A 141,723-nucleotide genomic window follows, 5' to 3' on the forward strand; every position below is an offset into this window, starting at 1 on the left:
AGTACTGTAATATTCATGTCCTTACCATAAACAAGCAATTGTAATAAACAGAATGCCTGCATGTGCAAACATATAAATGTCTTTCTCAGTAAAGGTGTTTTTAAAAAAATCCATCCTGGTGGGACCCAGGTTCTTTGATAAGAACAACTGGTGGGACCGAAGGTAGGAAAAGTTGAGACTCAGTGATTTACAGGAAAGTATTCAGAGACAGGCAGCAGCTTCACCTGCAGGCTGTCCAGGAAAAACTCTTCCACTACTGAATGAATAAACTTATTGCTGAGTAACTGACACAGGAAAACAACACCAGGTACTTAGTATTATTTTATTTACTTTATTTTATGGCCCGCCAAGGCAGATTACATAGTGTAAAAACCAATACAATTGACAGGATGAGAATCCTAACAAGCCATGCAATTAATGTTTTTGTTTTTGCCATTGGCAACCCCATGAGGTTTTCAAGGCAAGAGATGTTTAGAGATGGTTTGCAATTGCCTGTCTCTGAGTCAAGTCCCTGGTACTCTTTGGAGGTCTCCCATCCAAACATACTTGCCAGGGTCCACACTGAGAGTGTGTAACTTCCCCAAGGTCACCCAGCAAGTTTCCAGGACAGAGTGGAAATTCGAACTTGGGTTCCCCTGATCCTAGTCTGACACCTTAACCGTCTCTCCATATAATCCTAGGACTGCAGAAATCTCAAATTCAGTATAAACATTAAACACGACAATTTAAATAATGCAGAAAAGCATATCAGGGTGAAGCATGCCTAGTTCAATATGGGCGGGTGCCTGCTTTCCATAGGGCCTCCTCCAAGGTCAGATGGGTGGATACTTGCCTGTGTTAAAGGCTTAGATTGTGCACATGCAACTAAAAGACTGGCTATACCAGAAAATGACTAAAGCTAAAATGACTAAACTGAGGCTATCATATTTTGGTCACGTCATGAGACAACAAGAGTCACTGGAAAAAAAACAGTCATGCTAGGAAAAGTTGAGGGTAGCAGGAAAAGAGGAAGACCCAACAAGAGATGGACTGACTCAATAAAGGAAGCCACGGCCCACAGTTTGCAAGATCTGAGCAAGGCTGTCAAAGATAGGACATTTTGGAGGACTTTCATTCATAGGGTCGCCATGAGTTGGAAGCGACTTGACGGCACTTAACACACACACACACCAGAAAACCAGCAGCTCAAGGAGCAAGATAATATTCTCAGCCCTTTCTTTGCTGTGCTGCTTTTCTGTTTGCGTGGACTTTTCCTTAAGGGGGGGGGGAGCTTTCGGAAACGGGACTCCCCTCTCTCAGCCCGGCAGGGACGCCCTGAGTGGAAGAGTCCCCCTTCCCCCCAGGCGCTTGTGATATGCCTGTATTATTGTATCAATTCCCAATGACAATAACACAGTAGGAGGTTGAGAGTTCAAAACAGTTTGTTTATTAGGTCCAATATACACACCTGGTGAAAATTGCCCCAAATGCGCAGGACAATTCACACAAACATCAAAGGAGTGCAAGCACGGATATAATCTTTGGTAATGGGAGGTACAAAGACGTAATACATGGCGTCAATACATAGAACCAATAATAGATATTTAAGGATTTGAATACCCTATTAGAGAATCGGAGGCGTTACATAGAAGTGGTGACCTCATTCTCACTAATGAGCAGTGAAGACCCTCATGGTCAGGTGCTTCTCTATTTGATCCTAAATTACTGCAGTTCTTCTTATCTTGGACCCTGGCTGCTGCCAAGGCTAACTAAGGGAGTTTTCCTAGCTGGCCCTTATGAGTGGGGAGCCAGCTTATGAAAACATAATCGGCCTTTCTGTGGATTCTCTAATTAGCTTCTAACGAGCAAAGCTGGGCCTCTTGTACTCAAGGCCTTTAACATATATATGTGCTTGGTGTGACTTTAATCATAGATGCCAACTCTTGAACACCGAGTATGGCATATTCATAAGTGCAGATTATACTTTATTGATTACAAAGAATATATTTCAAATCAGAGAATACGTTTCCAATACATTTCCAGTGAATGAATATGTTTCTTCACTGAAAGAATACATTTTCTCAATAACATATAATGATTTCAGGCATTACACTTGCAAATGCCTGCCAAAGGGGTGCAAAGGAGCCCTTTCCTCCCCAGATTCTGCCCCCCACCCCGGCCCTTTTCCTGGCAACTCTTTTTTTCTTCCCTGGCCGTTGAAGCCCCCGCAGCAGCAGGGAGTCCTTTGCAGGAGGAAAACGCCCCGTGGCCACTTTGGAAAGCGAAACCAAACTCTCTTCCTCTCCCTCCCTCCCGCTTAGCAGAGGCTGCCATGGCGGGCGGGGGTCCCCTGAAGGAGCTCTGCGAGGAAGCCTCTTGCTCCATCTGCCTGGACTTCTTCAGGGATCCGGTGAGCATTGCAGAGTGCGGGCACAATTTCTGCCGAGCTTGCCTGATCCGGAGCTGGGGGGAGTCGGGGGCAGACGCCTCCTGCCCCCAGTGCAGAGGGAGAGCGCAGGAGGGGAGCCTCCGGCCCAACCAGCAGCTGGCCAACTTGGTGGCGATAATCCAGAAACTGAGTCCTCAGGAGGGAAAGGAGGAGACCAGAAAAGGGCAGAAGCGAAGGAGGGGGGTCTGCGAGAAGCACCAGGAGCCCCTGAAGTTTTTCTGCGTGGAGGACCAAGCCCCCCTCTGCGTGGTCTGCCGCAGATCCGAGGAGCACAAAAGGGACGAGGTGATCCCTCTGGAGGAGCCTGCCGGAGAGAAGAAGGTAAGAAGCCTCTCTGGATCTTGCTGGGGCTTCTCTGTCCATTCTTCATGGCTTCTCTGTCCATTCGGCCCAGTGAAAAGAATCCTAGCAGGAATGCAAATAACCGTAGGTCTTAAACTGTTATACTTTTACTCCCCAGTTGCCTGACAGTAAGCCAGGAGGTGGTCAGCCTTTAGCTGTCCCCATCGGGTCCACCAGAGTTGGAAACAGGATCCTGGGCCGGGCAGATCCCTCCTTCTGTCCGATCCCACCGGGCTCTTACTGTGTTCTGTTTCAGAAGAAGAAGAGTTGGTTTTTACATGCCGATTTTCTCTGCCTCTAAGGAGTCTCAGAATGGCTTACAATCGCCTTCCCTTCCTCTCCCCACAACAGACACCTTGTGAGGCAGGTGGGGTTGAGAGAGTTGGAGAGAACTGTGACTGGCCCAAGGTCACCCAGCTGGCTTCATGTGCAGGAGTGGGGAAACCAACCTGGTCCTCCAGATTAGAATCCGCTGCTCATATGGAGACATGGGGAATCAAACCCGGTTCTCCAGATCAGAGTCCACTCTTAACCGGTGCGCCACACTGGCTCTCCAGGAGAGAAGACTTTTCTTGCATCTTGGTGCCTGGCTCAAAATTCCTGTTTGGGTCAAAGCAGCCTGGAGTGTTTGGGGCCTCTTTTCCAGTTTTTTGTTTATAATTTCAGTGTGATGTTTTGATTCCTCTGTTCAGCCACAAATTGGCGGCCAAAGGAGGTGGTGGTAACAAGAGCCTTTCAAACGTTGCATTCTCCTTCAAAGTCCCACCATCTATCCCACCAGGAGATGCCTCTTTGTAGGTGGTGGAGTTTGATGGTTGAGGAGGCCCTCTCGATCCTTGACCCCCCTGCCTGTCACGGACACGATCCATTTCCGCCAGCGGAGCAGTAATATCTCCCCTCTGTTCCCTACACTGGGAGTGCTGTTGCCTCTCCTGGATTGAGATCTAGCAGCATGGCCAGTCCAAGAGGTGTCACTGCCTAAGGGGGAATATCCAGAGCAGGGGTCCCGAACCTTTTTGATCCTGTGGGCACCTTTGGGATTCTGACACAGCATGGTGGGCACAGCCACAAAATGGCTGCCACACCTTCCATTCAGTCACACAGTGAAGATCCCTGTGCTGTGGTGGAAGCTGCTGCCAAAGCAAGGTTTTTAAAAATCTGCACAGCCGATCAGCTCTTGAACAGCCAATGAGAAGTCCTTGTGGGCAAAAGCTCCATCCACTCTCTAAAAACACCTGACTTGCACCAGGAGAGGTGTTGATCAGCTCAGTGGTGCCCACAAAACCCTGCTGGGGACCCCTGATCTGGAGGATGTGGTTCCCATCACCCCCCAGCCACCAAAATGCAAACCCTTAGTGAAGAGGGGAATTCAAATATCCTGCAGCAGTAATTGTGAATCTGGAATGAGGGGGGGAGCCCTGCAGGAATAGAGAAAGATGTGACTGGATCACATGGCAAAGTTGGCTGGATCAGGGGCTGATGTGCCTCAGCTCCAAGACCCATTATTAGTACCGGGACAAAAATGTTGAAATTGTTTCAAAAGTCTTTTCAGAGCATCCCCCATGATAACGATGGCCAGAACTCCTTCCAGGATGTTGCCTGCAGATCTGTTGGCAGAAAGGCTTCTCTGAGGGCAAATTCATTTGGGAGACCTGAGAGATTCATTTTGAGAGTTTGGAAAGGGGAGTTGGGAGGATTTCAGAATCCAGACTTAAGATGGGAGGTATTTTTGTGTGGCTCCCCCTGCTCTGGCAGCCATTTTGGTTTGGGTCTGCGTCCCGTGGCAGCCATTTTGGCAATCACTACCCTCTCTCAAAATTCCAAAGATACATGCAGGCTTTAAAAGGCTGGGGGACCCCTGGAGTAAATAATAACTTTCATTGAAAATAACATGGATATGTTTTGAAGATTATTTCGGCCAAGATGTTCCGATTTCCTTAATTTTTGTGTTCCTCCTTCTGCAGCAGGCCTAGATGCTACCTGAAATCTCATTGCTAGAGGAGAGGGGAGCCACCAGCTGAGGATCTGGGGGTGGATTTGCAAATTAGATGCAGGGTGTGTGTGGTTTACTCCAAACCAGGAATTGCTATCAATCCATTGGCTTTCAAAGGAATTTGAGGAGTCAATAAAAGCTTGTTTACTTCTCGCTTTCCAATATTTACAAGAACAGAGAGAGAGAGAGAGAGTTCAAAAACATGGAGGGTGAAATAAAACAAATGTGGTTCTTTTGTTTTTGGCATCAGACAGTCACGGCAGCCAGAAAGGAGAGAGTTTGCCCGAAGCACCAGGAGCCGCTGAAGCTCTTCTGCAAAGACGATGAAGCCCTCATCTGTGTGGTCTGTGACCTGTCAAAGGAGCACAACCATCATGAAATCATTCCTGTGGAGGAGGCCTTCCAAGAGTACAAGGTTGGAAATCTACAAGGTGGATGGTGATGGAGAAGATAATGTGTGGGTCCTTTCTAGCTGCACTCCTGGGTAGGGCTGTTGAATTAAAAAAAATTCAGTATAGTTCGGATTCGGCTGAATTCAGCCCGTTTAGATTCGGGATATGCCGAAGTCCGAACTCCCCCACTTTGGGTCTGTGTAATTCGGCGGGAATTCAAAGTTCGGGAAAAAAATTTGGCCGAATAAAGCCATTAAAAAACAACCGCGCCTTTCCGCGGCTCTGGGGGGGCATTTTTGGGGGTAGAGGTCCCAAACTTTCAGAGGAGCTTCAAAGGACCCTTCTTGCCAGACCCCCCAAGTTTTGTAAAGATTGGTTCAGGGGGGGCTGAGATATGGGCCCCGAAAGGGGTCCCCCCACCCTCAATGTGCATCTCTGAGCAGAGCTTGCCGCCCACACACAAAGCTCCCAGCCCCGACAAACAGCTGTTGAGAGCAAGGGCGGGGCAGCTGCTAAGAACTTTGCAAAGCAACACAACTGCAAAGCAACACCTTTGCAAACATGCAAAGGGCGGGGCAGGTGTGAAGAATTTTGCAAAACAATACGACTGCAAAGCAACACAAGCACGCAATGCAACACCTTTGCAACAGTGCAAAGCAACACCTGACACCTGGGAGTTTGCAAAACATGGAAAGGGACAGAGGCAGCTAGCTATGCATAATGAGCAGGAGGGGGTGGAATTTCTCCTTTTGCATTGGACTTGGGACCAGGCAGATGCATTCTTTAAGTCACCATTTGAAAACCAGTTTTGAGCAAGCATCAAAATAACCTAACTGATCTTATGAATGAGGGAAAACCTGAAGACATAAAAATGAAGCCCCCCCTCAAACCAGGGAGAGAGAGACTGGAGGGGGAACACACACCCCAGGCAGAACCGGCAAAAGCCCCCTTTGGCTTCCCCCCCACCCACAGAAACTGCTCCCTCCCCCCACACACACAGACTCTGCTTTCCTCCCCCCCCCCACACACAGAAAAGAAAAATTACAGATTAAAGCCCCCAAAGGGGTCTTACTGTGGCTGTCTTCTGTTCCATCAGGAGGGGCTGGGAGGCTGGGTAATCCAATATGATTCCATTTGTATCCAATATGAGATCCATATGTATGCATCTCTCGAGGGTGATCCATTCATCCCAATAGGGAAAAGGGGAAAGCCCATATCTCGGGGGGCCCTGACCCAATGTTTACAAAACTTAGGTGGTCTCTTAAGAAGCCTTGTCTGAAGCTCCGCTGAAAGTTTGGGGTCGGCACACCCAAAAATGCGCCCCCTGCAGCCACGGAAAGAGAAAAGGGGGGGAGCCGATATTTCTGCCCCCACTGAACCCATCTTTACAAAACTTGGGTGGTCTCTTAAGAAGGATTTTCTGAAGCTATGATAAAAGTTTGGGGGCTGCATCCCCAAAAAAGCGCCCCCTGCAGCCACGGAAAGAGAAAAGGGGGGGAGCCGATATTTCTGCCCCCACTGAACCCATCTTTACAAAACTTGGAGGGTCTCTTAAGAAGGATTTGCTGAAGCTATGATAAAAGTTTGGGGGCTGCACCCCAAAAAAAGCGCCCCCTGCAGCCATGGAAAGAAAAAGGGGGGGAGCCCATATCTCGGGACCCCCTGACCCAATGTTTACAAAACTTAGGTTGTCTCTTAAGAAGGCTTGTCTGAATATCCCCTGAAAGTTTGGGGTCTGTACCCCAAAAAATGCACCCCCTGCAGCCACAGAAAGGAGCGAATGTGCACAAGCACCCCCGCACACACACACACGAGGATTTCCCTCTCTCTCTCTTTCCCCGGTGGGGCCGCACATCAGCTGATTCCTCCAGTACTCAATCCTGACTGATTGGCTAGAAGAAGACCCAGCTTGGCCACCGATTGGCTGGGGGAGGAGAATGCTTCTTACTGAAGGTTATGCTGCTTACTGACGGCCCCGAATTGGCCGGATTTATTAGTGAACTCCCGAACTCGCTGAATTCGGCCCCCCCGGTTGCCCGCCATTTTTGAGTTCGGTTCGTCCCGAACTAAAAACCACCGAATCAAGGGAAATTCGGCTGGTTTTCAGTTCGGGCCGAACCGAATCAACAGCCCTACTCCTGGGTGTCCCGTGACACTTTCCGTAGGGAAACGCTCGGGCCTTGGGCCCAAACGGGGAGTGACAACATCTCTTTGTTGTCTCCTGGCTTGGCTGCTCCCTTGCTCATTTCCCTCTCCTTGTGCTTAGGGGGTGGTGTTGGGAAGTTGGCTCTCTTCAGGGCTGGCTCTGTTGGTGTCTGGCTGGCTGATTGTCCGGCAAAGCCACCAGGGGGCAGCAGCCTATTGGTAGAAGGTTTTAACTAGTCCCCCTTCGCATATTTTAAAAGCTAGCCTGGATTTGCTTTTAACCCTCTGCCTAGGGGTTGCTTGGGGTGGGACATTCTGCACTTACATCTAATTTGGGCTTTGATGAAAGTTTTGCCTTATGAAAAGGAGGAAACTTCAATTTTGGGTCTTTCTTTTCCCCCAGGATCAGTTCTGTGATTGTATGAAGGTTCTTCGGAGGAAGAAGGATATTATTCTAATGTATAAAGCCAATATAGTGAGAGAAAGCCAAGACCTGCTTGTAAGTGTCCTTATTGCTGGGAGGTGGACAGACACTGGAAATGTACATTGGGGGAGGGGGACACTGAGTACAAAATGCAGAAAAGTCAAGCAAGAAGGCAGTCCCTTCCCATTCGGAATGGATTGGTTTCCCACAGAAAAGTTAATGAAAGACCACTTAGAATGAACTTTTGTGAATATCAAGGGGGACACCTTTCCTCTTATAGCTCTGCAATACAAAGAGTTCTGGAAGTAACCATTGTGTCTATGCATAGGGGAGAGAGATGGGAGAAGCCGCAGCACATGTTTGAGTTTTGTAAAGTAAAACCACTCCAAGAAGAAAATAATGCAAAGATAATTCACGTGTACTTTGGATGGGTCCTTCTGAATCTTTCTCTTTTCCTACCCAATATTGATGCTATATCTGGGAAACTCAAAAGTGCCCTTCTGATAGGAGTCTCCCAAGGTCCCTCTTTCCACTGCAAAGACTGGCTGTACTCTTCTTTTCTTCCCATCTCAGAAGCAAACCAAAGGAGAGCGGCAGAAGATAGTGATCAAGTTCAGGCAACTGCATAAGTTTCTGGATAAGCAAGAGAAGCTTTTGCTGACCCAGATGGAAGAAATGGAGAAGGAGGTGACAAGAACCAGGGACCAGAACCTGGCTGAACTGTCTGAGGAGCTCTCCTCTCTGTACAGCCTCATCCGGGAGATGGAAGAGAAGAGTCAGCAGCCGGCCAGTGAACTCCTGCAGGTGAGAGTGTGGCAGGAACAGTCCAGCTTCCCCTTTGGGAGAAGGCTGCCTCCAAACCCTTTCTGTGTCTCCTTCTGCCTCATTTCATCTCCACCTAGGGGCAGTAGCCATGCAAAACTCCACCCCCTGGAAATGCAGCTCCCCCCTTGAGCCCTGTGCCTTTCCCTGATAGACTGAGGACACTCGGCTTCCATCTCAGAAGGAGAAGTGTGTTTGTGAAGCAACCAAATGTCTGGGGAACTACATGCAAGTCAAACCAGGTTCACGGGTAGCTCTTTCCAAACAATCAGGAACGAGGGTTATAGGCAAGATTTTTCACAGCAAGTTTTAAAAGGAGGATGTCTGTGGGGAGCGGGGAATGTAGCTTATACTGGTTGCGTGCAGAGAGGTGTGCAAAAATGCACAAAAACACACACAAGGGCAACAACAAGGGGTGCAGGAATGGCATCCACACACCCGTTGCTGGCACCACTGTGCTTGCTGCTGCCAATCTGTCACATCTGTGCAGATGCAATGGAATTTGTGCCCAGACCCCCCATTCCCTGCTGAGACACATGGCAACACTGCAGGGAGAAGGGGGGAAGCCCTTTAAAGGGCTACAAGGTGACAGAATTTGGCTCTTCTCCTCTCAGTCCCTGCGGCCACCATCTCTGCTCCCATCAGAGGGCTTTTCTCAGGCTTTACAGAAAAGGGCAAATGGCTAGATTGCTCTAGCGTTGTAACACTATAATGATCTGTTGCACTAATTCCTAGCTTTCATTTTAGAGGAAGTAAAGTGCAGGCTGCACATTTCTAGTTATAACTCTGCAACAACAAGAAAAAAATATGAAAGCTGGGGCTGGTATGTTGTTACAATGCAACTGTAACATGGCTATTTTTTTAAACCTGGAATTGCCCTCCAGCACGGAAAGAAGGAAAATAACATTCCTTGCAGGGCTGAGGCAAGGAATGTTGCTGGGAATACCTCTGCTTCCACAGGCGGCCACAAGAACTACACACCCTAATCTGAGGGCTTCCTGCCCTCCATGTGAAGGAAAATCCCTTTGTGAAAGTGGCCACTGTTGAGATCACCCAGCTCTGCTCTGAAATGGCCCCACTTTCTTGATATTATCCTCATGAAAATTTTCTCCTACTTTTATGGAGATGCACCCCCAGCCTTCAAGTGGGGTCTGCTTCCTGGATGGAAGAGAAGGGCCAGAGCACAGAATCTTCCAGGGTCTGAGGGGTCTTCCTGGGATGGCCTTTTAGCAACCATTGAGGTCTTCTTTCTTTCTCTCTGCCACTTTTCTTTAGGATGCCAGAAGCACCTTGCAGAGGTAAGTGGATCTTTCTCATTAACCTTCTTAATGCTGGGAAGGGTCTGGGAATCCTGTGAAGCATGTGCTCCTTCAGGATCATAGCTGAGGATCAAATCAGGTGTAATTAAGATCATGGATCTCCAGCCATCTGTCAGTGGCATATAGGGTTGCCAACCTCCAGGTACTGAAGGAGAAAATTAGACACCTCTGTACACGTATCAGGAAGATGAGAAAATCAGTACAGGAACATAGCTGTCAACAGTGCCAATTATATTTAAGCTATATCCTTCACAGTATATGGTATAAAATCCACCAGTAACAGATATATTCATACAATGAAAGGACGTGCAATTTTTCATTATTATCCAAACAGGTAAGTCTCCATAAATTCCTCTATCAGGTAAGTAATGGAACAAAGTTCATTGGAAGATTCTCTTAGATGTTTGCTCAATATAACCGCTGCAAGATGAAATAATCAAAGGAGAATACGATCGTTTCGGGGCACATAGCCCATTTCTTCCACTCAAGTGGCGTTATTCACACAGTCTATTCAGAATAGACTATGTGAATAACGCCACCTGAGTCCTTACCTAGATTGGAAGGAATTCAGCATCTTACCCCTTCGGGGGAAGCATTATGCATTTATTCCGGAAAAGGTTATTCGTTTGAAACCAAAAAATATGGATGGTGATATATAATTGTATGCATCGTATTTTTGTAAGTATATGAAGTATATTTTTATAAGTATTTGAAGTGGTTTTTGTGAATATTTATAAATATTTATTAACAAACATGTAATGCATTTTAAAGAGATGACTGCTTATGAAAAATTTTTTATGTGTTGTGTTGCATAGGAAGAACTGAAGAAGAAATGGGCTATGTGCCCCGAAACGATCGTATTCTCCTTTGATTATTTCATCTTGCAGCGGTTATATTGAGCAAACATCTAAGAGAATCTTCCAATGAACTTTGTTCCATTACTTACCTGATAGAGGAATTTATGGAGACTTACCTATTTGGATAATAATGTAAAATTGCACGTCCTTTCATTGTATGAATATATCTGTTACTGGTGGATTTTATACCACATACTGTGAAGGATATAGCTTAAATATAATTGGCACTGTTGACAGCTATGTTCCTGTACTGATTTTTTCAACCTCCAGGTACTAGCTGGAGATCTCCTGCTATTACAACTGCTCCCAGCTGATAGAGATCAGTTTACCTGGAGAAAATGGCCGCTTTGGCAATTGGACTCTATCTCATTGAAGTCCCTCCCCTCCCCAAACCCCGCCTTCCTCAGGCTCCGCCCCAAAAACCTCCCACCGGTGGCAAAGAGAGACCTGGCAACCCTAGTGGTAAACAGCTTAAACACAGAGCCTCATCAATAGGCAAATGTGAAGTGAAGTAGCATTTTGGGGGGGGGGTGTCTGGGTTGCCACCTAGCTGTGCATCTCTAGAAGAGGGATCCCCAACCTTTTTGAGGCTGCAGGCACCTTTGGGATTCTGCCCTGGTGTGGTTGGTGCAGCCACAAAATGGCTGCCGCAGGGGGTAGAGCCAGCTACAAAATGAGTTTTGCCACTTACCTTCCGCCATACAATGACGGTCCTTGAGATGTGGCCGCTGCTTCCAAAGCCATGTTTTAAAAACTACCTCATGAAAAACAGGGTTTGAGTCTCCTCAGCTACATTCGTTCCACAAAATGGCAGTTTGGAAACTTTTATCTGGCCAGATAATGCCTTCATTGACTGTTTCCACACTGGCAATTTGCCCCACGTTGAAGGCTGTGGCAAAGTGGAAAAGGCAGCAGTTTCCCCATCCTGCGTGCTTTTTGACTTTTTCTCCCCACATCAGCCACTGGGGCAAAGAAACCCACGATTAGGAAGCCATAACAACAGGGCTTCTGAAATAAAGTATTTGTCATGCTGAGCAACCAATGATACACAGCTGGCGATCCAAACATTTGTACCTCTGCTTTAACTCTCCCCAGGTAGTTTCAGAGGAAGAATAATTGTCATGGGACATTATTGGGGTCGAAGTTTCCATGCCTCCCTCCAGGGGCAAATAATTAAAAGGAACAGAAGGAAGCACACTTCCGGGTGTGGTGATGTCTTTGTGACCTGCTTCCTTCCACCGTCTCTCATCCTCCCTCTTGAGAACATAAGTAGAGCCTGCTGAGTGAGACCAGTGGTCCATTAAGACCAGCATCCTGTTTCACACAGTGGCCAAGGGATGCCCCTGGATGGCCAACAAACATGGCACGGAGGCCGAGGTTCTCCCCTGCTGCTGCCTCCTAGCAGTATTATTCAGAGGTTGGCTGCCTCTGGCTATGGAGGCTCCCTTCAGTCATCAGGTCTCGTAGCCGCTCATGGACCTCTCCTCCATGAATCCACTTAGTCCCATGTTAAAGCTGTCTGTGTTCATGGCCATCACTAACTCAACCTACAGTGAATTCTCAACTTCATTTGGTGCCCCTGAGTTCTAGTATTATGGGAGAGGGAGAAAAAGACGTGAAGACACTGAGCCTAATTCTGCCCTCCTCCATTTTCTCCTCACAACATCCCTGTCTGAGAGAAGGAGAGGGTGGTCTAAGGTCACCCTGTGAGCCACAAGGCTGAATGTGGGATTAAACCCAGGTCCTACAATTCTAGTCACAGGACACAGGAAGCTGCTGTAGACTGAATCAGATCCCTGGTCCATCAAAATTAGTATCGTCTACTCAGAGTGGCAGTGGCTCTCCAGGGTCTCTGATAGAGGTCTTTCACACCACCTACTACCTGATCCTTTGACCTGGAGATGCCAGGAATTGAACCCAGGACCATCTACCATTGAGCCACAGCCCCTCCCCTAGTTCTAACCCTGAAGTCCATAACTCTAACCACACCAGCTTTCTTTTTCTTTTCAATGGACATTTGTAAGGCAGATCTGGGCAGGCAATGTGTGGTGGGTGTTCTTAAGGCCAAACTTGATGTTTGCTTTTTAAAGAGTTGGGTCTGGGTTCCCCTCAGCCACACCGCAACTGTGGAAAATGACTGTTAAAAAAGTAAAAAAAGGAGGTACAAAAGCACCAGAGGTCTGGAACAATGATTCAGAAAGAAACAAACTATTACCAAAGGGTGTATAATTTATATTTTAAAAAGTAAAAATACAGAGGATTATTATTATATTTACAAAATTGCATAATTGTACCACAATATATCCAACAACTCAGCAATTCTCAATTGCAGTACAAATATCAGTTTCATACATTGTGTGGCAATTCTAAAGAAAAGAATAAAGAATGGAAAGGCACACAACAAAAACACAGACAAGATGCTGGCTAGTTCCTGTTTCGAATCTTCATCAGCCCTGAACTGCCTTTGAGTAGGAGCGAATATGTTTTTCTTTTGAGGTCATACTATTCTACATATTATGATCTTGCCATTGAAATGTCAGTTTCTAAAGCAACTGGTGCAAAGTCATTGTTCCAGACCTCTGGTATTTTTTAACCTCTTTTTTCCTGTTATTCGGAGGCTACTGCCTCCCCCCTCCCCATTTTTCATGTCAAAACAGCTCCCGCTAAGAGAGTTACTTCCCCATTTTTGCTGTTTCACATGCACAGAATAGTCCAAGTGGAACAGCAGAAATGGAGAAAGAACTCCCCAGTTTCAGTGCAGTTTCAGCAGAGAGAAATGGCTGGGGGGGGGGGTGCTGACAGGAGCCCTTCCTCCCCCTGTGCTGGTGGTCTGAGCCCAAACGGGCTGTGTTTTATTTTTAATAACCATTCCCTTCAGCTGCTGTGTGGCTTTGGGGTCTCAGGAGCGACAGTGAGGTGGACGTTGCTCTCCAAAGAGCCCCCCATCTTGCTCTGCTTTCAGCCTCAGCCTGTGTCTCTCGGCTTCCTGCCGATTCCTTCCTCTGTTTCTCTGATTTGTCTGGGGTGGGGGATTGTGAATTGGATGGATGGTACCTTGACATGATTTTTCTCAAGGTGTGAAGAAAAGGAGGCGTCTGAGGATCCAGTGGCTTTTCTTCTTGCACTGAAGGGCCGCATGTGGGACTTCCCAGACTTAAATCCCCTTTTGGAGGGCATCAGCAAGCAATTCAAAGGTAAAGAACATAAGAATGGCCATGCTGGATCAGACCAAGGCCCATCAAGTCCAGCAGTCTGGACAACCAGGTACCTCTAAGGAAGCCCACAAACAAGACGACTGCAGCAGCACCATCCTGCCACAGCACCTAATATCATAGGCATGCTCTTCTGATACTGGAGAGAATAGGTGTGCATCATGACTAGTATCCATTTAACTAGTAGACATGGATAGCCCTCTCCTCCATGAACATGTTCACTCCCCACTTAAAGCCTTCGAAGTTGGCAGCCATCACCACATCCTGGGGCAGGGGGTTCCACAATTTCACTATGTGTTGTGTGAAGAAATACTTCCTTTCATCTGTTTTGAAGTTCTCACCCTCCACCTTCAGCAGATAACCCCATGTTCTGATAGTATGAGAAAGGGAGAAAAGCTTCTCCCTGTCCACTCTCCATAGCATGCATAATTTTATAGACCTCTATCAAGTCTCCCCTTACTTGCCCTTTTTCTGTACCTTCCCAAGCTCAGCAATATCCTTTTTGGGGTGTGGCAACCAGAACTTTCAAGTATTTCAAGTGTGGTCTCCCCATAGATTTGTACAAGGGCAGTAGGATAGCAGTAGGATAGCAGCAGTTTTATTCTCTATTCCTTGTCTAACTATGGCCAGCATGGAATTTGCCTTTCACAGCAGCCGCACACTGGGTTGACATCTTCATCGAGCTATCCACTACCATCCCAAGATCCCTTTCTTGGTCTGTCACTGCCAGCACAGATCCCATTAGTGTATATGTGAAGTTGGGATATTTTGCCTCAATATGCATCACTTTACACTTACATTGAATCTCATTTGCCATTTTAATGCCCATTCTTCCAGTATGTAGAGATCCTTCTGAAGCTCTTCACAGTCCGATTTTGTTTTAACCACCCTAAATAATTTGGTGTCATCTGCAAACTTGGCGACTTCACTGTTTAACCCCAACTCCAGGTTATTGATGAACAGGTTGAAAAGCACCTGTCCCAACACAGATCCCTGAGGCACCCCACTGCTCACATCCCACCATTGTGAGAACTGACCATTGATTCCTACCCTCTGCTTCCTATTTTTCAGCCAGCTCTCAATCATAAGAGGACTTGTCCTCTGATCCCATGACTATGAAGTTTGCTTAGCAGTCTTTGGTGGGGGACTTTGTCAAAAGCCTTTTGGAAATCCAAATATACAATGTCCACAGGCTCATTCCTGTCCACATGCTTACTGACACTTGCCAAAAACTCTAATAGGTTAGTGAGACAGGACCTACCTTTACAGAAGCCATGTTGGGTTTTGCTTAGCAGGTCTTGCACTTCTATATGCTTGACAATTCTATCTTTAATAATGCTTTCCATCAATTTACCTGGAACAGATGTTAAGCTAACTAGCCTGTAATTTCCTGGATCCCTCCTGGAGCCCTTTTTATAGATGGGTGTTTTACTAGCCATTTCCCAGTCCTTTGGTACTTAGGGGACATGTTACATCATCATTAGAATCCTAGAATCATAGAGTTTGAAGGGGCCATACGGGCCGTCTAGTCCAACCCCCTGTTTAATGCAGGATCAACTTAGAGCATCCCTGACATGTATTCATCCAGCCTCTGCTTGAAGACTACCAGAGAGGGGGAGCCAGCTACCTCCCTAGGTAGCTGATTCTGCTGTTGAACTACTCTCACTGGGAAAAAAAATCCTAATGTCCAGCTGGTACCTTTCCGCTCATAATTTATATCCATTCTTGCGAGTCCTATCTTCTGCTGCAAACAAGAATTGCTCCCTGCCCTCCTCTAAGTCTTTCAAATCCTTAAAGAGAGCCATCATGTCCCCCCCACAACCTCCTCTTTCCCAGACTGAACATTACCAAGAAGTTCAGCAATTTCCCATTTGAGTTCTTTAAGAACTCTAGGCTGGATACCGTCTGTTCCCGGTGACTTGTTAGTTTGCTGTTTGTCTATACATTCTAGAATTTCCTTCCTTGTTACAAGTATTTGCCCAAGCTCCTCATTCTTCCCTTCCTCAAACACCTGTTCAGGAAAAGGTATCTGCCCTATATCTTCACTGTTGAAGATAGATGAGAAGATTTCATTTAGCTTCTCAGCAACTGTTTTATCCTCCCATAGTGTTCCTTATCCTTCCATTTACTCCAATGGTCCCACGGCTTCCCTAGCTGGTTTCTTGTTCTTAATGTATTTGAAGGATTTCTCATTGTTGACCTTGTTGAGTTTACTGATATGGCCCTCAAAATCCTTTTTTGCATCCCTAATTGTCTGCTTGAACTTCCTTTGTGCAAGTTTCTGTTTACCTTTGTTTACCTTGTTTGGGCAAGCCTTCCAGTTTCTGACGGAAGCCTTTTTTTCTCTAATAGCTTCCTTCCCCTTCCCCGTTAGCCATGGTGGTGACCTCCTGGACTTTATTCTACCTTTCCTGACCTGAGGTATACAATCTAGCTGAGTCTTTAATATTGAGGACTTGAGTAACCCAGAAACCATTTCCAGAGATTTAACCCTTTTATCTGTTCCTTTCAACTTCCTTTTTACTAGGTTTCTCATTTTACAGTAGTTCTCTCTTTTAAAGTCAAGTGTAATTGTATTAGATTTCTGAGGCACTTTTCCACATACATATAAATTAAATTTGATGCCATTGTGGTCACTGTTGCCAGCTGGTTCAACTACATCCACATCCTGCACTAAGTCTCTGGCTGTACCACTGAGGATTAAATCCAGGATTGCCTCCCCTCTGGTCAGTTCCACGACCAATTGTTTGAGGGCACAGTCATTGAGGATATCTAGAAATTTTATCTCTTTGGCATGACTAGAGCGTGCATTTATCCAGTCAACATGAGGGTAGTTAAAGTCACCCATTGTTATGTTTTCATCTTCTTTGGATGCCTCCCTGGTTTCATTCTCCATCTCTAGATCACCCTGAGCCTTTTGGTCAGGGGGGTGATAGAATATCCCCAACAGTAAATTACCTTGGGGTCCTGGTATTGTAACCCACAAGGATTCCCACTGGTTCTCTCCCTTCCACCAGGTTTCTGTGATGCTCTCTATTTCTATGTTTTCCGTTAAAACAAAATACTCTAAAACGTCCCCATTTTTGCTTGGAGTCTTCTGGCATTAGCATAGAAACACCTCCACACTCTCTCTCTCTTTCGACTTGCCTGGCTTGTGCCCTTGGGCATCCTTGAGTGGCTATCCTGCTTTACTTTATCACCACCTTTCATATCTACCCCATTTCCACATAGGCAATAGGAAGCATTTTTCCCTTTGTCCATTTCATGAGTTTGGTCAAACTGGAAGCTTCTCAGCTCCCCCAGCTTCAGTCAAAAAACTGCTCTGCCACCTTTTTTATGTTATGCACCCACAATCTGGTTCCATCCTGGTTCAAGTGGAGCCCATCTCTTTTGAACAGTCCCACCTCGTCCTAAAATGTTGCCCAGTTCCTAACAAATCTAAAGTTCTCCTGTTTGCACCGCTGTCTCATCCATACATTGAGACTCCCCAGTCTGGTCCTGTGCATGGGACAGGTAGCATTTCAGAGAAAGAGACCTTGGAGGTCCTGCCCTTTAGTCTCCTGCCTGGCAACCTAAATTTGGCTTCCTAACTCACTAGACTGCTTCTCTTTATGGACTCTTTGTCTCTGTGACTCTCCACTGGCAGATATGGTTCATTCGCAATTAGTCCCAAATATATAGTTCTATCCCGCCTCCCTCCTGCTTTAGCCAGTCACCCTGATGGAGCCTACCTACTAAAGTAGGGTGTGTGGGTCACCTATTCACCAACCTGAACAATGGATATTAATTACTGGTGGGTGGAAATCACTCCTGCAGGGCACAGACATCTACTCTGCCCTGGTAACCTCTAATAACCCTGTTGCCCTTAAAATGTAGCTTTGTTTAGCTGTGCTGCCTACAGCAACGTAAGTTGATACAGGAATCTGTTCCTATCCTTTCTTCGCTTTCTAGAGTGCACAGCCCTTAACTTAAACTATTGCACAGATGCTTAACTCGCTAGGCTTTTTCTCTTTTTCTCCACTTGCAGAGCTGGCTAGCTAGTAACTACTCCCAAATATACTCTGAGGGATTTCTGACTGGACATTAGATTGGGCCAGATGTGTTTTATTATGTTTCAGGCTGCTTATATCGGGGTCCCCAACCTTTTTTGAGTTTGCAGCCACCTTTGGGATTCTGACACTACATGGAGCCAGCCACAAAATGGCTGCTGCAGCATACCTTCAGTCACACAGTGAAGATCCTTCTGCTGTGGGGGCAAATGGTGCCCAAGCAAGATTTTTAAAAAGCTGCACAGCCAATCAGAAGCCTTGCTTGGCAAAAGTCCCACCTTTCCTGGACCACTTTGTAAAATATTTGGGGGCACCAGGGAAGGTATTGGTGGGTACCACAGCGCCCATGAGCTTCATGTTGGGGAACCCTGACTTATATCATTAGCAGACCCAGGAATGTGAGAATTGTATGTACCAATTCACAAGGCTATTTGAGCTCACCATGGAAGGTTTTGTGGTCAGAATTCTCCCACAACTTTAGTTCTGAATTGCATTACGTGAATTTTCTGAAGATTATTCTGTGTTTCTGCTCCCTAGTCATTTGTGTCCATGCATTGGCAAACTGGGAGCTAGTGGTAGAACGAGCGCCTAAAATGACAGCGAGGGGGGGGAACACTTTTCCCCATTCTCATTGCAGTGTGTCTATGACTAAATTGGACCTATCAAAACTGTCTCCTTTGACTGTGTTTGTTTGCTTGAGTATGTTTTAGCTGAGCCCACACGGTGGTCTCAAGGGGACGTAGTGCTGTCTTAAGCAGATTTACAGCCTTCTAAACCTACTGAAATGAGTGGGTTTAGAAGGATGTAACTCTGCTTAAGATGGCACTGTGGAACCTCTCTTTGGAATAATCCTAAATTTAGCTGGAGTGGACCCTTGGGCCACAGTCCTTAGCAAATTTTCTGTGAAGTGAATCTCCAGTCACTCCAAGTGACTAGTGAAAAGAAATATTTCCACATCAATAAAATTTGGGAAGAATTTTTCCCAGAAGTAGGTTCTACTTAACCTCTCAGCCGAAACTCAGAAGAATTATGTATGCATGTGCCATCAAGCCACAACAACTTCTGGTGACCCCTGAAAGAGGGTTTCAAGGCAAATAGGAAGCAGAGATTTCTTTGCCATTGCCTTACTCTGCAGAATCCTCTTTGGTCTCCCATCCAAGGACCAACCCTGCTTAGCTTTCGAGATCTGATGAGGTGGGGCTATACCATGGCACCTTCCCTCCCCAAGAGAAATATTATTAACTGATGTTTTTGTCCCAAGATTCATGACAGGCACAAGGGTCTGCTGCTCACTTTTGTTTCTTTTGCTTTCTCAGACACTCTGGATTCTGGACTTTACCTGCAGAAAGGTATATTTTTCTTCATACACCGATCAATTATTTCTTAACTTAAAAGCTTCAGCTTACAATTTCTGCTCTTCTACTTGGTGTTTTTCCAGAAATAACATTACTGGATGCTCTCGTGTTGTTCCTCAACCTCTCTCCCTCCCTGCCACAGCCAGTTCCTTCTTGTTCTGAGGAGAAGGTCTGTCAGGGTGAAAGAGAAGGTAGACTCTGAGGGGATGAACTACCTCCTTTCACCTACCTGTCGCCATATTGAAATGAGGGGAGAACGGTTGCTGGGCATCAGCTCTTGAGGGCCCTTCAGAATCCTCCCCATGAGAAGCACAGACCAGGTTCGGAATCCCATTTCTCCCAGTGGACTTCCCTACCTGATTTCCAGGTTTCCCTCTGTTTGAAAGTGCTATAAATTGTTTATTGGACCCACAGGGTTTTTTTTTAAGCTGTATTTTTGGAACTGCAGTTTTTAAAGCAGAAGTCCAGCCTGCCCTGATGCTGTTTTCCAGTTGTTTACACACAATTTATGTTTGATGTTTGGGAGAAGAGTGGGAATACGTGCCGTCACTCACAAGCCAGCTTGGACTTCCGCCTCCCTGGCGGTCACTCGGTCACTCGCACACTTCTGGGCAGGAGGAGGCCGTCTCCTGAGTATATTTTAGAGGAAATGCAGACAGAAGGAAGGATGATGTTTTCTAGCGCTGTGAACTGGGCTTAGGAACTTCCATTTGCTGCACTCAGGTCGAATGCTGGCTTTGCTCCGTTTTGCTCCCTTCCAAGTAGAGTCAGCTGTTGGCTGCTTTAAATGAATACATTTTCAAACATATCAATCTTTTACGAAAGCTTTCACTAAAGTTGCAGAACTGGTTTTTGGAGAGGTATCTGCAGGATATTTGTGTCTGTTCAGGGCAGCAACCAGTTTTGAGAAACTAGTTCTGCCTCATTGAAAAGTTATGTCTGCTTTAAAAAGTTTTTACACTTTGGTGCTGCCAAATTTGCAAGCATTTGAACAGTGTTTTCAAGGTTCCACAAAATATATGTGAGGGAAGGAAACCTGTTCTTGATTCCTAAGGACGTTTGTTGCTTGGCTGAGTTCCATAACAAAGTCTTTGTATTCTTCTGCCAAAGGTGGCTATTGAGGCATCTGTCCCCTATTGAGCAGGGGACTGGAGCAGGGAAACGGTGTGTGTGGGGGGGAGGACCTGACATGCAAAAGCCCCGTTCTTGTCACTGTGCTTGATCAGTAGCTACACCAGCAACAAGGAAATCACACAAGCCCATCCCTGTGTGGAAACCACCGACAAAGCACCTGGGTCTCTATAGAAGACACAGAGAGTTTCACAGGACTATAAATCCTGCTCTGCCTTCCTTCTTCCTTCCTCCAAGTTCCCTTTTCTGTGAAGCACAGAAATTATTGTTCGGGTGTTTTTGATTCAAGGTGTTCTCAGAGACACCTTGAATGACAGGAGAAGAGGGGTGATCATTTTTTATAACAAATACTTGAAGGTTGGGTTGAGTAGAAAAATTCTTGGGGTACAGGAAAAAATTGTACAGCCATAGTGGTCCCTACAAAACCTCCAAACAAGAACAAAATTCATGTAATACCTTCATTATTTATTATTTAAATTGCCACAAAACACTGTGTAATCTTTCAAGCACACCAGACGCCTTCATCAGGCTGGATGTTGCAACCTTGTAAAAAACAGAAGGGTGGAAGGCAGATTCTTCAGGCTGTGGTGTGAAGGTCTGATCTCGCATGCATCCTCTGAGGGGTGCAGGCAGGACATCAGTTCCACTTTACTGCTGCCATAATACCTTACGAGACATTCCCTGAGAAGCTGCGTTGAGTCCAATCTTTGTTCTTTCACTAAAATACGTATACCACTCCCAAGTCCATCCAAAATGGTCCCAAATGCTTATTGAGACACACATCTCCCTGACAGGCGGAAAGCAACGGGAACCCCCTTCCAGTCTCTGTGTTTTGTTCAATGAAAGGCACATTCAGTGCTATTGCCTGGATACAGCTTGCAGGCGAAATACTCTTGACTGTATTTGCTCTTACTTGACGTGTATCCAGTTCAAAAACTCCATTATTTTCAAATCCTTGTGCATACAAAATTCCATTTTTGGTAATTGTGCTCCTATTGCGATAAAAATTCACATTATAACCACGCTTGGTCAGAGCTGACACACTGAGCTAATTGTCTGTTAGTTCTGGCAAGTAAACCACATTGTTCACATCATTATAAACAGTCTCTCTTTGTAGATTTATTCTTAAAATTATTTTCTATCAGTCTTTTGTACAGAAAGTGCTTGTGCTTCACCTTGTGTCGCCTTCTCTGCTCTCCTAGATGCCTCTTCTTTAAGTCGGGCTATAACATATTTCATAGTAAGGTTATCTTTCGTCTCCAAGGCTGTAATTAAAGAACTGTAACTTTCAGGTAAACTTGACAAAATTAAAATAATCTTGTCCTCTTCTTCAAATTTCTTGACTTTGGTATTTAAATGATCCATCAATTCTGTTACTTGGCTTAGATGCTTCTCAAGATCTCCTCCTTCACTTAATTTCAAATTAAACAACTTTCTTGACAAGTACAGTCTTTCATTAAGAGTGTTTCTTCAACACTTACATATGAAGAAATCTCTGCCCTTGCCTTTCCGTCCTGCTTTTCCCACTGAGCTTTCAGATCTTCTGTAGGTGGAGACTCTTCAACTGTCTCCGAGAGATCCTTTTTCTCTAGCTCATTTTCCATCCTGAATTTCCACAAAGAATAGTTGCTTGATGTGAGGACTGGAACAGCAGGCTCTAGGACTTTCACAGCTTTCATATACATGGCCATTTTTATTTAAAAAATTATTCACTCCACTTTGGCTGGGCCCAGGACCCTCTTGTAGGGGGAAAATGGAGGTTAATCCTTTTCCTTATGTGGGGCAATATCCTGACACTCACTTGTTGTGGGATACACCACCCTTGTAAGTCAGCAGAGTAAAAAAACAGCCAAAAGGTACGTGGAGGAATATAAACAGCTCACGTATGTATGATAAAAGAAAACTGTATTTTAATAAAAAGATTATAAGGTTCAGTAAATAATCAACATTTTCTCCCTAAGAGGCTTGCACTATTTTTATATTCATCTGAAACATTGTTACTTCTTATTTCATTGTGCGTGAGGCAGAGAGCTAACACAGTTATTCAGAGAGACTTCTAACTTCTGACAGGATCTTAGACTGACTTCATGCAGAGAGAAATACTGAGTGCATCTGACAGTTGGAAGTGTCCGTTAAAACCAACTGCCACCTGAAGGGAGCGGCTGACTCCTCAGGAGCTCAGAGCCCCCTGCCAATCAAAGTAGGCCCAGCTTTAATTCCAGCAGAAAATGCTTCTCTTCTTGTCTCCTTGTTTTTCCCCCAACAGCGAATGTGACTCTGGATCCAGACACGGCCCATCCCCAACTCGTCCTGTCTGAGGATCGGAAAAGCGTGAGATGGGGAGAAGAAGCTCAAGCTCTGCCCAGCAACCCTGAGAGATTTGACGAATATGCTGCTGTGCTGGGCCTTGAGGGATTCAGAGCCGGCCGTCATTTCTGGGAAGTCCTTGTGGGAAGTGAGGGAGATTGGAGTGTGGGGGTGGCCAGAAGGTCTGTGGGGAGGAAGGGAGACCTCAGCTTTAGTCACGAGGAAGAGATCTGGGAGGTGGGGAAGTGGAATGGGCACTACTGGGCTTTCGTGGAAGGCGGTGACAATTCCCTGTCCCTGACCGGGGAGCCGAAGAGGATCCGAGTCTGCCTGAACTACGCTGGGGGCCGAGTGGCCTTTTTTGACGCTGACCGAGGATCCCTGATCTACGAGTTCTCCGGAGCCTCCTTCCATTGGGAGACCCTCCTGCCCTACTTTCGATTTGGTTCAAAAGGCCACCTCAAACTCACTTCTTAAGACCTTCTCTTGTAGTGCCCTAATTAACTTAGTTTATAGAGAAAACATATATGCTGTCACATATATGCATATTCACATAGCATAACACACACACACACATATAGATTCTTATGTACAGATCTAGAACCACTTTGCATTATGGGTAACATGTACTTTGGTCAAGCTACATTCATTGCTGAGAAGCCTGGGTCAGAGTGACCCAGCAAGCAGTTTGCAGGCAGCTGACTAGGTGAGGTCATTCCCTCTTGGTACAGGCAGGTTTCTTAATTAAGCCTGGAGCTTTGATTTAAGACAAGACATGTCATCTTGGAATGTAAAGCTGTGCCTCCTCATTAACCATTAGGCAACGCCTTGAAGAGCATTTTCTATTGGATATGCAAATAATTGCTTATACGTCCAAGAGGTTTATTGAACAGTCCAGTCTGACGTGTGTATTTCGCTTCTGTAACCACCCATCATCAAAGTCTATATCCATGCTTGCAATCCTTTGATGTGGGTGGAAATTGCTCTGCGCTTTAGGCAATTTTCACCAGCATTTTGTTATATTGGCCAATAAAATAACCTGCTTTGATTCTTCAGCTTCCAACTGTTTTATTGTGATTGAATATTAATACAATAAGGCAGGAGAACATTACACTCTTCACACCAGGAGCACCAATAAGGCATCTCCGGGCTCCCAGACCCCAAAACTGACTGGAGTAAAAGGGAGACATTTTCCCCTCCATTTCCCAACATTCCCCTTTTTAAATTTGTATCTCATTTCTGAAAGACAAAAGTAACACATTTCACTCTATAAAGAATGACAGGCTTGTTCTTAAGGTGAGATGTGAATAGACTCACCCCTTCCTTCCGGCCTGGCCTCCTTCAGCCTCCATTCCTCTCAAGAACAAGACTTAAAACTTACAATAAACAAGCAGTGTAATAAACAGAATGCCTGCAAGTGCAAACACATAAACATCCCTCTCAGAAAAGGGTTTTTTAAAAAAACCTCTATCCTGGTGGGACCCAGGTTCTTTGATAATAGTAACTGGTGGGACCAAAGGTAGGAAAAGTTGAGATTCAGTGATTTACAGGAAAGTATTCAGAGGCAGGCAACAGCGTTATGCAGTCTGTCCAGGAAAAGCTCTTCCACTACTGAATGAACACACTTATGAACAGACTTATTGCTGAGTTACTGACACAGGACAGCAACTTCAGGTACTTATTTTTATTTTATTTTATGGTCTGCCTTTCTCACTGAGACTCAAGGCAGATTACACAGTGGAAACCAATGCAATTGACAGGATGGGAATTGTAACAAGCCATGGAATAATTTCTTTTTTCTTCTTGATATTGGCACCTAGTAGGGTTTTCAAGGCAAGAGATGTTAAGAGATGGTTTGCTATTGCCTGCCTCTGCGTCAAGCGCCTGGTACTCTTTAGAGGTCTCTTCAGAGGACTCCCACCCCAATTTTCAGAGGTCTCTCACCCCAATTTTCCAAATAGGGAGACAGAAATATTCCCAGTGCAAACCATTGCTCCGTTCAGCTATTAAAAGCCAGGCGCTGCTGAGGGTGAGTGAGTGAAGGGTGAGGAGAGCCAGCGCGGTGTAGTGGTTAAGAGCGGTGGTTTGGAGCAGTGGACTCTGATCTGGAGAACTGGGTTTGATTCCCCTCTCCACATGAGCGGGGGAGGTTAATCTGGTGAACTGGATTAGTTTCCCCACTCCTACACACAAAGCCAGCTGGGTGACCTTGGGCTAGTCACAGCTCTGTTAGAGTTCTCTCAACCCCACCTATCTCACAGGATGTCTGTTGTGGGGAGGGGAAGGGAAGGTGATTGTAAGCCGAAAGTCGGCATGTAAAAACCAACTCTTTTTCGTCGTCGTCTTATTATTATTATTTTATTTACTTTCTTTAGAGCCAAGGCAAGATTGCACAGTTTAAACCAATGCAATTGACAGGATGAGAATTGTAACAAGCCATGTAATTATTTCTTTTTTGTATTTGCCATTGGCAACCTCGTAGGGTTTTGAAGGCAAGAGATGTTCAGAGATGGTTTGCTATTGCTTGCCTCTGCATACTCCTGGTATTCTTTGGAGATCTTCCAACCAAATATTTTCCAGGGTCGAGGCTGAGAGTCTGTGACTGGCCCCAGGTCATCCAGCAAGTTTCCATGTTAGAGTGGGGATTCAAATCTGGGTTTCCCAGATCCTAGTCTGACACCTTAACCACTACACCACACTGTCTCTCCATGTAATCCCAGGACTGCAGAAATCTCAAACACAGTATAAATAAACATGACAATGTAAGCAGAGCAGAAAAGGGTATTAGGGCCCACCTATCCACCCACTGCAAGTTCAATATGGGCGGGTCCCTGATTTGCATAGCTCCGCCTCCTCCAAGCTCAGAAGGTTGAATACCTGCCTGTGTTAAAGGCTTAGAGATTGTGCACGTGCAACTAAAAGACTGGGTATACCACACACACACACACACACACACACATGTTCTCTCTCTCCCCCATGGGCATAGATCAAGCATCGAGTTTCTTGAAACAAAGGGTGGAAGACACTGAACACCAGACAGACCTTGGAAAATCACCATTTTTCGTAGCACCTGATAAATCTAGATACTTGGTGCTCACCTGCAGCTTATTTTTATCATCTTGAGTCTATTAATTATAGGAAAGCCTTTACCCTTGCCAGATGCCAGGCCCTACCATTGGCTGTCTTAGAAGGGAAATATAAGAAGATCCCTAGATCAGAGAGGTTATGTCGGAGTGGAACAGGGGACATTGAAACCATCGAACATGCACTGATATATTGCCCATTCTACCACGAAGTTAGATCAAAGCTTATTTCCCCCCTACTTGGTAAATTCCCTGATGAGTCAGTTGAGCTTTTGGCAAAGAAGCTCCTATTACGGTAGGAGAAGACTCTCAGCTGATGTTCCAAACTGCCAAGTTCTGCGCTGTTGCTATTAAATTACACAGGGCTTTATTAGAGAATGATTGCTAGAATATTTTACAATTTTAATGTGACAATTTTAACCAGGGATTTCTTTGATTGACCTTACACCTTTATATGCATGGGCAGTCTGTGATTCAGCGGCGCAAAACTATTGTGTCGGGAAATTTTGATGTGTTGGCACGTGATCGGCTAGTCGACCGTATTAATAAACTTGACTCTCTCCCAGTAGAAAACTAGCCACTCAAGGAGCAAGGTAATATTCTCAACCCATTCTTTGCTGTGCTGCTTTTCTGTCTGCGTGGACTTTTCCTTAAGGGGGGGGGGAGCTTTCGGAAACGGGACTCCCCTCTTTCACCGCCTGGAGTGGTGCAGCCCCTCCTGCCCGCTCAGGTTGCAGGGAGCGCGGCCGTGTTGCTGCTGCAGGAACAACTCTCGTGTAGACAAGGGCAGAGAAGTGGAATAGCATCCAAACGGTCGGAGCTTTTCTTCCCTCTTTTTCGAGTCAGCTTCACAGGGGAAATTGGAGAGTTTCTGCCACTCCCCCCCTCCTCCTCCTCCCAGTAATAAGATATGAACCTGGCTGTTGTTCTGGAAAGGGGCTGAAGATGCACCAAGTTGCTCCCCTCGGCAAATCTGCTCCGCTGCGCCTCTCCTCCTCGTTCCAACTTTCCCAGGACGATTTCCTTCTGCTTGGGGAATGTTTCCAGGCTCGTTTCGCGGAGAGTCGCTGGAGACCCCCGGATCTCCCCAGCCCGGCAGGGAAGCCTCTCCCTAGTCTCAGGGACACCCCGCGTGGAAGGGTCCTTTGGGAGGCGAAGAGGAATGTCCCCCTTCCCCCCGAGACACTTGCAAATACCTGCCAAAGGGGTGCAAAGGAGCCCTTTCCTCCCCAGACTCCGCCTTCCACCCCGGCCCTTTTCCTAGCAACTGTCCCGTCCCCCAGCTGCCCATTGCCTTGCCGTTGAGTGCGCAGCAGCAGCAGCAGCAAGGAGTCCTTTGCAGGGAGGAAAACGCCCCCCTGCCTGCTTTGCAAAGTGAAACTGACTCTCTTCCCCCCTTCCCGGAGGCAGCCATGGCGGCGGGGGGTCCCCTGAAGGAGCTGTGCGAGGAGGCCTCTTGCTCCGTCTGCCTGGACTTCTTCAGGGACCCGGTGACCATCGCCCAGTGCGGCCACAACTTCTGCCGCGCCTGCCTGAGCCGCAGCTGGGGGGAGTCGGGGGCCGAGGCTTCCTGCTGCCCCCAATGCAGAGGGAGAGCGCAGGAGGGGACCCTCCGGCCCAACCAGCAGCTGGCCAACTTTGTCCAAATAGCCAAGAAACTCAGTCCTTTGGAAGGGAAGGAGGAGAAGCGAAGGGGGCAGAAGCGAAGGAGGGGGGTCTGCGAGGAGCCCCAGGAGCCCCTGAAGTTTACCTGCAAGGAGGACGAAGCCCCCCTCTGCGTGGTCTGCAGCAGATCCGAGGAGCACCAAGATCACCAGGTGGTTCCTCTGGAGGAGCAGGCCGGAGAGAAGAAGGAGGTACAAAGTCTCTGTGGGTCTTGCTGGGGTTGAGCCCTGATTTCTCCTTGGCTTCTCTAGTTTCAGTCCAGTGAAAAGAGTCCCAGCTGGAATGCAAATAATGGTAGATATTAAGCCAATTTAATTTCACACCCTAGTTGCCTGACAGTAAGCCAGGAGCTGGTCAGCCTTTAACTGTTCGCATTGGGTTGAGGAAAGTTGGAAACAAGATCCTGGGCTAAGCAGATCCCTCCTTCGGTCTAACCCTTCCCTGCTCTTACTGTCCTCCGTTTCCCCAGGAGAGGAGACTTTTCTTGCATCTTGGTGCCTGGCTCAAAGTTTCCCTTTGGAGCAAAGCGGCCTTGAGCGTTTGGGGCCTCCTTGCTGCTGGTTTGTTTATAATGTCAGCTTTATATTTTGATTCCTCTGTTCAGCCGTAGATTCGAAGCCCTGGCATCACACCACCAGGAGACTCCTCTGTAGGTAGTAGAGTTTGTTTGTTGAGGAGGTGGTGTCATTGTGCCACCTCCCATGGACATGATCCGTTTCCTCCCAGCTGAGCAGTAATATCACACCCATCCGTTCCTTACAGTGGGAATGCTGTTGCCTCTCCTGGACTGAGATCTAGCAGCGTGGCCAGTCCAAGAGGTGTCCCTGCCTAAGGGGGGATATCCAGAGCAGGGGTCCCAAACCTTTTTGAGCCTGTGGGCACCTTTGGGATTCTGACACAACGTGGTGGGCACAGCCACAAAATGGATGCCACACCTTCCGTTCAGTCACACAGCGAAGATCCTTCTGTCATGGTGGAGGCTGCTGCCAAAGCAATGTTTTTAAAAACCTGCACAGCCCATCAGCTCTCGAATGGCCAATCAGAAGTCCTCCTGGACAAAAGCTCCACCCGCTTTCTAAAACCTCTTGACATGCACCAGGAAAGGTGTTGATCAGCTTTTCCAACTGGCAAAGTAGATGCAGGGAGTGTGTGGTTTACTCCGAACTAGGAATTGTTATCAATTAATTGGCTTTCAAAGGAATTTGAGGTGTCAATAAAAGCTTGGTTACATCCCTCTTTCTTATGCAATATATTTTTTCTGAATAAATCACAGATTATGTCCAATATTTACAAGTACAGAGAGAGAGTTCAAAAACATGGGGGGGGGCGCGGATAAAACAAATGTGGTCATTTTGTTTTTGGGATCAGACGGTCGTGGCAGCCAGAAAGGAGAGAGTTTGCCAGAAGCACCAGGAGCCGCTGAAGCTCTTCTGCAAAGAAGATGAAGCCCTCATCTGTGTGGTCTGTGACCAGTCGCAGGAGCACAAACATCACAAAATCATTCCTGTGAAGGAGGCTTCCCAAGAGTACAAGGTCAGAAATTGAAAAGGTGGACGATGGTGGGGAAGATCATGTGTGGATCCTTTCCAGCTGCACTCCTGGGTGTCCTATGACACTTTTCATTGGGAAGCGCTCAGGCCTTGAACCCAAATGGGGAGTGACAACATCTCTTTGTTACCGTTCTCCTGGCTTGGCTGCTCCCTTCCTAATCACCCTCCCCTTGTGCTCAGAGGTGATGTTAGGACGTTGGCTCCTTCAGGGCTGGCTGTGTTGATGTCTGGCCAGGTGATTGTCCTGCCTAGCCACCAGGGGGCAGCAGCCTATTAGTAGAAGATTTTAACCATCCCCCCCACATGATATTCTTCATTTAAAAAACATTGCTAGCCTGGAGAGCCAGCGTGGTGTAGTGGTTAAGAGCAGTGATTTGGAGCGGTGGACTCTGATCTGGAAAACCAGGTTTGATTCCCCACTCCTCCACTCGAGCGGCAGAGGCTAATCTGGTGACTGGATTTATTTCCCCACTCCTACACACGAAGCCAGGTGGGTGACCTTGGGCAAGTTACAGCTCTGTTAGAGCTCTCTCAGCCCCACCTACCTCACAAAGTGTCTGTTGTGGGGAGGGGAAGAGAAGGTGATTGTAAGCTGGTTTGAATCTCCCTTAAGTGGTAGAGGAAGTTGGCATATAAAAACCAACTCTTCTTCTTCTGGAGTTGCTTGTAACCGTCTGGCCAGGGGTTACATGGGGCGGGACATCCTGTACTTATGTCTAATTTGGCCTTTGATGACAGTATTGCTTTATGATTTATAGCAAAAGGAGCAAACCTCAATATTTTGACTCCCCTCCCCAGGATGAGTTCTGCAATTGTCTGGAGATTCTGCGGAAGGAGAGAGAAAAAATTCTGGCGTCTAAAGTCAATATAGTGAAGGAAAGCCAAGACCTGCTCGTAAGTGTCCTGACTGCTGGGTGAACAGACACTGGAATTTCCCATTTGGAATGGCTTGGTTTCCCACAGAAAAGTTAATGAAAGACCATTTAGAATGACATTAGTGAATGTTAAGGGGAACACCTGTCCTCTTATAGCTCTGCAATAAAAAGGGTTCTGGAAGTAACCATAGTGTCTATGCATGGGGGAAAGAGACATGAGAAGCTTCTTGTGCTGCAGTACATTTGAGTTTTGTAAAGTAAAAGGACTCCAAGAAGAGAATAATGCAAAGATAATTCACATGTTCCTTCTACCCAGTGTTGATACGTTCTTTGCAAAAGTACCCTTCGCATAGTTAAATTGTGGAACTCTCTGCCCCAGGATGTGGGGATGGCTTCCAACTTGGAAGACTTTAAGAGAAGAGTAGACATGTTCATGGAGGATAGGTCTATCCATGGCTACTAGTCAAAATGGATACTAGTCATGATGCATACCTCTTCTCTCTGGTATCAGAGGAGCATGCCTATTAGATACTGCGAAACACAGGCAGGATGCTGCTGCAGTCGTCTTGCTTGTGGTCTTCCTAGAGGCAGCTGGTTGGCCACTGTGGGAACGGACTGCTGGACTTGATGGGCTTTGGTCTGATCCAGCATGGCTTTTCCTATGTTTTTATGAGTCTCCCAACATACCTCTTCCCACTGCAGAGCCTTGCTGTATTCTTCTTTTCTTCTTTTTCCATCTCAGAAGCAAACCAAAGGAGAGCAACAGAAGACAATGACTAAATTCAGGCAACTGCATACGTTTCCGGATAAGCAAGAGAAACTTCTGCTATCCCAGGTGGAAGAGGTGGAGAGGGAGGTAGCAAGGAAAAGGGACCAGAACCTGGCCGAACTCTCTGAGGAGCTCTCCTCTCTGGACAGCCTCATCTGGGAGATGGAGGAGAAGAGTCAGCAGCCAGCAAGTGAACTCCTGCAGGTAAGAGTGTGGCAGGAACAGCTCAGACTCCCCTTTGGGAGAAGGCTGCCTCCAAGCCCTTTCTGTGCCTCCTTTGCTTGGGCAGGAAGCAAATGAGCCCAGTTTGTGTTGCTGGAAAGTTTTCTTCTCTGTGAATGGGCTGCTTTCCATTCTTCCCCATTACACCTCCAGCCAGGGACTGACTTGTGAAACTCCACCCCCTGGAAATGCTGCTCCCCCCCCCAGAGCCCTGTGCCTTTCTCTGATAGGCTGAGGCCACTTGGTTCCCATCTCAGAAGCAGAAGTGTGTTTGTGTGTCAACCAACAGTCTGGGGAACTACATGCAAGTCAAACCAGGTTCATGGGTGGCTGTTTCCAAACCACCAGGAATGAGGGGTCATAGGCAAGATTTTTCACAGCAAGTTTTAACAGAAGGATGAATGTGGGTGACGGGAATGTTGCTTACACTGGTTTCATGCAGATGGGTGTGCAAAAATGCACACACACACACACGACCGCAACAACGCTTGGTAGGAGAGTGGCATCCACACACTTGTTGCTGGCACCCCTGTGCTTGCTGCTGCCAACTCATAGTGCCTGTGCAAATAAAATTGCATTGTGCCCAGACCCCCACCCTTTCCCTGCTGAACCACGTTGCAAAACTGCTGGAAAAAGGGGGAAAGCCCTTTAAATAGTTTGGCTCTTCTCCTCTCGGTCCCTGCGGCCCCTATCCCACCCCCAATCAGAGGGCTTTTCTCAAGCTTTACTGAAAGGGGCAATGGCTAGATTGCTCTAGCGTTGTAACACTATAATGATCTGTTGTAACAATTCCTAGCTTTTATTTTAGAGGAAGTAAATTGCAGGCAACACATTTTTAGTTATAACTCTGCAACAACAAGGATTAAATACTTTTTAGGACCACTATGTTTTCACGATTTGGGACCACTGTGTTGTTACAATGCTATTGTAACATAGCTGTTTTTTTAAAAAAGCCTGGGAAATGCCCTCCAGTGTGGATAGAAGGAAAATAACAAAGTTGCAGGGCTGAGGCAAGGAACGTTGCTGGGAATGCCTCTGCTTCCACAGGTGGCCACGAGAGCTACATGTCCTAATCCGAGGGCTTCCTGCCTTCCATGTGAAGGAAAATCCCTTTGTGAAAGTGGCCACTGTTGAGTCATCAAAGTAGATCACCCAGCTCTGCTCTGAAATGGCTCCACTTTGTTGATATTAACACAAAGATTTTCTCCCACTTTATGGAGATGCCCCCGAGCCTTCGAATGGAGTCTGCTAGCTGGACCCAGGAGAAGGGCCAAAGTACAGAATCTCCCAGGGTCTGAGGGGGTCTTCCTGGTGTGGCCTTTTAGCAACCATTGAGTCTCTCTTCTTTCTCTGTCTCTGCCCTTTTTCTTTAGGATGCCAGAAGCACCTTGCAGAGGTAAATGGATCTTATTAACCTTCTTAATGCTGGGAGGGTTCTGGGTATCCTGTAAAGAATGTGCTCCTTCAGGGTCATGGCTGAGGGCCAAGTTGGGTATAATTAAGATAGTGGATCTCCATCTATCTTTCAGTGGCAAACAGCCACAGTGGCAAACACATCCTCGTCAACTAGAAACCGTGAAGTGAAATGGTATTGGGGTGGGGGGTCTGGGTTGACACCTAGCTGTGCATCTCTAGAATTGGGGTCCCCAACCTTTTTGAGGCGGCAGGCACTTTTGGAATTCTGCCATGGTGTGGTGGGAGCAGCCACAAAATGGCTGCCGCAGGTGGTAGAGCCAGCCACAAAATGTGTTTTGCCGCTTACCTTCCGCCACACAGTGACGGTCCTTGAGATGTGGTAGCAGCTGCTTCCAAAGTCACATTTTAGACTTCCGGGTCGGACAGGCCCCCCGCCGCAAGCGCGGAGCCGCACTCTTGCTGTCTCGCTGCCGTGGGGTGTTTAACTGGCCCCTTGAAGATCCGGCAAGCGGCACCCCTCGGTGTAAGAGGGGATGCAGACTCGGGTGCCGGTGGCGGACCTGTCATTTGAGTGATAGCCGCCACGAAATCGGCGGCGGTCGCTCTGACGGGACTCCTCTGAATGGCCGGCGCCATCTTAAAGGCACAGCAAGGTGAAAGCGAGGTGGGATCCGATTTCCTTTTAAATTTGGAATAAAGAATTTTTTCCTACACTTAAAACATTAACTTGGGGTGTGTGGCAGTATTGCTTTCTAAAGACTTCACTTAGAACCATCTATAGTTCTGTTATGCTCTGTTTTATGACTTTTGGCTTTTTGCCAGCTGTGTGACGCACTGCAAAAAGTTTCTCACTAAAGCAAGAACTTGTAAATAAAAGAAAGGAGTTGGAGAACAATCAAGTGACATGGAATAAAATCATTTAAGATGTCATAGTGATTGCTTTCTCTCAATGGGATTCTTTCATCTGAAATAATTTCTGTGTAATGAGCTAAAAGAAAGTCCCCCCCCCCTCTCTCCTTTTTGTTTCTGGATTACAATTGCCAGCTGTTTTGTCTTCAGTTTTCACAGCTTACCAATGGGAGAAAAAGAGAAACATACCAAGGACATTCTTAAGGATACAAAGTTGGTGGTACAGCTTCCTCAGAGAAGGTCCTCTGTAACTCAAATTGTAACTAAACAGACAACTTCTCCAGTTGCATCAACATCTGTTATTGCCAAGATGCCTCCAAAAGCCAAGCCTGAAGTAACACTGACTTCTGTTTTTGAACTTTTAACTAAGACTCATCAAGACGTTACAGAAATGAAGCAGGAGTTATCCCAGAATACAGCAACTACATCTCAAAATTCTGCTGCAATAGCTACCTTGCAAGACACAATTTCATCTCTGACTATCAGGCAAGATAGAGTTGAAACTAAGCTCAAGAAAAATACACAGGAAGTTAAAGAAATTAAGAAGAAGGTGGACACCCTTGAGATGGCAATAGCATCCTCATCTGATAGAGATGAGAGACAACAAGACCAGATGGCGATGATTGAGCTTAAGATAAAAGAATCTTTGTTGCGCATACGTGGTTTGAAAGAAAAAGTTGAAAATCGGGATTTACGTGGATATCTGACAGTTCTTTTGGCAGACTTTCTACAGGAAACTGAAGAAGTTATTGCAGGGATGATTGTGACAGCTTACAGAATGAATTCTGCATATGCAACCAGAAACAAGGTACCTAGGGATTGCCTGCTTCAATTATTTTCGAGGAGTCACCGGGATCTGATACTTAACACTCACTACAAGACACCATTAAAAGTTGAAGATGAGTCTTTGAGATTGATGAAGGAAATACCGGCAAGATTGCTGAGGAAAAGGAAAGATTTTATGGAGATTGTTCAACGTCTAAGACTCAGTGGAATTCAATTCAGATGGGAATATCCACAGGGTATCTCCTTCACTTTTAAGGCAAAAAGGTTCAAGTTTACAGAAGTGGATAAGGCTGAGCAGTTCTTAAGAAGATATGATGCAGAATTGGTTAAACCTACTAAATCAACCAAGCAAGTTCCAACTAGGGAATCTACGGAAGAAGAAAAGGCATCTGAAGCATCTGGAGGTGGAGACTTGCCAATAGACTTTTCAGAGGATTCTCCAATTGATGAAGCTGAAGACTAAATAATGGGGGGAAGGGGGGCAATAAGTAATATGGCTGTTAATGTTGAATGTGGAAGATTATGGGATCTAACTGACTTTTGATATGTTACAGGTTTTATCTTGGAACATCAACGGATTGAACTCTCCTAATAAAAGGAGGAAAATATTTCACCAGCTACATAAAAGTAATGCTAATATTATTTGTTTACAGGAAACTCATATACTCCCAAAGGATATATTTAGATTGGAACATTCAAGGTTGAGTACACTCTTCACGACATGTAATAAAGGTAGAAAAATTAATGGAATAGCTATGTACATACCTATTTCACTGGAACCAAAAGTTGTTTATCAAGATACGGAGGGAAGAGTTTTGTTAGTTGAAATAACATGTGGTTTTCAGAAGATAATGCTTGTGGGAATATATGCGCCTAATATAAATCAAAAAGTATTTTATGACAAATTAGCAATATTACTAGCTGAATATGCCATAGAAAAAATGATATGGATGGGGGATTTTAACGGTGTTAAAGTACCTAAGATAGATCTGGGAAAAAGAAAAAAGCGTCTAATGAAGGAAAATTACCAGGGGTCTTTGATGCTCTTACTGATCAATGGAATATGTTTGATGTTTGGAGACTGGCACATGGAAATAAGAAGGGTTATACTTTTTTTTCACAAAGACACCTTACATATTCCAGGATAGATATGTTGTGGTTATTGAAAGACCTAATAGAGAAATCAGAGGATTCAGAGATCTTACCTAGAGTTTTGTCAGATCACAATGCGGTTTCAGTTAAAATTCAAATGGGAGATAGAGGATATAAACCTTGGAGAATTAATGATTTCCTTTTAAAAAATACTAAAATAGTTGCTAAATTGAAGATGGAAATACAGCACTATTTTAAAGAAAATATAGATAAGGGTACTCGTGAAGATATAGTTTGGGATGCTGGCAAGGCAGTAATTAGAGGATTATTAATTCAACAAAATACAAGATGGTATAGGGAAAGGGAGAATAAGAGAAAACATATATTAGATGAAATAAAAAAAGGGGAAAGCTATTTAAGCAGGTTGCAAGATAAAGTAGCTAAACAGGAACAGCAGGCTAAGATTAGAAATTGGCAACAGCAATATGAATTTTTAATTGTAGAAGAAGTTGAAAGAAAACTTATGTACAATAAACAAAGATTTTTTGAACATGCAAATAAGCCAGGTAAAATGTTAGCATGGCAACTTAAGCAGAAGGAGAAAAAGATACCAATAACTCAAATTAAAAGGAATGGTAAGATTACAAGAATAAAAGAGGAGATACTAGAAACATTTGTAGAATTTTATACAAACTTATACAGAAAAAATGTATCTTCAGAGGTAGAAATGGATATGTACCTTACTAAAGGAGACGGGAAAAATAATAAAGATTTATTGGATCCTCCAATAACTAAAGAGGAGTTGGAAGAGGCAATAAAGAAAAGTAAACTAAATAAATCTCCCGGTCCAGATGGATTTAACGCATCTTATTATAAAACATTTAAAGACCAATTAATCTCTTATCTATTGGAAGTAATGAATTTAGGATTGACAGAAGGAATTATCCCTCAAACTTGGAAACAGGCAAATATAGCATTAATACCAAAGGCAAATTCTGATATATTGGAAATTAAAAACTTTAGACCAATTTCATTGTTAAATGCTGATTACAAACTATTTGTAGCAATTTTAGCTATGAGATTAAAAAGAGTATTAAATCAAGTAATACATGAAGATCAAGCTTACCAGGAAGGTTGATGAGTCAGAATGTGAGGGTGGTAATTGATCTTTTAGAATACGCAGAGCAAGATACAACACCAATAGCTCTGATATTTTTGGATGCTGAAAAAGCTTTTGATAATGTCAATTGGCAGTTTATGTTCAAGGTATTAAATTTTATGGATTTCGGTGAGAATTTTAAAACAGCTATAAAAGGAATATATACACAACAATCTGCCTATTTGATTATAAACAGGTCATTATCACCAAATATTGAAATTCAAAGGGGAACGAGGCAGGGCTGTCCTCTTTCCCCTTTATTGTTTATTTTAGTATTAGAATTATTATTGTATAATTTTAGAAAAAATGATGATGTAGTTGGTGTAGGTAGAAATCATTATAAGCTTAAAGCATATGCGGATGATTTAGTATGTTTTTTTATTGATCCGATTGAACAAATTGATAGATGGAATAAAATTTTGGAGGTTTATGGAAAGCTTTCAGGGTTTAAAGTTAATAAAACTAAAACTAAGATTTTAACTAAGAATATGACTCTTTCACAACAACAAATATTAATAAAAAAGACGGGGTTTAATATCAAAAATAAAGTCAAATATTTAGGTATATGGATATCAAATAATAATCTTAATTTATGCCAAGATAATTATGTGAACCAATGGCAACAGATAAAAAAGGATCTGTTAAGTTAGGAAAAATTGCCATTATCACTGTGGGGAAGAATTTCGGTAGTTAAAATGATGTTATTACCTAAAATGCTTTTTTTGTTTCAAAACCTGCCAATTGTTAAGGGTGTACAGATATTTGATGTCTGGAAAAAAGACATTATGAGATTTCTCTGGGGTAAAGAAAGACATAGGATTGCTTATAATAATTTAATTGAATTAAAAGATGCGGGAGGATTTGGATTACCAGATTTGAAAATGTATTATCAAGCAGCATGCTTCACTTGGATCAAAAATTGGATTCTCTTAGAGAATCAGAAATTATTAGAATTAGAAGGATTTAAGTTGAGATTTGGGTGGCATGCTTACTTGTGGTATGAAAAGGAGAAAGTAAATAAAGAATTTAATTCTCATATTATTAGGAAAAACTTACTACAAATATGGAATAAATATAAAGAAGTTTTTGAAAGTAAAACTCCCGGCTGGATTAACCCTATAGAAGCATTTATGAGAAGAGGAGTACACTTAAATTTGGATTGTAATAACTATAGAGAAATAACAGAATATAAAGAAGGTATATGGGTATTGAAATCAAGAGAAGAACTTCAGATTAAAGACTGGTTTATGTATTATAAACTAAGAGATGTTTTTAACAAAGATAATAAATTGGGTTTTAATCAAACCAAATCGAAATTTGAGATTATACTATCCAAGGGAAATAAAGGATTGATAGGTAGGGTTTATAAATTACTTATAGAAATAAATTTAGAACAAGAAAGGATTAAGTTAGTGATGTTGAAATGGATGAGAGATTTAGGTTATAATATAGATTTGGAAATATGGGAAAAGTTATGGAAAAAGGAATTTAAGTTCACCATTTCAAATGAAATAAGAGAGAATTTGTATAAAATGTTTTATAGATGGCATATAACCCCAGTATTATTAAGTAAAATGAAGAAAGATGATGAAGCTTTATGTTGGAAATGTGGTATGGAAACAGGTACAATTATGCATGTTTGGTGGTTTTGTAAAAAAATAAGGAGGTTTTGGAGATTAGTTTTGAATGAAACTAATAATCTGATTAAATCAAAAATTAAGAGAGACCCCGCCTTTTGTTTATTGGGTATACCAAAAAGAGATCTAGATAAAGGTGATAGAGTCATATGTCAATATAGTTTTGCTGCAGCAAGAATTATAATTGCTAAAAAATGGAAGCAAACAAGTAAACCTTCAATCAAAGAGTGGCGAGAAAAATTATGGATGTATATGCGGATGGCCAAAATTACAGCTTTTTTACATGGTAAAGATATGGAGGAATTTAAATGTACGTGGGTAAAGGCCACCGCATATTGGGACAAAGTGGCAAAAACGGATTTTAAAAGTATAGTTAACGAATTATAGTATAATATGATTTTAAATATGATATAATAATAGATTTTTTTTCTGTTATGTCATAACACTCCATCGGAAGTCCAATGGTGGAGGGCACTGGTGGGGGAATGGGATTTGGATTCAGGGCACGATGTGGCTTATAGAGTGATTTGAATATTGTATTAGTGGATAAATAGTGCGCTGAACATGTAATTTTTTTTCTTTTTATGTATATGTATTTTGTATTTTTTTTCTTTTTTTTGTGTTTATTATGAAAATAAAAAAAATTATATATATATAAAAAAAACAAAGTCACATTTTGAAAACTACCCCAGGAAATTCAGTGTTTCAATCTCCTCAGCTACATTTGTTCCACAAAATGGCAGTTTGAAAACTTTATTTGGCCCAGACAATGCCTTGGTTGGCATTGGGGATGGCTATGGGGGCACTTTATAGGTGAACACGGGGATGACCGCCCAACCGAATCTGATGTGCTTGGTTTGTTAAGGAGGGTCGGGTGAGACTACACATGAGGAAGCAGGAGTTGGTGTGGTGCGCCATGTTTCCATCAATATTCCTTCAACCACATGGCACTTAAATGTGCTGCTCCTACTCAAAATTTCCTTGGCTGTTTGCCCCACATTCAAGGCTGTGGCGAAGTAGGAATGGCGGTGATTCCCCTACCCTGTGTGCTTTTTGTTCACATCAGCCATTGGGGCAAAGAAACCCGCAATCAGGAAGCCACTTTGCTGCTGCCCTGCGTTGGCAGCTATGGTAACAGCAGGGCTTTCGAAAGAAAGCATTTGTCCTTCTGAGCAACCCATAATGGGGAATTCAAAGCTGGTGATCAGAAAATTCACGCTTAAAAAAAAGAAATAAAAAGCAAATTCACATTTCTGCTTTAAGACTCCCGGGTAGTTTCAGAGGGAGAAGCCATGTGACATCATTGGGGTCGAAGTTTCCACACCTCCCCCCAGGGGCAAATGATTAAAAGGAACAGAAGGAAGCACACTTCTGGGTATGGTGATGTCATGTGACCTGTTTCCTTCCACCATCTCTCAGCCTCACTCTTGAGAACATAAGTAGAGCCTGGTGTATGAGACCAGTGGTCCATTTAGTCCAGCATCCTGTTTCACACAGTGGCCAATACAGACCCCTGGACGGTGTAGAAGGCCGAGGCCCTCCTCTGCTACTGCCTCCTAGCACTGCCTAGTCCCCTTTTAAAGCTGTCTGTGGTCATGGCCATCACTACCTCAACCTACAGTGAATTCTCAACTTCATTTGGTGCCCCTGACTTCCAGTATTATGGGAGATGGAGAAAAAGACATGAAGGCACTGAACCTTCCCTCCTCCATTTTGTCCTCACAGCATTGCTGAATGTGGGATTGAACCACGGTCCTACAGTCCTAGTCACGGGACACAGGAAGCTGCCGTATACTCAATCAGACCATTGGTCTGTCAAAATTAGTATGGTTTACTCAGGGTGGCAGTGGCTTTCCAGGGTCTCTGGTAGAGGTCTGTCACCCCACCTAGTACCTGATCCTCTGACCTGGAGATGGCAGGGGTTGAACCCAAGACCTTCTGCATGTCAAGCAGAGGCTCTTCGTCTGAGCCACAATCCCTCCCCTCACTCTAACCCTAAACTCCAGAACTCTCAACCACCCCGGCTTTCTTTTTCTTCCACATGGCATTTGCAAGGCAGATCTGGGCAGGGGATGTGGGGTTGGTGTTCTGAAGGCCAAACTTGATTGTGTTTTTTCAGAGTTGGGTCTGGGTTCCCCATGGCCACCCACCAACTGTGGGGAATAGCAAGAGCCCATTTGCCCTCCAGATGCCCCTGTGGGAGAGGAAGGGCTCCTACCTCTGCCCCCCCAGCTCTTTGACATGTTGAAACAGCCCACGTGAGGGGAGTTATTTCCCCATTTTTGCTGCTTCACACGCACAGAATAGTCCAGGCAGAGCAGCAGAAATGGAGAAATAACTCCCCAGCACAGTTTCCACACAGGAAAATGGCTGGGGGGCCGAAAGGAGCCCTTCCGCCCCCTGTGGTGGAGCTTTGAGCCCAAATGGACTCTGTTTTATATTTTTAATAATGTAAGCACTTTGGTTCTTGTAGGTTATCCGGGCTGTGTAACCGAGGTCTTGGAATTTTCTTTCCTGACGTTTCACCAGCAACTGTGGCAGGCATCTTCAGAGTAGTAACACTGAAGGACAGTGTCTCTCAGTGTCAAGGGTGTAGGAAGTTTCTTCAGGTGAGAGTTGTCGGTCTGTCAGATTGAAGATAATCCGTTTGTTGTCAAGTTTTGGACTGGTCTGTCTTCTTTCCTGTAATTTGTTAAACTTTTGCTTCTGTCTGGAAGTATGGCTGGTTAACCCCTGTTCCATTTTTCTGTATTCTTGCCATTTATTAAAGGAGTCACTGATAGGATGGAGAAACTTTTGAAAAAACATAACCTACAAACAGTGTTTAAACCCACCAAGAAAATACAACAAATGCTACGATCAGCAAAAGACAAAAGAGACCCCCTCACCTCTGCAGGAGTATATCGTATACCTTGCAGCTGTGGAGAAGTTTACATCGCAACGCAGCATACAAACAAGGATAAAAGAACATGAAAGATACTGCAGACTTGGCCAACCTGAGAAATCAGCAGTGGCTGAACATGGACTGACACAAACAGGACACAGGGTCTTATTCCAAGACACTGAAAGACTGGACAATTCTACCAACTATTTTGTCAGATTGCACAGAGAAGCCATTGAAATTCATAAACATCAGCACAACTTTAACAGAAAAGAGGAGAGTTTAAGAATGAATAAGGCTTGGCTTCCTGTCCTGAAAACCTCCAGACTAACATTCAACAATAGCCTTGCAGATTAGTTTTGGATTACACACATTAACAGATCACTTCAGGATACAATGGTTCCATATTAATATACCATACCCTCATTAGCACATTATCTTGATACTTACAGGACAATGATTAGCACATTACTTTTGCAGGACAATACTCAGCTCAAACCCAACCCATTTCTGACTATATATTACTCTTCCTACACCCTTGACACTGAGAGACACTGTCCTTCAGTGTGACTCCTCTGAAGATGCGTGCCACAGTTGCTGGTGAAACGTCAGGAAAGAAAATTCCAAGACCTCGGTTACACAGCCCGGATAACCTACAAGAACCAATGAACTCTGACCGTGAAAGCCTTCGACAATGTAAGCACTTGTTCCCGATGCACTCCCACAAGCAACACTCGCAGACAGGTAATCCAAAGAAGAGTTGACTTTAATGGAGATCATACAGGTATTCAGAGCTTGCAAAGGTAAAAAAGGCAGGAATAACTGGAAAAGGACAAACGACAGGATATATGGGCTTATAGGTCATATCAGATAGTATGTTGGCATAGTAACCACAGGTCAAAGGGGCCAGGCTCTCACGAGCTTCAAAGCCGGAAAAGGAATGCAACTGGCAGATAATCCTTGAGCAAGGAGAAAAGACATTTCTAAACGCAGCGAGGAGAAAGTAGAGGCCTGACCATTCCCCCACGGCTGCTGTGTGGCTTTGGGGTCTCAGGAGCTACTGTCAGGTGGATGTTCCTCTCCGAATAGCCTCCAATCATACTCTGCTCTCACCTCAGCATGTGTCTCTCGACTTTCTGGCAATTCCTCAGTTTCTCTGATCCACCTGGCGGCGGGGGGGGGGGGGGGAGTTGTGAATTGGATGGATGGTACCTTGACATGATTTTCTCCAGGTATGAAGAAAAGGAGGCGTTTGAGAATCCAGTGGCTTTTCCTCTTGTACTGAAGTGGCGCATCTGGGACTTCTGGGATTTAAATTCCCTTTTGGAGGGCATCAAGAAGCAATTGAAAGGTAATGTACATAAGAAAAGCCATGCTGGATCAGACCAAGGCCCATGAAGTCCAGCAGTCTGTTAGCACAGTGGCCACCCAGGTGCATCTAGGCCCACAAGTAAGACGACTGAAGCAGCAACCTCAAAATGGCTGCCACAAAATAGCTGCCCCTAGAGGTGGAGCCAGCCACAAAATGGCTGCTGCAATGTACATGCAGACACACAGTGAAGATCCTTGCGCTGTGGTGGCAGATGGTGCCCAAGCAACATTTTTTTAAAAGCTGCATAGCCAATCAGAAGCCTTGCTTGGCAAAAGTCCCACCTTGCCCTGGCCATTTTGTGGAATACTTAGTGGGTACCAGGAAATGTATTGGTGGGCACCACAGTGTCCATGGGCACGATGTTGGGGATCCCTGACTTCTATAGTTAGCAGACCCAGGAATGTGAGAATTGTGTGTACTAATTCACACGGATATTTTAGTTCACCATGGAAGGTTTTGTGGTCAGAATTCTCCCACAACTTTAGTTCAGAATTGCATTACGTGGATTTTCTGAAAATTATTCTGTGGTGCTGCTCTTTAGTCATTTGTGTCTGTGGACTGGCAAATTGGGATGTAGTGGTGGAAAAAGCAGCTAAAATGAAAGGGAGGGGGAGGAAACTGCCCTTCAAGGCATCCTCATGAAATGGAGACACCCACCCCATTCCTTTCAGGAATAACTACCCCTATCCTCAGTGCAGTGTGTCTGTGGCCAAATTGGACCTCTCAAAATGGGTCTCTTTGACTGAGAGTCTGTGTTTGCTTGAGCATGTCGTAGCTGAGCCCACAGAGGGGTCTCAGGGGGACTGAGGGTGGGGTCTCAAGCAGATTTACACCCTTCTAATCACATCGAAATCAGCGGAGTTAGAAGGCGGTAAGTCTGCTTCGGATGGCACTGTGGAATCTCTTTTTGGAAGGATCCTGAGTTTAGCTGGAGTGGATCCTTGGGCCGCAGTCCTTAGCATACATTCTATGAAGTCAATCTCCAGTCACTAAAAGTCACTAGTGAAAAGAAATGTGAACATTACCACATCAATAAAGTTTGGGAAGTATTTTCCCCAGAAGTAGGTTCTACTTAACTGTTTAGCTGAAACTCAGAGGAAAATATATATGCATGTGCCATCAAGTCACAACAATTTATGGCAACCCCAGAAAGTGGTTTTCAAGGCAAGTGAGAAGCAGAGATTTCTTTGCCATTGCCTTCCTCTGCAGAATCTTCTTTGGTCTCCCATCCAAGGACCGACCCTGCTTAGCTTTCAAGATCTGATGAGTCGGGGCTACACCATGGCACCTTCCCTCCCCAAGAGAAATATTATTAACTGATGTTTTTGTCACAAGATTGGTGATAGGCACAAGGGTCTGCTGCTCACTTTCTGTTTCTTCCTTAGACACTCTGGATTCTGGACTTCCCCTGCAGAAAGGTACGTTTGTCTTCATACACTGATCATTTATTTCTTAACTAAAAAGCTTCACCTTACACTTTCTGTTCTGCTTAGTGTTTTTCTTGTTTTGTTCCTCAACCTCTCTCCCTCCCTGCCACAGCCAGTTCCTTCTTGTTCTGAGGAGGTCTGTCAGGGGGAAAGAGAAGGTGATCTCTGAGGAGATGAACTGCCTCCTTTCACCTACCTGCCACCATATTGAAACAATAGGGAAGGGTTGAGGGCATCAGCCCTTGAGGGCCCATCAGAATCCTCCCATGAGAGGCCCAGACCAGGTTGGAAATCCCATTTCTCCCAGTGGATTTCCCCACCTGCTTTCCAGGTTTCCTCAGTTTCCAGGTGCTATAAATTGTGTATTGGATCCACGGTTGTTGTTTTAAAAGCTGCGTTTCTGGAATGGCAGTATATGAAAGCAGAAGTCCAGCCTGCCCTGGTGCTGTTTTCCAGTTGTTCACCCACAATTTGAGTTTTGGAGAAGAACTGGAACGATGTGCCTGTCACTCACAAGCCTCTTCAGTTTGGTCTTCTGTCACTTGGATGCACACTTCTGGGCAGGAGGGGGCTGTCTCCCGAGTATATTTCAGAGTAAATTCAGACCGAAGGAAGGCAGATGCTTTCTAGTGCTGGTGACTGGGAACTTCCATTTGCCACATTCATGGATGCAGGTCAAATGTTGGCTTTGCTCTGTTTTGCTCCCTTCTTGGAAGGGTCAGTTGTTGGCTGTTTTAAATGAATACATTTTCAAACAGCATTGATGGTACATCGCAACATATCAATCCTTTACCAAAGCTTTCAGTAAAGTTGCAGAACTGGTTTTTGAATAGTACCTCCAGGATATTAGATGTATGTGTGTTTTTAGGGTCACAAGGTCATTTTCCTCTTAAAAATTTAGTCTGCTTTATGAAGTTTTTACCTTTTGGTGCTGCATTAGAATAGCATTTTCAAGACTCTGCAAAATATACGTGTCAAGGAAACCCGTTCTTGATGCCTAAGAACGTTTGTTGCTTGACTGAGTTCCATAACAAAAGACTGTGTATTCTTCTGCCAAAGGTGGCTGTTGAGGCATCCGTTTTTCCAGCCCAGAGTAGGTCATGCTTGAAGTTTGATAGCTCTGTGATGGAAACTCTAGTGCAGAAGGGCTCCCCATTGGTAATGTTGAAGCTCTTTTTAAACTGCCACCAAGGATACCACAAGAGGGCTTTGTTTTTGCAGAGCTATCAATAAGTTGCTTCCACAGGAGCAGGGAGGGGACATGAATTCAATACCAAGGATATTGCTGTCAATTCTAGCTTGATCCTGGCCATCTTCTCACAGGTTATCTGCCCTGGGTTCAAATCTTTTGGGGAAATGTCCTTCCTCCCGCTTCCCCACTTTATTTGTGCACCTGCTGGGGTTTCCCAGGTTTTCTCCAATCTTTCTCAATCTTTCCTGGTTTTCAGTAAAGCCTGGATGGCTGGTATTCAGATTTTCCCACCTATGTGGCAGCCATTTCTCTGACCCTGTCCTTGTGGTGACCATTTCCTTCCCTCACCTCTGGGGGATTAAAAACAAACAAACAATACTGTTATAAAATGATATGGAAACCCATGTTTTACCAATACGTGTACCTGGTTCTCTGAATTCCAAGCCTTCATTAAAAAGTAAGTCTCTAGACCAGTGGTTCCCAACGTGAGGCACACGCCCCACAGGGGGGCAATTCGAGAATAAGTTATTAACAGTGAATTCTTTTGCATTTCTTATGGTTCTAGGGGCCTCATATACAGTATATAAATATATATTGTGACATACACATTTTAAAAATTAAGATCAATGTACATGGCGGTCAGCTGGTGACAGTGGAGAGGGGGAAAATGTCGCAGGGGAGGCATCAGCATTTTAGAGATGCTTAAGTGGGGAATGGCCAAAAAAAGTTGGGAACCACTGCTCTAGACCTTTCTGTTGTGACAATATACAGGGGAAAGCATCAATACAATGATATGCTATTACTGATTTTTTTTTTTTTAAGCCAAAGGCCCAGGGGAGTGGGGCGGGTGCTGCTGGGGGACTGAAGCATCTGGGTCTCTCTAGAAGACATAGCGAGTTCCAAGGGAATGAAAATTCCGATCTGTCTTCCTTCCCCCAAGTTCCCTATGCTGCGAAGCACAGAAAATATTTTTGGGGTGTTTTTGATTCAAGGTGTACTGGAAGACACCTTGAATGGTAGGAGAAGAGGGGTAATCATTTTTTAGAATAAATAACTGAAGGTTGGGTTGAGTAGAAATATTATTGGGATAAAGGGGAAAAATGTACCGGTACATCCATAGTGTCCTTGCAAAAACCCCAAAGAAGAACAAAATTCATGTAATATCTTCATTATTTATTATTTCAATTGGCACAAAACATTGTGCTATCTTTCAAGCACACCAGATGTCTATATCAGGCTGGATGTGACAACTTTTAAAAAACAGAAGGGTGGAAGGCAGATCCTTCAGGCTGTGGTGTGACGGTCTGATCTCGCAGGCATCCTCTAAAGGTGCAGGCAAGCCAGTAGCTTCACTGTGTTGCTGCCGTAATGTTACCTTACAGGATATTCCCTGGGAAGCTGTGTTCAGTCAAATCTTTGTTCTTTGATTGAAATATAGAAACCACCCCAAGTCCACCCAAAATTCTTCCAAATGCCAGTTGAGAAACACATCTCCCTGGCAGGCTGAAAGCAATGGGGAACCCCCTTCCAGTCTCTGTGTTTTGTTCAGAGTCAGTTAATTCATTTATGCATGGGTGCTTGGACTCACGTTCGCCCCCTGTCTGACTCTGTTGTTCCTTGGAGTTCTGCATGTGTTTTCCTTCCATGAGAAATGAGCTCGCTGCCAGCCCTCCCATTGTCCGGGTCTTCCCATTCCTTTGTTCTCCCCTGAGCTCAGCCCAGCTGAAATCTCTGTGCAGAAGACAAAGCAGTCTTACAGTCAATCACAAAGCTGCATGTCAAGATGCAGGCATTCAAATGCTTCCTCGGAGCTCTTTCTGAGCAAAATAAAGGCTTTTTAAAACCGAGGCTTGGATTTCTCCCCCCCCCCTTCAAATTGCTCTGTTTTTTGTTCTTAAAATGCATTTTTATGTGGCAATTGGGTTTTTTGGGGGGGATTTTCCTTCACACTGTGAAGTAAGCCAATTACAAAGCAGCATTTAAAGGAGAGGGACTTGATTTGAGTTTTGGAGACTGCTGGTGCAAAGATTTCCAACAGGAAAGTGTGGGTCCAGCGAGCAACGAACCTCAGGTAAAGCTCCCATGCATAAATCACCCTAAAGGCCACATTCAGTGATATGACCTGTTTTGAGGTGTGTCTCTGATCAGGACTAAGAGCCACAACCTGTTCAACCTATTCTGTGCTTCTTCTCATTTTCATGTGATTTGGGTGTTTGTGTAAATGCTTTCTCATGTGTAATTTCCTACACATACACACAAAACCCTGTGAATGAAATAGCCATGGTTCTCTTCTCTCTCAAGGTCCCCTGCTTGGGAGAGGATGTGTTAGGAAATGGGTTGTGTTCCTGTGGGTTTTTATTGTGCATTTTATCTGCCTTCTCTGGAAGTTCCCAGGAAGGCTGCTCTGCGTTTTAGCAGGTCAGGAGGAGGCAGGAGAGTCTGTGAATCTAGGAGAGGGTTAAAAAGGTGGGAGCAGGAGAAAGAGGCAGAAAAGGCCAGAGGGAGAAATCTCCCACCTGACGTTTCTCTTCTTTTCTCCTCATTTTTCCCGCAACAGCAAATGTGACTCTGGATCCAGACACGGCTTTTTGCCAAATCTTCCTGTCCAAGCATTTGAAAAGCATGAGATGGGAAGAAATAGAACACTATCTGTCCAACTATCCTGAGACATTTGACGAATATGGTGCTGTGCTGGGCTGTGAGGGATTCACAGCAGGCCGCCATTTCTGGGAAGTCCTTGTGGGAAGTGAGGAAGGATGGAGCGTGGGGGTGGCCAGAGAGTCTGTGAGGATGCTGAAGGGAGACATCATCTTTAGTCCTGAGGAAGGGATCTGGGAGGAGGGGAAGAGGGGGGGCTGCTTCCAGCCTCAGATAAAAGATGATGCCCTTCCCTTGACTGGGGAGCTGAAGAGGATCCAAGTCTGCCTGAACTACGCTGGGGGCCGAGTGGCCTTTTTCGACGCTGAACGAGGATCCCTGATCCACGAGTTCTCCGGAGCCTCCTTCCGTGGAGAAACCCTCCTGCCCTTCTTTTGGGTGGGTTCAAAAGCCTACCTCAAAGTCTCCTCTTAAGGCCGTCTCTTCTCACCAGGACAATCAATAAGAAAATATTATTTCTCAAGAGCCCTGTAAAGGCCTCTCCAGACTCCTGGACACCAAAACTAACCAGAGTAAAATTTCCCAATGTTCCCCTTGTTCTTTGTATCTTATTTCTGACACATTTAACATTATAAAGAATAACAGGTTTGTAGTCAAGGAGAGCTGTGAATAGACACCCCCCCCCCCCAGGTCTCCTCCGGCCTCCATTCCTCTTAAGCACAAGAGGAACAGCTGAAGATCCCTGAGAAGGAAGAAAGAGGCCCTGAAAGTCTTAAGTCAATATTCTGGACTTTCTCTTTTCTGTGCTTTACTGGGCACCACCTGTTAGGATTTGCCCCTCTGTTCATCATATCCTTCTTTATGAAGGGCACTGAAGATCCTCTCCCTGTCAGGGCTGCAGCATTCATTGCAGTTGTGGTTCAGTTATACCAGTGGTTGAAAAGATGTTATGCTTGTAATAAAGTTATGTTACCTTGAAAACTTTGCTGAATTTTTTTTGGGGGGGGGATTTTGTAACTGCCAGACAACCACAAGGGTTCCTTCATTTATTCCGTTGCATAATCAAAGTTCGTATAAGCTGGGCCATCAAATGGTAACAATAATCTTACCCTAAAGGGGCTGTTTAAGGTTTCAACTGATCTCAAGACAATAGATGAACCTTTGATTTTTTTTGTTGGGCCTTTAAGAACTGTGCTATGCCAAATTTGGCGCTCAAGGATGGGGTCCTAACATTCAGTGAAAAATTCAGACAAATCTGGTGGGAAGGTAGCACCAATTGGCTAGTATTTAATGCACCATGAGCCTGTAGTCGCTGAGAGCCAGAGTGGTGGGGTAAGAGCAGTGGTTTGGAGCGGTGGACTCTGATCTGGAGAACCAGGTTTGATTCCACACTCCTCATGAGCGGCGGAGGCTAATCTGGTGAACTGGACTTGTTTCCCCACTCCTACACACGAAGCCAGCTGGGTGACCTTGGGCAAGTTACGCTCTCAGCCCCACCTACCCCACAGGGTGTCTGTTGTGGGGTGGGGAAGGGAAGGTGATTGTAAGCTGGTTTGAGTCCCCCTTAAGTGGTAGAGAAAGTCGGCATACAAAAACTAACTCTTCTCTGGAAAATCAGGCAAGGGGATGGTTTGGTGTTATTGGCTTCACTGATGATGCGTTATTGCAGCTAAACTTTGCCACTACATCAGTAAGATTGTCCAACTTAGTGAGGATAGAGTTCAACTGGCTAAAAATAGTACTCACTGTTCTAGCCGTCAAGCAAGAAAATTCAGCAGCCATATCAGACCCCTCCTTCCCCATCCCAGGTAAGCCCACCTTGGATTGGCTTACTCACTGGCCCTGATGCAATGATATCAGAAGGTGTCTATGTTTCAGGGGCTAAGTCTAGAACTGAAAACCTATTCCTGGTGTGAACACTGGAGTACCAGGCAGGGTTAAAAAGTCATCAGTTCTGTTTTGCTTGGATTTCCGTGTGGGCATAGACTCAATCCATTCTCTTGGTTGCTTATGTGCCCCCATGGCATGTGACCCCAGTAAAAAGAAAAATCCAAAATAGTTCAAGGCAGGCTGGGCACACGTGTATCGGTTTACTATCCTTCCAGAAGTTAACTGGAGCATACAGCAAATTTCAGTCAGTCTTAGGATCTCGTGGACCAGCGTGGTGTGTGGTTTGGAGCGGTGGAGTCTGATCTGGAGAACCAGGTTTGATTCTCCACTCCTCCACATGAGCGGAGGAGGCTAATCTAGTGAACTGGATTTGTTTCCGCACTCCTACACATGAAGCCAGCTGGGGGACCTTGGGCAAGTGATAGCTCGGTTAGAGCTCTCTCAGCCCCACCTACCTCACAGAGTGTATGTTGTGGGGAGGGGAAGGGAAGGAGATTGTAAGCTGGTTTGAATCTCCTTTAAGTGGTAGAGAAAGTCGGCATATACAAACCAACTCTTCTTCTATAGACCCTGTCCCAGCACAGACTCCAAAGACTCCGAGTTTGCCTGGGCTCAACGGGGAAAAGAGCAGACACTATTGCCGACAAGTTACATTAGGTACTCTAGATCAGTGGTTCTCAACCTGGGGCCATATGGCCCCCTGGGGGGGGCAGGATATTCCAAGGGGGGCACAGGTGAAAATTGCTGTGTGCATTTTGTGTGGCTGTTTATGCTTCTTTGTTCCTTGGCTATTTGCAAACAAAACATTTATATAGCTACCTTTCTACCAGTAGGACGGGAGCCAGAAGGAAACCAGGTCGGAAGGTGGCTACGGTCGGAAAAAGGTTGAGAACCATTGCTCTAGATAATTCTCACTGGTGCTTTGCTGAGTCAGCAGGCTGGACCAGGCCAAGCGGGCCCTCCCTGGGCCAGCTACAGCAAGCCAGGCCTCTGCTGCTCTTTCAGACTCATATTTAAATCCCCCCTCTGCCCCACCCTTGGCTACACACCTCAGCAAACAGCGATCGCTCCAGTGAGCCTCCAGTTGCTGACTTTAAGCTTTGATGTCCAGTATGGTCTAGTTGTGGATGGGTACCAGTGGGGAAGGGTCTGCAGGGAAGCTGTGCAGTTGAAAATCGGGGTTTGGCATTCAGCCTGTGTCTCGCTCTTTCTCCAGACATTTGAGCCCTCCCCAACTCTCCAGTTGGAAATATATTCAGGAGGGGGATTTGAATAGCCAGAGTCCTGCTAGGTAAAAGGTTTCTCTTCCTGTTATTTGTGTCTCTCTTCAAATCTTTATAAACCTTTTTCATCCACTCAGCTGTCTCTCTTTTTTAGTTGGGTTTCTAAGAAACTGGGTGCTCATACTTTGTCCTTACCGTGACCCTGCGAGGGAAATTAGGCTAAGCGCTACCGAGCATCATTGCTAGGGTTTCCAACTGTGGCATTGGAAATCCTTGGAGATTTGGGGTGTAGGGACGGAGAGGGTGTGATTTGGGGAGGGACCTGAGGGGGGCATAATGGCATAGAGGGGTTACCTTCTCTCACTTATCAGAGCCTGTGCAGTATACTGGTTAGCGGATCTTAGAATCTATGAGACCCGGGTTCCAATCCTAACCCTACCATGGAAGCTTGTTTGTTGGCATTGGGCCAGTCACACACTCTCACCCTAACCTCCTTCTCAGGGTTGCTGTGGGTGTGAGGATAAAATGGAAGGCAGGGGGATGATATAAGCTGCTGTGGGTCCACCTTTGGGAGAAAGGCAGCAGAGACAAGGTGAGTGGAATATTGTCGAAGGCTTTCACGGTCAGAGTTCATTGGTTCTTGTAGGCTATCCGGGCTGTGTAACCGTGGTCTTGGTATTTTCTTTCCTGACGTTTCGCCAGCAGCTGTGGCAGGCATCTTCTTCCAACACTAGATATATGCTGCTCCAGATCAATTGATCAAGGAGCTTCTAGGGATAAAGGAAAGGATTTTCAGTGCAAATGTTGACTGCTGTCTTATATTTCAGTGGGCCAATATAAGCCAATTGCCTTTCCTGGCTCCCACTACAGCCAGTGGGCAGGCCAGCATCTCCCCTTGTTCCCCATGGGCAATCCTGTGCCATTCGTTCCATTCGGGATGTACTAAAACGAATGACAAGTCAGCCCCAATGGGCTGTGCAGCCTCTCCCATTGCTTCCAATGGGCTGACTTGTCATTCGTTTTAGTACATCCCTCCAGTACTAGCGAGCGAGCGCTGATCTCTCCACACCCGTCTGCCCGAGACCCGGGAAGCATCTCGCTCCGGCGCGGGAAACATCCCCTTTGCCAAGCCCTGGGGCGCAAAGGGAAAGGGCTTCCCTTCCATTGGAGGCGGGCGCTTGCAAAGGCGAGGCTAAAGGGGGCACTCCCAGCCCAAAGCTTGCCTTCTGCCCCAGGCCCCCAAAATATTTCGGCGATGATTCCACCTCTGCGAGTCATTTACAGGAAGGGAAACGCCCGCAGCTTTGGAAAGCGGGAAAACCAGGCTGATTCTCCTGCTCTTCCTTCCTTGGGGCAGCTATGTCGGCCGGGGGTCTCGTGCATGAGCTGTGCGAGGAAGCCTCTTGCTCCATCTGCCTGGACTTCTTCAGGGACCCGGTGACCATCGCCCAGTGCGGCCACAATTTCTGCCGCGCCTGCCTGACCCAGAGCTGGGGGGTGTCTAGGGCAGAGGCTTCCTGCCCCCAATGCAGAGGGAGAGCGCAGGAGGGGACCCTCCGGCCCAACAAGCATCTGGCCAATTTTGTGGAAATCGCCAAAAATTTCACCCTTCTGGAGGGAAAAGAGGCAGGTGGGAAGGGGGGAGAAGGAAAGGGGGGGATCTGTGAGAAGCACCAGGAGCCCCTGAAGTTTTTCTGCAAGAAGGACGAAGCCCCCCTCTGCGTGGTCTGCGGCATATCCAAGGAGCACCAAGATCACCAGGTGGTTCCTCTGGAGGAGGCTTCCCAAGAAAACAGGGTCAGTAAAAAATCGGTGGAGGGAGACTTTTTTGCATTCCTGTGTGTGGCTCAGAAATTCACTTTGGGGCAACGCTCGCTCTCTCAAGCTTGTGGTCATTGCCGCTTGCTGGCTTGTGACTATTAATATAATATAAAATATACATATACAATTTATTATCCCCCCCCCACCCCAGCCACAAATTGGTTCTCAAAGCAGCTGCTAGTAACAAACGAATCAAAAAAGGTGCTTGAGGAGGGGGGTTTCCTTGTGATGGAGGGGAGGGGCCCGGCTGCCTCCTCTTCTCTTCCTCACCCAACCTGCCCCCCCCCCAGGAGATCACCCTTTGCTGGTTGCCCTCTCAATATTGGCACCCCAGCCTTTCTCTTACAGGCCACTTTTGGCTGAGGAATGTGGGCAGGGCGATCCCATTTCGTTCCCCTTAAGCAGTGACCTATCTATTATTTACAGTGGCCATCTCCTCCAATGAGGAGGGGTGGAGAGCTTTGGCTCTCCACCAAAGCTCTCCATTGACACTGTCCTTCAGTGTTACTCCTCTGAAGATGCCTGCCTCAGCTGCTGGCGAAACGTCAGGAAAGAAAATACCAAGACCACGGTCACACAGCCCGGATAACCTACAAGAACCAATGAACTCTGACCGTGAAAGCCTTCAACAATATTCAGGACATTCAAACTTGGGAAACACACCTTAAAGTGGGAAGAGGCAACGGGAGTCTTTTCCTGCCACTCCAAGGCCTTCTTCAGGTCTCTCCCCCCTCAGTCTTTGCATCTGCGGCTTGACTGGCCCTCTGCGGTGCTGGTGATGGAGATGGGGCTGATCTTGGGGCTCTCGGTGGGGTTGCAGATCTCTGGGTGCTTAGAATTGAATCATAGAGTTGGAAGGGACCAGCAGGGTCATCTAGTCCAACCCCCTGCACAATGCAGGAAATTCACAACTACCTCCCCCACACACACCCACACACCCAGTGACCCCTTCTCCATGCCCAGAAGATGGCCAAGATGCCCTCCCTCTCGTGAACTGCCTCTTGTGAACTGCCTAAGGTCACAGCATCAGCATTGCTGACAGATGGCCATCTAACCGCTTCTTAAAAACCTCCAGGGAAGGAGCGCTCACCGCCTCCCGAGGAAGCCTGTTCCACTGAGGAACCGCTCTGTTAGAAAATTCTTCCTAATGTCTAGATGGAAACTCTTTTGATTTAATTTCAGCCCGTTGGTTCTGGTCTGACCTTCTGAGTCAATATCTATCAGTGGCTGTAGGTGGTCGAGCTTAAGGGAAGAGACTGAGCTGCTGGAAGAGAAAAGGTCTTTGACTCTGGGTTCCGGTGTGATGGTTTGATAGCCAGCGTGGTGTAGTGGTTAAGAGCAGTGGTTTGGAGCGGTGGACTCCGATCTGGAGAACCGGGTTTGATTCCCCACTCCTCCACATGAGCGACGGAGGCTAATCTGGTGAACTGGATTTGTTTCTCCACTCCTCCACACAAACCCAGCTGGGTGACCTTGGGCTAGTCACACTCTCTCAGCCCCACCTACCTCGCAGGGTATCTGTTGTGGGGAAGGGAAGGTGATTGCAAGCTGGTTTGAGTCTCCCTTAAGTGGTAGGGAAAGTCGGCATATAAAAACCAACTCTTCTTCTTCTTCCTAGTGCAACTGGGGCAAAAACCTGAAGGGTGATGAAAGAGAGAGTCTGGGAAGAAAGGTCCCTACTCTACTCACCTAGGGGAGGAATAGTCTCGGAGGAAGGAGGTATTCCTGGCCCAAGTGTGTAAAAATTACTTTAAGTGCTGTGAAGTAATTCCACAGAGAGATAAAGAAAGGAGAAGGGAGGATCTCCACAGAACCTCTGTGTGCTGGTTATAGGACTAAGCTACCTTAAAGTGTTGGAAACCTAAGTTAGATAAAATGTCACCTGTGCTGTATTTGTTGAGCAACTCATTATATATAGACAGAAACTTTGTACCTTTCCTTAATACTAGTTTTCCCTCCCTGTGTAATATAATAAAATTCTGTTATTTTATTGTTGAGCTGAGTAAAGCCTCTGATGTCTCAATTCCCTGAGGTAAAGCAAAGTAAGTGACGTGGGAGAGATTTCCCACTCCCCCCCTCACGCACCCCAACTCCAACTGAAGGCGAAACCACATAGGCCCTATGTCATAGGGTTACACTTGGTTACATCTAGCTTTTATATTTAAAAGTGTGAAATATATTTTTCTATTGAACAAGGCACAAGAGCCAGCGTGGGTGTAGTGGTTAAGAGTGGTGGTTTGGAGCGGTAGACTCTGATCTGGAGAACTGGGTTTGATTCCCCACTCCTCCACATGAGCGGTGGAGGCTAATCTGGTGAACCGCGCAACCGGTTTCCCCACTCCTCCACATGAAGCCAGATGAGTGACTTTGGGCTAGCTACAGCTCTCTTAGAGCTCTCTCAGCCCCACCTACCTCACAGGGGTGTTTGTTGTGGGGAGGGGAAGGGAAGGTGATTGTAAGCCGGTTTGATTCTTCCTTAAGTGGTAGAGAAAGTCGGCATATAAAAACCAACTCCTCCTCCTCCTTCTTCATTGCAAAGGGAAAAAATAAATAAAACGCATCTTGTTTCCTTGTTTTGGGAATCAGGCACTCGTGGCTGCTAGAAGAGGGAGAGTTTGCCAGAAGCACCAGGAGCCGCTGAAGCTCTTCTGCACGGACGACGAAGCCCTCATCTGTGTGGTCTGTGACCGATCCAAGGAGCACAGAGATCACAAGACCCTTCCTATTGAGGAGGCCTCGCAAGAGTACAAGGTGGGAAATCTACATGGTGGAGGCTGGTGGGGAAGAGCGGTGGCTCCTTCCCTTCTCTTTGCAGGGAAACTGAGTCCAGTTTCTGCCAGCCTCTGGGCCCAAATTGTGGAGTGAAAACACCTCTTTGCTGCCTCCTTCCTGGCTTGGTGGCTCCCTAAAACACTGCCTCCTGCCCCCTGCTGAGGCTAAAGTAGAGTGATATGATAAAGTGGGGGAGATTATGTTCTTATGCTCTGTGAATACCTTTGCATTCCCAATGGCTATCCAAGGAAAATGGGGCACCATCCCCGTGAGGAGGTTACCTGTGTTCAGCATTTGGAAAATGTTCAATATCTTGTTATGGACGTAGGGCAGTTACATCTAGTTTGGCCATTACTGACCATCTTGCTTCTTGTATGTTTTATAATAAACTTCTAAAAAAAGGAACATGCCTCAGTTTTGGGTCTCCTCCCCCAGGATCAGTTCTGCAACCGTCTGGAGAGGCTGAAGAAGGAGAGAGAAAGAATTGTGGCGTGTCAAGCAAACATAGTGAAGGAAAGCCAATACTTGCTCGTAAGTGTCACTATGGCTGGGAAGTGAACAGGTTGTAGAATTATTATTGGGGGAGGAATGGCAGAAAATAGCAGAAAAGACAACCTATGAGGCAGTTCTGTGCACAGACTCTTAGTATTCAAGCAGACCAGGAGCCCCAAAGGGAGACATAACATTGCAATTCTAAGCAGAGTTATATCCAAGCAGTGGGGCTGGGTATGTTGCAGAACTGCACCAGCTTGGTGCTCCTGGCACCCTGGGTGGTCACCTGGGGCTGCCTTGTGGGTGGGCTGCCCCTGGTTGTTCATCCAAATCTAGACACCCCACCCCCTTTTTGTTCTTGGGTGATTTTGTTTGGGGTAGAATCACTTGACTTTCCAAGGTGCTCCGAGATGAGCCCTGGACAGATGAACGAATGTGTGGATTCCCCATTTGTGTGCCTGCACCAACACTGCAAGCCAGGAGATGTCTGAAAAGAGATGAGGATGTCCCACCTCCAAAGAAATGCTGAGTGGAAATGCTGATAGATACTCCACCGTTCCTAACTGGGTTGCTGAGCCATTGCTGACTCTTAAGGGGGAAAGTAATTGGAATACTCAATAGCGTGTTGATATTTCCCCCTGCAGTTTTTTCTTGCCCAAAATGCAGCCAAGGGAGACCAACTGAAGGGAAGGGGCTTCTTAGATCTTTTCTCCTCAGTGGTATTTTGACTCAAACATAATACCTTTGGGCCTGTTTGGAAGTGGTGGGTCAGCCTATGGAGGGTGTTTTATTGATGGGGGGATGGGTTTAAGAAGCCCCTTCTACTCTCTGGGTCTTCTGCTGAAGACATGGGTCTCTGTGGCTGAAATAACCTCTCCAGAAGTTTGAGTGAGATGTACTTGGCCCTCAGGATGGCTCCATGGAAATCTTTATTTTCCCCTGTCGAATGTTGGTGTGATCTCTGTGAAAGGCCAAAGTGTCCTTCTGATAGGAGTCTCCTGAAGCGCCTTTTCCCACCGCAAAGACCAGCTGTGTTATATTGACCTGATTTCTCTTTCCATTTCAGAAGCAAACCACAGGAGAGAAGCAAGAGATGACAGCCAAGTTCAGACAACTACACTCGTTTCTGGAGGAAAAAGAGAAACTTTTTCTGGCTCAGATGGAAGAGGTGGAGAAGGAGGTAGCAAGGAAAAGGGACCAGCACCTGGCCAGACTCTCTGAGGAACTCTGCTGTCTTGAAATCCTCAACCGGGAGATGGAGGAGAAGTGTCAGCAGCCGGCCAGTGAACTCCTGCAGGTGAGAGTGTGGCAGGAACAGCCCAGGGTCCCCTTCGGGAGAAGGCTGCCTCTGAACCTTTCTGCTCATTCTGAGTCTAGTGGGAGGGCAGGAGGCCTGCGGGGCTGCTGCAGCTCAGAGGGACAACATGGCGGGGAAGGGTGAGCCCAGTTTATGTTGCTAGCAGGTTTTCCTCTCTGAGCGTGGGCTGCTTTCCCCTCTGCCCCATTACATCTCCAGCCAGGTGCTGTGAAACTCCACCCCTTGGGAAATGCAGCTTCCCACACACACACACGCAGCCCCCTGCCCCTCCCGGACAGACTGAGGTCAGGAGGCTTCCATCTCAGAAGGAAAAGTGTTTCTGTGTCAACCTACAGTCTGAGGTGATCAGATTTTCTTATCCCCAAAGTTAGCAGTGCCCAAAGGCAAATTACGCAGCGAAAGCCATATGGTTTGCATTCTGAACTAAGAACAAACGTACACATGGGGCCTCTTTTATCTTTGCAAACTGATATGAGTCTTTTATTGTAAGGAGCTCCATTCTAGACCGCATAGGGTAGAGAGAGGCTTCTAAACTTGTCCCAACTACCAAGGATAAATAGAGATGCAGGATCCGTGTCCTGCCCTGAGGGTGCCAAGATGGAGAAGAGTAGTGTGGGGAGAGAAGGTGTGAAAGCGGAAGGAAGGAAGTTTTCGTTCTCTCTCTCTCTCTACCTTTTTTCTTTAGGATGCCAGAAGCACCTTGCAGAGGTAAGTGGATCCTTCACATTAACCTTAACACTGGGTGTGTGTGTCTGGGTATCCTGTGAAGAACGTGCTCCTTCAGGGTCATGGCTGAGGGCCAAATTGGGTGTAATTAAGATTGTGGATCTACATCTATCTTTCAGTGGCAAACAGCTTAAACACAGTGCCTCATCAACAGGAAACTGTGAAATGAAATGGTATTGGGGGGGGGGTCTGGGTTGACACCTAGCTGTGCATCTCTAGAAGAGGGGTCCTCAACCTTTTTGAGGCGGCAGGCACCTTTGGGATTCTCACATGGTGTGGTTGGTGCAGCCACAAAATGACTGCCACAGGAAATGGAAACAGCCAAGGAATTGGTGTTGCAGCTTACCTTCAGTCATGCAGCTTACCTTCAGTCACACAGTGAAGATCCTTGTGTTGTGGCCGCTGCTTCCAAAGCCATGTTTTAAAAACTACCCCATGAAATACAGGGTTTGAGTCTCCTCAGCTACATTCGTTCCACAAAATGGCAGTTTGGAGACTTTATTTGGCCTAAATAATGCCTTGGTTGGTGTCGTAGCTGGCTACAGGGGCACTTTAGGGGTGAACACAGTGAAGACCACTCAGCCCAATCTGATGTGAGACTGCACTTAGATGTGCAACTCCTACTCAATTTGCCCCACATTGAAGGCAGTGGCAAAGTGGAAATGGCAGTGATTCCCCCACCCTGAGTGCTTTTTGACTTTCCCTTCCCTCACATCAGCCATCGGAGCAAAGACACCAACTATCAGGAAATCATAACAACAGGGCTTCTGAAATAAAGCATTTTTTCATGCTGAGCAACCCATTATAGGGAATACAGAGCTGGTGATCCGAAAATTCACACCTCTGCTTTAAGTCTCCCCAGGTGGATTTGGAGGAAGAAGAATGGTCATGTGACATTATTGGGCTTGATGTTTCCACGCCTCCCACAAGGGGCAAAGGATTAAAAGGAACAGAAATAAAAATGCTTCTGGATATGGTGATGTTATGTGTCCTGTTTCCTTCCACCGTCTCTCAGCCTCACTCTTGAGAACAGCTTTCGCAAGGGGAGTCACCTCCATATTTTTGCTGCTTCACATGCACAGAATAGTCCATGTGCAGCAGTGAAAATGGAGAAAGAACTCCCCCTCCCCAGTTCTGTTTCAGTACGGGAAAATGGCTGGGGTGTGTGTGCTGACAGGAGCCCTTCCTCCCCCTGTGGGGTTTCATTTTGTAATAACCATTCCCCTCAGCTGCTGTGTGGCTTTGGGGTCTCAGGAGCTACAGTGTGGTGGACATTCCTCCCCAAAGAGCCTCCCATCATGCTCTGCTCTCACAGCCTGTGCCATTCGGCTTTTTGCCGATTCCTTCCTCTGTTTCTCTGATCTGCCTATTGTGGGGGGACTGTGAATTGGATGGATGGTGTCTTGACATGATTTTTTTCAAGGTATGAAGAAAAGGAGCCATTTGAGAATCCAGTGGCTTTTCCTCTTGTACTGAAGTGGCGCATCTGGGACTTCTTGGATTTAAGCCCCCTTTTGGAGGGCATCAAGAAGCAATTGAAAGGTAAAGAACATAAGAAAAGCCCTGCTGGATCAGACCAAGGCCCATCAAGACTAGCTGTGGCCAACCAGGTACCACTAGGAAGCCCCCAAACAGTGCGACAGCAGAACCATTATCCTGCCTGTGTTCCACAGCACCTAATATAATAGGCATGCCCCTCTGATACTGGAAATAATAGGTGTACATCATGGCTTGTATCCATTTGACTGTCCTCCAAGAACATGTCCATTACCCTCTTAAAGCCTTCCAAGTTGGTGGCCATCACCACGTTCTAGGGCAGGGAGTTGCACAATTTAACTATGTGTTGTGTAAAGGAATAGAGAGGAAAACTGCTGATATCATACTGCCCTTGTACAAATCTATGGTGAGACCACACTTGGAATACTGTGTCTGTTTACTTGAGTCTGTTGTGGCTGAGCCAATAGAGTGGTCTCAAGGGAACTGATAGTGCTGTCTTAAGAAGATTTACACCCTTCTAAGCCCATTGCAATCAGTGGTTTAGAAGAATGTAACTCTGCTTAGGATGGCACTGTGGAACCTCTGTTAGGAAGGATCTGAAGTTTAGCCGGAATGGACTCTTGGGCCTCAGTCCTTAGCATACTTTTCCAGTCATTTAAAGTGACTTGTGAAAAGAATTGTGAATATTTCCACATAAATAAAATTTGTGAAGAATTTCCTCCAGAAGTAGGTTCTACTGAACCTTTCAGCTGAAACTCAGAAGAAATATGTGTGCATGTGACATCAAGTCTCAACCAACTTATGGCGATCCCAGAAAGAGGTTTTCAAGGCAATTGAGAAGCAGAGATTTCTTTGCCTTTGCCTTAATCTGCAGAATCTTCTTTGGTCTCCCATGCTTAGCTTTCAAGAGTTGATGAGGTGGGGCTATACCACAGCACCTTCCTTCCCCAAGAGAAAAGCAGAACAAATTATTTACTGATGTTGTTATCAGTTTTTGTCACAAGATTGGTGATAGGTACAAGGGACTGCTGCTGATTTTCGGTTCCTTTGCTTCCTCAGACACTCTGGATTCTGGACTTCACTTGCAGAAAGGTACATTTTTCTTCATACACCAATCAATTATTTCTTAATTTAAAAACTTTAACTTACAATATGTGCTCTTTTACTTGGTGTTTTTCCAGACATATCATTACTGGATGAGCTTGTTTTGTTCTTGTTTGAGAGCCAGCATGGTGTAGTGGTTAAGAGCGGCAAACTCTAATCTGATGAACCTGGCTGGTTTCTTTGCTCCTCCACATGAAGCCAGCTGGGTGACCCAGGGCCATTCACAGCAATCTCTGAACTCTCTCAGCCTCACCTACCGCACAAGGTGCCTGTTGTGTTGTGTGTGGGGAAAGGGAAGGTGATTGTAAGCCACTTTGAGACTCCTTAAAGGTAGGGGGGAAATGGGATATAAAAACAAACTATTCTTCCTCTTCCTCAACTTCTCTCCCTCCCTGCCTCAGCCAGTTCCTTTTTGTTCTGAGGAGATCCCAACACAGTCCCAACACAGATCCCTGAAAGACCCTACTGCTCACATCTCTCCCTTGTGAGAACTGGCCATTGATTCCTACTCTCTACTTCTTATCTTTCAGCCAGGTCTCAATCCATAAGAGGACTTGTTCTCTTAACCCATTATTATGGAGTTTGCTTAGCAGTCTTTGGTGAGGGACTTTGTCAAAAGCCTTTTGGAAACCCAAATACACAATGACCACAGGCTCATTCCTGTCCACATACTTATTGACACCTTCAAAAAACTCTAAAAGGTTAGTGAGACCTACCTTTACAGAAGCCATGTTGGGTTTTGCTCAGCAGGGCTTGCCCTTCTATATGAAGAAGAAGAAGAGTTGGATTTTATATGCCGACTTTCTCTACCACCTAAGGCAGAATCAAACCGCCTTACAATCACCTTCCCTCCCCTTCCCCACAACAAACACCCTGTGAGGTAGGTGAGGCTGAGAGTTCGTGACTAAGGTCACCCAGCTGGCTTCTTGTATAGGAGCGGGGAAACAAATCCAGTTCACCAGATTAGCCTCCGCCACTCATGTGGAGAAGTGGGGAATCAAACCCCGTTCTCCAGATCAGACTCCCATCGCTCTAAACCACTGCTCTTAGCCACTACACCACGCCACCATGCTTGACAATTCTATCTTTAATAATGCTTTACATCAATTTATCTGGAACAGACGTTAGGTTAACTGGCCTGTAATTTCCTGGAACCTTTTTTTTTAAAAATAAATGGGTGTTACATTGGCCATTCTCCAGTCCTCTGGTACAGAGGCTGATCTAAGGGACATGTTACAAATGTTAGAAGTTCAGCAATTTCCCATTTGAGTTGAACACCTTCTGGTCTTTGTGACTTGTTAGTTTGCAATTTGCCTAAACGTTCTAGGACTTCCTGCCTCGTTACCACTATTTGCCCCAGCTCCTCATTCTCATTGGAGCCATTATCATACAGCATACATCCACTCAGTAGCTGAAGAAGTGCTGATGCACAAGACGACAGGACCTGGGACAATTGTCATCCATCGTAGTTTTCCGTCATTGTCTACTACTGTGGACCACATCACTGATTAAGAACACACCTGTGAGCTGTGTTTCGGATTCCCCTTATCTGTTTCTGCAAAATATTTATGCAGCTGCGTGGCTTTTAGATCTTTATCAGACACCCTGGACTGTTGCCTAGTTTAAGTTGCTGACTGTACTTGGTGTCCTTTAATTTGGGGTTTCATTTATTCTATATAATTGGTTGTAATTATGCAGTGGTGTGGCTTCCCTACGTTTGTATGGTTATTGTGGCACGTTGTTAGTTGTACTGCCTTCTAGTAGGTCAGGAGAAGGTGGGAGAGTCTGTGATTCCAGGAGAGGGTTATGAAGAGGTGGGAACAGGAGAAGGACGCAGAAGAGGCCAGAGGGAGAAAACTCCCAGCTGAAAATGCTTCTCTTCTTGTCTCCTCGTTTTCCCCCCAACAGCAAATGTGACTCTGGATCCGGACACGGCCCATCCCAAACTCGTCCTGTCTGAGGACCGGAAAAGTGTGAGATTGGGAGAAAAAGTTCAAGCTCTGCCCAGAAATCCTGAGAGATTTGATGAACACGGTGCTGTGCTGGGCCGTCAGGGATTCAGAGCAGGCCGCCATTACTGGGAAGTCCTTGTGGGAAGTGAGGAAAGCTGGACTGTGGGGGTGGCCAGAAAGTCTGTGAGGAGGAAGGGATGGGTCACCTTTTGTCCTGAGGAAGGGATCTGGGCTGTGGGGAAATGGCTTGGGCAATACTGGGCTGCCTTAAAAGGCCAATACCTTCCCCTGTCCCTGAGTGGGGAGCTCAAGAGGATCCGCGTCTGCCTGAACTACGCTGGGGGGCGAGTGACCTTTTTCGACGCTGACCGAGCAGCCCTTCTCTGCGAGTTCTCTGGAGCCTCCTTCCGTGGAGAGACCCTCCTGCCCTCCTTTGCAATGTCTAAAAAAGGCCACCTCAGACTCTCTTGTTAAGACCATCTCTTTGCACCAGGAGCATCAATAAGAAAATATTGTTTCTCAAGAGTCCCATTTTTTTAGGCTTGTAAAGACATCTCTGGGCTGTCAACCACCAAAACTGACTGGAGTAAAAATGGACCCATTTCCCCCTCCATTTCCCAACATCCCTTTTTTTCTTTGTATGTTATTTCTGAAAGCAATAGTGCCACATTTCAGTTTATAAAGAATAACAGGCTTGGCGAAGGCTTTCACGGTCAGAGTTCATTGGTTCTTGTAGGTTATCCGGGCTGTGTGACCGTGGTCTTGGTATTTTCTTTCCTGACGTTTCGCCAGCAGCTGTGGCAAGCATCTTCAGAGGAGTAACACTGAAGGACAGAGACAGTGCCCTTCAGTGTTACTCCTCTGAAGATGCCTGCCACAGCTGCTGGCGACACGTCAGGAAAGAAAATACCAAGACCACGATCACACAGCCCAGATAACCTACAAGAACCAAATAACAGGCTTGTTGTCAAGGAGATCTGTGCATAGACCCCCTCCTCCAGCCTCCTCCGGCCTTACCCTTTCTTAAGGGCCCTGAAGGACCCTCTCTCTATCAAGGCTGCTACATTCATTGCAGTTGTGGTTCAGATACCAGTGGTTGAAAAGATGTTACGCTTATGATAAAGTTGAAAATTGTGCTGCCTTGGATTTTTTTGCCAGGGGTGGAAATGCTGGACAACCACAAAGGGTGCTTTCATGTACTGACTTCAGCCCTCCCCAACTCTCCAGTTGGAAAGAAATTCAGGAGGGGGATTTGTGTTGCCAGGGTCCTGCTGGGTTAAAGGTTTCTCTTCCCTGTTTTCGTGTCTCTCTCTTCAAATCATAAGAAGCCCTTTTCATCCACACAGCCGTCTCTCTCTCTCTCTCTCCTTTAATTGTGTTTCCAACAAACTGGGTGCTCATACTTTGTTCTTACCATGACCCTGCGAGGGAAGTTACACCAAGCGCTACTGAGCTTCATTGCTAGGGTTGCCAACTGTGGCTTGGGAAATTCCTGGAGATTTTGGGTGCAGAGATGGGGAGGGTGGGGTTTGGGGAGGGGAGGGACCTAATGCCATAGAGTCCATGCTCTGAAGCAGCCGTTCTCTCCAGGGGAGCTGATTTCTGTCGTCTGCAGATCAGTTGTAATTCTGAGAGATCTCCAACGCCCACCTAGAGCTGGCAACCCTATAGCTGAGTAGGAATTTGAACCCAGGCCTCATCAGTTCAACTCCACCACACTGCACTTCAAAGCATTGGCTCTCAGTGTTTACAAACATACTAATGTGTTGTCTATGCTTCAGGAAGATCTGGTGATAAAGGTACTAAATGAGACTTGGGGGGAGCATCATCCCACCCCCGCCTGACCTGCTGGCCACTGAACAGCCACCCTGGTCATAAAATATGCCACCATCTCCTCCTGCCTGATTCTTGTGGTGGTGAGGGGGTCCTGGTGACTTCCCTCCCCTGCCCCTTCCCACTTGCAGCACTGCTGCATCCCCCTGTCTGGCTTACAGGGCAATGTCTCAGGGGCAGCAGCGGCTCCCATTCCTCCTCTTCCCTGCCTGCAGACAGTGCTGGGGGGAGGTGGCGGCAGCTGCAACTCCACCACCCAGCTACCTGCTAGGGTCGCATGGTGATGGCGAGGGCGGGTGAGTGTGGCAGGCCTTGCTTCTCTTCCCCTGCCCACCTGGCTCATGTCACCACTGCTCCTTTCTTCCCAAACTGACAACCGAGATCTCGTAACATATGTTCACAAGATCTCAGTCTTTTTGCAAAAATGTTAAATTTGTATTTATTTATTTTTTGGATTTTTCTGCAATCCTGGGATGTTGCTATGGGCTGGCAGGAACACGTCTCCTAAGTGTACCTGGCTCCATTTTCTGGGGTATTTGATATACACGGGTGCCAGATTCAGAATTAGAATTAGATATATGATCCACAAGAAGAGGGGGGAGGGGAAATCCAGGGTCCCTCCTTTTCCCCAACAGTTGGAGGGAAGGGAGAGGAGGGGCTGGAGATGCCCACAAAGATGCCCCTCACTTTCATTATTGACGAGAGATCTGTTGGTCTCGCAGTATTTAATGGTAGTTTAAATACTGAATGAGCAGTTCCGCCTCCTGTCAAAAGATTTAGGCAATGTCTGATGTAGCAACACAAAAAGAAATCATTTTTGTGTGTGAACTGTAGCCAAAAATAGATTTATGACAAATGTCTTTCCCTCTCCAACACGAGTAACGCTGAGAAGTATACTTCCTTTTTTTTTACTGAACACAGACAACAGTAATTTCTCTGAAATTATTCCTTTGGTGCAGTATAACATTTGGCTCATTACAGAGTGACTTCATGTATACCCTGCCTTTCTCATCAGTGTGGACCCCAAGTGGCTAACATAATTCTCTCTGTCCTCTGTTTCAGCGGTTGCCAACCTTTTTTCACTTGTGAATCCCTTAACAGCCCATTTCCTTAAATTGTACCCTATTACCAAAATATTTGTAATTCATATTGTTGCTGTTATTTCAAATGTCTTTTTCTGCCATTATTCGATTTCCCCCCCACATAGCCCTAAATGTCCTGCTTTGTACCCCTTGGGGTATGTGTACCCCAGGTTGGGCATCACTGCTCTATTTTATCCTCACAATAACAATCCTGTGATTTAGATCTCGCAGTAAGTGACTGTCCAAGGTCACTTGGACAAGGTTACTGTCCAAGTGTCTGGCAGACTGAGGATTTGAACCTGGATCTTCTAGATCCTAGACGTGCTTTAACCACTACAAAACACTGGCTCTTCTAGTTCAGGGAAGTTCTTAAACTCTCCTTTATTTTGTAAAAGAGGCGATATATTCCACTCACCTTGTCTCTGCTGCCTTTCTCCCAAAGGTGGACCCAAAGCAGCTTACATCATTCCCCGCCTTCCATTCTATCCTCCCCACAACCACAGTCCTGAGAAGGAGGTTAGGGTGAGGGTGTGTGACTGGCCCAATGCCAACAAGCAAGCTTCCATGGTAGGGTTAGGATTGGAACCCGGGTCTCATAGATTCTAAGACACTCTAACCACTATACTGCATTGGCTTTGATAGGTGAGGGAAGTTAACCCCCTTGGTTTTGTAAAGGAGGGAATATTTTCCACCCTCGTCTCTGCTGCTTCCCACCTTCCTGGCTTCTCATGGTTAAACCTTTGATTCCTTTGCAAAGAGCCGGGTTTCTGGGCCTAAATTGGGCCAGGATGTTCTGATTCCCTTCATTTTTGGTTCTACAAGTCCCATTATCATCCAGAAGTTGGTGACCAGTTCTGAGGACCCCGGCTTTATTTGCTGATAGGTTAAGCCTGCCACGGACAGATGGGCCGATGCACCAGGGCTACCAGGCCTCCCACTGGCAGCTGTAATTGCACCAGCTGCTCCGAGCACCAGGATAATTTTTTAAACAAAAAGGTGATATCGTCAATGTTTCTACATCATTTCTGGGTTTTCAATCACAACACAGGATAGTTCTAAGAACTGTCAGAAACACTGATAAAACTATACTGTTTCCAGTGATTCCTAGAGCTACCAGAAGTGACACAGCGATGCAGCTGATGTCGCATTCTCCATGTCCCAACCCCTAACCCTCTTGCCAGTTGCCAGGCTCAGCCTAAGATGGACAGAGGGACAGACACACAGGTCCTTTCATTATCATCAGTTTATTTTTAAAACATGGCACTTGGCAGAGTACAGGAAAACAGGTCCCTACCCTGAGGAACCTTTGCCACAAAGGAGGAGAGGAAGGTGGCTGCAGGGATCAAGGGGAAGAATTCATTCCAACTTGATTCGAATCCCCACCACTTGAAAAGGCTGCTTTGTAACTCGCTGTAGTGCTTACTGTAAGAAAAACATCCAGTTCCCCTCGTCCCCCAGCAGAAACCCAAGTGCCATTTTAAAAACAATTACCCAAATGGAGCTCTTTAAAAGGAACAGGGTGAGGAGGGGGGGGGGAACCCAGGCTTCCTTTTAAAACCCATTATTATGTGAGGCAAATGTCTTCTCAGAAAGAACTCTGGGTGGGAAGACAAAAAGCAGGAAATCATTTTAGCATTTGAGTCCCCACCCCTTGAAACACTGCTTTGTAATTGGCTGAAGTGCTTACTGTGAGAAAAATGTCACCCCGCTCCCCTGTCCCACGTTTTGGATAATGCATGGAGATTGACCCAGGCTGACCTCAGGGGAGATCGAAGAATCGTGTTTTAACAGCACAAGGAAGACCCGGAATTTGCAAGGGCTGGGCACGAGGTCATCTCTGAGGGACAGACAACTCATGCATAACTCCAAGGAACAACCAAGTCAGTCTGGGGTGAACATACGTCACAGTACCCATGCATAAAGGACCAATATTTCATGGTTGCTTGAACAATGAATGAGCAGTTCCACATCCTGTCAAAAGACTTACAGCAATATTCTTCATTTCTTTGTGAACTGTAGCCAAAATCACATTTATAACAAATCTTTCCCATTCCACTCTGCAAAAAAACTTAATCTCCTTTCTTGCTGAAAACAGTTCCAGTCATTTCTCTGAAATCATTCTTTCACTCCTATATTAAGTTTGGCTCATTATAGATGAACTTCATTTATAGCCAGCGTCACTCTCCAATGTGGGCTCAAAACAACTTTATTTTCTTGTCCTCCATTTTATCCTGGCTTGGCCACCAGGTGGGAAGTTCCCCAAATTACAGGGCTTTACAGCAGAGGATCTCAGGTCACAGTCTCACGTCAAAGTCCAGGGTCAGAGAACAATCCAAATGCAAGGTCAGAAGGCAGTCCAAGGCCTCCATCCAGGGTCAGGTCATAGATTCCAGAGGCAAGGTCCAAAAGCGGTCCAAGGTCAGGGAAATGGGTTCCAAGAGGTGAGCCAATCAATAGGCTCCTCAGTACATCTGCAGATAAGTTACTCCTACACTGGCTCTAGCTTTACTGCAGCCTTATAGAGGCTCTTTCCTTACAGTTGAGACTGGTTCCACATTAAGCTGCCCTCCACAAGCTGAGTCAGATCCTTTACTCATGAGGAGTAGTGGGACCCAGATCCCACAATGAGTTAGAATCATAGAGTTGGAAGGGATCACCAGGGTCATCTAGTCCAACCTCCTGCACAATGCAGGAAATTCCAAACTACCCCCCTACACCCCCAATGACCCCTACTCCATGCCCAGAAGATGGCCAAGGTGCCCTCCCTCTCATGATCTGCCTAAGGTCATAGAATCAGCATTGCTGACAGATGGCCATCTAGCCTCTTCTTTAAAACCTCCAGGGAAGGAGAGCTTACCACCTCCTGAGGAAGCCTGTTCCACTGAGGAACTGCTCTTACTATTAGAAAATGTTTCCTCATGTCTAGACAAGAAACTCTTTTGATTTAATTTCAACCCGTTCGTTCTGGTCCGACCTTCTGGAACAACAGAAAACAACTCAGCACCCTCCCCTATATGACAGCCCTTCAAGTACTTGAAGATGGTTATCATATCCCTTCTCAGTCTTCTCCTCTTCAGGCTAAGCATACCCAGCTCCTTCAACCTTTCCTCATAGGACTTGGTCTCCAGACCTGTCACCATCTTTGTTGCCCTATTCTGGACACATTCCAGCTTGTCTACATCTTTCTTAAATTGAGGTGCCCAAAACTGAACACAGTACTCTAGGTGAGGTCGAACCAGAGCAAAGTGATACCATCACTTTGTGTGATCTGGACATTATACTTCTGTTGATATAGCCCAAGATTGCATTTGCTTTTTTAGTTACCGCATCAAACTGCTGACTCATGTTCAGCGTTTGGTCTACTAAGGCCCCAAGATCCTTTTCACACACACTACTGCTGAGACAAGTCTTCCCCATCCTATAATTATGCATTTGATTTTTCCTACCTAAATGCAGAACTTAACATTTATCTTTGTTGAAGTACATTTTATTAGTTTTAGCCCAATTCTCCAGCCTGTCAAGATCATCCTGTATCCTGGCTCTGTCTTCTACTGTATTTGCTACCCCTCCCAATTTAGTATCATCTGCAAATTATGTAAGCATCCCCTGTATTCCTATATCCGAATCATTTATAAAGATATTGAACAACACAGGGCCCAGGACAGATCCCTGAGGCGCTCCACTAGTCATTTTCTCCAAGTAGATGAGGAACCATTAACAAGCACTCTTTGGGTGAGAACTGTCAACTTCTTGTTAGTTTCTGTTGGCATCCCCTCAGCAGAGGGGAGGCCTTGAGCCACTGAGCACCTGGTCCAAGCCTCAGCGCTGGCCCTTTACCATCTCTGCTCCTGGGACATTCAGCAGACCCTGGTGGGACTGGCAGTAAGGGGGTTCATGTTGGAACCTCCTGGCTTGAGGGCCTGTCTGACTCAGGGGGTGGTCCCAGTGTCGACTCAAGGTCTCTTCAGGGAGAAGTGCATAATGCCATAGATGCCACCTTCCAAAGCAGCCATTTCCTCTATGGGAACTAAGGTTCCCCACCTCCAGGTGAGGGTAGATCATCTGGAATTACAACTGATCTCCAGGTGACAGATCAGCTACTGCTGCTGCCACTGCTGCTGTGGGAGGGGTAGAGGAAACAGGTGGGAGGCTGGGAGGGTGATGGAGGCAGAAAGAGATCAAGAATGATAGAGTGGAGGCTGAAGGAGACAGAAAGTGACAGGCATGGAGAGAATAAGAAAAGGGGTGGCAGGAGTGAGAAAGAGTGAAAGACTGAGAGAAGTAGGGGGAGAGGGGAGAAAGCATAGGTGGAGGAAATGGGATAGCTGCTTCTGCAAGTTTTTTGCAGATCCACCCTTGTTTCTTACAAGTAGAAATGGGGGGGGGGGGTTTCCTAGGGATGGCATGGTCCAGGATGTCAATTCCTTTCATGTTTGGCTCTGCAACTCCCACAGATATTAAGGTTACTGCCTCTGAGCATGGAGGTTCCTCTAGGCCTATCAAAGGCTATTAGCCACAGTGGCAATGTTTCATGAATTTACCTAATCCCCCTTTAAAGTTAATTAAACTCATGGCCCTACTAATATTAACATAACAGCTGCCCAGAATGCCGAGGAAGTAGGGAAAACACACTAGGAGAGAATAATTTGGGCAAACAGATAATGAATCTCAGAACTGCAAGATTTCCCCACTTCTAATCACACTATGGATATGTAGAATCCCATTACATGTGACAAAGGGGTAGGACAAGTAACCCACTTTTTATAATGATGGATAGCCTTGTTAGTCCATCTGTAGCAGCAGAAAAGAGCAAGAGTCCAGTCACACCTTTAAGAATAACATTTCCGGCAGGGTATGAGCTTTCGTGAGTCACAACTCACTTCTTCAGATACAGCTAGAATGTGAGACCATCTGTCCTTAAGTACAGAAGAGTGAATTCACCCATTGGCAATAGCATGTAAATGTAAATAGCAGGTAAATGACAGTAGCAGGCATGATTGGATTAGGAGTAATATACTGTGAATTCTAATAGTTTTATTTGAGAACTGAATGTGAATCCAGAACTGAATCCAGCTCAAATTCAGCAGCTATATAATTCTGGCCTAAATTAGTACAAAAACTTCAGCCTCTGAACATTTCTACAACTTCCCCTTGTTCTGTTTCCTTTGATGGGAAATGAGGATGATCCTGCATAGATCTCATGCTGCCTGGAAAGGTCGGGCTTGCAGCTGAAGCTATTGCTACACTGGAAACATTTAGGCAGCTTTTACCTGCGTGTGGACCATAATATACAAAACCAGGGAGGAATTCTGACAACCTTTTTCAACAAGAATTTGTGTAGTTTCTCCCCTCTTTGGGTTCTTTAGATGGTAAGGCATGAGTAGTTTCTGAAGCCCGATTCACACTCAGAGCATTTATAGAGTTTCTGTATGAAATCTTTGATGGGAATAAGTCTTCTGTTGCAATTGAATCTTTTTCTACACTTGGGCCATTTATACGGTTTCTCAACTATATAGACTCTTCTGATAGTAATTAAGGATTGAACTTGCAGTAAAAGCACTTTGAACACCCCCCCCCAAACATTTACATGATTTCTCTGGTGTGGATTTGTCAATGAGCATTAAGGGTGCGACTCCAAGCAAAACTCTTTCCACTCTCCAAGCACTTAAATCATTTCTCCTGTGTGGATTCTTTGGTGTGTCACAAGATGTTTCTTCTGAGCAAAGCTCTTTCCACACTCCAAGCATTTATATGGTTTCTCACCAGTGTGGATTCGTTGATGGCGAGTAAGGTCTCCCTTCCAAGCAAAGCTTCTTCCACACTCCAAGCATTTATAGGCTTTCTCCCCTGTGTGGATTCGTTGATGGGAAGTAAGATGAGTACTCTGAGCAAAGCTCCTTCCACACTCCAAGCATTTATAGGGTTTCTCCCCTGTATGGATTCGTTGATGAATAGCAAGTTTTCCACTTCGGGGAAAGCTCTTTCCACAGTCCAAGCATTTATAGGGTTTCTTCTCAGTGTGGATTCGTCGACGAGCAGTAAAGGTGCGATTCTGAGCAAAGCTCTTTCCACACCCCAGGAAATTATGTGTCTCCCCTTTGTGGATTCGTTGATGAGCAGTAAGGTTGGCCCTCTGAAGAAAGCTCTTTCCACAGTCCATGCATTTATATGGTTTCTCCCCTGTGTGGATTCGTCGATGAGCTGTAAGCGTGTCACCCCGAGCAAAGCTCTTTCCACACTCTAAGCATTTATATGGTTTCTCCCCTGTGTGGATACGTCGATGGACAGAAAGGTTGGCAATATGAGCAAAGCTCTTTCCACACTCAAAGCATTTATGTGGTTTCTCTCTTGTGTGGATACGTTGATGGGAAGTAAAGTTGTCCCTCCGAGCAAAGCTCTTTCCGCACTCTAAGCATTTATGTGGTTTCTCCCCTGTGTGCATATGTCGATGGACAGTAAGATTTTCACTCCGAGTAAAACTCTTTCCACACTCTAAGCATTTATATGGTTTCTCCCCATTGTGCATACGTTGATGGACAGTAAGGTTGTCACTTCGAGCAAAGCTCTTTCCACACTCTAAGCATTTATGTGGTTTATCTCCTGTGTGCATTCTCCAATGTGTATCAATCACCTGGGATTCAGCACTCTGAGAAAAAGAGGATTCATTTTCCCTCTTCCCCTTTGTTCCAGTGTTTTTTCTCTGCTGTTTTTCTTCCAAAGGCAACCATTGTGGTTCTTCCTTGGACTTATTCTGAAGACCATCAGCCTCTGGAATGAAGAGAAAAGACTATCAAGGAAAGAAGTGCATTAACTGCATTTAATAATAGCAGAACAGCAATCACTGAAAAGGGAGAGTAATCCTGCAAGGTGACTCAGTGGAACATTTAGAGAAGGTATTGTAACGAGAGATTCCTTCCTGCATCCTATTAGAAAATCTGTACTAAACAATTTTGCAGGGTTTGCATGTGCAAAACTGATTAGCAGCACAGTTATCCAGGATTTAGCTTAGTAAAGGAAATTCATAGCCTTTAACTCTGATAATACAAAAGACTAAGGGGTGAGTTCAGTTCTCTGAACTATTAACCAGCACACCAAAAAGAACACCTGCATAAACTTTTATCTTTTATTGAAAAAATAAAAAATTATTTTTATTAAGCAACATTTCTCTAAATCTGATCTATTACAGTCATATGGTTACATCTCGATATCTTGGTTATAACTAAATATGAGATAAGCAACATAAGTGCAAATAAGCCAATCAGCAGGTGCATATGAGATACATCTGATATAGCAAGATAAGAAGGCCAATCTCAACCTTGATTAAAAAGCAATTAATCTAACTTTTTCCTCTGTTTAAACTAACTATCCATGATGAGAGAAGTTGTAAGCAACCAGGTTAATTGACAGTTGAAAAAGTGCATGAATTCAGTCAACTTGCCAACTCAGCAACAAAAGAAGAGAGATTATCATAGCTAAATGGACCAATTGGAGCACCTTCAGTGGTACTAGTTATTACCTTTAAGGCCTGAAATGGGGACAGGGTAATGCAGGGTCTGCCTTTGGCCACACTATTCTCCCTCAGTTAAGGTCCATCTCCTAAGTCCTACTCTGTGCCCCTACATACAGAGATAGGTGGTCAACAGAGATGGGGCATATTCAGTGGTGGCCCCTCCTAAGCTTCCTTGGAGCCTACCTTACTATTTTAGCCAGCATCCAGAAAATGCAGACAAATAGCATGGAAACATGCGAGGAGAGCAAGGCGACCTCTGACCGTTGGGAAATGCATGCAACATTCAAAATGAAGCCCCGAAGCAGTTGGTGGAGGGGTGTGACCACGAGGGAAACAGCTGTGTATAAAAGGCCTCTATGAACTCCAGTTCATAGAGGGGTGTGACCACGAGGGTGTGACCTCCAGTTCATGGAGGGGTGTGACCACGAGGGAAACAGCTGTGTATAAAAGGCCTCTATGAACTCCAGTTCATAGAGGGCCTCTTAATGGCAAAAAGAAGGAACGTCAAATTTTTCAACTCCTGAAAAATATATGCAATAGGAGGGGATGGTGCTAGTGTTTGGATCAACAATTATCCATTTGCTGATTCTGCTAGTGGGCCTAAGAGGAGAAGAAAGGAACAGGGAACTTCTGCACAGTGAAGGGAAGCCTTAGCCCAGACACAGCTACCAGGATACAGTATCTTTACACCCTTCAACGGCACACAAGATCCAACATCCCACTCTGACACCATTTAATATAGCTCTGACAAAGGACTGTTGTCGAAGGACAGGATAAGGTGGTAATGGATCCCCAAATTGCTGAACTCTTAATAACAATTCCATTTTAATTCCATTAAAACCAAACATGTTTCGGCCAATAGGCCTTCTTAATTAATACAAATTGTTAAAATACACACCATAAAGTAAAATTGTTTAAAATACAAAATACAGTATTTCTGACCCAGCTCTAAAACACACAAAAGAAGGAGGGCCAGTTTATTAACTAGATGTGTGTGTGTGTCAAGTTGTTTCCGGGTGACCTTATGAATCAATGTCCTCCAAAACATCCCATCTTTAACAGCCTTGCTCAGGTCTTGCAAATTGAGGGCTGTGGTTTCCTTTATAGAGTCAATCCATCTCTTGTTGGGTCTTCCTCTTTTCCTGCTGCCTTCAACTTTTTCCTAGCATGATTCCAGTGACTTTTGTCTTCTCATAATGGAATAGATAAGAATCTTCAAGAATAATTTTTCAGATTGTTATTATAACTGGTCCAAATATCTCAGTAAGCAGAAAGTGAATCGTGGTTCTACAGTGTGTATATCCACATTCAGGGAGCAAAATATTTTGTATTTGGAGCAGTTATAACAACAATCTGAAAAAATGATTCTTCAAGGTACTCATCTATTCCATTAATGAAGGAGTATTATTTAGTCAATAAGCTAGCCCTACTTCTTGTGTGTGTCTTAGAGCTGGATCAGAAATGCCATATTTTGAACCTGAATTTTGCTTTATGGTGTGAATTTTAACAATTTGTACCACTGAGGCAGGCCTCTTGGCCAAAACACATTTGGTTTTAATGTAAAAAATTTTTTAAATCATTTGTAATGTTTTGAAAATTTATTGCATGTAACCCTTAAGTTTCCATGTCCACTCCACACCCCTAATGACAGTCACTGTGAAACAAACCCTACTACAGTCCTTAGAAGGAGCCATTTCTGCCTTCAGCACCTGTGAATCAAAGGAAAGGGGAGCCTTACCCACAGACATCACATTCTGATGATTATCCTCCATGACTTCCGTGTAAATCCTTCTTTGGTCCAGACCCAGCAGATCCCATTCCTCCTCAGTGAAATGAACAAATACCTCCTCAAAGGTCACCAGACCCTGAAAAGAGAGAGAAAATAACCCCTCTATCCTCACAGTAATGTAGCAATGCTTTACCTTCTTAGGGCAGTTGAAAAGGACTATGGTTAGATGACTGAGCATTCAAACCTTTGTAAGATGCCTTCATTCTCTGTCCAGTAAGCAGGCAGATCATGAGAGGGAGGGCAGGAAGGGTTACATTAGTGTTTGGCTCTTGTGGCCCTTTCTTACATGCCCAGAGTAATGCCGATTGCCACTTGGGGATCAGGAAGCAATTTTCCTCCAGGCCTGATTGATCAGGGATCCTGGAGGTTGTTTCCCCCCTCCCCCAATCCTCTGGCCATGGAGTAGGAATCATTGGGGCTGTGAGGGGGAGGTAGTTGTGAATTTCCAGCATTGTGCAGGGGGTTGGACTAGATGACCCTGGAGGTCCCTTCCAACTCTATGATTCTATGACAGGTGCGAAAGGAAAGAGGAACAATCCACCAGGCCTGGGAAGGGGGAGGAGAGGCACCCAGGGGCGTGATCCGCAGATCCACACTTACCTGATCTGGCTTCATGGAAGCTGGCTTGTCACAAAGAGATGACAAAGAATATATCACTGGTTTCATGGCACCACCTGTGAAGGATAAATAGGTACTTGGAAGACATTGTGCCCTTTCCATTTCTGTTCCTTGAGCATTGGGGGAAACATTTTCTCTGTATATATGCTCATGGGTGTAACTCAAGATGCTGGGTCAGACATGGGTCCCTTTCAAATAGCCTTTATAATACATTTTAGCAGCTTGTTGCTAATGGATTTTTATGTCATTTTTTAAAACCTTTTCATACAAAGATGCTTGCTTCCTTTTCGCAACGCAGAGCTGTGCCTTTTTCCAAAAAAACGCATTTTTCCATTTTCATATCTTTTCTGCCATTCTGAATCGCTGTAGTGTGGTGTTTGAAACATCTGAGGTTATTCTGAAAGTGATGCTTCCCTCCCCCCCAACACACACACCTTTATTTGCAGAGTGTTCTTCTATGGCATTTTAAAAAACTTTCTAACTTTTTTGCTATAGCGCTAGACCAATATAACAATTTGGTGCTATTCTGCCAGTATTCAGATATTTGCTGAATGCTGGCAATATAACACAGTATTGATATATAAGTTTAGTGTTATAGCACAAAAACTGGATTGTGTTTTAAAAATTACATGAAAAATAAAGCACCGTGAAAAAGAGCAGGGAGCAAAAGTGGTGTGGTTTGAAATGGCCAGAACACCTCAGACATAGCTTATCAACTGGCAGTCTTTAAGCAGAGGCTGGACAAACACTTGTCTGGGATTCTCTAGGCTGATCCTGCATTGAGCAGGGGGTTGGACTAGATGGCCTGTATGGCCCCTTCCAACTCTATGATGCTATTAAATATGCTGTATGAAACCCCCGTCCCAATGTCACTTTAATTAGAATCTGGCCAACAATGGATAACAAACAGTTTAGAATGGCAGTGTGAAAGGGGCGGGGGAAATACTGGGCCAAGGAAAGAATGTCGTAAATTGAGAAGCCGGAGCGAAGCATCTTTCCCACCCAGGACCGGAGTTCACAAAAGCAGCCCACATACATTCAAGGAGGACATCCACTGGGAAAGACACCCCTTTTTAATCTTACCCAGAAAGGTTGCTCCAGGGTAACGCTCCTGCGCGATCCGTTCCTGCAGCTGAAAGAGAAGTGGGGACCCCAGAACGGGGAGACCGATGAGAAAAGGAACAGGGAACAGGCTGGGGGGAGGTCCTAAAAAAGTAGGGGCAATCCATGGGGATTCCGAGGGTATCCTGTGCCCCCTCTCACCTGCTGGTCCTGATCCTTGTCCTCTGCCTGGCTCAGGAGGAAGCCTTCTGCCAGGGCCACCGCCTGGCAACTGGTCTCCGGCCCGCATCCTCTCACCCAGCTCTCCATCTCCGGGGGCAGGACGGCCAGGAACTGCTCCAGGACCACCAGGTCCAGCATCTCCTTCTTGCTGTGCCTTTCCGGCTTCAGCCACTGCTGGCAAAGACGGTGGAGCCGACTGCAAACCTCCCGGGGGCCCTGAGCATCCTCATGGCAGAAGCCCCTGAACTGCTGGCGATGCACATCTGGGGGAAGGACGTCTCCCGGGCTCTTCTGCGCTGTTTCTCCCCACGGTTCCCTTTTGCTCCCAACCTCCATGACACCAGGTGCTTTCCTTGCTTCTGGATCTGGTGGGTCCAGCTCTCCCCTCTTCCTCCCCGAGAAATATCCACCGGGACCAATGGATCACCTTCGCCCCTCTGCCAGATTCTTCTACAAATTCAAGTGCTGGAAATGTGACATCCTGCAAAGCCAGCTCTGCTTATTTTATTTTATTTTTTGACCGACAGATTGCACCGTCAGAGAGGTATTTCACAAGGGAAATGCTGTTTTATTACTTAGCTGCTTGCTTTAAAAATGTGCCCCTCCGCCCACAGTGCCTCTTCTCCTCTGCAGCCAACAAGGCTTGCCACTTGCCTGGGGACCCTTCAAAGCCTCTTCTGTCAAGGAAGGGATGGAAGTGGGAAGTGCCTGTGGCCCCGCCTTCTTCCTTTGAGGCCTCTCTAGGAATTAGGACTCCCTCTATTTAACCCTTTGAGCGAACCTCCATAGAAAGCTGAAAGGAGGCGCTCCTTGCCTCGCCCCGCAAGGTTGTGCATCTTGGAAGCGGCTGGCCCTGCAAGCAGGGCCGGCTTTACCTATAAGCTAAACAAGCTTGCCCCCCCCCCCCAAGAAATTTAAAGGAAATAATAATAATTTCACTATTAATATACTTCTTAATTGTGTATTCAGTTCAACAATCACTTTGATAAAAGACATATTTTGTTATGTGCAAATTGCTTTAGATACCTGTTAGGTCCATAAATGACCATATAGCATATATTCAATACAAAAAGCAGCCGCCTCCTATTGGGATAATTTGGCAAAAATGGATTTTACAGTATTAATTAACGAGTTATAGAAATTAGTTGTAATAATTTTATATTTTTGTGTTATTAAGTATAATAAAAACTGTTTAGACACTTCTTCGGAAGTCGGGTGGAGGGGGAAGGGGTATCTTTTTGAATTTTATAATTTAGTAATCATGAATGTAATAATTAAGGTATATAGAGACCCTTCTGCATTTTGTATTCTCTTTTTGTATTTTTTTATTATATTACGTTAATTTCATTGTTTGTTTTTATGTTTTGTTATAAAAATTTATATATATATATATATATATATATATAAAAAACAAACAACGACAGTTTGCTGTTGACAAAAGACAGCTGGACATATAAAGGACCCCATTACCTTCAATAGCTCAGGGCCTCATCAAACCTAAATCCGGCCCTGCCTGCAAGCGCACTCCAATGTCACAATTCAGGAGTAACTGCAGACCCTGGGAAAGGAGGTTTCTGCCCACTTCCCTGCTTATTTGGTGACTGCCAGCCTCCAAGATATCTGCAGGTGTATATACTGATCTCCAGACTACAGAGATCAGGTCCCCTGGAGAAAGCGGTCCATATTGAGCAGTGGCTTTCAACCTGTTTTGCTCCATTCCCCCTTTCACCATTGTTCAGAATATAATCCCCCCCCTTCCCAAGAAGGTGCTTCCATTTACCTCCTGGGTTTTCTCGGTCTTTCCCAAACATGATTTGTTGTACTGTTTTCAGTTAAGATTGCAGTAAAACCAAGTGGTAAACTCTAGATCTTCCCATCCATCAATAGTGGCACTCTTTCCGATTCCTCAGTCCCTGTTGCAGCCCCACCCCTCATAAAATCCGCAACAAACATCATTATAGCATGATAACAGGTTATCTGAATGGCGAGCTTTAGTTTTTTTAAAGTCAGTCCCTAGCCCTTTTCATTGGAGAAATATAAGAGGAAAGATGGAGTTCCGTGCTTGGAACTCAAATTTCAAGCATGTGGGGGCCCAATTCAAATGAGGACAGTGCCATTTCCTCACCTTAAATTAGTTCCAGGAGCTTCTATTTGCCCCAGTAGCACATAATGGTACACCAGATTCTTCAGGGTTTTGAAATCCTTGGGTTTCATACAGCAGGGTGAATCCTGACTGGCAATTCTTCTACATCTTCTTTATAATTTTGCAGTTTTTAAAAAATATTTTGCAGGTTTTTTTCCTGAGCACTTCTGAAGGAATCGAAGAGTTAAAGCGGGGTTTTTTAAACGTATACTTTATTTGCATTTATTTACAAAGCCTTTGTACAAACAGGAAAGGTGAAGGGTTGGGTTAGGTAAAAGGGGTTTGGTAGCTGGTGCTGGGGACAGAAAGGATGGGAGGAAGTGGGAAACAGAGCTGGGGTGGAATTCTGAGTCGCACTAGTTGTGGTGGAGGTGGAGGGACAGGAAAGGGGGCAGTCAAGAGATACTACTGCAGATAAATCTGAAGACAAACACTTGGGCAAGGATAAAAACAAAACAGAGAACCACAGGAGAGTTCCTTCTGCATTGGTGGAGTCTCACTTTCTCCATTTATTTTATTATACTTTTTTGTTGTAGGTGAAGAGCTATACTGCTATTTAGTTTTAAAAGTGACATGGCAGAGAAAACATATTTTAGCTTATACTATACATTTCAGCCCAACCTATTCAAAAAAATCCCAAATACTTTGCATGGGCAGAAGCTACTGCATCCTTTTCCACATGGGTTACTTCAATGCTGCTGGGAAGCATCCCCCTCCCCGCTTCCCCTTACAACTATCTCTGTATCAAGCTCTATCTGGATCCCCAGTTGTTTTTTTTAAGTAAGCCTCCAGCACTTTTCATTGTGGCTATACAAGGGGAAAGGCACAACAGAAAGGGCTATTCTTTTTTCAAAAATGAACATAGAACTGTCTCTGGAACAGGGTTCCCTGACTTTACTAACATTATATAATAACATTGAAGTGCCATTTTTTTTAAGTGACTGAAAAAGCTGTGGGGGAGGGGTGAACTACTGCCAGGGGACTGGAGCAAGGAAACTAGCCATATGGAAGCCCTGTTGCGGCGGCAGGAAAACTACACGAGCATGTTCCCGTTTGGAAAACACCTGTTATACAAGTATTTACACACATTACAATATCCTGCAAACAAACAAACAAACAAAAATCAAACAAAAAAGAGGAAAAAAACCCAAGTACTATAAAGGTCTATTTTTCTTTAGGCATCGGAAGGCGTTTGCCTAACTCTGTTGGCACATTCTGAGTGCCGACTTCTTTCAGTGCATCATGAACTTCCACAAGCTACAGCTAACTTCTTCAGGAACCAGGAAAAGCACCTAAAAATTACATGATAGACCGGGGGTCCCCAATGTGGTGCCTATGAGTACCATGGTGCCCACCAATGCCTTTTCTGGTACCTGCCAAGAGTATTTAGAGACTGGGCAGGGACAGATGAGGCTTTTACCCAGCAAGTCTTTTATGGCTGCTCCTACCACACTGTATCGGAATTCCAAAGGTGCCCACAGACTCAAAAAGGTTGGGGACCCCTGTAGATTATTGGCTTTGCTTCATGACGTGGGGAAACTGGTCCCTTTAACACGGATAAGCATTATGGCTTAGATCACATTCAGCAGATGTGTCCTGCATAAATGACTACTTTTCTACCTCCCCACTCACCACAGGTATCTATGTCCCCCCAAATTATGCCTCTGTGGGTAAGCGGAAGGGGACATCCTTGCAGTCAAGGTGGGAGATCACAATGTGTTTGTATGTGGGGATCTGCCAGAAAAGAAAAAAGGAAATGCCTACCGCATGTTGGAAAAGAGACTAGGATACAAACCTCCATTTGGAAAAGCTGCACATTTTGAAGCATGAGGCCATGGCTCATCTGCTTGGCATACAGAAGGTCTCAGGTTCAATCCCTGGCACCTACAGTTTAAGGCTCACGTAGTAGGTGATGCAAAAAGACCACTTGAGACCCTGGAGAGCTGCTGCCAGTCTGAGTAAACAATAATGACTTCGATGGACCAAGGATCTGATTCAGTATAAGGCAGCTTCATGTGTTCACATCTGAAGAGCTAGGCCTGGCACATGCAGAATGAGGCGTCAGATTCTCGAGCAGACAAAAGGGATTGTAGCACTCATTCCTACTTCATCCTTCTGCACATGTGGATCCAGCATGTCACATAGAAACTCAAGACTCATTAACCTCAGAGATGCTAACCTGGCAAAACTGGAGGCCACGGGATGTAAATACTCAGTCTGCTGAGTCTTCCCTCTTCACTTGGCTGACCATTTGGCTGCAGGGCAGACTTTGCTTTATGAGCCTGGGAAGGCTCATCTTATAAATAATGAGTTCTTTTGCCTCACACAAGGAAGGGTCTCTCCGACCACTTGCTACTTGAGACCGCCCCCCCCAAAGCAGGGGTCCCCAGCTTTAGTCAGCCCTGTGGGCACTTTTTGAATTTTGAGATGTGGTGGTGCGCACCACCCCAAAATGGCTGCCACACAAGAGGTGGAGCCAAACACAGTACCTCCCTCTTTGCTGTGCAAATCAATCACAGAAGGGGAGTGAAAAGAAATGAAGGAAAGTCAGGGTGTGTGGAAAGGAGAAACAGAGGGGGGAATAAAAAGGAGGAAGGCTGAAGGAGAAGATGGAACCATAAGCCTGGGTGCTTAACCAGTTTCTGATTCCTGGTGGTGGCGCTACTGTTTTATCCATCGAAAATTATTTTATTTGAATAAGGGCAGCAAATAACAAGCCCTGTCTTACAAAGCCCCTTCCCACTTCCTGAATAGTTCAGTGGGCGTCAGGGAAAGTAATGGTAGGCGCCATGATGCCTATGGGCATCTTGGTGGGGAACACCGCTCTAAGTGGAGATGACAAGGATTGAACCTAGGACCTTTGGCATGTGAAGCAGCCATTTTGCCAGTCCCCTCCATTAAGGCTCAGACTAGATGTTCAAAGTCCAGGGATGGAGTTGCCTGTCCCACCCAAAATATATGGTGTAGGCTGTCCCCCCCCATTTGAATCAAGACCATAAATACCTTCCTCCTGTGCTGTCTTCTGAACCTAGACTGGCCCCAGGGAGCCCCCCCTCTCCATTTTAGGGTCCTCATGAATCAGGAAAACAGCAGCAGAGGAAAGCTTATGCTTCCTTCCCCACTCACAGTCCCAATCCAAATCGCATCCTTGCATGTCTCATTTGATGCGGGGGGAGCCCCTGGAAGTTCTGCTAATGGTGTGAATTCTGTTCCAGTGTCTTGTCTATTTGAGGCTTCGTAGTAAGTAGCCCACTGGTTTACTTAGCACAGTACTCTCCATGGCCTACTTCTTTCTTGGAAACATGACTTTCCCCTAGTCTTTTCAACAGATATGCCAGGAACCGAACCTAGGACCTGACCTATGGGAAGCATGTGTTCTCTCAGTGATTTATAAGCCCTCCCATTTGCTCCAGGGCAGATACATGTATTTTACTTGATTTATACCCTGACCTCCTCCCCAGCACAAACCCAAAGCAGCTTCCTTGTGCATGGGTTCTCTGGTGTACAGTGAGATGTGCTTTCCAAATGAAGGCCTTCCCACAAGAGGAGCATTTGAATGGTTTCCCCCTCCTGTGGATTCTCTTGTGCTTAAGAAGGCCAGACCTTTTCATGAAGCTTCTCCCACAACTGGAACACTGAAATGGCCTCTTTCCCAAGTGGGTTCTTCTGTGCGCCGTAAGGCCTGAGCTGTTGCTAAAGCTTTTCCCGCAGTCCAGACACTGAAATGGTTTCTCTCCCGTGTGGGTTCTCTTATGAACTGTAAGGGCCGAGTTATGCCTGAAGCTTTTCCCACAATCTGAACACTGGTAGGGTTTCTCTCCAGAGTGGATTCTTTTATGCGACTTCAGATGGGAGTTTCCAGCAAAGCACTTGCCACACTCCAAGCATTTGTATGGGGTTTCCCCAGTGTGGATCCTGTGATGTTTAATGAGGCGTGAAATATGACTGAAGCTTTTCCCACATTCCAGACAGTCGTATGATTTCTCTCCTGGGTGGGATCTCTCGTGTTCAATGAAGTGTGACCTCTGGCCGAAGCATTTCCCACAATGTGAGCATTTGTACGGCTTCTCTCCCGTATGAATTCTAATATGTTGAACAAGATTTGCTCTTTCACTGAAGTTCTTCTCACAATGGGGGCACCTGTAGGGTTTCTCTCCTGTGTGTGTTTTCTCATGTCGAATAAGCTTGGATTTCTGTATGAAACTTTTCCCGCACTCTGAGCAAACATATGGTTTCTCACCCGTGTGAATCCTTTCATGAATGATCAACAGAGATCTCCGATCAAAGCACTTCCCACAGAGCAAGCATCTGAATGGTTTCTCACCTGTATGTTTTCTTCTATGCAACTGAAGGGCTGAGCTTTGGCTGAAGCTTTTATCACAGTCTGAGCATTTATACTTGTGGATTTTCTGGTGATTAATAAGGCACCATTTTTGACTTAAGCATTTACCGCACTCAAGGCATTTGTATGGTTTTTCCCCTTTGTGGGTTCTCTTGTGAGTTATAAGACTTGAGCTGCAACGGAAGTTTTTCCCGCAATCTGAACACTGATAAGGTTTCTCGCCGGTGTGGATTCTCCTATGAGATTTCAGGTCTGAGCTATTCCTGAAACTTTTACCACAATCGGAACACTTATGCGGTTTCTCATCTCCATGAGTTTTTTTGTGTCTGTGAAAGTTTGCCGCACAATTGAAGCTCTTTCCACAGACCAAGCACTCGTAGGGTTTTTCTCCTGTATGAGTCCTCGTGTGAACATCAAGGTGTTCTCTCAGTCGGAATCCCTTCCCACACACCGAGCATTTAAATGGCCTATCTTCACTGTGAATTTTTTCATGTCTGACAACATGCGTTTTGCTCCTGAACTTCTTACCACAGTAGGAACACATGTGTGGTTTTTCTCCGGTATGGATCCTTATGTGCGCTTGAAGGTCTCGATTCCGCACAAAACTCCTCTCGCAGTCAGTACATTCAAAGGGTTTCTCTCCTGTGTGGATTCTCTCATGTGAAAGAAGGTTGGAAGATGAAGTGAAGCTTCTCCCACACAATGTGCATGCAAACGGCTTCTCTCCTGTGTGAGATCGCTCGTGGATAACAAGGTAAGTGTTGTTACAAAACCTCTTTCCACAGACTGAACATTTTTCCGATTTTGGTACAGCTCGGATTCTGTCAGGGGCTTTCCCAGCAGGATTTCTCCCCGGTTCTGTGTGTGTCTTCCGGCTTCTGTTCCTGCAATTTGGCTTTCGGCCGGTGTTTTCACCAACACCGTTGTTGCCTTTCCCATTAGGAATGGCTCTAATCTCTTGACTTCCTTTCTGCCTCTCTGCTTGAAGCCAAGTGCTAGAGCTTTCTCCATTTTCCTGGTAATGGGAAACTTCCACTGGTGCTCTTGGCAACAATATTTTGCTTTGGTCTTCCGGTGTAAAACTTACTAGCCAAAGAGGTTTCTCCTCTTCCTCCTCCTCATTCACACACTCGTGTCCTTGTGGGAACAAACAGAAGACTGATAAGTTAATATCCCAATGTACATTTCAAAAAGCACTAGACATTGTTGGAAACTTAGGTTTTTGTAGAATCATTATTACAGGCAGAAATGCTGTAGTATATGCCACAGACCCTATCCCTTTACCACTACAACTTTCTGAACCATTTCATTACAGTACGGTCCTATTAACCTGCACAAAAAGCCCTCTTGAACAATTCTGTTTTACATAGTTTGCGGAAAGCCAGGAGAGTAGTAGTCTTCCTAACCTCATCAGGCAGGCCATTTGTTAAGGTGGGGGCCAAGACAGAGAATGCACGTGTACAAGCGGTTGTTGATTTTGCCTGATTGCAGGCTGGCAGCTGCAGAAGGCCCTGCAGAGATGAGCAAAGCTGTCGTGGTGAAGCACAGGGACACATGAACACATGAAGCTGCCTTATACTGAATCAGACCATCAAGGTCCATCAAAGTCAGTATTGTCTACTCAGAATGGCAGCAGCCCTCCAGGGTCTCAGGCAGAGGTCTTTCACATCACCTACTTGCCTAGTCCTTTTAACTGGAGATGCCGGGGATTGAACCTGGAACCTTCTGCATGCCAAGCAGATGCTCTACCACTAAGCCATGCCCCCTCCTGTAGATATGAGGGACCAGAGCCATAGGCAGCCCTTCGAGTGTAACTAGGGGCAATATTAATCCCATGTTTCAACTAATCCAGGCAATTTAAGAATAGAGCTCATGAAAAACATAAAGGACAAAGAAATGGGGCCTACAGAGGAAGAAGAGTTAGCTTTTATATGCCAACTTTCTCTACCACTTAAGGGAGAGGAGACTCAAATCGGCTTATAATCACCTTCCCTTCCCACAACAGACACCCTATGAGGTAGGTGGGGCTGAGAGAGTGTGACTAGCCCAAGGTCACCCAGCTGGCTTTGTGTGTAGGGGCGGGGAAACAAATCCAGTTCACCAGATTAGCCTCTGCCGCTCATGTGGAGGAGCGGGGAATCAAACCCGGTTCTCCAGGTCAGAATCAACCACTCCAAACCACCGCTCTTAACCACCACACTACTAGGAATGCAGCATTTGGCCAATTAACCACTGTGACTACTAAGGCACCCCCAGTTAATGAGGCAAGACATTTACAAAAGTTGTTTTTCATATAATATTTCTGAAAAAGTAAGTTTTAAAAGTACCCAAAAAAATGGTAGCTACTTTTTTGGAAGAGATTTTCTACTCTCGCAAAGGGAAGGAATGCTTCTTCTAACATCGTGCCAACTGCGATACATCTAAATGGATCATCTAACAAACAAAGTGTTCTACCCCAAACTCTTATTTTAGGACATTTTTATCCCATTCCTCAATCAAAGAGTCCTGCAGCAGCTTACAAACTTAGGCAATAAAACCGTACAAAGGCAAAAATTGTTCTTTTTAATCACACAAAAAAAGCATCAGAACACCTAAAATTTCCTCAATGGCAGCAAACAGCAAAATCATAACGGGACAGAATAAAACAAAAACAGTGAAAATAGTAAAATATGAAGCTACTAAAGAGCCAACACGGAGAAGCAGAAATCCTTTCATGCTACCGTTCTGGCCAGAAGTCAGAGATTTGTATCTTAGGACACTAACAAGGCCCATAGATGTGCAAAGGCCCCCCGCTACAATTCGGAGAGGCCCAGAAACCTGGCGGGTCCCTTGCAACTAGTGAATCTCAGATGCTCAGGGCTACACCCATGTAGTGATGGAGGGCACACCAGGGTGATCTCCCAAAGAGAGGGGCATCTGGCGGTACCAGAGCACAATCTCCCAAGCTCAACTACCACCAAAAGTCTTACTTCAGATTGGGAGGATTCCCAGCTGACCCCTACGAAGTTTCTGCCCTCTTCTGATTTGTATTTGGTCAGATTCCTAACCTGAGCCGATGCCTGACAGGATCTCCCTGACTCTGAATTCTTGCTGATCAGGTTCCCATAGCATCTCCCCTCGTTCCAGGAAGTAGATCAAGGCTGGCTTCGAAAGCGAAAATCCTGCTGGAGGGAAGGAAAGAAACAGGGAAGGTTAGGGATTCTATTTCATTTCTGGACAAGAGAAGAGCAAAGGACCCATGGTGATTCCGGCTGAGCTCTTCCTTGGGCTTAGGGATGGGGGGAACTTGTTCAAATCTCGTCTCTGCCACAAAGGGAAGGCTGGGAGCCCATGACCCAAAAACCACTAAGGACGACGAGATTATGAGAGACTCTCCTTTCTGGGAGCTGACACTGGGAAACCATCCCACCAAGACTTCCAGCAAGAAGAATCCCTAGGGACCGTACTCCCCCCAGCAACCACCTCCAGGAATCTCTCTTTGTGTGTAAACATCCCTGGATACTCAACAGCTTCCCCCTCCCCGAAATCCCTTCAGCTCTTGGCTCCCCACCACTACCAGCACCCCAGTCCTATATAGACAGCAACTGATCAGCCAAAGAGACTTACTGGCATGGCCAGGCCGTATCCTTCAGCATCAAAGCACTACCCCTTTAAATATGGTTAAACAAATCTTCTTTCCCCTTAAACAAATTTTCTTAGAAGCATCCAATCTGAGAAAAAGCTTTACAATATATATTTCAACTGCAAGACTGGGGTTTTCTCCCCCACAGGTACAGCATCCCAAAAAGTTACAGTTATGCCACTCTGAGCCCGACCTTCGTGCTGGGAATGGGGGAGTTAAAAATGTAATAAATAAATAAATAAATAAATGTCCAATAATATTCTGTGTTTGTACTAGAAGACAGGGGAGCCCCCGTGGTGCAGAGTGGTAATGCTGCAGTCCTGCAGTCCAAGCTCTGCTCACAACCTGAGTTCGATCCCGACGGAAGTCGGTTTCAGGTAGCCGGCTCAAGGTTGACTCAGCCTTCCATCCTTCTGAGGTCGGTAAAATGAGGACCCAGCTTGCTGGGGGTAAAGGGAAGGCACTGGCAAACCACCCCATAAACAGAGTTTGCCTAGTAAACGTTGGGATGTGATGTCACCCCATGGGTCAGGAATCACCCAGTGCTTGTGGTATAGTGGTTAGAGTTTCAGGCGGATCTGGGAGACCTAGGTTCAAATTACCACTCTGCTGTGGGAGCTCACTGGCTGACCTGGGGCCAGTCATACCCTCTCAGCGTAACCTACCTCACAGGGTTGTTGTGAAGAAAAAAATGGAGAAGAGGAGGAGAACCATGTAGGCTGTGTTGGGTCCCCACTGGGGAGCAAGGCGGGTTATAAATGAAGTAAAATAAAACCTTTTCCCATGAAAAATTAACATGTCAAAAAAAGTTATGCGTGGTTTGACCTTCAGTCAGCTGCAGGGATAGACCAGTATGTTGTCTTCCTTATGTGACAGGAGAAAGTGGGGCTGGGACATCCGGTGGAGTGGGAGGGGAAAGTGGTATTTCCAACATGGAGCTGAAGAACTAAACCTCCTGGATTTTGTGGGTCCAGCAAAGTCTCTCATACTTCTACCCAGCAAGAAGAAGGGGATCCTTACCCACAGCCACCATGTTCCCATAGTTCTCCAGCATGACATCCATGTACAGGGCTCTCTGGGCGGGATCCAGAATGGCCCACTGCCCCTCAGTGAAGTACATGGCCACGTCCTCAAAGGTCACCAGCCCCTAAAAGAGGGAAGCATCTTCAAGCAGCAGCCACTTGAGGAAAGCAAAATCAATAACAGCCCAAGGACTTAGCCACAGAAAAAGTTATCAAACTACCTCGTCTGCAATCAGGAACGTGAAAGTTGTAGTGGAGGAGGGAGGGATAGTCCCAAGAATCAAGAGACAACTAAAACCATGAGGGAGGTAGTGTGGCACAGTGGTTAAGGGTCAAAGATCTAAGCCGATATTTCTCAGCTGATCTCATTTCACCCATAAACTTACTGAGAGGCTTTAGGCAAATTAGGCCGCAATCTGACAGACACTTTCCTAGGAGCGAGCCCCACTGCATAACATGGGAGTTACTTCTGAGTACACCTATTTGGGATTGCTCTTGTGATCTCTTTCCACCTCAGACGCCCTAAGCATCTGCCCCAGGGTTTCCCCAAACTTGTTGAGACCGAGGGCGCTTTTGGAAATCTGACACAGGATGGTAGGTACAACCACAAAATGGCTACCTCAGGCGGCAGAACCAACCTCCCAGACGAAGCCCAAGAGCAGGGGAAAAGGGGGGTAATTTTTAAAATACACTGTGAAAGAGGAGAGAGGGACAACAAAACCACACTGTGGTGGCAGCTGCCACTGAAACAGTAGTTTTAATCTGCACAGCCAGTGGCCAGTCAGAATCTCTGCTGGGCCAGCGCCCCACCGGCTCCCACCCACTTTATAAAAATGCTTGATGGCACAAGAAAAGGTATGGGCAGGTGACACAGCACCCCTGGACACGGGGTAGAGCAGGGTTCCCCCAGTGCCAACTGGGGAATAACAACAGTGTCCTTTCACCAGGGATGACTGAGTAATTGTGGAGAATACAACAAAAATGTATGACTATACCAAGCCTTCCTTGACCCTGGCAAGTATTTGGATAGGAGGCCTCCAAGGAATACCAGGAATGTGGTGCGGACGCAGGCAATGGCAAACCAACTCTGAACGTCAGCTGTGACTTGACGGCAGAAAAACAACAACCAAGCCTTAGGGGAGGAGGAATCATTTGATCTAAATAAGACCACTGCTTTTCTGGGCATCATGTCAAAAGGCCTGGAACACATGAACACATGAAGCTGCCGTATACTGAATCAGACCCTTGGTCCATCAAAGTCAGTATTGTCTACTCAGACCAGCTCAGCTCTCCAAGGTCTCAGGCAGAGGTCTTTCACATTACCTACTTGCCTAGTCTTTCTAACTGGAGATGCCAGGGATTGAACCTGGGGCCTTTTGCATGCCAAGCAGATGCTCTACCTCTGAGCCACAGCGCCTCCCCCAACCTTCTTGGGACATGACAGAATCCTCTCTCTCCGCTATGTAGGATGAAGCGTTCCCCTCTGCTACGTTAGCTTTCCGTGTTCAGGGAAGCATGACAGAAGGCAATTCCCCCTTCCATGCATTGAGTTATATGATTCCAAGAGAGGACTGTACCATGTGAGTAGGCTCCAGGTCTAGAGATAAACAGCTTCTGTTAATGTTGGCCAAAATCTCACTGCGTTCCACTCCTTTGTCATTCAGAGTCCAGCCACAGCACCCACAATTCTCTTACCTGAGATGGCTCTGTGGCAGCCATTTTTTCACCTCTGATTGGGTGGAATGAGCAGGGAACCCACAGGAAAGTTCAGTCCATGTCCTAGAGATATGACAAGGTAATTCTAATACACTTTTAAAAAAACTGCTTTAATGGTGAGCCATCGCAGGCAGTTTCTGGAGAGGCGACATACAGTTTCTCTAAATAAAATAAAGGGTAATATATTGTATTAGGAAGCCCCGTGGCGCAGAGTGGTAAGCTGCAGTCCTGCAGTCCAAGCTCTGCTCAAGACCTGAGTTCGATCCCAACGGAAGTTGATTTCAGGTAGCCGGCTCCAGGTTGACTCAGCCTTCCATCCTTCCGAGGTCGGTAAAACGAGGACCCAGCTTGCTGGGGGTAAAGGGAAGATGACTGGGGAAGGCACTGGCAAACCACCCCGTAAACAAAGTCTGCCTAGTAAATGTCGGGATGTGACGTCACCCCATGGGTCAGGAATGACCCGGTGTTTGCATCGGGGATTTTTACCTTTTAATATACTGTATTATATGGGCAAAACAGACTGGCTCAAGCAAGAATGGATTTTTCTTCTCTACAATGCATACTCGTAAGGCACTGGGTCTATATGAATGTGGTGGTAGGAATGGGGCTGTTCAGAATTGCAGGAAGGGGCAGATATCACTTTTGCCTCCAGTGAAGCTGCCTTATACTGAATCAAACCATCGGTCCATCAAGGTCAGTATTGTCTACTCTGTTCGGCAGCAGCTCTCCAAGGTCTCAGGCAGTGGTCTTTCATATCACCTACTACCTGGTCCTTTTAACTGGAGATGCCGGGGATTGAACCTGGGACCTTCTGCATGCCACGCAGATGCTCCACCACCAAGCCACAGCCTCTCCCCGAAGTACAGAGGGCTAATTTTTACTCTGCTAAGCCCACCCAGCCACAGGGGCTCCTGGAAGCTGCACACAATCAGAGCAATAAAACTACCACGAAAACGTTATTTAAAATGTAAATATTTAAAAGCAGGCCAGCACATGCAGATATAAAACAATATGCAGATATAAAACAATATAAAACAGCACATGCAGATATAAAACAATGCAAAGCACAGTGGCTGAAGTACAGAAGATGCATTCGGAAGATAACTCCTCGGCACTGAACACAGACGTGAGGGTTCAGCAAAAAGAAAACCCTGATCTCATCATCTTCATCAATTTTTATTTGGGGTAGGAGTTTCTCGGTGAGCAACATTCACCCCTACTTTGAGATGAGAAGGAACACATTGGAGAGGGGGGAGGGAAATGCAGCATTTTTAAAAAAGGGAGAAGGAAATCAGCTCCCCCCGTCCCTCCTCCCCTTAAAAGGAGAAAAAGGACTGAACACCCACCCAGGGCCTTCAAAGCTCAGCAGGGCTTGCAACGGGCTTCTTTGCAAAAGCAAGCAGCTGCCAGCCTCCACCTCTCCCTCCACCAGCAGCCGCCCCACTATCCCCTCCCGCCCCCTCCCAACAGAACAATAAAGAAGGAAGATCAAACCAGTTTGGGGGATGCAATGCCAGCTGCCAACCAAGCCTTAAAAGAAACTCAGCAAGCAATCTCCCTTCTCAAGTGCAACTGAGCATGCGCCGTTCATCTCGGGCATGCGCAGCAGCAGCAAACGAAGCTCATACTCCTCACCCGCCCCCTCCCTTTGCCCTCACTTGGAATCAGACTTTTGTTAGGGCAGCGCGTTCTGGGGTTTTTTTTTTGGTGTGTGTGTGTGTGTGTGTGTATATATGTGTATATGTATATGTGTGTGTATATATATATATATATGTATATGTATATATATGTATATGTATATATATATGTATATATATGTGTGTGTGTGTGTATATATGTGTGTGTGTATATGTATATATATGTGTGTGTGTGTGTGTATATATATATATGTGTGTGTGTGTATGTATATATATATATATATATAAAAAATTTATAAAGATCTTTCTACAATCGTGCCAAACTACAAGGACAACCAGCATCACAAATGCAATGTTCTTTCCCAAACGTAATATAAAGTATGCAACACAACGGTGGGCAGAAGGATTAGAAACAAGACACAGTTGAGACTCAGCTAAGGCTGAAGTATAAAGAGGTGTCTATACAAAGCAGCTGCCTCGGCTTTATTTATTTAATTCGTACGTATTTATTCTTTCCGTCTTCCAAGGTGCTCAGGGTAACTGACAGCTGTCAGTCTCCCCCTCCCTTTTCCATTTTACCCTCGCAACAACCTTGTGAGGTAGGCTAGACTGAGAAAGAGTTACTAGCCCAGAGTCACCCAGCAGCATCATGGCACACTAGGGACCTGATCCTGGGTCTCCCAGAAATTTTCCATTGCTATAAGCACTACAGCCAAGAAGACTCTCATGCTGTTGCCCGAGCGGACAAATGCAGAGGAGGAAAGAGGTCTGGACCAGTCAGAGCTGTGCATCAAAGGAGCTCCTTCTAGCTGTACCTCAGAGGAGTGCAGCAGGTGCAGCTTTTCTGAGCCATCAAGTGATAAACACTAACCCTTTATCAGGGTTAAACACTAACCCTTTATACAGTCTAACTAAACACTAACCCTTTATACAGTCACCCTTATACATGAACCCTTTATCACCCTTATACAGTCACCCTTATACATGAACCCTTTATCACCCTTATACAGTCACCCTTGTACATGAGCCCTTTATCACCCTTATACAGTCAATTTGCTAATAAGTGACATTACCTAGAGCCAGCAGAGTGGTTCCCATGTCAAACTGTGGAGACCTAGTGTGATGTAGTGGTTAATAGTGCTGATCCAGGTTGAAATCCCTACTTGGCCATGAAGGTGTCTGGGTGACTGTCTCATAGCATGCCAGACAAACCTCAAAGGGTTGCTGCAATTTAAAGGAACTATATATAATGCCCTGAGCGCGACGGAGGATGAACAAGGCTCAACAGTGGATCGATGGGTTCAGATCCTTCTTCCGTTATGAAGCTGACCCTGGGCTACCTTACAACGTGGTTGTAGCATTTTTGAGAATGTACATGAAGTGCTATGAACACAAGGGCTATGGAAGTGCATAGTTTATTAATATTATAAAAATACACAGACCCAAATCTTTAGTAGCACTGATCTAAAACAAGTTTAATAAAAAAGAGACAATAGACACAAATAAAACCCTCAAAAAGCTCTTAATGCCCTAGGCTACAGGTCAGCCAAAGGATTCAGACTTCAGAGGGTGGTTGTGTTAGTCTGTGGCAGCTAAAATAACACAGCATCTGACAGAGGAACACATGTATTGTGCGCACCACAAGATCTGCTCTCAGTATACTGGAACACAGCCACTTTTTAATTCAGTTATAGACGAGGTGACAAAAGAATGGATAAATATTTTTAAATGCTATACTACAAAAAGGAATAAAACCAGGCATCTGGAGGCACTGTTCCCACACAAAGAGCTTCGCAAGAAAATGGCATCAGCTTCCAGCCCCTATTTACTTCCCAACCCCCTGTCCAAACAACCGTTTAGTAATTGTAGAGTCAGTGTCTTAATCCCCTTGTGTGCACAACAAAAGAAATTTGTGGTAATCAAGCAAAAGAGATATTGCCAAGCGTGGTTTTGAATAAAGAGAGCTGAATAAGGAGAAATGCGTATCTTGGGTAACCTCCTGGGTTTCCATTAGGGCTACTACCCCCACACCCGGTGGGGCCGAAGGTGAAACATTAGCCAAAAATTGCCATCAAGGTGACACTCTAGCATTCACCGGAAACTCAATGATGAATGCAAGAACATCACAGTGACAGCACAATGTCACTTCGGGAGTTTGCCCCATACCGTTGACGTGACAGCCCCCCTCAAATATCCCTGCTCCCCAGCCTCCCGCTGGATGCCAGCCACCAGCTGAGAACCCTTAGGGGATTAAACAGATCCATAGAGAAATAGGTCTGTCAGTGCCCTGACCTGGATGGCCCACGCTACCCTGATCTTGTCAGATCTCAGGAGCTTAGCAGGGTCAGCCCCAGTTAGTAACTGGACAAGAAAACACCAAGGAATGCCAGGGTTGTCATGCAGAGGGAGGCAATGGAAAACCACCTTTGTTAATTCTCTTGCCTTGGAACACCCTACAGCAGCATTCTCAAACTCAATTGTTACAAGGGCTGGATATGACATGTCACTTGGTCAGGCCAGACTGGGCCTCGCCAGATTGCGAGTTGGGGGGTGGCTGCCTCGCAGGTCAGATAAGAGCTCTCAAGGGGCCGGATCTGCCCCTCGGGCCTTATGTTTGATACCCCCTGCCCTACAGGGCTACCATAAGTCAGCTACAACTTGACGGCACTTTACACACACACACACAGGTTTATCAGTGGCTACTAGCCTTGGTGACTAAAGACAACCTTTACATTCAGAGGCAGTAAACCTCTGAATTCCAGTGCCAGTAGGAAACGATGGGGAAGGACCCGGCCTCTGTGCCCTGTTGCTGGATCTCCAGAGGAACTAGTTGGCCGCTGTGTGAGACAGGATGCTCGACTAGACAGACCACTGGTCTGATCCAGCAAGGCTCTTCTTATGATCTTAACCCTAGTTTCTATACATTTCTGACATTGCGTTAAGGCTTGTTAACACCTACAGCATAAATACCCTTATAGTGCAACCCTAGGCTATTTTACTCAGAATTTTATAGAGAGGGAGGGCTTTTGCGCAGGAAGGATTGTGAAACCCCCATGCCGATAATCACAAGGGTCATGCGCATGTGTTGCTGCATTTACATGTGACGTGCAACTGATGGAGCGATCCCAGTATATATGTCATCCTGTCTCGTGTGACCATCTACATGTGGGTTTCATGCTATTTCCTGTACAGATATATTTCCCATGACGAAAGATGGAATGTATGTTTATAAAGCCTAGTTTGGGCGAACAGCTGACAGAGAGATAAAACCATTCTCGCTTGTATTTCTCCACTGCCTGGTTACATGCATGGGGAAAATATCCATGCACCTACAAAGCTGGAAATGTCTAGGTTAGAATTATTCTTGTATTGTATGTGGTTTTTAAGTACAGTTCAACCACCTACATTCTGATATGGTACAGTCCTGGAACATGTTAACCACTTTCTTTGCTGTTTGGAAGAACTAGATTGCTTCCCCATTGATTTATTTCCAAATAAATGTGTTTTGGATTATCTTGAACACATGAAGCTGCCTTATACTGAATCAGACCCTTGGTCCATCAAAGTCAGTATTGTCTACTCAGACCAGCAGCAGCTCTCCAGGGTCTCAGGCGGAGGTCTTTCACATCACCTACTTGCCTAGTCCCTTTAACTGGAGATTCTGGGGATTGAACCTGGGACCTTCTGCATGCCAAGCAGAGGCTCTACCACAGAACAACCACCCACATCCTTTCAACCCGCAAAAGAAGCTGAGAGATTAAAAACTGCTAGAAGAAAGCATTTTACCTATTTGGAAAAGAAATCTCTCTGTGTAAGAATGAGTGGACAATGGAAAAAGCTGCAAGGGGGTGGAAAACACTTTTTTGTTTTAAAGCTGAACGTACGTGGACCAATTCAGATGTAACCAATAATGCCTTCCCATGTTTAGGAGATAGGAACAATCTAACCAATGAACCTTCAGAAATAAAATGAAAACTATCAAAGTATGTTAGTGACAACCAAGACACAGAATTCATAACAGGCTGAACAGGGTGGGATACACTCCACTAATTTTGGTGGACTTGCATGTACCTAACCGCCAGATGCTGACTAAAATTCAACTGAAGCCCATTGAAACCCATGTGTTTTAATTCCATTTTACTCTACACTGGCTTTAAGGGCAAATAAGCCCACCGAAATCCAAGAGCTCTGACATACTTAATTCCGCTTTTAAGTGTGTAGCCACCATCTTTAGTGGGGACGTTTCTAAGAATTCAGTAGTAGAATCCTTTCTGTAAGACAGCAAAGTTTTGACACTGAGAAAAGCTTTTCTTCAGGTTAAGCACCTTTGGATTTTCTCTCACACCCATGATTTATAGCATTGATAAGCTGCCTTTCACAACATTATGGGTCCTCTTGTGGCTAATAAGATTTTAGGAATGAAGCTTCCTCACAATCCCAAGGTGACAGTCAATCAGGTGATGCATCTCCAGCCTGACATTCCTTCGCAGATCTGAATTTTAACTGAAATGCCACCCCCAATTTGAGCATGAATAAGGGGCCTAAAATCACACAAACAGTACACAAAGAGTAAAAACAACTCCTAGATTGCACTACTGCAGAAAGCAGGTGAGAAACTGCATGGCTGAATGCTTACCCATGCAAAATAAAATTCCCTTTATCCACATACAGAGAAAATTAGGCAGAAGGCTTTCTACGTGCTGGGAAGTTGTATATTTAATGGGTCGGATCCAAACTGCAAACGAAACCTCTGCTCTAAGAACTGATCTTCTTAACCTGCCCACCCACCCCCCCAATCTTCTGCAGCGCTGCCCCTGAAAAGATACAGCATGGTAGGAAATCTGTAGAAATCCTGCCCCCCCTTATGTTTCCCTCTAGTACAAGGATACACGTACACAAGCATTCAGCCATGTGATATCCCCACACACAGTCTGAAGTGCTACAGGAACAATTTTACCATCTCATACGCTGTGTGTGTGTGTGTACGAGGCCTGTAACATCTTTGCATGGAGTCTCCTGTCTTCTGAGAACGGATGTCTAACTGGCACTGTTCCTACAGGGTTCTTCTCCTAGAAAAGGTTCTTTTATGTTTAATCCTATATACGGCATCACTGAACATCTGCAAGATTTGTCTCTCGTACAAATTCTCTGGCATGTAATACAGTGTGAGCCACAACAGACAATCCTCCTTCAGACTGTGTGTTTACATTATCACACTCCTGTCTGGATTCACTTGGGGTTAAGAGAAGTAGATCCTCGACCGAGGTTTTTTCTTCAGTCCGAACATACCCTGCATGAGTCCTACCGTGCCTAACAAGGTGTGATCTCCGGTTGAAGCTTTTCCCACAGTCCACACAACAATATGGTTTTTCACCTGTGTGGATTCTTTTGTGCCGAATGAAGTGAGATCTCCAAGTGAAGGTCTTTCCGCACTCGGAGCATTTAAACACTTTGTCTTCTTGGGGGGCGCTCACGTCTGTTATAACGAGTGAGGGATTGTCATAGCTTCCATCACCATTGAGGCATTTATATGGCCGGCATCCTGCAACTATGTCCTTCTGAGCGTCCACATTGTTTATAAGCAAAGAGCTGTGATTAAGTTTTGCTTCGCGGCCTGAACATTTTGTAAGGATCCTCTCTTGTGGATTCACACTCGCGACAAGGAAGGAACAATGGCTGTAGCTTGTTTCGTTGTTCGGCCATTCACACAGCTGGCTGCCTGTGTGTGTTTGCCTGTTTAGGTTCAGGCCAGCAATAAGAAGCGAGCTGGGACTGTACTGTTCTTCACTATCCAAGCATTTCTGAGGTTGGTCCCCTGTAAAAATCTGCTCTGGTGTATCCATCCCTGTAATACGGAGTGAGCTAGGATGATAACCTGCCACACCATCTGGCCATTCACACGGCTGGCCTCCAAAATGGGTTGCTTTGTGTGTATTGAGGTGTGATCTCCGATTGAAACTTTTTCCGCAAACGGAGCATTTATAAGGTTTCTCTCCAGTGTGGATTCTCTCATGCCTAAGCAGTTCTGAGGTCTGACTAAAGCTTTTCCCACAGTCTGTACAGGAATAGGGTTTTTCTCCAGTGTGAATCCTTTCATGCCTTATCAGCTTGGAGGACTGGTTGAAGCTTTTGCCACAGCTGAAACACATGTACGAGTTCTCTCCCCTGTGGGCTAATTCGTGCCGAATGAGGTTGGATCGAATGCCAAATATTCGCCCACATTCCGAGCATTCGTAAAGTTCTTTTTCCGTATGTGTCCTCTGGTGTCTATTCAGTTTAGACTTCTCAATGAAACTTTTCCCACACTTGGCGCATTTGTATGGCCTCTCCCCTGTGTGGGTTCTCTTGTGCGTCACCAGGTGTGATTTCCAGTTGAAACTTTCTCCACACACAGGGCATCTGAATGGCGTCTCTCCTGTGTGCAGCCTTTTGTGCGCTAAAAGGGATGAACTCTGGGTGAAACTTTTCCCACAGTCTGTACAAGAATATGGTTTCTCTCCTGTATGGATATTCTCGTGCCTAATTAGAGTTGAGGCGTGGCTGAAGCTTTTCCCACAATCTGAACATTTGTATGGTCTCTCTCCGGTATGGGTAACTCCATGCCTAATGAGGTCTGACTTAAAGCTGAAGCTTTTCCCACAGTCCACACACTGATATGGTTTCTCTCCTGAATGGGTTCTCTGATGCCTGTTACGGTTGGACCTTTCAGTGAAGCTTTTCCCACAGTGTGAACATTTATATGGCTTCTCACCTGTATGGATTCTTTTATGCGCCAAAAGGTTCGAAGCCTGGGCAAAGGTTTTCCCACATTCATTGCATGTCCTCGGACTCTGAGATTTGCAGATTCGCTTCCGGACTGTGCCTTTGCCAGAACCCCGGGAAGCCTCCACACAAGGAATGGCAGTGTCCATTTTCTTTGCTAGGGGGTTTCCCAGATGCCTCTCTAGTCTGTGATGGTTCACAGATGTCTCTCCTTCTTCAGGATAGTGAGAAATGGACATTTCTCCTCTTCTCGGCAACATCTGTTCTTCTTGCTCATTTCTTTGCACCTGACAATCCTATTCATTCTCACTTGCCTGTCCTTTGCCTATTAAAAGAAACAAAGAATTGTTTTTTCACTGGTTTTTATTATTAATAAAGACAGACAAAAGAAAGTGCTTCTTCAGAGAATGCATCATAAACCTATGGAACTCACAGCCATGGGACATAATTATGGTTACAGGCTTAGATGTCTGTAAAAGGAGACAAATTCATGAAGGACAGATCCAACACCACCTAAACAGAACCTCCATGCTCAGAGGCAATATACCTCTGAATGCCAGTTGCACGTTGAGCTTCGTAGGCCTTCGAGAGGCATTTACTTGGCAACTGTAGGAAACAGGATGCTGGACTAGATGGACTATTGGTCTGATCTTGCAGGCTTCCACTTATGATCTCATGTCATGTTCTTTGCATTTTCTATTGGGCTGACTGTGGCTAGTTTTGGGGTGGCTGGGAAGTTTGAGTTAGAAAAGGGTGGTAAAGATCCCTCCAACCATTACAATCCCTAGTCAAAAGAACAGGATACATCCATAATTGCTGCTCCAAGTTCCCGAATGAAGCGGTTAGGGATGGGATACAAATACGATCAATAATAGGTAACAACAGCCATATCATGCATCTCTAGGGCACTCTATTCTGTCAGTCAAATTGGCTTTTCACTTTCTTTACAGATGCTGCACAGTTGGTCAACATTCTCTTTGTTAATGCTTTTTCTATCAGCAGTGGGATTTTTGTGTGTGCGAATGATTAGTTGATTTGGCTGTTCTCCAACCGGCAGATTCATGAGGTACACTTCAGGTCACAGGCTTTCAAGTGAGAAGTGTCAAAAAACACCTCAATGACGGAGTTGTCTAGTAATCAGATTGCCTCAGATTGCTTGCGTGCCAAATTTCTATTTGTTTTGGATGTACCTAAACAATTTTAATTCCCTCATGAATGAATGACACCCAAGCACAGTGTAAGGAATTTCATACACATGTACCTATGCTTGCATAAGGTGAGCTGGGCTTAATAAAATTACATACACGTGTGTGTGTGTGGGGGACTCTTCCGAGTCCCATTAAAAAAGGTTTAATATGTGGGGGCAGCTGAAATTTTTTGTGACCAAGCACAGCGTGAGGAATTTCATACACAAGTACCTATGCTTGCATAATGTGAGCTGGGTTTAATAAAATTGCATACATGTGTGGCCATGGGGGGATTCTTCTGAACCTCATTAAAAGAGGTTTAATATGTGGGAAGGGGCAGCTGAATCTTTTTGTGGCATGCAGATAAATAATGTCACCTGGTAAATAACATCCCATTAAACCTTTATTACAGGGACAGAGTACAAGTACAGGAGAAGCAAACTGTAATTCCTAGAACAATGTGAATAGAACAGGGGCCATTCTTGTACTACAAACTGGATATCATCCCACAGCCTTTCTGCTACACACTTAGGGCACTTTCACACATGCTGAATAATGCACTTTAACGATAGTTTGCAAGTGGATCTATCCATTTCACACAGTACAATTAGGGTTGCCAACCTCCAGGTAGCGGCTGGAGATCTCCTGCTATTACAACTGATCTCCAGCCGACAGAGATCAGTTCACCTGGAGAAAATGGCCGCTTTGGCTATTGGACTCTATGGCATTGAAGTCCCTCCCCTCCCCCAAACCCCACCCTTCTCAGGCTCCATCCCAGAAATCTCCTGCTGGTGGAGAAGAGGGACCTGGCAAACCTAAGTACAATCCAGTGTCAAAGTGCATTGAAAGTGAATGGAAAGTGCATTGGTTTTTGTAGGTTATCCGGGCTGTGCGACCGTGGACTTGGTATTTTCTTTCCTGACGTTTCGCCAAATATTGTATTTATTGCCTTATTTGTCCCTGCCAACTTATTTACGTCGGCTCTAGCATTCGACCACTGAAGGACAGTGGAGTAACACTGACAGAGACACTGTCCTTCAGTGTTACTCCTCTGAAGATGCCTGCGCAGCTGCTGGCGAAACGTCAGGAAAGAAAATACCAAGACCACGGTCACACAGCCCGGATAACCTACAAGAACCAATGAACTCTGACCGTGAAAGCCTTCGACAATATTTTGGAAAGTGCATTATTTGGCATGTGTGAAAGTGACCTTATACTTTTCTTCTCATGCGGACGGACAGGTACTTCTTGAGTGGTCTCCAGCACCCAGAAACCTGCGCCATCATGGCTGCGCAACCCTAAGAACATTTACTCAGGGGTAAGCCCCACATTGTGTAATGGAGCTAATTTCAGGTAAATGTGGCCAGAAAGGAAGTCCGTTCAAACCCTCAACTCTCTTTCGCAGCATTCGTAAAGTTAACAAAACTTTCTCTCCCTGCATTCTTAAGAGAACACAAAGTTGGGGGGCAGAATGAATGGGGGGGGGGTCTTGTGTGGGGAAAGGGCCTTCCTGGGAAATGCAGTCCCTATTCTGTTTAGGGGCACAATCTCCGGCCCCAAGAAAAAACTGCATTGCCCGTGTGCCAAAAATGTTGCTGGAGAGTAATTGGATTGGGGGGGTGGTGGTGGTGTTAAAATGGAGAGATCAGTCCTGGATTGCATAGCCTTTGTTTCTGTCTGCCCTAAACCCAAGTGGGAACACAGAATGGGACCAGCAAGAGAGAAAAGAATAAGAGAAATAAAGGGTGGTGGGTGGTCGTGGGGGGCGTGAAACCAGAGACATCGTTGCTCGGAGGGATCTTAAGACGCTGCAAAATCCTCTAGGACTTCAAAATACTTTGCAATCTCCCCCCCACCCTTTTTGCTAAATTACTTTTCCTTTTTTTTAAAAAAAAAGGGTGATGCTTTCTCTCTCTTCTGCCGGAGAGGCCGAGTTGTTGCAAGCCCCCCAACCCGCCCGGATCGGGGCCGCATTGGCTACTGCAGCGGCGTGCAAGTTTTCCCTCCTCGAGGAAGCCCCATACCTTGCGATTGCTACGTGGTCCTTGCGGGGAGCGGCTGGGCAGCCAAGCAGGTTCCCGTTGGAAAGAGGACGACGGTCGGTCGGATTGAGCGAATAAACAGAGGGATCAGGAAGGGGAATGGGGAAATACTCTTATTATGATACAGAGGCGTGCACCATGGTCTCCCTGAGCATGCTCACTGGCAGTCGCCGAAGGTTTTGGATTTGCCCTTACTCTGCCCGCACCATCTCCTCTCTGAAGATAATTCACAGTGGCATTCAAACTTGATATCCAAACGAAAGTCAATGCATTCACCTGGGCTGAATAAAGACCTTGCATTCATGGCTCATGACCAATGCTGATTTCTCCACCCCCATCTCGCCCCTGGACATCACAGACTCTTCTGCAGACCACACCTCATCCCATCACGCCTGCTATTCACATTTACATACTGTGATCATTGGGAGACTGCAGCCAAGAAATCAGAAGGAGATTGAGACTGGGAAGGGCAGCCATGAAGGAGCTAGATAATTGGTTCTTGTAGGTTATCCGGGCTGTGTGACCGTGGTCTTGGTATTTTCTTTCCTGACGTTTCGCCAGCAGCTGTGGCCGGCATCTTCAGAGGAGTAACACTGAAGGACAGTGGAGAGACACTGTCCTTCAGTGTTACTACTCTGAAGATGCCTGCAGAGGGCAGGGTTAAGGGAAGGGAGGGACTTTAATGCCATAGAGTCCAATTGCCAAATCGGCCATTTTCTCCAGAGGAACTGATCTCTGTCGGCTGGAGATCAGTTGTAATAGCAGCTAGTACCTGGAGGTTGGCAATCCTGCACCCTTTGCTAAATCCTATTAAGTCTCCAATAAAGATTCCCCCCCCCCTTCCAGGGCAATTGCCAACCCAAAGTCAGTCTTGAATCTACTGCTTGTCAATTTCATTAGGTGCTCTAAATTCTAATGTTGTAAGAGGGAAAAGTCACCTCTATCCCACCCCTCCTTCCATATCATGCATCATCTTATAATCCTCTATCAAGTCCCTCTCCTGCCTCAGTTGTTTTGTTTTCTGCAGTGTAAAGCCCCCAAACTCTTCAACCTTTCTTGGTAGGAAAAGTGTTACCACTCTTTGATAACAGGAGCCCTGTTCACAAGTTATGGTGAATGCATGTACAATCCATGTACAGTGTACACTTGTGGGTTTTTTTACATGCACAGAGTAATTCATCTTACATTCAACACATGTACAGCTGAACATGTGATTGAAACCACACATTTATCCAGGCACTAGTCCCTAGTTTCATTTGTAAACACACACTGACTCTTGTAAATAAATGTACATGCAGGATGTACATGTGTTCATGGTAACCATTGGTTACCCTTTTCTGCAACCCACAGATTGGTTTATTCAGACCGTGGCCAGTTTTACATAAGCTGTGGGCTGCATTTGTCTTGGTGACTCAAACACTGCGCAGACCTTGCCTGACCTGGTTCTAGAAAGCAAAACCTCTTCTTTCTCTGGATCCTCTCTTTCACATTCTGAGTTGTTTCATCTCAGGAATGAATGACTTCATCATTGTGTGTGTGTAAAGTGCCGTCAAGTCGCTTCTGACTCATGGCGACCCTATGAATCAATGTCCTCCAAAACATCCAATCTTTAACAGTCTTGCTCAGGTCTTGCAAATTGAGGGCTGTGGCTTCCTTTACAGACTGATGTAAACTTTTCAGAGTCCCAGCACACAGCATCAGGGTGAAGGTAGTGGCTAGCCTGCTATAGCAGGACTGAAGGGATCTGGGTTCAAATCCCCACTCATCCAAGTACCTCACTGGGTGACCTTGGGCTAGTCACTCTGTCTCGGCCTAATCTACCTCACAGGGCTGTTGTGACAATACAATGTAGGAGAACTTATGTATGCCCTGAGCTCCTTGGAGGGAAAGTGGGATAAAAATGTGACAGGTAAGTTTTTCTTGTGGGTTTCCCCCTTTCTTCTGCTTTGAGCTACAGCATCCATGAATAGCTTACTCCCCACCATTGAAAACAAGTTTAAAGATTTTTTTGACTGCTGGAGCTGAAATAATATTTATCAATTTATTTATTTGTTATCTTCTGCTCTTCTGGAGTGCTCCTAGTGGCCTCTCTGCTTTCAGGGGACAGATCAGGTCCACCTCTATTTACTGTCAACAACCCCACAGCTCCAGACCGCCTACTGAGTCCCCCCTAAGGTATCTTCCCCAAAACAGGAAATCTTCATCGACTTTCCATCATGTGGATCTTCTCATGGATGAGAAGCTGTGTTCTTTGGATGAAGCTCCTGCCGCAGTCAGCACACTCGTAAGGTTTTTCTCCCGTGTGTATTTTGTAATGGTTAAGGAGATGTGATCGTCGGCTCAAGCTTTTCCCACAGATGGAGCACTTGTACGGCTTCACTCCCGTGTGGACTCTGCGATGGCTGATCAGGTTCGATCTCTCACTGAAGCTTCTGCCACAGACGGAACACCTGTACGGTTTCTCACCTGTGTGAGTCCTCTCGTGTTTCTCACGGCCCGATTTGTCGACGAAGCTTTTCCCGCACGTCACACAAGTGAACGGCTTATCTCCCGTGTGGTTCCTCTCGTGTCTAATGAGGCGGTAGCTCTCGCGGAAGCCTTGCCCACAGACAGAGCATTCATATGGCTTCTCCTCCGCGTGGGTCCTTTCGTGCTTGGCCAGCTGTGAGCTGTCACTGAAGCGTTTCCCACAGTCAGAGCATTGGTATGGCTTCTCTCCTGTATGGGTCCTGTTATGCTTCGTAAGGTCTGATGTATCACAGTCAGAGCATTGGTATGGCTTCTCTCCTGTATGGGTCCTGTTATGCTTCGTAAGGTCTGATGTATCACTGAAGCCCTTCCCACAGGCCAAACATTTATATGGTTTCTCTCCTGTGTGGGATCTTTTGTGTTTGGCAAGAGCTGAGCTGTTACTGAAGCCCCTCCCACAATAGGAGCATATGTACGGTTTTTGCCCCGTATGGATTCTCTCATGCACAGCAAGGTCGGAATTAGCGATGAAACTTTTCCCACATGTCGAACACGAAAATGGTTTCTCTCCTGTATGAATTCTTTCATGTTTCGGGAGTTGAGAGATTCGCTTGAAGGTTTTCTCGCACCATGAACATTTATATAATTTCTCACCCGTGTGGGTCGTCACGTTTTTCGGAGGATGTGACTTCCGCTGGCTTTTCCCACAGTGAGGGCCTTTGTACTCTCTCTCCCCCATGTGTTTCTTCATGTGCCGTGAGAGGACTGAACTCTGGTTGAAGCTTTTCCCGCACCCTGTACACTTATATGGTTTCTCTCCCGTATGGGTTCTCTCATGGATGGCAAGATGCGATGCCTGAGCAAAGCTTTTTGCACAGGTAGAGCAGCTGTACAACTTCTCTCCTGTGTGCGTTCTCTCATGCCTCGTGAGGTGGGATCTCCACATGAAGCTTTTCCCGCACTGGGAGCATTGATAGGCTTTCTTTTCTTCAGCAAGCTGACTCTGCTCGGGTTCTATGGGAATAAGCAGAAAAGGGTAATGTGGAACAGGCTTCGTTGTGAGGAAAATAAATATTAAAACAGAAAACACGGGAAACTAGAAACCTACAGCCAAAGTACTAGCTGAAATCCCTTCTGTACTATTGTCTTGATGGCAAGGACTGTGAAGTTACTTCAAAGCCCCTTCTTACTTCAGCAGACTATCTCCTCCACCAACTTCCTCATGCCTATTTCGCCTTCACCCATCTGCTCCTTATGTTCTGGTGTCTCACTTAATTGTGAACGCTGTACCCTTCCTTCATCCATCTTGTCTCTGAGGTTCTTTTAGATCATGGCCAGCAGATGGAGAAGCCGATCTCCTCGATCTCCTCTGTGGCACATAGTTCCTTAACCAGTTTTAGCAGTTTCGTCCATTGTGGCTGTACTTTGAGAGGTGTGATTTGGCTACTTATGTATCCTCTGAACATGTCCATGTTGGACTACCGCAATGAGGCTGCCCTTGAAGACTGCCCAGCTTTGAATGATTCAAAATGCAACAGCTAGACTGCTAACAGGTAGAAGCTACAGAGGACGTGTTGAATATCACTTATCCGGACATCAGATATCCGGACTGATCCGAAAACCAGATGTTTTGAACCGGCATGCATGCATTACTCACAGGCCCTCCGTAGTGCTATTTATGACTGCCCTAAGGTACTTAAGTGGAGTGTTTTATCACCAATTTCAGTTGTGACTGAAGGTTTTTATGGATGCTGACTCTGTTATCTTTTGTCATCCATTTCTGGTTTCTCTAACAGCTGTTTCATCATTTGCACTATTATCAGTTGCTTTTATTAGTTTATTGCTTTTATTGGTTTATTGTTTTAATGGAAGGTTGTATGCCACTTTGAATGTATGTTTTATGGGAAGGCAGGATAAACATATTATAAATAAATAAAACTGAGTTCTCTGTCTCCTGGAATCTCTTCTCAGCCTACTCCAGAAAGCTATTCAATGAATCAGAATTTGAATTTGCTTGCTTTCCTCTTCCCTTTCTAACCCTCTTTTCCTGTTATGTATATTGTATTGCAGGTGTTATTTTGAATTGTAAATCACCTTGAACGAAGTAGCGTTATCAACGCTAAGAACTCTTAACCCTTGGATGGTGAAGTTTCTGACCACTGATTGGCTGTGCTGACGTTATGTCACAGAAAGCTGTTGTCACAAACTCTCCTAACCAATCCAGGAGCAAAGAGGGATTGGAGGTGAAGGAAGATTATCCATTTGCCTGGGAGGAATAACGCTTCACACAGGCATTTTGGACAGGTGTATATTCATCTCTTTATTTGTAACATTTGAATAGAACTTTTCTGTTACTTCGTTCAAGGTGATTTACAATTCAAAATAACACCTGCAATACAATATATCACAATGAGCTCTTTACACATGATTTGATGCCTCTGACGCATCGTGTTGAATGCTGTAATATTGGAATAAGCATTGTGATATTTATAATATTTGTGATATTTAAACACATGAAGCTGCCTTATACTGAATCAGACCCTTGGCCCATCAAAGTCAGTATTGTCTGCTCAGACCAGCAGCGGCTCTCCAGGGAAGAGGTCTTTCACATCACCTACTTGCCTAGTCCCTTTCAACTGGAGATTCCGGGGATTGAACCTGGGACCTTCTGCATGCGAAACACTGAGCCACAGCCCCTCCCCATTTATTTATTTATATTTATTGTATTGTAATATTTATTGTACTGTTAATCACCCTGCGCTTTGGGCGGGCGGTATAGAAATCTAATAAACGAATGAATGAACATCCCTTTAAGGCAGGCCAGAATTATTATCCTCCTGTTACCTACAGAAGGAGGCTGAGGCAGGGTGGCTTGCTCAGGGCCACCTGATCAGTTTGTGGCAGAGGCCGGATTTGAACCAGCACTCTCCCAGATCCCAATTTGTTCTCCTGAAGTGCCACCCTAAGCAGAGTTTCACCTTTCTAAGCCTTTTGGCTGGAGTGGACATAGAAAGGTGCAACTCTGCTTAGAGTTACTTAGTCCTTAAGCTACAGTAGCCACTGCAGATAACTCCTTCAGAAGACTGACTCTTTCTTAGCCCCAATCTGATACTTTATCCAGCACACCACACTGAGTAACTGTGCAGCATTTGGTAATTTAGGCCTGTGAATTCTCACCCTTCAAGGTAGATTCTCCATCACAGTCCTGCCCAATAGGCTCGGTCTTCACAGTGCCCAATGGCAGCTGCTCGGTCTTGGCCGAATTCTCCAACTCCTCCCCCTCAAGCGGAACCAGTGCCTAGAAAAGAAATATAAACACAATCCAGAAGATGCTGCTGGTGTGTCAGGGTTGGAAGTAGTGGTGCATCCTACATTTTGAAGCATTCGATGAGGCGTTACTGGGTCACAGGATTACCTGACAGACTGCCAAGTCTACACAGGGTAGATTGCATGGCTCAGTTTTACTGGGTATGAGGGCTTCCCCCATTGGAGGTGGGGGTGGGTGGGAAGCTATCAAGAGCAGTGGATGACTGACTGGTTTTATTTGTGGCTCCCTTTCCCAGGTGAAGGTCCCTCAGAGCATGGCACTTTAGAAAGAAAAAGCCACAAGTGTGGGTAAAATACCCTCCTGCACCACCCGAGCGGCAAACAACTCCTGACCTAGCCAGCCAAAATATTAGCATCTTTCCCACATCTTGGTTGTAACACGGTAAGGATTTTGGTCGCGGTCCCAGCGATAAAGCCTCGAATGTTCAGAAGCATTCCCTATTCTCAGGGAATTTGCTGGGTGTAAGCAACTATATAAAGAGTCCATACACAATGTCAAACATCTTATGAGAAAACTCAGCAGGAGTTCCAGTTATTCTGCATGGAAGGGTCAGAAATGCAAAAGCTGTCTTTAGGCCTCTTGGGATTATGACAACCATCTCACCTGTAGCTCCTGCATCTCGGCCTCTTCGGACCTTCTCATCAGGAAATCCTCTGCCAAGCTCACTGCCTGGGTGCAGCTCTTAGGGTCACGTTCCCTCACCCAGCTTTGCATTTCCTGTGGGAGGATGACCAGGAACTGTTCCAGGATCAGCAGCTCTAGGATCTGCTCCTTGGTATGCCTCTCTGGTTTCAGCCACTGACAGCAGAGTTTCTGGAGATGACCGAAAGCGTGTCGAGGCCCTTCACACTCCTCATAGCAGAAATGCCTGAACCGCTGCCGCCATATTTCCAAACTAACATCGTCCTCATCCACAGTCTCTTCTTTCATTTCTCCAGAAGAGTGTCCCAGCCTCCCAGAGACCTGCGGAGTATCTCCACTCAGGCCTAGCAGGCTGTGGGACTTCCTGTGTCCTCTAGGCCTCTGGTTGGCAGCTGTGGCTCCATCAGAGGGCTGAAAATCTTTAGTTTCACTCCTGCCTGAGGACTCCAGTAGGCATGGACTTCCACCTCGTGGGGGAGGAGATGCCACTGCTTTGAGAAGCTCCTGCCATTGCTCTTCCCAAACCTGTTGTAACACCTCTTCTGGCTCCTGTTTAACTTGTTGTAGGCCAGGCCCAGAGAGAAACTCCCTCACAGTACCAACCTTGACAACACGTAGGTCCCTTCCTCCTACGTCCAGACTCCCCTCAAAAATTGATCTTGGTGCAACCTCTTTCTCCATTTTCATTCCTCAATGCACATCACACGCTGGAAGAGAAAGCCAGTTTGAGTAAGTGCCATTCATACATAGGTAAGCACTCCACGCCCCACGTGCACAGTTGAGGCAGATAGCAACCACAGTCCAGGCATTTTCGAGGGTGGGACCACCACACCTCTGGAACACCCTCCCCTTTGAAGTTCGTTTGATGCCTACCTTATTCTCCTTTAGATGCCAGACCAAAACATTTCTTTTTATCCAGGCTTTTAAGTAAGGGGTTCAGCTTTTTAGCTGTTTTCATGGTCCTTTTCTAGCCATATATGAAAGGGGGGGGGGCACTGGAAGCGGCTTCTGTGGTTTTGCTTGTAAGCAGCTTCTGTCAGCTAATGGCTTTTGCGAGTCAGTGGCTTATGCATGTAGCTTGTGAAGTGCCCCAAATAAAGGTATTTTACCTATGCCATTATAGACTGCCCCGTGTACATAAACAGGTGCAGGTTTCCCCCTTTTCTACGTGACACCCAAAGACCTTCGTGTCCCGGCAAAAGACTTTGCTTTGCAGAATTACTTGTTGATCTCAGTTGCCAAGAATGACATCTATGGGAACAAGCGGGATTGTATCGTATTGAAATCCATTGTTAGAAATGTATAAAGCTTGATGCTTGGAGAACGGCAAGGTGCGATTCTCTCTCTTGCTTCTGGCTGGAGAGATTTTGATCCCAGCTTTGTACTGTTAAACTGGCATACCATTAAATTGCATAGCTGTAAAGTAATTTCCTGATCTCCAGGGCGTTATTCTTGATCAGATCTATCGGAGTAACGTTTCTAGGCGCTACGCTTGCGTGCATGTCTGAACAGTGATGCAGGCATGATTACTCAGGCACAACATAAGGGGACCTTGAGTCAGTCTCTCTCTTTTTCTTAGCCTGCCCTACCTTACAGGATTGTTGTAAAAACAAGATCCCAACATGGACCAGGGATGGGATAAAATGAGACGAGCACCATCATCCCATCCCCCGCCCTGCTCCTTACCAGCCGCAAAGCTCAGGTCTTCCAGCCGAGACGGGAGATCGATCCCTGTTGGCTCCAGGCGCTTCTCCTCCGCTTTCACCAAATCCGAATCCACTGGCGCCTGTCTAAACGCGTCTCCAAAGCAAATGGGGATTTCTTTCTCTCTTTTAATGCAGTTTTCCAGGCAAGGGAACCCACGTCCGCCTGCAGTTTTGTTTTCAGGGGGAAGGTTAGTTTTAAGGCTTGTTTCTTTTTTCCGCTTCCCATCATGTGACGGCCCCGGGCAAGCTAAGCGTTTGCACGGCTGCAGGAGGAGGGAGGCGTGGGAAAGGGTGCCTGGGGAATAGGGAAAACCGGGTCTGGCTTGTGCCGAGGGGAAATCAGAGTGTCCCACCCCACCCCCGTCGCCTCCACGGCATCATCTTCGGTGCAGGACCCGGCTCTGCAAAGTCAGCGTTCAGTACTAATGCAGATGCAATTGTCCCTGAGCATGTGCAGAGTGCTTCCCCCCCCCCCCCGCTCCTGCGAAACCACCAGCAGTCCACTCCCCACACTTCTATGCAACAGAGCTGAAGGGGAAGGCTTTCTAGAAAGGCACAGGCGCGCCCTGGGCTATAAGCAGTGGTTCCCAACCTTTTTCTTTCTTTTTAATAAATTTTTTTATTGTTTTCTCATTTTATACATTATAAATCAATTTCCATCAATACTTTAACAATAACAATAACAATCTATGAAACAATAACAATAACAATCTATGAAATTGTCTAATTTTTCTAAATTTTCTACTCTAAAAGATAACATAAAAAAATTGACTTCCCTTCACTCTCTTCTGCCCAAAATTAAATCGTATATACTTTTGCTAACAGTATAATCCCCCTCTACTCAGTTATTTTATAAGTATCTTAATCTAGTTAATATACCTGTAATCATCCTACTATCACTATACCAAATAAACGTGAGGGATTAAATCAAAGAGTATCCTTTAAAATGACCCATCAAAAAAATGTTTTTCACAGTGAATTCTCCCCATCTCCCACTCCCCCCAAAATTGTACATTATCAGTCTGGTTAATATAAGCAGTAAGTTTCGCCATCTCGTTCCCAACCTTTTTTTGACCAGGGGCCACTAGGACTTTTTTGTTCGGTGCAGGGACCCCCAAGGTTCAAAATAAAAATTCTGAGAATTTGAAAATAAACTTTAATCATAACTGTTAGTTAAACATTAAACTTAGAATAATACTTGAATATATTTTTATAATAGAGAACTTTTAATTGAAAATATTAATTTAGTATGGGTTTATAACTTTGTTTCTCGGACCTTAATTTAGTTCTCGCGGACACCTGGGGGTCCGTGGACCCCTGGTTGGGAACCAGTGGGCTATAGCGTCGCTTCTTTGCAATTCTCACCCCACCCTGCTGCGTAAGAAATTTCAGTCCTAAAACACCGAGTAGGGTTGGCCAGGGCCGGATTTAGGTTTGATGAGGCCCTAAGCTATTGAAGGTAATGGGGCCCTTTATATGCCCAGCTGTCCTTTGTCAACAACAAATTGCGGCTGTTTTTTGTGTTGAATATATGCTATATGGTAATTTATGGACCTAATAGGTATCTAAAGCAATTTGCACATAACAAAATATGTCTTTTATCAAAGTAATTGCGGGGCCCATTACTTACATAATAGGAGCCTACACAACACAAAACACTGTTGCTGTATGTAGGTTTTATTTTATTTGTTTTCTTATCTCATATTTTGGAAATGTACATCCAGGTTGTTGCTTTTCCTTTAAAAATTTTTGGGGGGCCCAAGAGAGTTGGGCACCAAATCCGGCACCAACCTCCAGGTACTAGCTGGAGATCTGCTATTACAACTGATATTCAGCGACAAGAGGTCAGCTTTGGCCACTGGAAGAAGGCTAGGCTACAGCCCTTGACAGTCTTAATTTTTCCTGGACAGTCTAATTTTCTGTGTGCTGGGAGGGTGTTGTTTGTTTGTACAGAGAAGCTTTCACCTGCAGGAGGTGGAAGGAAGGGACTGGTTCAGTGATAGAGCGTTTGCTTTGCACGCAGAAGGTCCCGGTTCAATCCCCTTCACCAGCATCTCCAGTTAAAGATCCAGGCAGCAAGTGATGTGAAAGACCTCTGCCTGAGACCCTGGAGAGCCGCTGTTGCCAGTCTGAGTAAACAATACTGACTTTGATGGATCAAAGGTAAGGCAGTGTAAGGCAGCTTCATCTGTTCATGCGCCACAGCCCAGACACTGTGTTACCAGTGTGTGTGTGTAAAGTGCGGTCAAGTCGCAGCCGACTTATGGCGACCCCTTTTTGGGGTTTTCATGGCAAGAGACTAACAGAGGTGGTTTGCCAGTGCCTTCCTCTGCACAGCAACCCTGGTATTCCTTGGTGGTCTCCCATCCAAATACTACCCAGGGCTGACCCTGCTTAGCTTCTGAGATCTGACGAGATCAGGCTAGCCTGGGCCATCCAGGTCAGGGCATGTTACCAGTAAGAAGTCTTAGTAGCAGGATTCCTCTGATGGAGCCCATGCTGGATGGAGGAACCCGGGAAGCATTTTCATTGGGGTCCTGTCCTTGCACCTGATTTTGTTCTCTGCCAGCTCATCCATAAACAAGAGAGGTGTGTCTAAAAGAGACCAGAGGCTTTTTTTTTTTTGCTTCACCTTATCTTCCTTAGAGCAGCGCTGTCTTCAAGGGCATGTAGCCGTCTATTATTTGCCCTGTTTGGTGTTTTCCCCTGCTTTGTTGCAAACTTTTCCAAACCTGGCATGGTACAACGTTTTGCAGCCGAAGTGCCTCTGGAAAGTGTGGATGGGAAAATGTGCATATCTTTGGCAAGTTCCATCCACATTGGCGCTATTCTTCTTACCCCAGTCTCCACGACTACCATTTCTCCCCCTCTGTCTTAAAAAATAAATCAGGAACTGTTAGATCTCTGTGGCACTGTAACAGTCTATTGCTTCACTCAACTAGTACTCACATTTTTTTAAAATGGAAGGATCTGGCCCTTTTCATTGCAGAGGCATAAGGGCAAAGGTCCAGACTGCACCTTTCCCCTTATAACTTGGCAACAAAAAAGGACAGAGACTAATTTTTTGTTTAAATGGAAAGCTGGAAACTGGTAAATTGTTGCAATAGACTGTTATAACACTATAATGATCTAGGATTTAAAAAAAACTCCTGCTGTGGAGGGTGGGGCCACAGCAAGCAAGTAATGTTTAGGGGAAACTCCTTGTGGATATCCTTCAACCACTGCAAAAGACTACCCCCCCCCCCGCCAGTGGCCAGGAGAGACCTGGCAACCCGCCTTTCAGTTGCCATTTTTTGTATGTTGTTATACAAAGTTGTGCTGAAAGGCAGGGTAAGAACGTGTTAATAAATGCACCGATACCAAGGTAAACTGCTGTGCAGCAGATTGTTATCCAGATCTCCCCTAGACATGATCAGAAATCAGTGACTAACTCCACTGTTATATCCAGCAGAAATTCACATTTTCCCTTCTCCCCTGCTGATCAATCTGTTGGCATAGGGAGGGTTAGCAGGGCTATTGCAAAAGCCAGCAGCCCTGAAAATAACTTCTCGCTGTGTGACCTTCCAGTCCCATGAACTGTGTGAACGGCCTTCCGGGTCAAGGGTAGGGGGTTGCCATGCCCCCCCCCATCCCAGCCATCCATGTGCTCAAGCAGCATCTTAGCAGGGCTTGCTTTGCCAGGTCTAGGGCTTGGCTTCACTCACGTGATAGGAAGCGGAAAACAAAGCAAAAGCCGCCTGAATAAGCAATAAAGGGGAGGCTGAGCTTCCTGAAATGCAGTTTTCCTAAAAAGCTTAATCCGGATCCTTAAATTAACAAGGAGTCCCCCCCTTTTTTTTTTGGGTGCATGATGGGCATCACTTAATGCGGATTCACCATTCCGTTGCATTGTCGTAATCAGAACGAGGCATTAAAAAGGTTGGATTTTCTTGACCCTTAAAAAGGAAAACCCAGTGCAAGCTCCTGGGTGAATCCGGTTTAGAGACTCCGAATAAGGATCCGGGGGTATGCATGCATGCATGCTGCTTTGAATTTAATCCACGCGAAGTGCAAAGCCTTTTCGGCGTTTTGACATTGCAAGTGCAGAAGGTGGGCGGGGAAGGTCTTTTGGAAGCTGCAGAGAGGAGGAAGAGGAGCGACCCCCGAGGAGTCAACTCTGCAAGGGGACGAACTGCTGAAGCGGTAAGAGAAACGGAGGAGGGAGAGATTGCCTCCGCCGGGCTTGCAGAATCCTAGAGCTGGAAGGGAACACCAGGGTCATCTAGTCCAACCCCCTGCACAATGCAGGAAATTCATAACAGCCTCCCATTCACCCCCAATGACCCCTACTCCATGCCCACAAGATGGCCAACATGCCCTCCTTCATCTGCCTAAGGTCATAGAATCAGCATTTGCTGACAGATGGCCATCTAGCCTTAAAAACCTCCAGGGAAGGAGAACTTACCCCCTGTTCCACTGAGGAACCGTGCTAAGTGTTAGAAAACTCTTCCTAATGCCTAGAGGGGAACCCTTTTGATTTAATTCCAACCCCAGCTCCATACAACCCCCTCCCAGTGCAATCTGGCTGCAAGTCCCTTTCAGCGGTAGGTAGGCTGCTGCAGAATATGCCTACAAGGGGCAGGGGAGCTTCTAAAGACGTAATGCGTCATCGGTATGTGGAACTCGCTGCCTCAGGATGTATTGCGGTCCACAAGATCAGTGGGCTTTGAAAAGGGGCTAGGGCAGGGGCGTCTTGGGAGCTCTTATCTGGCCTGCTTGCCAGCCGAGGCAGTCACTCCCCCCTCCCGTCCTGATCTGGCCGGCCCGACCAAGTGACATTTATATCATACCCGGCCCTCCTAACATATGAGTTTGACACCCTTGGGCTAGGGGCTTTCATGGAGGATAGATCCCTCAATGGCTGTTAGCCACAGGGGCTAGGTAGAGCCTCCCTGCTCTGGGGCCATGTTGCTCTGGATGCCAGTTTGGGGACAACAGCAGGTGGACGCTTTGGTCTGTGCGCCCCTCCTTGTACACCTTCGGAGACATCTGGTGGGTTGTTGTGGGAACCAGCATGCTGGATCAAATGTGCCTCTGGTTGATCCAGCAGTGTTCTCCTTAGGTCAGCAATAAATACAGCCAGCATGGTGTAGTGGGTTAAGAGCGGTGGTTTGGAGCGGTGGAGTCTGATCTGGAGAACCGGGTTTGATCCCCCACTCCTCCACATGAGTGGCGGAGGCTAATCTGGTGAACTGGGTTGGTTTCCCCACTCCTCCACACGAAGCCAGCTGGGTGCCCTTGGGCTAGTCGCAGCTCTCTCAGCCCCACCTGCTTCACAGGGTGTCTGTTGTGGGGAAGGGAAGGGGATTGTAAGGCAGTCTGAGTCTCCCTTAAGCGGTAGAGAAAGTCGGCATATAAAAACCAACTCTTCTTCTGTCCTGTTGTTCTTCCATTACGAAACGCAGGATGGCATACATGGCGGGGGACCTGGAGTGGGGAGGAGTCTCTCACCCAGAGCCAGCCTGCTGAACTTTAGCAAGATTACTGAATCGGGCGTTTTCCTGACCTAATAGATCCATGCTAATACAATATTTATCATTTGTGAGTGTTACCTGCCATCAGGCTACTTCTGATTTATGGTGACTGTATGAATCAGTGACCTCTGAAACATCCTATCATTAGTAGCCTTGCTCAGGTCTTGCAAGCTCATTGTTTTACATGATAATAATTATGGGGGGTCTTCATGTTTGTCTGCGGCAGCCTGGTAATGTATTAAAGACAAGTTTGTATTCCTGAGCATGAGTATACAACCTTTTTTTTACCCAAGCTCTGTGGGGGGGGGGGGGGTTAGACTGCAATTTTAAGCCCCCAGGAGGACTGCCAGCATCTCTGGGAGTTCTCTTGGACTTAGCTGGTAGATGTGCAGGTTTGAGAGGTGAAAAAGAAGAAGAGTTGGTTTTTAATACCCTGCTTTTCTCTGCCGTAAGGAGTCGCAAAGCGGCTTACAATCACCTTTGCTTCCCCTTCCCACAACAGGCACCTTGTGAGGTAGGTGGGGCTGAGAGAGTTCTGAGGGAACTGTGACTGGCCCAAGGTCACCCAGCTGGCTTCATGTGGAGGAGTGGGGAATCGAACCCGGTCCTCAAGATTAGAGTCTGCCACTCTTAGCCACTACACCACGGGCATGAGCTGTGCCTATTGCCTTCTCACCCCAGCAGCACTTCCAGAGCCTCAGTTGCTTGGGCAGAAATCTGGCTCTGGGTGCCCAAGCAAAATAGTCTGGTTTGCTACTGTCAGCACCCATGCCAGGGGTTGCCTGCCCCTGAGCTAGAATAGCATCTTGTTAGTCTTTAAAGACTCCCTTTTATTTTCGCGTTCATATAGTGGCCCCAGAACATTCAGAGACCACTGTCCTTAGGTTATAAATTTGAAAAATACATAAATTCCCAAATGCTGTTTTGATTAAAGTGGGGGGCTATTAAGACCCCTCTACTTAAGTGCCTCCCAAATCCAGCAACCACCACTCTTGGCAGGTACACCTTTGGAAGGGCCTATAACTCAGTGGTTGAAACACCAGCTGTGGATGCCAAAGATCTCAGGATCCATCAGCAGCAACTCAAATTTTTTAAAAAAGGATCTCAAGTAACAGGGCTGAGAAGGCCAGCCTTCCTGAGACCCTGCATAGAAAGGAACCCCTGCAGAAATCGGCTTGTTGAAAACGCAGGAGCCCCACCTGTCTTTGCACGTGATTGTCCTGTTATCAGCATTCAGAAGCAGGGAAGGGAAACCAAGCGTGGCCCGAATCTCCATTGACCAAGACCAGAGTCACAGCTCAGTCGTTCAGTATGGGCTTTGCAAATGGATGGTCTCAGGTTCATAATTATAGTATCACTTCCAGTGAGGGGGAGCTCACCACCTCCCTAGGCAGCCGATTCCACTGCTGAACTACTCTTACTGTAAAAAGGTGTTCCTAATGTCTTTCTGCCCGTAACGTATACCCATTATTGTGAGTCCTGTTCTTCTGCCAACAGGAACAGCTCCCTGCCCTGCTCTAAGTGACAGCCCTTCAAATATTTAAAGAGAGCAATCATGTCCCCCTTCAACTTCCCCTTCTCCAGACTGAACATTCCCAAGTTCAATCCTTCCTTTCTCTGATTGAGGCTGTAGGAAAGAACTCTTTTCAGAAACAACTGCTTGTCAGAGAAGGCAATACCTCGTAAGATGAGCCAGTGGTCATATATCATCAGCACCTTGGTTTCCTCCTTTGTGAAACTGGTGCAGTGATGATCAACTTCCCAGGGTGTTGTGTTGTCTGAAGCCAAACATATAGCACTTTGCAGTTTTGAAAAAATGCCTAGTAGTACGTCTTCTTTAGCAGAAATGGATGGACACATTTTCTCTTCTTTCAAGGCCTGCCTGGTCAGATTTGGAGGACATGGTGGGGTTTTCCACAAAGAAAGAGATGCTGAATCCCGATCCATGAATTTTTGAGTGCGTTTTATCCTAGTGGGATTATCACAGCAACATGGCTTCATTGGGTAAGGGTTCCTGCCTTGTAGTTTTGGATTATAAATTGGCATGCCGAGAAGGTGGGGGAGAAAGTAAAGCGCGGTTGTCAGGGATGGTATTGTGTGTGTGTGGGGGGGAATTGCCCACTGTCATGTGGCCTGGGGTACATTATGCTTGTTTGTACAGAGATGCGTTTCACCCGCCAGACTTCCTGCCCTTTCCCATACACGTGTGCACACACACATTTATTTTGCTCTGTCGAAACTCCAGTAATACAGAAGACCTCTTTCCTAAGGGTCCTGATGCCCCAGTGGATATATTTAGACAAGCTTTAGAGGTTGAGTTAATTGTACCTTTTGCTGAAATGTTATTGAAAACAATGTGAAAGCTTTGGCTCTTCCGATGCAGTCCTATGCAGAGCTGTTCTAGCCTGTGTGTTATGTGCTGTCAAGTTGCTTCTGACTTATGGCAACCCTATGAATCAATGTCCTCCAAAATGCACTATCATTAGCAGCCTTGCTCAGGGCTTGCAAACTGAGGGCCATGGCTTCCTTGATTGAGTCAATCCATCTCATGTTGGGTCTTCCTCTTTTCCTGCTGCCTTCAATTTTTCCTAGCATTATTGTCTTTTCCAGTGACTCTTGTCTTCTCATATTTAATCTTTTTATTTAATTTCGAAGAGTTACTACAGCCTAAATCCACTTGTTTTCTTGCGCTTACACTGGTGTAATTCTGCATTGGAATTACACTGTGAATTTGTTTATATAATTAATGAACCTGTGGGTTGTTATCTCTGTCTTGCAGGGTGGTTTGGGTTTTGCAGACATAAGGGAATCTACTAGACCCTTTGCAGAGATTTGTGTGTGCAAACTGGGGGGTGGGGGTCTTCCTCTACTAACAAGATATTCTTATTTATTTTATTATTTGTTTATTTAAAATATTTATTTGTTACCCTCCTTTGTACCTTACAAGAATTCAAGGCGGCTTGCAATACAAACAGCAACAAAACACAATAAAATACAATTTCTCAGTGTCTTATTTTTCAAACATCTTTACTTTACTTTCTCCTCATCAGACTTTCCTCCTGTGGTGATAAAGCTAGAAGAAGAAGAGATACCCTGGCTGCCAAATAACCAAGGATCAGAGGAAAGTGAGACCTTTGCGGGTACCTGCTCAGGTGAGGGATGGAGCCATTGCATTGTACTCCATTAATGATTCTTATTTATTTATTTTCCTGCAAGGTCAACCACACCTTTGTTCATTGAGTCTGAATGTTTGCTAGGCGAGGCTGTTGTGTATGTAAAGTGCCGTCAAGTTGCTGCCGACTTATGGTGACCCAATAGGGTTTTCAAGGCAAGAGACTAGCAGAGATGGTTTGCCATTGCCTTCCTCTGCATAGCGACCCTGGTATTCCTTGGAGGTCTGCAGTCCAAGTACTAACCAGGGCTGACCCCACGTAGCTTCTGAGATATGATGAGATCAGGCTAGCCCAGGCTGTTAGACCACAAACATTAAGGAATTGCCTGGTTTGCTGGTGTTGGAAGCTTGCAGAGGTAGACTGAGCGGCACCATGGTGTTAGGCTGAGTGGGAGTAACTGAGTCATGGATACTTCATGACCAAGCGGGGATTTGAACCCAGGTCTCACAGTCTAACCTCTAGTTCTCATACACCTTGGGAGATGGTTTTTCTCTTCCCTCACGGCAAACGCTATTTGTACAACCTGATGATCAGTATTAAAATAAAAATATTTTCTCTGTTTCTAACACAAAAAAGAGCTTTGGCTACTCTAGAATCAGAGAATGATTAACATGCAACAGGTAGGGGACCAAATTCCTTTTGACGAAGCCTGTTTCTTTCCTTCCTTCAGCAGGATTTGCTGTTCCCAAATCTGAGGTGGTCCATGGGGGAGATCCATGGATTCCAGAGCCTGTTTCAAAGGAAAGGGAGATCCCAACAGAGTATGGCTCAGGTGAGGGAACATAAAGAATGTGGGGACGAAGGGCTGGGTTAAACTTCCCTTGTGAGAGAGAATGCAGCGGTCCCTATCCAAGATATGGACGGCTGCCTGCTGACAGGAATCTGGCAGGGCTGCTTCTCAGTGACAAAAAAGCTTCTGGTTTGGCCTTTTCCTTTTGTTGTTGTTCATTAAATCCTATTTTCCTGACAACTTTTTTATTTTAAAAATCGATCCCCATGAAATCATACAATTTCCCGCTTTTATGAGTTATCTTTCTCCTTAGCCATTTATATATTCTGTGTTCTTCCTCTCCTCACCAACAGCTAGAGAGGATGGAGGAAGACAGAGGACAAGAGTTAGACACCAGACCAACCAGGTGGATCTCCGTCCCTGTCAGGATTTCCCGCCCCTCCAACCTTCCTTGAGAGCCAGAGTGGTGTAGTGACTAAGAGCAGTGGTTTAGAGCAGTGGACCCTAATATGGAGAATCAGGTTTGATTCCCCGCTCCTTCACATGAGTGCTGGATGCTAATCTGGTGAACCAGGTTGGTTTCCCTACCCCTACACATGAAGCCTGCTTGATGACCTTGGCCTAGTCACAGTTCTCTTAGAGCTCTCTCAGCCCCAACTATCTCTCAAGGTGTCTTGTAGGGAGGGGAAGGGAAGGTGATTGTAAGCCTGTTTGATTCTTCTTTAAGTAGTAGAGAAAGTCGGCATATAAAAACCAACTCTTCTCCTCCTCCTCGGAAGGAGCCATCAGAGTTCTCTGATTCTATGACCTTGGGCAGATGATGAGAGGGAGGGCATCTTGGCCATCTTCTGGGCATGGAGTATGGGTCACTGGGGGTTTGGGGGGGAGGTAGTTGTGAATTTCCTGCATTGTTCAGGGGGTTAGACTAGATGACCCTCGTGGTCCCTTCCAACTCTATGATTCTACACAAACAGAGCTAGGCTTTGCCACTTGGGAGGCATAACGCAGGTCAGCTGTGAGACATCAGGAAACATTTGGGGGTTTGCACTGAAATTGGTTCCCCTGCCCCTGGAATAATTTTTCAGACCTTTGCTTTTTTTTACAAAAACCCCCCCTGCCTTCTGCGCAGAGCTTCCTGATGTGATCGTGAAGCTGGAGGAGGAAGAGGAGCCGTGTGTTCCATATCGCCCAGGATCAGAGGGAAGCAAAATATTCCACAGAGCCCACTCAGGTGAGAGACTAGCCCACTCACAGGGACTAGCACCGTTTTGTCAAGTGGAAGCGCTGCAGATGCTGGATCGAGCCAAGGGTCTGTCTAGTCCCCAACAACGGCTGCCCACATCCTTCTCACCGGTGTCCGTATGGTGCAGTGGTAATAATGCTGGATCCAGTCCAAACTCCTACTCTTTCATGGAACTCGCAGAGGTGGCAATCTATTGTAGGCTTACCTATGTACTTCCATTGAATTTGGAGGATCTTGGTTCTGAGTACACACGCATGAACCTGCCTTGTACTGAATCAGACCCTTGGTTCATCAAGGTCAGTATTGTCTACTCTGACTGGCAGAGGCTCTCCAGGGACTTAATTGAGGTTTTTCACATCACCTGGTCCTTTCAGCCGGAGATGCCAGGTATTGAACCTGGGACCTTCTACATGCCAAGCAGATGCTCTACCTCTGAGCCATAGAACTGTGTCAAATGGGCCACTCGCTGTCTCCCGGCCTTATCTACCTCACTGGGCTGTTGTGAGGATAAAGTTCGTGTGTGTGGGAAACCATGTCTCCCCTTCTCCGTTCCACTCCCCCCCCCGGGGAAGGATGGGATGAAATTCTAGTCAGTAAGCTGGGCCTGAAGCCTTCCTCTGCTGTTTGTTCCCAGTAACAGGTACTACATCTGTCTTTTACATTTTCATCCTGCCTTTCCTCCAAGATGCTCAGGGAAGCATACAGAGCTCTCCTCCGTTTTATCCTCACAACAACCCTGTGAGGTAGGTTAGGCTTAGAGTGTGTAACTGGCTCATGGTCACCCAGCAAGCTTCTATGGCAGAACAGGGATTTGAACCCAGGTCACCCAAATCCTAGACTGACACTCATAAGCGCTTTACCACACAGGTTGGCTGGTATTCTTTCTCGGAACTTGGAGGTTCCATTTGAATATGATAATCAATGTTGATAGATGTGCTTCATTTTAAAAAAGATTTACAAATAAATATTTTTGTTCATTCTTGGGGAGTCCCCTGAATATTGGGGAGTCCCCTAACCCTAACCTTGTCTGTGGGTGGCCCTGTTTCCCTAACCTACTGGCAGACAGAGGACTCTGTCTTTTTGACTGGAGAGTTTTGACGATGCTGGTATAATGTCCTGGCTCTCTGTTTTCTCCCACAGGAGATGGCTGTGAAAGAATCCATGTGGCAGAAACTCCATATTACTCAGGGTTTGGGAAAAGCATCAGCGTTAACCCGAATCTTATCAAACAAGAAACACAGAATGCAGCAGAGAAGCCGCACAAATGCTCGCGCTGTGCGAAAAGCTTTATGAAAAGATCCAACCTTCGCACCCATGAGAGGATCCATACGGGAGAAAAGCCATTCCGGTGCTCTGAGTGTGGGAACAGCTTCAGCGACGGGTCCAGCTTGATTAGGCATAAGAGGAAACACACCGGGGAGAAACCCTACAGTTGCTCGCAGTGCGGGAAAAGGTTCAACCAGAGTTCCAGCCTCATCAGGCACGAGAGAAGCCACACAGAACAGCGACCTTACAAATGCTTGGAGTGTGGCAAAAGGTTCAACCAGAGTTCGACCCTGGTTCGGCACCAGAGAATCCACCGAGAACAGAGACCTTATAAATGCTCTGAGTGTGGCAAAAGGTTCATTCAGAGCTCCAGTCTCCTTGCGCATGAGAGAATCCACTTGGGGCAGAAACCTTACGGTTGCGCTGTCTGCGGGAAGGGCTTTGTTCAGAGATCGAACCTTCTTATCCACGAGATGAAGCACACTGGTCTGAAACCGTTCAAGTGCCCCGACTGCGGGAAAGGGTTCAATCAGAATTCCAGCCTCGTCATACACAGGAGAATCCACACAGGAGAAAAACCGTACAACTGTTCCCATTGCGGACGACGGTTCAGCGATAAATCAAGTCTTAATAAACACGAGAGGGCTCACAGAGGAGACAAACCATACAAGTGCTCGACCTGTGGGAAAAGCTTTGTACGGAGGTCTCATCTTCTCACCCACGAAAGGATACACACGGGAGTGAAACCGTTTAAGTGCTCGGACTGCGGGAAAAGCTTCAGTAGCCGATCGCACCTCATAAGGCACGAGGGGACCCACACTGGAGAAAAACCCTATGACTGCTCGTTTTGTGGGAAGAGTTTCAACAGGAAATCAAACCTGACAAACCATGAGAGGACCCACACGGGAGAGAAGCCCTTCAAATGCTCAGACTGTGGCAAGAGTTTTAGTGATCGGTCGAGCCTGATCAAGCACGAGAGGATCCACACGGGTGAGAAGCCGTACAGCTGCTCAGCCTGCGAGAAAAGCTTCAGTGACAAATCGAGCCTCATCCGCCACGAAAGGATCCACACAGAAGAGAAGCCGTATAAATGCTCGGACTGCGGGAAGGGGTTCAATCAGAGTTCCAGCCTCATTGTGCACGAGAGAACCCATACCGGGGAAAAGCCGTTTAAATGTTCGGATTGCGGGAAAGGCTTCATTAGAAGGACGATCCTTAACAAGCACGAAAGAACTCATATGGGAGCGAAACCGTAAAGAATGGAATTGTGGGGGAATGGTCTGATAATGACAATGGAACATACGTTGTTAGAGACAAATGTGTTAGTGTGGTACACAGGAACTAGTGCATGATGTTGGCTCACAGCTGAACCAAACAAGACTAGAAGGTCCTTGATGCATCTCTTTTAAATTTTCACCCAATGGCAGCTGTGGAGGAGGCTGATTTGGATTGCTACTAGCAAAAGGTGTTAACCCTCTTTCCCGCTGCAATCTCTTCTCCCCTTCCCCTGCCCATTTCCGGATTCAGTGCAGCCCTCCGGAGATACTGTTTGCTCCAGCAGAGAAAATGGAAGGGGCAAAGACTACCTCTGGCAGGAGCAAATTCCTATCTGGAAGCATAGTTTTTTGGTACATATTTATCCTGAAAAACACTCAAGAAAAAAAGGGAAGAATTCAAATTAAAAGTAAGAGGGAGCTAAAGGGGTTGAGCTAAACACTATCTGATACAACAACTAAAAATATACTTTTATTATATAATGTGCACAATGGGGTTTAAAAACACCGGGTCTAAAATACAGGCTTCCTAACAATCACAAATATTGAATGGTAACAAATATTACAAACACACAGTTGATGCTAGTAACAAAATCTGACCAGATGCGTTTGGGCCTTTTAGAGGCTTTCCTCAGTGATCATACATATACAGTTCTACACATCCTGGCATATACATAAACATTGTTCAAGATAAGAAAAAAATATAAAAGCCTTTTGGAAGGAGAAAAAAACTTAAAAACTTATAACTTAAGATTTTTTAATATATTGTGTCATCTTTACCCAGGTGTGAGCTGAAAGCTATGTGATAGGACACAGGGACTAACTATATTTTAAACAAAGCCACATAGAATAAAAGATAAACATGTAATTTCAATATTGTTTAATTTTTTTAATAAAATTGTTGTATTGTTAATTTAGGTAATACTAATTGGATTTTTTTTCTCCTTCCAAAAAGTTTTTATATTTTTTTTCTTATCTTGAACAATGTTTGTTATATGCCAGGATGTGTATTGTAGAATTGTGTATGTATGACCACTGAGGAAGGCCTCTAAAAGGCTTTTATTTTTGTTACTTTGTTTTATTTTTGTTACTTACAGTTTTGTTACTAGCATCAACTGTGTATGTGTTTGTAATATTTTTTTATATAAATTTTTATTAATTTTTATAACAAAACATAAAAAAACAAATACAAATACCGTTCAATATTTGTGGTTTTTAGAAAGCCTGTATTTTAGGCCCTGACTTTTTAAATACCATTGTGCACATTATTTAATAAAGGTATATTTATTTGTTGTTACATCTGATAGTGTTTAGCTCAAAACATTTTATTCTTCCAAGGACCTCAGAGTGGCGTATACAGTTTTTCCTGTTCCCATTTTCTCTTCACACCAGCGATGTGGAGAGGGTTAGTTGAAATGGACAGAGGGGAGGGTATTCTCCTAGATGGATCCCCTACCCCACCGTGGTAGCCCAAATCCAAGGGCCTCCCAACAACTGATATATTTTTAGCAGATTTTGATGAGAGATCTGATAACTGACCTCAAACATCTGTCTGGCTCTAAGAGACTGTGAACCTGTTCAAATAGCATCTTTGCTTTGATTTAGGAGGCCTTAAGCAAGCTATTCTGTTTTAGCTGTGGCACCTCACTTCCCCTGACGGACTGTAACCGTGTGAGGTATAATCCTATGTAGCATTCAGCTTGCCTCATTGAAATCTGTGGGCGAAATACAACTCTGTGTGGAATATGACTAAGAGTCTGGTGTAATCAAACCTTAGTTTAGAAGTTTGACAAAGATCACTTTGAATAAGCAGATGATTATTTAAGGGGCGGGGGAGTTGTGTCATTTGGGGGGAGGAAATGAAATTTCTGGTTTTTAAAAAGGGGGGTTGCTTTGTGATTCACAGAATGCAAAAATAACAATATTTGATGCTGGCAAAATAGGGCATGCGAGTGTATTTTTGAAAATGACAAGTATCTGGATGGAGATTACTTTAAAAAGAGGTATAGGGGTTATATGGACTAAACTTGCATCGCTTGGATGGTAGCACTGGTATCCTTCTGTATAGGGAGATGTCCTCTCCAGAAAGGGAGAATACAAAATGGCTTCCCAAGTTGTCTGCACAGCGCAACACTAAGGTGTGTTCAGACTTGATTCCACCCTCATTTTGCACCCTTTATCTTTTCCCCACCTCACACTGATGAGCTTTATGGGCTAAAAGCATTGCCTGTGAAACCACCCAGGAAGTTCCAAGACTAAGGAAGATTGTTTTATGAAAAATATATATATTATTCTGCATTTTAAAAATACTTCATTATCTACCCTAATAAATCACTTCTTAACTCTGGCTTTCTGCTGGACCTAGAAGCAGACTCCAAAGAACTTTGAGACAATAATTAGCCTAATAAATTTGCTGCTGTTATGTGGTGTTCTACCTCAAATAATTGATGATAGGTTTTGCAACGGTATAAAGCTGGCTCTGGTTAAAATAGATGCTCCACCTCTAAAGGCAGTGAACCTTTGGATCCCAGTCACTTGGGAACAAACAGAAGGGGAAGGCTGTTGCCTTTATGATCTTTTTGTTGGTTTCCTTAAGGCATTTGGTTTGAGATTTTTGTTTGTGGTGTGAAAAACGGATTCTAAAGCCTGAGGAATTGCAATGTTCACTCGCTCACATTTTCTCTGATTCTGAGTTGTTATCCTTATTGCCGGTCGGTGATTGTCGGTCCAACCTACTTTCCTTACACTTCATGTCTGTCTTTCCCCCTTCTGCTTCATCTTCTACAGTACTTTTGGATTCTGAATTTTCTCAGGGAGCTCCTGCATATACTCAGTTGTCCATCCATGCCATCTGGCAAAGCACTTTTCAAGTCAAGGTGAATTTTCACAGAGTAAGAACATAAGAAAAGCCATGCTGGATCAGACCAAGGCCCATCAAGTCCAGCAGTCTGTTCACACAGTGGCCAACTAGGGGCCTCTAGGAAGCCCCCAAACAAGACGACTGCAGCAGCACCATCCTGCCTGTGTTCCACAGCTCCTCTGATACTGGAAAGAATAGGTATGCATCATGACTAGTATTCATTTTGATTAGTAGCCATGGATAGACCTATCCTCCATGAACATGTCCATTCCCCTCTTAAAGCCTTCCAAGTTGGCAGCCATCACCACATCCTGGGGCAGGGAATTCCACAACTGAACTATGCATTGTGTGATCTGTTTTGAATCTCGCACGCTTCAGCGGTTGACCCCACTTTCTAGTATTATGAGAGAAGGAGAAGATGGGCAGTATGTTCCCTGAGGCCTGATATTCAGAGACAAATCACCCGTAATCCTTTTCTTGCAGGGGGGATGAATCCTCAGACCCTGAATAAGCCCAATTAAATCCAGGCACCCATCTAAGAAGGATCTACTTCTACAATCCAAGGAAAATAGGGATAGCTGCATATGATGATAATGTGTAGCACAGTGAAGACATGAAGGTGCTTTTCTCAGTGGCTGACCCCATGTATGAGAGCTCCCTTTTGCTGGAGTCTCCAAAACCCAAGCCTGAGCACGCTTGGAAATATCACAAGGCCTAGTCTTGAAGCTCATGGTTAAGTTTGGAAAAATGTGTGTGAGAGGACTGGAGAGCATTTTATTTTGTTTTGCCAGCTGTTCTATCCTTTCAGCAGGGGGCAGACTTATATGCTGAGATAAATACGGTTTTGTGTTACTCTTGTAGGAGGGTAGGAGGGAAACGATACAAGGAGCTGCACTGAACCAAAAGTCAAATCAGTAAGTCTACCCCAAGAATATCTGTTCCCCTATAGAACCAGCCCAGGTGCTTCCAGAGTTCGCTGTAGAACCACAGAGGAACAGAACATAATTTCTACCACAGGTCTGTCTATTGTTCCAGGCATGCAGCAGAGTTCCCACTGTATTGCTGTCAGGATTATACGGTTAACGCGTATTTAGGATATTTCGATTCCTTCAGAGGCCAGCTTGAGGTGGCTTACAATTAAAACAACCTAACAATGTAAAAACAAGCCGCCGGACGTAAGCAGCATAAAAACTCTCCATGAAATGGACGCAGATTGTTTAAAAAGCTGGTGATGTAAAAACCCCTAATTTAAAGCCTGGGTTTTAAAGATGTGTTTTGGCCTGGCACCTAAAAGAAAGTAAAGTGGGTGCCCCGTGAGCCTCAAGGGGGAGGGTATTCCGGAGGCGAGGTGCCACCACAGAAAATGCCCTGTCTCTAGTCGCCACTCCAGCTCACCTCTGGGCACAGAGGGCAGGGCTTGAGAGGCAGGTCTTAACTGGTGGGCTGGACAATATGGGAGGAGGTGGTCCCTCAGGCACCAAGACATCTCTAGGGCCTTAAGGGAAGAATCAGCACTTTGAATTGTGCCCGGAAGCAGAAGGCTAACCAATGCAGATCTTTCAGCTCACGGGTGCTGTAACTAATCCCTGACTAGCTGCCGTATTTTGGACCAGTTAAACTTTCTGCACTCTTTTGATATTGTTCCCAGAGACTGATCGAGATCCTGTCAGCTACCGGGGGTGGGGGAGCCTCCCAGAAGCCACATGGAAGTGACATCTCAGAGAAATGTAAAGTTATGTTTCCTCCACCCCTCCTTTGCGTACCTGCAACTGAAGAAGAGTTCTGTGTAATTTGAAAGTTGGCAACCAAGGCCTGAAAGATAAATGGCTTCAATTGCTCTTTATTTCTGACTGGGTGGAATAGCTGACACTTGCATTTACCAGAGCAAAGGTCACTGTTGCCCAGCCCAGAAAGATTTTAGGGCTCAGAAAGGTTTTAGGGCTCATCGTGTATGTGAAAATAATAATAATAAAGCAGCTTCTTTCACTGCTGGGCAGCCCAGAGAGAAAGTAGGGAAAGAGGTTGTGAGTCAAAAAGGTTTCTCGGGCCGGCTCTACACCTGTTATCTAGACAGACACTACATCTACCATCCCCAAGTCAGATAATACGTGATGGATATTCATCCTTGGCATACATTTATCCAATTAGCCAGGTGTGTTATCTGATAGTCTGTAAACTAACACATGATTTAGTATGCTCTTGGAGAGGAATCTAAGCTACTGTCTTATCTGGTGAACTTCGGCTGCTCTTTGGTATCTGGTTCTTTGAGGCCATTAACTCTAAACTATGTATACGTTTAAAGATTAAACCTGTATTTTCTTACATATTTCAGTGAAGTGGTGCTATCTCTAAAGTGATATCTTCCATATGTGACTTTCCTCTGCAAACTGGAATTAACACAAAAAATGATAGAAAACACATCCTTCAGGTCTTCTCCTCTCCAGGCTACTACTCTCCAAGTAATTAGGCTGAGAGTGCGACCAGCTTAAGATCACGTGGTAAGCTTCCATGGCAGAGTTGGGATTCGAACCTGGAGCCTCCCAGATGCCAGTCCGACACTCATCCCCAACATTGCGCTAGCTTTCAAGTCCCCTGTGAGGCAGACATAGAAGTCTTCACAAGACGGACGGCAGGGTCAAAGGGTAATTAAATAAATTAGTTGAAGTGATTACACAAATCATATAATAAAAATGCTAATATATTCCAGAAAAAAATAAAAGGACAATAGCAGTAATGGACCGTCTCCCTAGTTTGGATAAGTTTTTTAACAAATGATGTTGCTTATCACATTAGGATGAGGCCAAGACAGTGCGGCTGGTGTTATTCAGTCTTGGTTGGGTTGCCAATTCCTGCAGATTTTGGAGTGGAGCCTGCATAGGTAAGGGTTTGGGGAGGGGCATCAGCAGGGTATAATGCCATAGAGTCCACCCTCCAAAGCTTCCATCTCTGAACAAAGCTTCCATTTAAAGCTTCCGCCTTTGAACAAAATGGATTTCAGACCTTGACTTTGTTTGCCATCAGAAACGGTGACCTCTGCTGAGACTAAAACAGTACAGCTTCGGGTGATTGCTGTGCCATCTGCATGCCTAGACAGCGGTGTCTACTTTGAGCAGGTGTTCAGTGCAGTGGGGAAGATGGCCGCTGAGAATTGCAGTCACCTGTCAAGTTGGAATGTGGCCATCTGTTTTTTCTGGGTTTTTTTTTTTGAGGATGAATTGATCCTGGCTACCCAAAAACTCAGGCTGTGGACCTGAGGACATTTTTAGGAAACTTAGGGTACAGAGGGATATTGCATACAGGATTTTGGGGAGGAGGGATCTACAATGCCAGGTGTTAATTTAGTACCTTTTTGGCCCTAAATCGGCCCATTTAAAGCTTCCATCTGTTGGCCGAAAGCAGTTTTCAACCAACAGATTCGTCCCTTGGTGTTAGGGTTGTCAATCTCCAGCCGATAGAGATCAGTTCACCTGGAGAAAATGGCCACTTGGGCAATTGGACTCTATGGCATTGAAGTCCCTCCCCAAACCCTGCCCTCCTCAGGCTCTGCCCCTAAAACCTCGCATCAGTGGCGAAGAGGAACCTGGCAACCCTACTTGGTGTCCCAGCCCAATAAGCACACCAAGTGGGAGAAGGTTTAAAGTTTATTATTCAGCTGAATAATAGGCTCTAGTCCAAAAAGCAGAAGCAGCTATTTTTAGTTCAGCATACGGTTATGTACTCTTCTGGCTGTCAGTCACTGCATACATCATCTTTTCTCCACCTTATACACGTCATCCTGTTACACCCACAACATCTTCACACATCGCATGTACACAAAATGGTGGCGATTCCTTCGTTAGAATGGGCAATTTACTATGCTAATAAGGTTACGCCTAAGGTCACCTCTCTGACTGTCCTTGGCCAAGCGTGCTACTTCATCTAAAAGTTGCCGAACTGTGCTTACAGCAAGATGTGTGGGAGACTACTGATGCATTTCAAGAGCCTCGTCGCGCAGAGTGTTAAGCTGCAGTACTGCAGTCAAAAGCTCTGCTCATGACCTGAGTTCGATCCCTACGGAAGTCGGTTTCAGGTAGCCGGCTCAAGGTTGACTCAGCCTTCCATCCTTCCGAGGTCAGTAACATGAGTACCCAGCTTGCTGGGGGTAAAGGGAAGATGACTGGGGAAGGCACTGGCAAACCACCCCGCAAACAAAGTCTGCTTTGGAAACGTCGGGATGTGACGTCACCCCAAGGGTCAGGAATTACCCGGTGCTTGCACAGGGACCTTTACCTTTACTTTTTTACTGATGCATTTCATTTCTTTATCTCTTGTCTTCTGCAGTTGCATCTGAAGTTCTTACTTCCGGAAGTTTCTTTCATCTACTTCTGAGAGTGTGACCCATTAACTCTTAACTCAGGCCCACACCTAGAATCATAGAGTTGGAAGGGACCTCCAGGGTCATCTAGTCCAACCCCCTGCACAATGCAGGAAACTCACAACTACCCCCTCCCACACCCCCAGTGCCCAGAAGATGGCCAAGATGCCCTCCTTCTCATGATCTGCCTGAGGTCACAGAATCAGCATTGCTGACAGATGGCCATCTAGCCTCTGCTTAAAAACCTCCAGGGAAGGAGTGCTTACCACCTCCTGAGGAAGCCTGTTCCACGTCTTTGAACGAAATGGATATCAGACACTGACTCTGTAGTTTTGCCATCAGAAACTGACTTCTGCTGAGACTCAAACAGTACAGCATCGGGTGATTGTTGTGCCATCTGCATCTTTCTGGGCGATTTTGTATCCGTGCCTTTCCCATATGAATTTTCGTGCCATACATCTGATTCAGCTTGCAATTTGCTTTTTGTAGTGTATTGTGCAATAGGGCCTTCCAATAAACCATTTAATTTGTATCAGCCACTTTGGAGGCCTGTGTCTTCCTTCTGACAGTCACTTTCCCACCAGGGTGATAAGAACCCGTGTGTGTGTGTTAAGTGCTGTCAAGTCACTTCCGACTCATGGCGACCCTATGAATCAATGTCCTACCTTTGACAGCCTTGCTCAGATCTTGCAAATTGAAGGCCGTGGCTTCCTTTATTGAGTCAATCCATCTCTTGTTGGGTCTTCCTCTTTTCCTGCTGCCCTCAACTTTTCCTAGCATGACTGTCTTTTCTAGTGACTCTTGCTGTCTCATAATGTGACCAAAATACGATAGCCTCAGTTTAGTCATTTTAGCTTCTAGGGTCAGTTCAGGCTTGATTTGATCTATAACCCACTGATTTGTTATTGTGGTGGTCCACGGTATCCGTAATACTCTCCTCCAACACCACATTTCAAAGGAGCCTACTTTCTTCCTGTCAGCTTTCTTCATTGTCCAGCTTTCACAGCCATACAATAGTAATAGGGAATACGAAGAACCCATTGGAATTGTTTAAGGGGTAACACCAGACACACTAAAGGAAGGAGGAGGTGCCAGACCCCAACTTAGGGTTATACTGTGCAGGTGGCTATCCCATAATAGGCGGGGGTAGTGGTAGTGATCTTTAATTATTCATTTCCTGGTGGGGGTTTTTTTCAGGTTGACACGTCATTTAATAACTTTAGTTCACTTTTTCAGAAAGTTCAGCTAGAACATCTTGTGGTTTCAGCAATTTCTGTTAAACCACTAGCTTCCTCTTGTCTTATTTTTTTCCTGTGCAGACCTTGAGCTATGGGCTGCGATGCGTTTCCACTAGCTCATTGTTCAAGACACACTGAGCCTTTTGTCTCATGACTATAGAGATCAGTTTTTCTGGAGAAAATGTTTGCTTCGGACTCGGTGGCATTATACCCTGCTGAGGTCGTTCCCCCCAAACCCTTCTCTATGTGGGCGCCATCCCCAAATCTCCAGGAACTGGCAACCCTACCAAGACTGAATAAAATCAGCCGCAGTATCTTGGGCTCATCCTAACATGATACGCAACATCATTTGTTAAGAAGCTTACCCAAACTAGGGAGACTGCCCATTACTGCTATTGTCCTTTAATTTTTTTAGGGCTATATTTGCACTATATATGGAATATATTCATTTTGCCATTTGACCTAACACACTGATGCATGCGCATCCTTCGAAGCCTGGCATGAAATACAAGGTGGGAGATAAGAGCAAGAGTCCAGTAGCACCTTAAAGACTAACAAAAATATTTTCTGGCAGGGTATGAGCTTTCGTGAGCCACAGCTCACTTCTTCAGATACAGATAAGGTGGGAGATGTGAGCCATGTTCTAGTGTACATGGAATAAATATTTTTACAAGAAGCCTCATAAGACTAAAAGGGCTTTTATGTATTTTCCACCTTGCATTACGATATTAGATTGTTAGGATGTGTACTATATTACAATTCTGTGTATGACCACTGAGGAAGGCCTACATGAGGCCAAAACATGTCTGGTCGTTGTTTGGTCCTACTTCCCTCATTGTATGGTTAGACATCAACTGTGGCATAGTGGTTAAGAGCAGTGGTTTGGAGCAGTGGAGTCTGGTTTGATTCCGGGTTTGATTCCCTACCCCTCCACATGAGCGGCGGAGGCTAATCTGGTGAACTGGATTGGTTTCCCCACTCCTACATATGAAGCCAGCTGGGTGACCTTGGGCTACTCACAGCTCTCGCAGCCCCACCTACCTCACAGGGTTGGGGGAGGGGAAGGGAAGGTGATTGTAAGCCGGTTTGAGTCTCTCTTAAGTGGTAGATAAAGTCGCATATAAAAACCAACTCTTCTTCTTATGTATTTATTTCATGTAAATTACTCGCTGACTATACAGGCCTTGTATAGTCACCATATTAAAATTTATATATTTGTAATTTTAGCGTTATTCATCTCAACCCTTTTGGTTTGGATCCACTCCCAAAAATCTCCAGGAATTGGCAACCCTACCAAGACTGAATAACATCAGCCGTACTGTCTTGGGCTCATCCTAATGTGATATGCAACATCATTTGTTAAGTTTACCCAAACTAGGGAGACTGGCCATTACCGCTTTTGTCCTTTTATTTTTTTGGACTATATTTGCCTTTTATTTAATTACTTCTAACTGTGGACTTCTTGGATATCATGGCCCTATGGCCCTGCTATCTGTCTTGTGAGTACCCCCATGTCTGCCTGATAGCGGACTCTAGGACTTGAAGTTAGCAAGATGTAGTGGTGAGAGTGGCGGACTAGGATCCGGGAGGCTCCAGGTTCGAATCCCAACTCTGCCATGCAAGGTTACCATGTGACCTTCAGCCAGTCACACTCTGTCAGCCTACTAACCTTCTTCGCAGGGTTGTTGTGAGGATAAAGTGGAGTAGAAGAGAAGGAGGTAAGCCGCTTCGGGGAGTGTTGGCCAAGAGGCTCTCACCTCTTTGGTTCTGATCACCAAGGAAGAGACAACTCAGGAATCGGGTAAAGGATTCTTTATTAAAGCCAGTGGGAGAAAAGCAGCATAGCAAGGCTGGTACAGTTCTCTGAAGATTTCCACCCAAGGTCCAAGCAGTTATACATTTGGGCATTGCCCATATTAGGAATTCCTATCTTATACATTCCATTGGTAGGTTTGCCAGGTCCCTCCTCGCCACTGGCGGGAGATTTTGGGGGCGGGGGCCTGAGGAGGGCCGGGTTTGGGGATGGAAGGGACTTCAATGCCATAGAGTCCAATTGCCAAAGCGGCCATTTTTCTCCAGGGGAACTGATCTCTAGCGGCTGGAGATCAATTGTAATAGATCTCCAGCTAGTACCTGGAGGTTGGCAACCCTACCTCTGCCCCTTGTCATTTCCTTGATTCTGCAGCTTACCCTAATAAGGGAGATAGTGGTGGGGGCTGAGGCTGTGGTGTTGGCTTATGGCAGAAGTTCCCAAACTGCTCTGTGGAGCACTTGGTGCTTCGTGAAACATCTCCTCCTGCTCCATGAAGAGACTGGAAAGAAAAACACTACTGTCATTTGGTTTACTATATAGGTGCTCGGTGAAAATTAGTGCTCCCTGACGGATTTCTCTCCTGAAAAGTGCTCCATGACTCAAAAAGTTTGGGAACCTCTCGCTTATGGTGTCAGCATCTGCTTATTGCTTTCTTGGCATACTTATTACTTGCTTACTTGGCATACCTTTGGTAAAGCCCTAGGCAGCCTGACCACTGACCACCTAGTGGTAGCAAAACCGCGGCTCGCGAGCGGCTCTTTGGGCCCTTGAGTGTGGCTCTGCCACAAATGACCACGTGCGGGTGTGCAGGCACACGACGGGGAGACGGGAGACATGTCGCCGGATTGCAAGCTCGGAGGGGCCGCCCGGAGGCATGAAGGCGCGCGAGGAAGGGGGAGAAGGAGAAACACCCCCCCTCAACCATACATTTCCTTCCCTCCAGAAGGGTTTGGTTTTTTTGCAAAAAGGATCTCTCGGACCAGATCCCTTCCTCCTCTGGCCTTTGCAATGGAGCAGCGGCATTGCTCCGAGTGTAATGCCTGAAATCATTATTTACTATGGGAAATGTATTAGAAATGTATTCTTTGATTTGAAATATATTCTTTGTAATCAATAAGGTATAATCTGCATTTATGAATATGCCATACTCAATATATAAGAGTTGGCATCTGTGACGAAAGTTGCACCAAGCACATATGTTAAAGGCCTTGAGTATAAGAGGCCCAGCTTTGCTTGTTAGAAGTTAATTAAATAATCCATAGAAGGCCCCAGTGTGCTTTTATGAGCTGGCTCCCCACACATAGGGGCCAGCTAGGAACACTCCCTTAGTTAGCCTTGGCAAATGCCAGGATCCAAGATAAGAACTTCAGTAGCTTAGGATCAAACATAGCAGCACCTGACACTGTAGAGTCTTCTTGCTCATTAGTGGACATGAGATTATAACTTTCTCTGTAACCGCCTTCAAGTTGGGATAGGGTATTCTAATTTAGACTGTCCCAAGTATTGGGCAGTTGAGTCTTACGTGTGTGTCACGCCTCTGTAACCACCCATTATCGAAGTCTATATTCATGCTTGTAACCCTTTGATGTGGGTGTGAATTGTCCTGCGCTTCAGGGCTGGAAGATGCCTTTGGGAGGCAGCGCTGGAGCCGTCGTGCACGCAGGGGAGAGGGATCCTCTCGGTGTTTTTTTGTTTTTTTTAGGTAGGGGGGAGTTTCTTCCCTCTTGCCGCCCCATTGATTTATTCCACCTTTTCCCCTTCAGAAGAGAGCTGGGTGCGTGGATGCGGCTTCCCTCTTCGGTGCCACCCTTTTAACTGGGTGCTGCTGCTGGCGTCCTGTTTGATCTCCTGATGCCTGGGTGCCCAGAGAAAACATTTCATTACTGTGGTGGCGGATCCTGCAAAATCGTATGCTTAAAAAAAAGGGGGGGGGGACAGACCCCAACTAGGTCAGGAAAAATAAATTCAAATCAGAGCTTCCCGCTGCTTCTCAATTACCAGAAAGAATGGCAGGAGACAAATTCCCTTGCAAAGTAGGAGAAGAATCTCCTTTGTTTGGGCCGTGTCTTATTGTAAGGAGATCGTGGTGTGGTTGGGTGGAAAGGTTTTCTGAAGACTGAGCTGATTGCTGGCAAGGATTTGGTGTTTTTTTCTTTTTTTCTTCTTCCAAGATTCAGAGACTACGTCTCTATTTTAAGGAGCAGGAGAGGGAAATGTTGGGAATAAAAGTGGATCTGGAAGGTGAACTAACACCCCCTCCTTCCCAAAGTAACAACACGAAAACAATGTACGGGGTAAGGGAGAGCCTGCCACCTCCTGCATTTTTCTATACAAGCTTAAGAGTCCCCTAAAACGTGGCCTGAGGGTGGGAAAAAAAGTAGAGATTTCTGTGCTGCTTCTTGTGTGGGGCTTGAGAGGTACGGTTGAGTGTAATATATGAAAATACGTTTTCTTTTTTTGGCCAGGTGTGATTACCGCCCTGCCCCCAGTCTTAGAAGAAACGCTTACATTTTACTGACCTCTCTGTCCTGAATCAGCTTCCTTAAGAGTGGCGTTGACAGCTTTTAACAAGTGAGGATTTTTTAAACAATTGGGAACCACAAGCAATTTTTACAGGGATCCAACCTTTTTTTGACCAGGGACCACTAGGACTTTTTTGTTCGATGCAGGGACCCCAAGGTTCAACATAAAAATCCCTAGCATTTGAAAATAAACTTTAATCGTAACTGTTAGTGAAACATTAAACTTAGAATAATATTTGAATATATATATATATTTATAATAGAGAACTTTTAATTTAAAACGAGAATTTGAAAATAAACTTTAATCGTAACTGTTAGTTAAACATTACACTTAGAATAATATTTGAATATATATATATATTTATAATAGAGAACTTTTAATTTAAAACGAGAATTTGAAAATAAACTTTAATCGTAACTGTTAGTGAAACATTAAACTTAGAATAATATTTGAATATATATATATATATTTATAATAGAGAACTTTTAATTTAAAACGAGAATTTGAAAATAAACTTTAATCGTAACTGTTAGTTAAACATTACACTTAGAATAATATTTGAATATATATATATTTATAATAGAGAACTTTTAAATTAAAACGAGAATTTGAAAATAAACTTTAATCGTAACTGTTAGTTAAACATTAAACTTAGAATAATATTTGAATGTATATATTTTTATAATAGAGAACTTTTAATTGAAAATATTAATTTATTATTATGGGTTTATGACTTTGTTCCGCGGACCTTAATTTAGTTCTCGCGGGGACCCCCGGTTGGGAACCAGCCAGAGGGGTTCTTCGGCTGAGTTTTGGATTTGTAAGCAGGATGGAAAACATAGCTTGGGATCTGCCCGGGCCAAGTTTCAGAAATGTGGCTCTCAAAAGAAATCTCAGTCGTTGCACTGTGGATATTTGGCTCGGTTGACTAATGGGCTTGCCGGCCCCTGGCTTATCCCATCCTCAGCCGACTGGGACTTTCCAGGGCCAATTTTATGGCCAACTTCCCTGTGAGCAGGCCCATCAGGGAGAAAAGCGGGGAGGTCCTTTCAACGAAGCCAGTAATTAATTAATCTATAGGGCGCGAAAGCTAAAGCGCCCCTTTTATTTCCCGTGCTGGTGTTCATGTTGCTGCGGAGTTTTTATTCGATGCCAAGAAAACGCCCTCCTCTCCCCCCCCCCCAGCTGCCTCAAGTGGTACAGTCCACTTCCCCTTCTGTGTGCAATTTTGCACCGCGGGTTTGCAGTCGAGAGAGTTTCCTTTTGCAACTCGCCTTGCAACGAGGGGAAAGGGGTGGCGGGGGTATTTTTTTGTTATTATTATTATTATTATTTTTGCTGTTTTGGGAGCGCTTCCTAGAGCTGCGGAGTTGTGTGCGCGGCTGCCGCCCCGTCCCCGGAAAGTGGGGAAGGGGAGCTGTGAAGCCGGGTGGGGTTTGCAGAAGGCGCTGCAACCAGCCATGCCTCGTGTCTGGGTAAGCGCTGCCTTCCCTCCCGACTCGTGAGATGCGGCGCGTCTGGCCCCTTGCTCCTTTGGGGCGGCGACTTACCCCCCAAAGGCCTGGCCTAGGGGTGCTGGGGCGATGCTTGTGGGGCTGGGGAGTTTGGGAGCGCTTTCTCAAAGGAAAGAGGGGCTTTGGGGGCTTCCCTTCTGAAGCTGACATGGGGGGCGACCCTTGGCGGGCAATTTTGCTTGGAAGATTTGGGGTGGGTGGGTGGGGGCTTGACCTCATAACAACATAAGAAAGGCCCTGCTGGGTCAGACCAAGGTCCATCAAGTCCAGCAGTCTGTTCACGCAGTGGCCAGACAGGTGTCTCTGTGTGTTGTGTGTGTGTGTGTTAAGTGCCGTCAAGTCGCTTGCGACTCATGGCGACCCTATGAATCAAAGTCCTCCAAAATGTCCCGTCTTTGACAGCCTTGCTCAGATCTTGCAAACTGAAGGCCTTTATTGCACTGGTTCCCAACCAGGGGTCCATGGACCCCCAGGGGTCCGCGAGAACTAAATTAAGGACCGCGAAACAAAGTTATAAACCCATAATAAATTAATATTTTCAATTACAAGTTCTCTATTAGAATAATATTTGAATATATATTTTTATAAGTTAAATGTTTAACTAATAGTTATGATTAAAGTTTATTTTCAAATTCTCTGAATTTTTATTTTGAACCTTGGGGTCCCTGCATTGAACAAAAACGTCCTAGTGGTCCCTGGTCAAAAAAAGGTTGGGAACCACTGCTTTATTGAGTCCATCCATCTCTTGTTGGGTCTTCCTCTTTTCCTGCTGCCCTAGGTGTCTCTAGGAAGCCCACAAACAAGGCGACTGCAGCAGCAGCATCCTGCCTGTGTTGCACCGCACCCAAGATAATAGGCATGCTCCTCTGATACTAGAGAGAATAGGTATGCAGCATGACTAGTATCCATTCTAACTAATAGCCATGAATACCCCTCTCCTCCATGAATATGTCCACTCCCCTCTTAAAGCCCCCCAAGCTGGCAGCCATCACCACATCCTGGGGCAGGGAGTTCCACAATTTAACTACCTCTGGTCTGAGCAGAGAAGGGAAAGGGTGATTCACCCTAGATCGGTTTCAGAAAGGGAAATGCACTGGGGGGGGGGGGCTCTGGGAAGGGGCTGTGGCTCAGTGGTAGAGCCTCTGCTTGGCCTGCAGAAGGTCCCAGGCTCAATCCCCGGCATCTCCAGTGTGTGTGTGTTAAGTGCCGTCAAGTCGCTCCCGACTCATGGCGACCCTATGAATGAAAGTCCTCCAAAATGTCCTATCTTTGACAGCCCTGCTCAGATCTTGCAAATTGAAGGCTGTGGCTTCCTTTATTGAGTCCATCCATCTCTTGTTGGGTCTTCCTCTTTTCCTGCTGCCCTCAACTTTTCCTAGCATGCCTGGGCAAGTAGGTGACGCGAAAGACCCCTGCCTGAGACCCTGGAGAGCCGCTGCCGGTCTGAGTAGACAATACTGACTTGGTTGGACCAAGGGTCTGATTCAGTATGAGGCAGCTTCATGTGTCCATGTGTTCCAGGCCTGCAGAATTGCTGTAAAAGAGAAGCATTCTCCATATGCTCAGGAGCAGCCTGCAGTTGTGGGCTTGTTGCATGTGCTCCGGGACTGAGGTCGGGCATTGAAAACAGGTTCCCCCGGGGACGCACTTAGTTGAAATGAAGCCCTGAAGCCACCAGTCTACGTTACAAACATTGGGGGTTATCGCACTTCGTACTCCCAGCGATGTATTAAGAGTTTAAAAATGTTATCAAAAACATCGCTTTAAAAGGGTTTTTGGATGCCACTGCTTATAAATGGTTGGAAGACGTCTTCACAGCTAAAGGGGCCAAACAAAGTGCGAACAGTATTTTTTATAACGTTTTCAAACTCTTAATACATCAGTGGGAATACATAGAAAGTGCGAACAGTGGTTTTATAACATTTTCAAACTCTTGAAATACATCGCTGGGAATACAAGTGCGGTAACCCTCATTGGCTTATGAAGGAAATGGAGTTTTTCTTAAGAATGATCCTGAGTCTGATTAACGACTAAACAAAGTGAGTTTATTCAGAAATCACAAACTTGGTAAACAACTGAGAGACAGGCTTATTTCTATCTAGGGTCCATAACTAACAGGGTAACATGCGGCTTCTTACTCCTCTCTTTCACTGTAACTAGAAGGAAGAGTAAGGGTGCATTATGGGAACAAACAAGAACACAGGAAGAGAAGGGAGAAGATCACAACCTTTCTATCCATCCAACTCTCACACTTGCTGCCCCCTGCTGATCTTCCTTTCTTTAATCAATCTTTGTACACTAGACATTGTATTTCCAACAGCTTGAACGTTTCGCTGTAGTAGCAAGGGGGACGCCGCTTCCTGGACTGACCGACTTCGGATTTCATGGGTGTGTTGAGGCCACTTATGCATGGGAGGTTTTGCCTTGGATTTGCTGCTCTCTAGATGGACATTTCCCCCGTCTGCATTCTCAGAACTCTGCATGGGGGGCTAATTGTTGAGTTTTGAGAATTTGGATGGGGAAAATGGGCATCTAGAGAGCAGCAAATCCAAGGCAAAACCTCCCGTGCATAAATGGCCTTAGTTACAAAACGAAGATTGGCTTGATCATGTCGCTGTCGCAAGCGGGACAGCGCTTCCTGGACTGGCCGACTTCGGATTGCATGGGCGGGCAGGGTTTGGTTTTTACATTTTGGAGTCCCTCCTCCTTGTAGAAAGATCCTGGAAAAAATAACGAAAAGGTCTCTCTGATGCAGTAGGGCAAACTCCCTGGAGTTACTGTCACAGAGATGCTGAAGACTAATTTGTTAGAGAGGAACTGCAAATCTGCCCCAGGAGGAAAGGTGTTTTCTCCCCATTCGTTGCCAGCTTGCTTTCCCTGAGCAAGTTTTTGTTTTTCGATGTGACAACTCCAGAGTTCAGGTTTACAGAGGCCCTGGACAGAGATCTCTCAAAGCCCACCCCTCCACCGCTTGCCCCCCATACCATCCCAGTTGTGCAACCCTGCTGTGCTATCAGAGGAACCGGAGCTTTGCTTTGTGGTTTGATCAGATCTGCCAGAGGCACTTTATTGAAAAGTACAAACATCTGCAGGGAGATAATTCAGACTGACGGTGGAATTCTTGGGTCCCAACGAGCAGTAAAAGTTTTGAGACAACTTTATTATGCCACGGCCAGAGAATCCTTCCTTACTACAAAGTTACAAAGCGTTCTGAGTCCCCCCCCCCCATGCATATACGTACTTATGCACCTTTTTACATCATTGTTACATCATCTTTCCCACTAACAAAGCATAGCTACACAATGCACCCGATCATCGGTTGCCAAGGTAATGGCCTACTAAGAACATGGTAAGAACATAAGAAAAGCCCTGCTGGATCAGACCAAGGCCCATCAAGTCTAGCAGTCTGTTCACACCGTGGCCAACCAGGTGCCTCCAGGAAGCCCCCAAACAAGACGACTGCAGCAGCATAGTCCTGCCTGTGTTCCACAGCACCTAATATACTAGTATGTATAATATACTGCTCCTCTGATACTGGAGAGAATAGGAATGCAGTTTGACTAGTAGCCATGGATAGCCCTAACCTCCATGAACATGTCAGCTCCCCTCTTAAAGCTTTCCAAGTTGGCAGCCATCACCACAATAAAATGAACTTGTAAGAGATAGAAGAAACTTGAGGGAGAAATTAAACACCTTGAAAATCCTTAAAAAAAAAAAAGACTGAAAAAAGAAGCCAAAAGGAAACAATTGGACAGAAACTAAGGGAACTCCAAAACAAAGAGAGAAAACTAGAAGTGATAGCTGTATATTGCTGTGTGTGTGTTAAGTGCCGTCAAGTCACTTACAACTCATGGCGACCCTATGAATCAATGTGCTCCAAAATGTTCTATCATTAAAAGCCTTGCTCAAGTCTTGCAAACTGAGGGCCGTGGCTTCCTTGATTGAGTGAATCTATCTCATGTTGGGTCTTCCTATTGTCCTGCCGCCTTCAACTTTTCTTTGCATTATTGTCTTTTCCAGTGACTCTTGTCTTCTCATATTTAATCTTTTTATTTAATTTTGTTATTTATTCTTTTTTTAAAAAAGAATACTTGTGCTCTAATTTTTAACTTGGTTTTTAATTCTAGTTTCACAACTAAGTTTCAAATTTCACAACTAAGTTTCATTTTATGGCTTCAGTTAAGACATTTTAAAGCAGGCGTGGGGAACCTTTTTTCTGCCAAGGGCCATGTGGATATTTATAACATCATTCGTGGGCCATACAAAATTATCAGCGTCAAAATTAGCCTGCTATATTTGGTCAAACATTTAGCCAAGAGACACAACTGGAGACGGCTCTGAGTGTCTGCCATGTAGAGCGACTCGCTTTGAGCTCTGCCATCCCCAGCTGGGCCCAAGAGATTCAGGCAGGGCAACAAACACAAGACGGAGTGAGTGACAAGCTGCTCTGGGCTTGTAGGCGAAGGAGCCTGGTCCAGTAACGCCCTGATCCGACACTTTCCTGCCCTACGTGTCTTTTGCAGGACTTAGAGGGGAAAGAACCAGAAGGGGGTACTGACAAGCAGGCAGCTGCCCAGATGACCCCCCCATGTGGGCCAGCAGGCAGGCATCCAACTGGTGGTACACTCACCCACCTGGTGGCACAGGATGGTCTGTTGCACCAGCGGGGCGTAGCTGTCCAGCCACACTCATGGTCGGGGCTGGATTCCACAGCAAGCTCCTGCTACTTCCGCCTGCAGGGATGAAATGAGGACACACTGGCTAAGAACTCCCCCCCCGCGCGTGCGCATTCTGGCCCTGCTGCCTTTAACCCCACCATTGTTGACACTTTCGCCCCCAGCCCTCTTGTAGTACAGAGGAAATACGTTTCTCCATGGCCTGGGTGGGAAAGGGTTAACACAATTTCTTGGGCGGTCCTAGCAGCTCCATAGCTAACGACTCTTCTGCAAGGGGGAAAGAAGGCTCCTTTTCTCTGCACAACAAACTCACATCCACCTTGAATAGAGGCTATTCCTGTTCGCAGGAGGGGGTGGATCGCCAGTCTTAGATCCTTCTGAGCTAGAGATCTGGCAGGACCCACGAAGGGCCAGACCAAATGCTTTCGTGGGCCTTATACACCCCCAGGCCTGACGTTCCCCACCCCTGTTTTAAAGAATAGCAATTGAAATTTATTGTCTATAATGTTTAGTGTAGTTTTAAAAACAAAAATGTTCTGTCATTTGTTAAGGTTTAAAGATTGCATGTATTGAAGTCCTATCTTTGTATAATTTTTAGTGCATTTTCA

General features: G+C 45.6%; 7 protein-coding genes across 7 annotated transcripts in view; 4 read left to right on the forward strand and 3 right to left on the reverse strand.

The window, feature by feature from the left end:
- The first annotated feature begins 2,311 nt into the window (after window positions 1-2,311).
- On the forward strand, window positions 2,312-23,253 carry LOC130492463 (E3 ubiquitin-protein ligase TRIM7-like). Its single transcript, XM_056866216.1, has 8 exons — window positions 2,312-2,749; window positions 5,014-5,178; window positions 7,704-7,799; window positions 8,298-8,528; window positions 9,822-9,844; window positions 13,798-13,916; window positions 19,300-19,332; window positions 22,736-23,253. Exons 1-8 carry the CDS (start codon window positions 2,312-2,314, stop codon window positions 23,251-23,253), a joined length of 1,623 nt encoding a protein of 540 aa, XP_056722194.1.
- A 4,018-nt stretch (window positions 23,254-27,271) lies between these two features.
- Window positions 27,272-62,678, forward strand: LOC130472585 (uncharacterized). The gene is made up of 17 exons (XM_056843958.1): window positions 27,272-27,693; window positions 28,853-29,057; window positions 29,873-29,968; window positions 30,692-30,922; window positions 32,314-32,336; window positions 42,053-42,171; window positions 43,578-43,610; window positions 47,369-47,847; window positions 49,079-49,217; window positions 51,880-52,302; window positions 54,892-55,094; window positions 55,551-55,646; window positions 56,674-56,904; window positions 57,611-57,633; window positions 59,075-59,193; window positions 60,208-60,240; window positions 62,161-62,678. Exons 1-17 carry the CDS (start codon window positions 27,272-27,274, stop codon window positions 62,676-62,678), a joined length of 3,393 nt encoding a protein of 1,130 aa, XP_056699936.1.
- Window positions 62,679-73,200: 10,522 nt separating this feature from the next.
- On the reverse strand, window positions 73,201-89,230 carry LOC130472596 (zinc finger protein 595-like). The gene is made up of 7 exons (XM_056843968.1): window positions 89,145-89,230; window positions 87,448-87,574; window positions 85,853-85,966; window positions 81,914-83,942; window positions 76,120-76,168; window positions 74,368-74,494; window positions 73,201-73,229 (listed from the first exon to the last, which is right to left on the reverse strand). The coding sequence occupies exons 1-7, from the start codon at window positions 89,166-89,168 to the stop codon at window positions 73,201-73,203; spliced, it is 2,499 nt and encodes an 832-aa protein (XP_056699946.1). The 5' UTR covers window positions 89,169-89,230.
- Window positions 89,231-95,055: 5,825 nt separating this feature from the next.
- On the reverse strand, window positions 95,056-97,713 carry LOC130472606 (zinc finger protein 501-like). Its single transcript, XM_056843980.1, has 2 exons — window positions 96,277-97,713; window positions 95,056-95,073 (listed from the first exon to the last, which is right to left on the reverse strand). Exons 1-2 carry the CDS (start codon window positions 97,711-97,713, stop codon window positions 95,056-95,058), a joined length of 1,455 nt encoding a protein of 484 aa, XP_056699958.1.
- A 5,280-nt stretch (window positions 97,714-102,993) lies between these two features.
- Window positions 102,994-111,797, reverse strand: LOC130472613 (zinc finger protein 436-like). Its single transcript, XM_056843989.1, has 6 exons — window positions 111,777-111,797; window positions 108,919-109,201; window positions 107,194-107,624; window positions 106,440-106,560; window positions 103,917-104,276; window positions 102,994-103,541 (listed from the first exon to the last, which is right to left on the reverse strand). The coding sequence occupies exons 1-6, from the start codon at window positions 111,795-111,797 to the stop codon at window positions 102,994-102,996; spliced, it is 1,764 nt and encodes a 587-aa protein (XP_056699967.1).
- A 4,587-nt stretch (window positions 111,798-116,384) lies between these two features.
- On the forward strand, window positions 116,385-122,128 carry LOC130474163 (zinc finger protein OZF-like). The gene is made up of 5 exons (XM_056845709.1): window positions 116,385-116,455; window positions 117,502-117,603; window positions 118,295-118,396; window positions 119,484-119,585; window positions 120,738-122,128. Exons 1-5 carry the CDS (start codon window positions 116,443-116,445, stop codon window positions 122,117-122,119), a joined length of 1,701 nt encoding a protein of 566 aa, XP_056701687.1. The 5' UTR covers window positions 116,385-116,442; the 3' UTR covers window positions 122,120-122,128.
- Window positions 122,129-139,741: 17,613 nt separating this feature from the next.
- The window catches only part of LOC130472623 (gastrula zinc finger protein XlCGF8.2DB-like), a 22,070-nt gene continuing 20,088 nt past the window's right edge, over window positions 139,742-141,723 (forward strand). The window contains exon 1 of the mRNA XM_056844001.1: window positions 139,742-139,766. Within this exon, the coding sequence (XP_056699979.1) occupies window positions 139,742-139,766 (25 nt within the window). The remainder of the gene's footprint in view (window positions 139,767-141,723) is intronic.

Source organism: Euleptes europaea, chromosome 1 (assembly GCF_029931775.1).
Source record: "Euleptes europaea isolate rEulEur1 chromosome 1, rEulEur1.hap1, whole genome shotgun sequence".
NCBI lineage: Eukaryota > Metazoa > Chordata > Lepidosauria > Squamata > Sphaerodactylidae > Euleptes > Euleptes europaea.

What these genes read in the sequence shown, in the direction of transcription:
- LOC130472613 (XM_056843989.1), bottom strand. Translation starts at nt 111,797, where the DNA reads ATGGTAGTCGTGGAGACTGGG. An exon ending in AGACCTGAGCTTTGCGGCTG is followed by an intron (nt 107,625 to 108,918) that starts GTAAGGAGCAGG and finishes ATGGAGCCACAG; the next exon opens with CTGCCAACCAGAGGCCTAGA. An exon ending in CCGAGATGCAGGAGCTACAG is followed by an intron (nt 106,561 to 107,193) that starts GTGAGATGGTTG and finishes TTTCTTTTCTAG; the next exon opens with GCACTGGTTCCGCTTGAGGG.
- LOC130472596 (XM_056843968.1), bottom strand. Translation starts at nt 89,168, where the DNA reads ATGGCTGCCACAGAGCCATCTCAG. An exon ending in CCTGTCAGGCATCGGCTCAG is followed by an intron (nt 83,943 to 85,852) that starts GTTAGGAATCTG and finishes TGTTCCCACAAG; the next exon opens with GACACGAGTGTGTGAATGAG. An exon ending in GGGTTTGTGCTGGGGAGGAG is followed by an intron (nt 76,169 to 81,913) that starts GTCAGGGTATAA and finishes CTTCTCTTTCAG; the next exon opens with CTGCAGGAACGGATCGCGCA.
- LOC130492463 (XM_056866216.1), top strand. Translation starts at nt 2,312, where the DNA reads ATGGCGGGCGGGGGTCCCCTGAAGGAGCTCTGCGAGGAAGCCTCTTGC. An exon ending in AGCCTGCCGGAGAGAAGAAG is followed by an intron (nt 2,750 to 5,013) that starts GTAAGAAGCCTC and finishes TTTTGGCATCAG; the next exon opens with ACAGTCACGGCAGCCAGAAA. An exon ending in AGGCCTTCCAAGAGTACAAG is followed by an intron (nt 5,179 to 7,703) that starts GTTGGAAATCTA and finishes CTTTTCCCCCAG; the next exon opens with GATCAGTTCTGTGATTGTAT.
- LOC130472585 (XM_056843958.1), top strand. Translation starts at nt 27,272, where the DNA reads ATGGCGGCGGGGGGTCCCCTGAAGGAGCTGTGCGAGGAGGCCTCTTGC. An exon ending in AGGAAAGCCAAGACCTGCTC is followed by an intron (nt 29,969 to 30,691) that starts GTAAGTGTCCTG and finishes TTTCCATCTCAG; the next exon opens with AAGCAAACCAAAGGAGAGCA. An exon ending in CATCAAGAAGCAATTGAAAG is followed by an intron (nt 42,172 to 43,577) that starts GTAATGTACATA and finishes TTTCTTCCTTAG; the next exon opens with ACACTCTGGATTCTGGACTT.
- LOC130472606 (XM_056843980.1), bottom strand. Translation starts at nt 97,713, where the DNA reads ATGGACACTGCCATTCCTTGTGTGGAGGCTTCCCGGGGTTCTGGCAAA.
- LOC130474163 (XM_056845709.1), top strand. An exon ending in CTTTGCGGGTACCTGCTCAG is followed by an intron (nt 117,604 to 118,294) that starts GTGAGGGATGGA and finishes TCCTTCCTTCAG; the next exon opens with CAGGATTTGCTGTTCCCAAA. An exon ending in CCCAACAGAGTATGGCTCAG is followed by an intron (nt 118,397 to 119,483) that starts GTGAGGGAACAT and finishes CCTTCTGCGCAG; the next exon opens with AGCTTCCTGATGTGATCGTG.